Below are 144,179 nucleotides of genomic sequence, written 5' to 3'. Positions count from 1 at the left end.
GAACTTTAATACTCAGAGAACAAAAAGGCAATAATTACAGAAAATACAAAAGGCATAACAGTTGTCAGGTTTAAAATGCAAGCTTCCAGTTCTCTAAAAGGCTGGTTCCTTGTGGAATCAGAAGCAAACTTCACACCATGCTGGAGCCTTGCCTCATTCCCCTGAAGGGGGCACCACTGCATTTCTGCCACCTGAAATCAGTGGGGCGAATAGTCTCCATTTTAGTCAAAGTTAAAACATTAGTTGTGGGGGCTTCCCTGGTGGCGCAGTGGTTGAGAATCTGCCTGCCAATGCAGGGGACATGGGTTCGAGCCCTGGTCTGGGAAGATCACACATGCCGCGGAGCAACTGGGCCCGTGAGCCACAACTACTGCGCCTGCGCGTCTGGAGCCTGTGCTCCGCAACAAGAGAGGCCGCGACAGTGAGAGGCCCGCGCACCGCGATGAAGAGTGGCCCCCGCTTGCCACAACTAGAGAAAGCCCTCGCACAGAAACGAAGACCCAACACAGCCAAAAATAAAAATAAAATAAATAAAAACAAACAAAAAAAAATCAGTTGCTAATGCTCCATCCATCTGGGACTTTCCCATTTGGTTCTCCTCCAGGAGAGGTTACAGTATATCCAGAGATTACTGATAAGGTGACATATGTCACCCTTTGTTGGTTTAGCAGCACCTCACACCATAAACATGCATACGTATCTGCACATACACATAGACATATATTTATATGTCTATAAACATATAAACACATACACACAGAGATACAAACATGTATTAGACACACATGCATATACACACACACACATACACACAGTGCGACTGTAGAGAACATCATAACTCATTTCCAGGTTAGCGTCTTTTGTCCCTCACAGACAGGTAAGTGACCAAGTTGAAGTCTATCCGTTACTGGTTTATGACAGTTTGTGACATGCCCATATGTCAAAAACTGCCCATATGCAGTGACAGAACATTTTCAGCGTTCTCCATCTTAATGCACAAGCTAGAAATCCAGGAGGCATCAAAACCCAAAGCGTCTCACCTTTGCCCTTGCCCATGCTATTGATTCTCTTGCCTCCGGGAAGCCTTCTCTGTAAACCCTAGGAAGAAGTGATTCCTCTCTCCACTGAAATAATGAAATCTTGCTCACGTTTCCCTTGTAGCTTGTACCATAAAAGTGACCTGTGCTAAAACTAATTGCATCCCTCTCTTTTGTCTCTGTAATCAGCTGAGGGCAACAGCTATTTTTTAAAATTGTGGTATCCCCTATACAGGTTTTTTTTTAATTTTTCAAACTTCATATGAATTTTTTATTACCTATGTATTTATGTCATTTGTATATTTCTTCCTAACTCAAAAATCAGAAACTAACACAAATAATTTGTAACAAGTGGACTACATTGACATATTATCCTAATAATCCTTATATTTTTCTGGGGGCAGGAAAAGCAAAAAGTTTATCTAAACTACTAAACAAGGTAGAAATTCTAGATTTTAACTAATTCTGTGTATAATTTCTGTATTCTCTGTGGAAGTTTTTAAAATCTGTTTGACATTTTTATTTGAAATAATATGCTTCAGAAAAGTGTGAAAGCGTAATGTCAATTCTCAACGAAATTCAAAACTAAATTATCTACCACATGACAATAGATGACTTGAAAAGTAAAAAGCAATTACAAAGAGATAACCAGTGTTTGTCAAGAACGAATAATGCCAAACTAACCTATTTTTTCCATTGGTAACTTTCCTTCTGAAGTGGGAAAGAGGAGAATTTTACTGATTTTCTATATTTTGGATTTTTAACAAGACTTTTGACAAAATATTTAATATTATTTTTATGACTAAAGTAGGAAAATGTGACCTAAGTGAAACAACTACATAGGTGAATTTGCAGTAATTGAAAACTGTCTTCCAAAGCTGGACTGCTGTACACAATGGTGCATTTGAAGCTATGTGAATACACACCCAGATTTGTGCACTGCACAACCTGTATAACTAAAGATAGAGGCACTGAATTGTTAGTTTATTCATCTATAATTTTTTTTTCACATCTTTATTGGAGTATAATTGCTTTACAATGGTGTGTTAGTTTCTGCTGTAAAGTTAATCAGCTACACATATACGTATATCCCCATATCTCCTCCCTCTTGCGTCTCCCTCCCATCCTCCCTACCTCATCCCCCCATACAGGTTTTGAAAGAGTGGCTTATGTGTGACAGAGGCTCAGTAAACAGCTATTGAATAATTGAATAAATGCATTTTAGTAATTATAGAGAACGTCTAAAGAGGTAAATCTAGGATTAAAGTGTTAAAGTTCCCAGGAGATCAATTTATACTCAGTTTTAAAAAGTACTTTCTCAGAGTCCACATTACATAATGTTGTGATGACTTGTTCTGGAAAATACCACTGGGTGTATTCTAGTCAAGATGAAAGTCTACTTTTGAGGAATATCATAATGGACATTCACGCTAGAGCTGAAAGATTGAATTAGATGTCTTCTAAAATTCTTTCCAGCTTTATCTTCCTGGTAACTCTAAATCCAAACGCAGGCAAGAAATCTCACTGGAATAAGTTTTATCATTTGCTCAGGTTGTCAACAAGCTAGGCTACGTCTGCATTGTGCATATCCATCATTAGCTATTTTTCTTTTTCCTATCTAGTCCTGCTTTTTCAGCTATAGCTGTTAAAGTATATTAAGTGACATCATAACAGCTAAAAAGCATTAGCAACCATTGAAGTAATCGATGCTTCTTGGAAATTCACGAAATGCATGTGTCTTGTTTGAGGATAATTTGGCTTTGAGTTAAAATATTTGCTAGGTTTCTCTCCCTATATTCTTCCCTAAAATGGCTAGTTTCCTGAAACTGGGTCTTAGTTTCTGAGAATTGCCTTGTTCTACCGCCTAGCCTACCTGTGGTGCTGAAATCCTATTTGCAGCTACCAAATTACTTTCTCTGAATCCAATTTATACAGTGACAGATGGGGGATTCCAAAAGGGAAAGTTTCCATTCATATCCAGCAAATCATCTTTATGGGAAGAAAGAAGTAAACTTGGTGACATACACCAAGAAATTTAACTTCTGGAAACCGTCATCTTCCATTTTTTAATTATTTCTCTATAAAGTAGCTGGGCCCAGAATAAGTTTGCACCTCACTATTTTCAGACATTCGAGCTAACCATTAATGAGTGATGATGAATTTACTTCATTAAGCAAGATTATAAAATTGGTTTTCATTTTCTTCCTATCTCCCTCTTTGAATGTTTGTACCATTCATGTTGCAAGCACTACTTGATCAGGACATAATTCATTTCAAGAAATTAAATGTCCAATTTCTGATTTTTCCCCTTTTCCCTCTTTTTGAAAAATTCACATTTACAGAATTACTTTGGTTTCAAACTATTGCATATGGATTTTTTAATGTAAATGATCCATTACTAGTTCAATTTCCTTGTCTGTTAACTTATCTTTTGTGGTGGGAGGTTCTTGTTTCTGAAAATCCAGAATGTTGCTTTGGCTGCTGTTTGATAAGTTCATGACGAAAAATCACAAGATTGAAAATGACCTGAACAGAGTGAAACATAGTATGCTAGAATTCCATGGGAACCTCATTCCTGGGAATCCCTGCAAGACTGCTGGGGAGTGGGAACTGAGGCCCTGGGATTGTAAGTGATTTGCAAGAAGTCACACGGAATATTGGTGACAATAATAATAATAATTACCAACTTTATTGTGCACTCATGGAGTTCTGGGCACCCTTCTAAATGCTTTTCAGCTGTCTACTCATTTAATCCATTTAGTCATTCTATGGGATGGTTGCTATTATTAGTAATAGATGAGAAAAAAATGAGATGCAGAAAAGTTAAATATTTTGCCCAAGGTTACAAAACTGGTAAGTGATGGAGTCAGGATCTGAACTCGGGCAGAATGGTTCCCAAACCTTGCTCTTATTCATTATGCTATTCTGCCTTTTTGTCAGAGATACATGGACTCATTTTGGTCAGAGTCTATAAATGTCTGCATATATATAGGGGAGAAGAAAACACATACACAATACGTATATCCTACATGTATATTGTTCTCTTTCATTTGCAAAGCTCTGCCTCTAAACAGGGAAAGGATGACTAACAGTTCCTTCTGGTAGGTTGATTATCATATTACAAGTTCCTGCAAATGGAAAACCATTGCCCTAGCTAATCTTAACATCCCCACATCAGTAGCTATTTCAAGAAAAAGCAATTCCCATCTGTTATAGAAACATATTCAGTGACAGCACACATCTCCTTATCCTAGTACCATCCCATTGCAGTGCAATGGTGAAAATAGCATGATTTTCTTCTTTAATTCTGGAAAGCTCTCTCTAAGTCAAAACATGTGAGAGGGTTTAGTGCCTTCTTAATTGTAAGGTACAAAAGGATGACTATAATTTTTGTTCTCTCATTTTGAATTCAGCTAAATCATCAGATGTATCTAACAATCAAACCTTTTGGCTTTATGTGCTTTTTTCAGAATATAATGGACCTTGGTTACTTTTCTGCACAGTATAGTTTTCCTTTGGAGAAATGGTCTATCCCCACCTGGTGCGATTGTCATTCACATGGCCCTTCCTCGCCTATGACAGGTATGGGCTTAAGACCCACTAACCGAGCAATGTGTCCCCTACCTGGATGCTGAGGTTGCTTCAGGAATAGGCACATGACCAAAAGTGGGACAGTCAGGGTTTCCCCCTAGATTTCCTGCATGAGGAAGAGGATCTTTCCTCTCTTGAAGATTTCAACGTATGAGGATAATATAATCTGGGATTGTTGAGAGCCTTTGCTGGCATGTGAAATGAGTCTGCCTGAGAAGCCAAAAAAAAAAGATTAAAGAGAGGGGAAGAAGAGATACAAAACCTTAAACTCTTGAATTGAGCCACATCTGAAGCTAGGATCTAATTTGGGGTTTTCAATTGTGCAAGCTTAAACAAAAGGAGAGTTTCTGTCATTTGTAACCCAAAGAGTCCTAGTACATGGACTCCTAGAACCTGAAAATCAGAAGGGATCTTAATGATGTAATCTCCCACCTGGTATGGAATGCCATGTATTGTACTTCTGTCTTTGGTTACGTAAGTTCTGTCTCTGAATTTCCCTAGTGACAGGAGGTTTGTTATTATACTTGGCAGTTCATTCCACTATTGGCCAACTCTAGTTTCCAGACAGTTTGTTTTTCCTAATATCAAACAAGTTGCCTTCTCAAGCCTTCCCTTCACTAATCTTACTGATATTCTCTGGAGCTTCACGGAAAAGTAAACTTCTTAAAATAATTGAAGACAGTTATCTTGTCTCATTTCTTTCAAACATTCCTTCAACTTTATTTGAAAATTAACATACTTCTCTGCTCTTCATCCTGCCCACATCATGCTTTGTAAATATTCTAGTTCCATAAACCCCTAAATCTTCCATTCAGCTGCCTCAGAAGCTACCAGGGGAAGGCCAAAGAGGCTGTGGTTCAGCCCTACACTCTCTTTAGCTGTGTTTTTGTTTATCTCTGCATACTGCTTCATTTGGAAAACAAAAATAAGAAAGATTGGATAGACGTGACTTTTTCTGTTTGTTTTCAGCCTTCTTAAATGCTTTCCTAATGCCAAAATTAATCAGAGTATGAAACAAACCCCTCCAGATGAGGGTTGATTTGCTCAAAGTTCATTTAGATTATCCTTGGTCATGATGCAGGAGCTATGCTTTTACTGAGGAAGCCTGGAATGGCTTCTAGCTCTGGGAAGCCCAGAATCCATTGAAATTCCCAGATCTTTGATCGTATGAATAGCTGTCAAGGCTAAATGTTCATGTGTTTCCAATTTTTACTGATAATAAAGAGGAAAGGGAGAAATGGGTTAATCTTTGTATTTGAGGATTTTAAGTACATTTTCTTGCTAACATCAATGTGTTTTACATAAAATTAAATTATAATTTTTTTTCCAAAAGGTCACAAATGTAACCCTTATAATAAGAAGTCAATTAATTCATAAATGCTTAGGGAAAAACTGTAGTAAACTGCCTCATTGCCTCTACTTCTACTCCCTTAAGGGAATCAATGTGGACAGTCTGATTTGTATTCTCCCACATGAATCTATGTACTCATACATATATGTACACATATATCCATTTACTTTTGTGAGTGTCTTTTAAAAATATGTTTATTCATGGATCCAGCCAATGCTTATGGCATGTTTATCATGCATCAGGCACTGTTCTAAGCATTGCAGCTACAGAGTGAACAAAACAAAACCCTGGCCTTCCTGGAGCTTATATTCTTATAATGGGAGAGAGACAATGTACATCAAAATTGGATAAAATACATAGTAAGGAGAAAAGTAAGTGAGAAAGGGGGATTAGAAGTATTGGGGGTTGCATTTTAGTGTAATTGGTGAGGACTTCAGTGCGAGGAACGTCATATTTGGGGAAAGGGAAGAGTAAGTATCAAATCCCTGGGGTGGGAGTGTCCTTGTATGTTCAAGGGACAACCAGGGGCTCAGCTCTGCTGGGGTAAAGTGACTGAGGGATTGCATAGAAAGGTTAGATCTATGATGGGGGTCAGCCCCTGTAGGGCCTTAAAAATCTTTGTAAGGACTTTGGATTTTACTCTGAAAGAGACTGAATGGTTTTGATCCAAGGACTAGCACACCATGATTGGCATTTAACAGGATCACTCTGGCTGCTGTGCTGAGAACAGACTGAAGGATGACAAGGGTCTAAGCAGGGAGCCCAGTTGGAAGGCTGTTGTCATCATCTCCGAGGGAGATGATGGAGCAGGATGGTGGGAGTGGGTGAGGAATGAAGTGACAGCTTTCTGGATAGGTTTTCAAGATTGAGTTCCCAGATTTTCTGAGGCATCAGATATGGAGTGTAAAACAAAATGCAGAGCCAAGGATGGTACCAAGGCTTTAATCCTAAAAAAGTGAAAGAAGAGTTGCCATTCAGATGAGACAGCCTGCAAAATGAGCAGGATTTTTAAGAGCAAGACCTGAAATTAAATTTTAAGGCATGTTTAAATTTGAGATGCCAATTGGACACTATTTTAGTAGGTATATAGTGTTTCGTAATGTAATTAATCTAACGATCACTTTGTTGCTTCAATTCAGGTTATTATAAGATTTTGCAAGTATAAACATCGGTGCAAGTTTTTCAGGGTCAGATTCTTGTTGGTTAAGTCTCACCTTAAATGTCACCTGCTTAGAGGGCCCTTTCTTAATCACCCATTTTAAAGTTACATGTTATCACATTGCTCTGTTTAGTCTCTACATAACATTTATCTCTGCTGGATATTTTTCCTTCTGTATTTATCATCCATCTCTGTCCCTTACAATGCAAGCTTTGTAAGACCAGAACCTTTGCCTGTCTTTCATGATTGGCACAGGATAGGTATTCAATAAATACTTGTTGAAAGAATAAACACTATGTATGTAAACAGAGCCTCATGTACTGGCATTTTTGTTTTTATAGGCTAGCTTTCCCAAAGGTGATATTGCTGTGTCAAATTGTATTTTTAATTGTACTGATATTGTCAGATTAATTTCCTAAAAGGTTATAACAATTCATTCTCCCACCAACAGTGTAAGAAAGCAGTTATTTCCCTGCATCAGTTGAAGCACTGGGTAATTTTATCCTTTGATGTTTTGCTTCAGCATTGCTTTCTTATTTTTCAATCTTTCTGCTTCTAATCGCTCCAAATAGCTTGAGTAAATCTCATACAGTTAATGAACTCCTATACCAGGCAGCAACTATTTGTTTAGGTCTCTTTAAGATTATCTTAAAGACTGTATTCACTTTTAACTTCTAGGATTGTTTGATGTTGTGAGTATAAGCAGTTTATCAAGGATAGAGTTAACTCTTCAGTTCTTTCTTCTTTAGTGCTTGGAAACTTGAAACCACTAAGAGAATAAGGTTTTTCCCATTAAAATACCTGATGGTTTTTAAAAGAGAGATTTATGAGAAGAAGTTCTGTAAATCCATATTTTAAAATGCATGCGTGTTGGATCATTCTAGGAGAGGGATGTGAATAATGGTATAATTAGTGTAATAAATGTTGGATCCATGTTGAAAATAATTTATTTCTGCATAAAATCTATGAAGCTGTAAAGCCTTCCAGCTGAAACAGATTATTTACATCTCCATTCAGGAGAGGTAGACACTGATTCCCACCCCCTTCCCTTCTTCCCCCTCAACTGGTCTTGTCAGGATCTTCATCCACGTTATTCATCGGTGAGGAAGCTTTTCTTTTGTTCCTTGACTGTCATTTGCCCTTCGTTGTTTGGTTTGAATCTCTTGTTTTCATCCAGCTGTCATATTTTCTTCCCACTCTCACAGTCAGGATAAAGTGAGAGTACACAAAATCTGAGACTCTGTGTTCAGATACCTCTCCTGCTCTGAACCTGCTGTCTGTGATGTTAACCCTGCGTCACAATGTCATTGTTCCAATTTTTCCAGCATAAACATGTTGGGTGCAGGAAAGTGTGCCAGTTAGACTGGCAGGCTTGCAGTGTTAAGGACACACCATCCAGCTAGAAAGAAAGTGTTATGTAAAAATCTCCTTGCTGAGAAATTAGGTGAACAACAGCATTTGTAAAGAACCTGAAAACCAGACACTCTGTAAGGTCTGCCCCCAATCTCTCATCCACATTTCCAAATCCCAACCCTCTAAAAACAGCAAGATCTGATCTGAACTTCTCTGGTGGTAAATGTGACCTGAAATGACTTGAGCCTATTTATAGTCTTTATTCCATTTAAAATGAATAGTTACACATTTCTCTGTAGAGATATTAATATGCACAGTTATGACATACTGATCAGATTCTACTGGAGGAGATAAGTAATATAAGGTTTATATAGCATATTACCTGTTAAAATCTACAATAATTGGAATTTTGAAAACCGGAGGTTTAGGGTGAAAGCTTGTGGACCTGTAGGTAAATCTATATGAATATTGACTGCATAAATAATTACAGTATCTCATGGATATAAAAAATATAGAGACAAAGTATCCAATAACGGTATCATATCAGTAGTGAAGGAGGTAAATGGAGTTAGGGTGTGCTAAAGTCTTTTCATGGATAAGGAGAATAAGAAGCAAGGGTAATTTCTGAGGTAATACACAAAGAATAGAAAAAGAGTATAAATTTCAAACTAACAGAAAGAAAAATTAAATATAAAAAATCCTTAACAAATCTCAAAACAAGGCAAAAAAAGGAGAGTAAAAGGAACATAGAACAAGAAAGGAAAATGTAAAACACACAGAAATATACATTAAATTTAATGAATCTAAAGGCACTGTGTAGAATTAAAAAAAAAATAGGATGTTAAAAAAAATAGGATGAATTATAAAAGCAGAACAAAAACAAAAACTCATTTGGGATTTCTCTAAAAACTCAACATTCTACACATAAAGATACAGAGAAGTTGAAAATAAAAGGAAAAGAAAATATATTGCCTGTAAACAGTCACCAAAGGAATGCTAGTGTGGTTATATTAATAACTTATGGCGAAAAAGATTTACTAGAGATAAAGAAGGTCATTTTATAATACTAAAAGTTTTGATTCATAAGGAAGACATAACAACTCTAAACTTTATGCACATAATAACACATTCTCAAAATATGTAGAGCAAAAATAGAAATACAAGGAGATATAGACAAATTTATAAAACTAATAGGACAAATCTCTTGTAAACAAGAGAAGATAATAAAAGAACTTTACAGAATCAGGTCTTGTACTGTCACCTATCTTTATCTGCCTCTTAAGCAATGTTTATTCATAAATCATTTCCTGAGAATGAATATAACTGGGAATATGAGTCTCATTTTGAAATGCACATAGCAAATGAGAACAACTTCCTGAACAGAATCATCCTCCTCCAAATTATTGACCTGTAAATGTTTAATACATACACAAAAATTTTGTGTTAAAATTCTCAAAGGAAATAAACATTAGAAGTTGTTATTGAAAATATGACCTGAGTTCATCATATGACAGGATCATAATAGGAGAAATTTTGCTATAAACGGCTATTAAGAGATTATTTCTAACCTAACAACATTTCAATAATATTTGTTCATCTTTATTAAGCTATAATTGACAAAATTATGTTTAATGTGTACAAAGTGATGATTTGATATAAGTATAAATTGTAAAAGGATTTCCACCATTGAGTTAATTAACACATTCATCACCTTACGTATTTATCTCTTTTTTAATTTTTTTGGTAAGAACACTTAAATTTTCATCTCTTAGCAAATTCAAATTATGCAATACAATAATATCAGCTACCGTCAACACATTATATACTAAATCCTGAGACTTTATTAATTTTATAGCTAAAAGTTAGTAACTTTTTAAAAACTCTCCCTATTTCCCATACCCCTCAACCCCTGGTAACCACCATTCTATTTGATGTTTAGTTTTAGATTCCACATGTAAGTGATACCATGCAGTGTTTGTTATTCTCTGTCTGGCTTATTTCACTTAGCATAATGCCCTCCAGCTTCATCCATGATTTTGCAAATTGTAGGGTTTCCTTCTTTTTTAAGGCTGAAGAGCATTTCATTATATATGTGTGTGTGTACATATATACTTATATACATATATATAGTATCAGTGTACAGATCTTATGCTTCCTTGGTAAAATTTATTCCTAAGCATTTTAGTCTTTTTGATGATATTTTAAATGGGACAGTTTTCTTAATTTCTTTTTCCGATAGTTCATTGGTAGTGTATAGAAATGCAACTGATTTTTGTATAGTAATAAAGGAGGGCAAAGGTAGAAGGCAGCGGGAAAGTTGAGGTCCTCTATCATGTCTGCGTTAGTATTTTTATGAAAAAATGTCCCAGCTATGATTCGATGAGCAAACAATATTGTGGGTGCCACCTGCCTTTATCTTTAGTCTATTATTAATGTCAAGACTGTATTTTTCTCACATTATTTAAAATGTTGCTTATGTGACATTTGTGATGATCAGATACGCTCAATTGCTTTGATGTTTGTGATGGTCAGAATATGCTCAACTGTCATCCATATATGTCTTCCTCTTTTGGAAATATACAATGTTTGCCAGACCTGTTTATTGCTGAAAACAAAAACAAAAACAAAACAAAACAGAAATCTAATAGGACAGTTTAATACACATCTTTCATAACTGATAGAATAATCAAATAAAACATCAGTTAGGATCTAGAGAATTTGAACAGTGTCATTAAATAAGTTGACCTAGTAGACATAAATAGAACATTAATTTCAATAACTACAGAACATGTATTCTTTTCAAGCACATGTGGAACATTTATAAAAATGATTATAAAGCACGTTTGAATAAATTCCAAATGTTTGAAATTATATAAAACATTTTCTGTGACCCCAACACAATTATTCTAATAATCAATAACATGTATTTGAATATTTAGAATTATACTTCTAAATATTCTTTTGGTTAAAGAAAAGATGATAATGAATATTGGAATATATTTTAACTGAATAATAAGGAAAATACTATGCATTAAAATTGCAGGATATAGCTAAAACAGTGATTAGAGGGAAATTCATTCTTATAAGTGTACATAGTAGAAGGTAAAAAAGCCTGGAAATTAATAAGCTAAGCATCCGCATAATAAAGTTATAAAAAAGAATAGCAAAATAAACACAAAGAAAGCAGAGAGGGTAACAGTAGAAATTAATAGGGAAGACTGCAAATATGTAATAGAATCAACAAAGTCAAACATTGTTTCTTTGAAATGTGTTTAAGTTGATAAACCACTGGTGACACTGATCAAAAAAAAAAAAGAGAGAGATAAGACCCCAAAAAACTAATAATCATGAAAACATAACACTACTTTCAATCCTATGTATATAATATATATATATGAACATATACATAAATTCTAAATTAAATACTATTAACAAATGTAATCTAGCACTATTTATAAAAAATATAATACAATCATGATCAAGTTGGGTTTATCTTACTAATGCCATATTAAAAATGGCATTAAAATGGCATCCTTAAAAGTCAGTGTAAGTCATCACATTTAACAATATGGAAGAAAAAATATATCAACAGATTCGGAGAAAATCTTTGATAAAATTTACCATCTAATCAGGAAAAAAATTCCTAGTAAACTAGGAACAGAGGTTATGTTCTTCATCGGATAAAAAGGTATTTACAAAAACCACAATAAATGTCATGCTTAATGGTTAAATCTTGAACTTTTTTCTTTGATTTTAGGAGCAATGCAAGCATTCCCAGTATTACCACTTCTGCTTAACATTGCACCTGGTATCCTGATCAGTACTTTAAGGCAAGAAAGAAAAGTAAAGACAAAAGGATTAGAAATAAATAACTTCCATCATTCCTGTATTATTTAATCACATATGTAGACAATCCAAAATAATTTACATATAAATTAATAATAAAAAGAATTCAAAATTGTGTCTAATTTTGCTGGATACAAAAATCAATGTACAAAAACTGACCGTCATTTTGTTTACCAACATTAAACATTGTGAAAATACAGTTTTAAAAAAAGATGTCATTTAGGATAGTTTTCAAAAAGTCAAGTACCTAGGGTCAAATCTAAAAAGAGAAGTACCAAATTTCTGTATAGATAATTGTGGAACATCACTGAGAAAATTTAATGAAGAGCTAAATAAATGGAAGAAGATGCCATAAGCATGGATTGGAATACTCACTATGTCAGAAAATATGAATTAGCACCAAAATGTCTTACAGATTCAGTGAAATTGCAGTCAAAATCCTAATAGTTTTTATATGTATATACATATATGCATAACTTGACAAGATTATTGTAATATATGTGGAAATGCAAATGAATATTATTGCAAATGCAAGCAATAAAATGGAATGAAGTACTAATGTATCTACAACATGGATGAAACTTGAAGACATTTTGCTAATGTGAAAGAAGTCAGACACAAAAGACTATATATTGTATGATTCTGCTTATTTGAAATGTTCAGAATAAGTAAATCTGTATGTAGAGAAAGAAAGTAGGTTATTTTGTCTAGGGCTAGAGTATTTGATTGGAAACAGAAAGTGACTGCTAATGAGTACAGGCTTTCTTTTTGGGGTGAAGAAAATGTTTTAAAATTATTATAGTGTTGGTTGCACAACTCTGTGACTGTATTAAAACCATTGAATTGTACATTTTAAATGAGCTAATTACATAGTGTGTAAGTTGAATTTCCATAATACTTTTATATTTAAAAAACCTCAAAACTATAGTGTTTAGAAATGCACGCTTAGGTAGTAAAATTATAAAGAAAAGGAAGTGGTTACTATAAAACTGAGGATAGTTGTTTTTTCTATGGGAGAGAGAAGGAATTAAATTAGGAGTGTAGCAGGGAGAGGAGGTGGGTGACTCTGGAGTGCTGTTTATGTCTCTTTCTTTACCCAGGTTATGGTTACACATGCCTTTATTTTACATTGGTATATTAAATTGTCCATTTATGTTTTAAATATCTGTATTTGTGTTATACTTCACAGTAAAAATGTAACAAAATATAAAAAACTAATATAAAGGCGTGAATACAAAAGATGATAAGGTTAGAAATATGATAAATCTGTCAAACATCCAGAAATGAAGACACACCTGTACTACTAGGAATGAAGGGTCTGGGTCTCTGTCAACATCAGCTATTCTGTGGATGCTCCCTTTGGCTCTTGGTTGGACTGGGGTCAAATCTTCTATCCCTTGAACATTAAGAGAAGACCATTACCTGAAACAAAGCAGTGAGCATACATTTGTTTTCTTTCATGTTCGTCATACTCTCTTATGCCAGCAAAGTGTAAGTATGATCTAACAATCATGATGGTGATGATGATCATGATGGTGATGGTGATGATGATGATAATAATGGCTAGCATTCATTCTGACATACCTTAAGGCAGACAATATAGTTCATCTCATTTAGTCTTCAAAACAATCATATAAAGTAGTTAGTAATTTTCTTCCTGATTTTTCAGTGTAAGAAACAGAGAAATGAAAATTTCAAATGAGTTATGCAAGGTCACCCATTTGGGAAATGAAAGAGCGGTGATTGAAATCTGATCTATCTCCAAAATCTGTTTCTTAGTCTCTACCTTACACCTGAATAATAAGTTTAATATGACTACATCATACCATCTCATATTAACTTTTGTTCCTTTTCCATCACTTGAGAGAGGTAGGGAAGGCAGTATTAATCCCAGTCTGTGAGAAAGAAAGGGAGTCTTAGAAGCATCAAGCCATTTATACAAGGACACTGTTAAGATGTGACAGGTGAAATTCAACTCCAGCTTTCTTGTCCCAAGGTCTACAGATTTCCTTGACATGTCATGAGGTCTCATTGGTAATTAGGTGCCCGGGGCATATTTCTATTACTTTTTTTTTTTTTTTACTGTGGAATTATTGAGGAAAAATCAAACTCACATGTGCATTTCTTCCTGAGTCACTTGAGAATGCTTTAATTAGCTTGAATTGTTTAGCCACAGTGTGTTCTAAGCTGAACTTCCTGCACTGCAAATCACATTTCTCCTTTGCTTCTTTGAGGAACCTGTTTCTCCCTCCTCTCCTTAGCCTTTGCAGAAAGAGCAAAGCCTGGACCACATCCTCCGGAGGTATTTCCTCCCAGTAGTCTCTTCTGCCCTCCTACACAAATGCTGGGATCTCATTAACACCTCCTACAGGAGCTCATTCATTTCTTCCCCTCTAACCACAGTGAACGCAACAATTCCTGGAGCACCTCTCCAGCCAAGTAATAGAATGCATTGACAGTTGTTTTTTTGTCAGCTTGACATAATTCGAGATATTTGCATCTCCTGATTGTTCACACTCCTCAAGAACAATGTGACCTAATGACAGCATAGGGTCCTGGTTTTTCTACTTTCCTTCACAGAATGAAAGAACTGAAAAGAGACCTATTTTAAGAATTGTTTCTTCTTTCCCCAAAGAGGAAATAGGGGTTCAGAGAGGCAATATCCTGCTTAAAGTCTTTGAGTTAGTGACTGAGAAAGAATTAGAAACCAAATCTTCTGACTCTTAGGTCTGTATTCTGTCTGTAATTCAATGTTACGTGAATTTATAAGATCAATTATACCTTGGTGCTTGTGTTATTGAGACAATAGGGGTTGCAATTACAAAAGGAGCATGATTGTAGGAATGTCTAGAGTTTGTAGGAATGTCTCTCAATTCAGGAATAGCCTCCGATTGCTAAAATTCAAAGAAGCAGAAAATGTTAATGATAAAAATATAATTGCAAGAAGATAGAACAGAAGTAAGAATGGGTTGGGAAGAGTAGCACTCAGTATTATAAGAATATGGTTAATACCTTTTAAACCTTGAATATGGAAATACTATTAGTCATTGTGACAAACAGTATCTTTTGGAGCAAGAATGCTCCTCAAAACATCTCTATTAACCCAAATGTGAAAAAGTCCAGTTGTATGGGTTCACCTAGGTAGTCTGATTGGTTGGTGGAAAAGGATATGAACATGAAATGAGAAGGCCTGAGTTGTAATTCAGACACCAAAACTGGTTAGCAGAGATGTTTTATCTCATTGATAAAATGAGAAAAATACACTAGATCTGTAGTTTCTCAAATTTTATTGTACATAAGAATCACCTAGGGGACTTAATAAAATGCAGATTCTAGGGGCCCATTTCCAGAGTTTCTGATTCATTGATTTGGGGTAGGGCTGTAGAGTGTGCATTGTATCAAATTCCTAAGAAGCTTCTAATGAATGTGCTTCAAGGACTATGCCTGAAAAAATGAAAATATACTGGGAAAAAGGACCCATCAAAGATTTAGCATTTTTAAACATTTGCTTCCCACCAGCTAAAGCCTAAAACATTCCTGAAATTCTCTGCCATTTAATAACACTTTCAGAAGATTACCTGTTTGCTGCCTTGGGTCATAATACCATACATTCAATACATGTATCAAATTTATGGGCTTTTGTGGAGACCAATGCTGCCCAGCAGGAGGGAACATGAGCCTGAATTCTAAGGCAAAGTATTAGCCTGTTTGACTATGACTTCATTTCCTTTGACTCCTCAGGTAGATGTTAAAGGTCTCTGGTGCCTTCAAAATAGTTGAACAAGGAGAGGTCCTTCCAATTTTTTAATTAAGCAAGCTTTGACCTTCAAGGCTGTAATTGCTCTTGACATCTAACTTATTGCTTAATTAAAACATGGTGAGATACAAGACCTCACTTCTGGAAAAATAGAGAGTCATGGTCATTTCTATTTTATTAAAGTCCCTCTTTTATCTGAAAGGTATGGGCTGAGGTAATCATAGAATAATGTCCCATTGCAGAGAGAAAGGATTTGGCAGGCACCAACCTGAGGTGAGTCATTATCCTTCTGATACAACTAGAGCTTATGAAATTATTAGTCAGAGAGAGAAAAAAGAACTAAATAATTTTTCTGTGTTATGTCAGAAGAATAAACAATGAAAAATTAAGAATGGTGGCATTTCCTTGAGCAATTGAATAGCAATAATTCTTTTCCCCTGTTTTAAAAACAAATGCAAAATGATACCAATTGTCTGTCTTTATGTGTTTTTCAGTATGGCTTCTTAAGTGCCTTTGCATCTGCAGGGAAAAATATTCGAGAAAGCCTTTTTTTAGACAGTCATTGAGGGTTTTAAATGATAGCGTATTTAAAAATTAGAAAGCCAACATCTTTTCCCTCCTCTATTTTCAGAAGAAGGACTTGTAAAAAAGAATGAGGGCAACAGAAAAAGGAAATTGTTAAGTATGGAGTTATGGGTGATTTCTCTAGATCATCCTGGTAAACTTGGAAAACATTTAGAAGAAGTGTTACTGCACCATTTAATCTATTGGGATGTTACAGCGACTTAACTTGGTAACAGAGCTCCGATTTGCTGAAGAATTGTCAGCCTTCTAGCTTAATTGGTTAGAACTACTCAGCATAAAATTTGTAGTGATAAAATCATGGGGTCCTAACATGTTGGAGTGTGTCTTGGAGATCAGTGATTCCAGATCCTTCTTTTACAGACATGGAATCTGAGGTGGAGGAAAGGACACAGCAAGCACAGTAGGTAGGAGGCAGAACCAGAAGAATTCAACCCCTTCTGACTCCCCTTCCTCAATCTGGTACCATTTTTCCATCACTTTACGAATGAGATACAGTCAAAATGGCCACAGTAGACATCCCCTCTTGGATTTCTCTATTGGGAAAAAGAAACAAAGCTAGTTTGTTCCTAGCAGATTAACGCATACTGTTAAGATGTCTTTTTAATTTAAGTGTGTCTCTGTGTGTGTATATGTGTGTGTATATATTTACAGTATTTGAATCATTTCTTCTTTCACTTAACAATGTTCCATAAGAATCTTCCCAATGTCATTAATACTCTTTGAAAAAAAATGATTTGGCAGGATTACATCCCACTTTATCACAGGGGATAGTGTATTCTCCACTTATTGGATATTTAATTTTTAAATAACATTTATAGTTGTTTTTTTTTTTTAATAGTGATGGACACTTTTTATAGAAATCTTTGACTGAAATACTGATTTTTTTCCTTGGTTAAATTCCTAGACTCAGAATATCTGGGTCAAAGGGCAAACCCGTTTTTAGTCTTCTGACACATCTTGCCTTGGGAGTCTTCAAAGGAGGTTAATAAATAGGACCCCTCTTCGCTGCCTGGATCCTGAACAAAGTGAGAATTAAGACAAAGAGTAAGGCAGATGGAAGTAAAAATGTCACACAATTGTTAAGACTAGTATGGAAGATATATCTTAGCTTAAGAGCCCAGTGGGCTTCCTAACTAAACCCCATGGTTAAACTTATGGCATGTAGAGGAGGATGAATACCTGCTTCCTATGGGCAGTGCCCTCACAAGAAGAAAAAAGGGAGCAGTTGAAGGGAACATGCATTATTTCTTTTCCCCAAATTACCAATCATATGTCACTCTACTCACTCTTGGTGCAGCCAGTAGATGAGCAGAGACATCTGGGAGTATCATGCATATTGAAACTCCCTCAAGAATGGATGAAGCATCTCCTTCCCCTGAATACTTAGCAAATTGCTCCTTCATTCAACATCTCTTGACTCTACTAAGTGCCAGGTACTGTACAGAACATTGAAGGGAACCAGATGAATTAAGACACAATTTCTGCTCTTAGGTGACTTCAGTTGGTATTTTTCTAGGACCTTTCACACCCCCAGTTTGTTATGGTTTCTTCATGCAGTGCCCTGTGAGAACATTCTATCTTAGGACTTGGGCACCTATTCTACTGGCAGCAAAAAGAGGCAACAGAGAGAACCAGTAGCTAGAACTGTATTGGTTATCCATTCCCTCAAAGCAGGATGACAAATTGAGAAATTAATTTTGCTTCAAGACAAAGGATGGTGTTCAAAAGCTATACTAGTACTTGGTCTGTCCAAGTAGTAATGGTAATAATAATAGTAGGAGTTATTATATATTGAACACTTACTAGATGTCAACCTCTGTGCTAAGCCCTTTGGGAGGGTTTCTCCTTGAATACTCTTTATAACTCTAGGAGTCAGGTGTCAAACTGAGGCTCAGGGACGTCATTAGTAGCAAGTCCAAGGGTATCCAACTACCCTTGATGATGGGGAAATGAATTGAAATTCAAATTCAAGTGTGTTTAACACCAGGGCTTGAACTTTTAACTATTACATTTCAGTTAGAGCAAAAGAACAAGTGATTCCACAGATAGGTAGAGCAGTTAGGAAATCTTGGGAGAAAGGGTGGTTCACATGTTCAAACAGATGATCAGTGAGCACCTGGGAGATCTCTCAACAGGTTGCATGGCTGAGGTGGAAGATAGAAAGGGGAAATTACAGGAAAGATCAGGTCACAACCATCAGAGGGTTCTGTGGGTACCAGAAGCAGAATTTTCAGGAAGATTGGCTGTAATGCAGGCTCTAAATGAAGCAGAAGTTTAGTTCTTAAAACAGGCATTTTAAGGCTGTACAGTGATTTGAGAAAGTATAGTGCTCCTCTTGCATTTGTCAGGGAGGAAGAACTTTTCCTCTGTCTTCTTAGGTTCAAGGGTTGGGGATGAGGGTGTGACAATTAAACAAACAAAAGGCAGGGTAACAGGAGAAAAAGCATATAAGTTTTATTAATGTTTTATGTGCACTATGGTTCAAAATGGCTAGACTGGGGGCTTCTATACCATTTTAACAAAAGAAAGGGTGTTCGGGCTTCAAGGGATGATATATTGTGGAGAAGTATAGGAAATATGTGGGGGAAGACTAATGGAAGATAACAGTTGATTTAGTAAGGTCTGTTTATGCAGACTTATCTTGGTGCTCTTTCCTCCAGTAATAAGCGTCACTCTCTTTTTCTTGGTATGGGGGAGAGGTGTACTTTCACAAGGAAAACATATGCCATCTTCATGAAGAGAGATTTAAGGTCTACTTCTAGGCAGAAAAGGGGAGGGCAGAGAACTCTTGCATCTGTGGATTCTCAGTTGCCTTCAGGTCAGAGTAATCCTTATGCCAAAGTGACTACCACATATCCCGATCCCCTTTATCTCTGTATCCTCTTGTAATAAATCTCATAAAGTGGGATTGATGCTTTATAACTGGCAAACATAAACGGGAGTTATCAGTCCACCTTTTCCAAGACAGAGGGTATGTCCTTCGAATAGAATTCTCTGAAGTGGATAATTGGCTGAGACAAGTGCATCAGTCTGGGTCCTCTGTGAAGTAGGTACCAAGATGGGATTGAATGTGCAAGGATTTTATTTTAGGGGAAATGCCTGTGTGAAAGGAAATAGGGAAGGAATCAAGAAGGCTGAGAGAGTTGCAGTGCAATGAGCCCGACGTGAAGGAGAGATAGAAGGCGGGATGAATCATCATCAACGGCCGTGCAATCTACAGAAGGTTCAGCAAGGACATCAGAGAGTCTCAAGATGATGCAGGCCATCAGTAGAGTCCATCTCCTAGGATGGCTCTGTCTTAGTAGCCTCTATGGACCCAGTCATTAGCTGGTAGCCAGAGGGAGTCATGGTATCAATGCCAACGTGGGTATGGATTTCAGTGTTCATCAACTGGGATCCAAAGTCACCCTCCCTGTAGAAGGAGGTGAGAAAGGCACATTCTCAGGACTGTCACAAGTATTTATCAGATCATGCTTCAAAATTAGGGAAGATATTTTGTTTCCATTTTATAGTTAAGAAACTGAGACACAGGGATATTGATGAATTTCCTCTGTTTGAATGCTGACTCTGTGATAGACACTAAGGTTGCCTGGGTGTGAGTTTCCTCTTTCTCAAGAGGCACTCAGTGCAAAGTTCTGCTGGAGAAGTTTTCTCAAACTTGAATATGCATCAGAATCCCCTGGAGGGTTGTTAAAAGAATGAACCCTGGGAACCATCCCCAGAGTTTCTGATTCTAGAGATCAGAACGGGGCCTGAGAATTTGCATTTCTAACAAATTCCCAGGTGAGGCTGATACTGCCAGTGAGGGGACCAAACTTTGAGAGCCTCTGTACTCAGTAATTTATGCTTCTCAATTCTCTAAGCATGTGTGCGTGTGTGTGTGTGTGTGTGTGTGCGCGTGCACGCGTGTGCTTGTGTGTGTGTGTGATTAGAGGGTTGGGAGGGGGAGGGAGAACAGGGGAAAATGTCATATTTATCTGATAAACTCCCCCTCCTTGCACAGTCCAAACACTGTGCCTGAGCTGTGATAGGTATGTAATAAATATTTGTGAAATTGAATTTCTTTTACTTTGGGAAAATTTTGTGAAATACTCAATATAGTGAAAACAGACCTGTCTTTCTAGAGGAAAGACATTGGAACTGACTCATATTTCTGCCAGCAAGGACTTCTCCTTGGGAGAAATAGAAGTTGCCTTTGTCTGTTTTCCCTAACCCTGTGACATTTAGTATCTCTCCTGCTTCAACCACATTACTGAAGCCAGGGAACACAAGGGAACAGGAACAAGGTGGCGAGCTCAGTGTGATGTCTAGTTTGCGGATGCTTCTATTATATATGTGTATATATATATATATATATATATATATATATATAATATATTATATATATGTTTCTATTATATATAATAGAATTTATATATAAATATACAATTTATTTATTTATTTATCTTTGATGCATGCAACAAGTGCAAGGGAAGATGTGTTAGCTGCTAGTTTTCCCATCTGATGATAACTCTGAGTTCATTTCCTTCAGTCGGGCTGCTGGGTTTGTTATTTTGTGTAGTCAGATGATAAGCAAAAGGTCCTGGAGAGACTTAATCTTTGCTGCAGCTGCTGCCTGGTGACACCATGACCTGGAAAGTCCTATCTGCGATGGCCATGAATAATAAGAGTATTGTGTGCCTGGCACTGAGCTAAGAGCTTTACCTGCACATTTTATTTATTAATCACAAAAACTTTATCATGTCGGTTTTATTCTTATTCCCATGTCACCAGTTAAGAGAACTGGGCAGAGTGAATAGAATGGCTTACATATGTGGCTGGTGAGTGGTAGATCCATGATATGAACCCTGTTCTGTTTGGCTACAGTATCTTTACTTTCAACCAACAACTGTGTTGCTTCCGAGTGCGTGTAGATATATCCTACAGAATAGGATCACTCAACCCACCCAGTATACACAGCAAAGGGATAACGGAGTAGAAAGAGGGCAGGTGATTTTCTCTGTGTCATACAGTGAATTAGCAACAGAATCAGAACTAGAACAAAGGTCTCCTTGTTTGCTGAGTCAGTGTCAATGGTTTTCCTAGTTACCATGTTCTTATGCTTAAGCATCATTATTACTCTCTGTCTTTGTGCTTCTCCATGACAACTGGGGGTCTTTTAGTCGTCCCTCTCATGACTCAATGCTGACATGATTTCTGTCCCATCTATGCTTACTTAGGCTACAAGTCCATTTTCATTCTCTCCCACCACGTAGTCCTGTTAGCCCAGGAGGCCTGAGGATCTTCAGTTATACACATTTTAATTTCTTCACAAGCCATTCATCCGGATGTTAGATCTGATTTAGTAGAAACTTTAGGGTGAGGGACAACACCACCTCGCCTATCTCATTGATAAGGGAATGATACTGTGAAAATCATGGACAATCATTTGCTCACTCTTCTTCATTATATATAATTATCAAGAAACCCAAAAAGGAACTTGTTGGGACCTTCATCACATGGACAAACATATGATAGCATGAGTCGGGCAATGATTGCAATCAGTACACTCACTCATCTCGATTAAACCTTGAGAAAATCTGGACAAGCTAGAGCCAGTGGCTTTGTAATCACGTCTTCTAAAGCAAAGAAACTACCCAAATTAAAATAAATTGCTTTTCCATTACCTCCTGGAAACATTGTGTCACCCCTTTCTATTGGTGCCCTGTGAAAGTTAGGATGCCACCCCCCATTTTGTGTTACCAGAGAGGGTGATACAGTAATTATGATGTTGATAATCAGTAATATCTTGAATGTGTTACTATTTTGGCTAGTGAGTAGAAAAAAAATGAATTCCAAGCAAGGTTGAGGACTGATTTACCTCATTTCCTACCAAACTCAAATCAAAATAAAATGCCTTCCATGTCCTCTTAGATTCTCTTACTGGGTTTTAATTATTCCAGCTAACATTGATATTCCCTATTCTCCCTTATTATTTCTCATAGAGACACTGGGGCTTATTAACCATAAGATGTGGGAAGTATTGTTCTTGTAGAGTAGTGTTTTCCAAATTCCAGTACAAGAATGAATGTTTGCATGATATTTACACTAGTGCATGGTGGAATGAATAAATAAATCTGTACGATATACAGATTGCAAAGGTTGTTACTCCCCAATCCCCTCCACGTGACCTCCACTGGGTCTTGTCTCCTTCCTCACCACAGTGTTTCCACCACCAGGAGCACTGTATCACACAACAGGCATTCAATACAGTATCCTTTCAGTAAATGAATGAATGCAGTGTCCTATTTTGGGAAGAGCTGTTCTTTATTCTGTGATTATGTCCTAATTTTTGGTGTTAAAATATCTTTTTAAAAAGGAAATAATAGTAATAGAAATTATTTTTAATACCCTTACTTGGAAAAACTAAAGGCTAAGGATCCTGCCTTGGTCATCTAAATTTGATTTTTGAAATTTCACTGGGTTGGAAATATAACAACCTGGAAATCACTGGTATAATCTATTTCTTAATGTTAAAATGGGGGGATTGCTGTCCAGAGAGAGAAAATGACTTGCCAAAAACCTAAGTAACTAGATTTTTATCTATTCCCCCATACCCCCTTTGTTTTATAGAATTATAGGTTGATTCTTTTTCTTCTCCCTCCCTTCCTTCCTTCCTTCCTTCCATTCATTCCTTCATTCTTATGTTTTTATAGATAATTGTGGTCTTTAAATATCGTAAGCTTCTTGAGAATGTGGCTCATGCTATATTCTTGTTTCATAGGATTAACAACCCCCCTTGTTTGGGATGACACTGTGCTTGGTATGCAGCTTCTGCCTTGAAGACTATGCTTAGTGGATACAAATAAAAGCAAGGAACTCTTTTTCTTTTCTTTTTGGATATTAATCCCTTTTCTGATGTATGGTTTGCAAAAATTTTTCCCTATTCTGTAGGTTGTCTTTTCATTCTATTAGTTGTTTCTTTTGCTCTGCAGAAGCTTTTGAGTTTGATGTAGTTCCATTTGTTTATTTTTGCTTTTGTTGTTTGTGCATTTGGTGTCCTGTCCAAAAAATCCTTGCCAAAACCAATATTGATGAGCTTCTTCCCTACATTTTCTTCTAACAGTTTTATGGTATCAGGTTTTATGTTTAATCCTTTGATGCATTTTGAGTTAATTTTTGTGAGTTGTGTGAGATAGGGGTCCAGTTTCATTGTCCTGCATGTGTTTCTCCAGTTTTTCTATCACTATTTGTTGAAGAGACTATCTTTTCTCCATTGGGTGTTCTTGGCTCCCTTGTCAAATATTAGTTGACCATATATACTGAGATTTAATTCTGGGCTCTCTATTCTGCTTCATTGGTCTATGTGTTTATTTTTCTGCTAGTACCATACTGTTTTTATTGCTATGGCTTTGTGATATAGTTTAAAATCAGGATGCTACATGCAGATGAAAAGATGCTCGACATCACTAATAATCAGGGAAAAACAAATCAAAACCACAATAAGATATCACCTCACACCTGTTGGAATGGTTACCATCAAGAAGATGAGACAACAGGTGCTGTTGAGGATATGATGAAAAGGGAACCCTTATACACTCTTGGTGGGAATGTAAATTTTTCCAACCACTATGGAAAATAATTTGGAGTTTCCTCAAAAAATTAAAAATAGGCCTATCATACAATCAGGCAATTCTACTTCTGGGATAATATTCCCAAAGGAAATGAAAACAGAATTTTGAAGAGATATATGCACTCCCATGTTTATTGCAGCATTATTTACAATAGCCAAGATATGGGAGCAACCCAAATGATCATCAATGGATGAATGGATAAAAATGATGTGGTACATATTCACAATAGGATATTATCGAGCCATGATAAAGGAGGATATCTTCCCATTTGCAATGACATGGATTGACCTTGAGCGCATTACACTAAATGAGATAAGTCAGACAGAGAAAGACAAATATGATATCATATCACCTGTATGTAGAATTTTAAAACTCATAAAAAAACAGTAAAATCGTTGCCAGGGGATGGGTGATGGGGGGAAAGATTGATGGTGTTTAAAGGTACAAACCTGCAATTAGTAGTAAATTAGCCATGGAGATCGAATGCATAGTATAGTGAATATAGGCAACACTATTGTACTACAATTTTGTAATGTGATAAATATCACTATGGCAGTCATATTATAATATATACATATATACTATATGTATATAAATGTATCAAAATGATACAATGTACACCTTTACTCAATGTTATACATCAAATTTATTCAATTAAAAATCAAGGAAATACTATTAACTATCACCCTTGTTTCAGAATATAAATGGAGACAAGAAAAAATAAGCCTGAACCTGATATGTAAACCAAGTATTGATAAAAATCTGTTATCTGATTAGTCCCTTGTAGGGAAAGAAATTGATTTATAACAGATCAATTAGTTCATAAAAGTGGAATGACACGTAGAGCATTCACCTTGAACATGGATTTTGAGATTAGGTTTGAAAAGATGATTGATACCCCCTGCCCACCCAACCCTCGAAAATGAGAAAAAAGGAGACATTATTTCTGGATCTTGTTGAAGCTTGTGATATTGCAAAAAAGGACCACATTTCTAATATTTAAACCAAAGATAAAATATGTAGATAAAAACACCTAAATGAAATGAACTTTATTAATGATGCAATGAACATTAGATAGATCTAAGAAGAAATATCATAATTTACTTTTGTCTAGGCATTTGTTCTAGATGCCTGAGAAGAAATAACAGACCTCTCTTTATCTATATTCTGTTACACTTTTTGCACCTTTCCACTTTACCTATTATTAGTTATTCATAAAAATCTAATTAGTAATTTGGTTGAAAACTCCTTTTATACTAATTGGTCAGAGTGCACATTCTTACTAAAACTGACCTGCCTAAGGACTGTTTTTTCCCTATCTGGTTCTAATTCCAATTATGCTTTATTTTACTTCTAACTTTAATTGTAATTTCTTACATAAGTTGCCCTTGTTTCATATATATATATAAAACTTCTAATATCTTAAATAGTAGTATAATAGGGAAAGCTTCTTCTTTTTTCTTTGCCTTTTATATTATCTTGCATGAATTAATTGTGCAAATTAAAAATCACACAAATAAAATAAAAATGCAATTAAGCCCTAATCAACTGAAGGACCAAGTCCCTGTTTTTTCTGCCTGGTTCAAAATTTGCCCATGTTAATAATACCAAGTAAAACAAAATAAATAAAACTTGATAAACTTGGGGAAATTTTTACTGCAACTTTTTATTATTATTATTATTATATCTGGAACTCTTAAATACAGCCCTAAATGTTGCCATAAGATAGGTTATTAAGGATGAATCAAGGTGCCAACTTGGATTTCAGTGCAAAATGCCCATATGCCAAAAGGGTGGGGGAGTGAGTAATTTGGGCATGGCAGCTCCCAGCAGACACATTCAGTATCAGTGTTCCAATCAAACACTTGGCTATGAGCCTCTGGATGTCACTTGTCTTCCTCCTACTGCGGAATGTCAGCTGAGGAGAGCCTGTTCTTAATAATAAGAAAAAAGAGATAATAGAAAAGGAAGCAATCCTTCTGAAATTCCCTTGATGCTCTCAGTGCAGTCATAGCCTCAGGGGGTGAAGTCATCCAGTCAGGCTGCTGCCATTTGGGGGACAGAGTACCCCATCCCAGGTCTGCTCACAGGAGCTTATTAAATTCTAGGAGAAAGACAAAGCTCCTTGTGTGTGCTCCATACCAATGGATCAAATGCATTAGGTCCAGCCCACTCGTGTGCTTCATCCACTTGTCTTGGGGATTGATCTTGCTTTATAGACAGATTGAGGTGTGCATGTGCACATGCGTGAGTGCGTGTGTGTGTGTGTGTGTGTGTGTAAATGCTTGGGGATGGACATGGCACATTTATGAGAAGGATGCAGTACGCAATGCCAGAGCAAAAATTTCTGGTGAATTTAGAAGAGGTTACGTTTTAAGTTTTACCTTTTATTTACACAGCATATTTCCATTTGCAAAGTACTTTCACATTGCAATCTCTAATTTAATCCTAACAAGACTCCAATGATATTACGAAGACAGGCATAATTATCCTTTTTTTTTTTCCAAATGATACAACTAAGGTTACACTACTTGCCTTTGGTCACATAGTCAGAGTGGCTAAGTGGGATAGTCATGCCTCCAGCATAGGACCCATCTCTAAGCACAGTGTTCTCTGTCCATTCCCAAAATTGCTGACCAGTAAACATATAATAACTAGTTAGTTTGCCTTTTTATTGACTTTAAATTCTGAATATATCAAATAGTTGTGAAATCTGATTTATACTTTCATGGTGAGGGCATTTTTTTCCTCTGGTATAAAAAGAAAATTTTCTCTTAAAGTTGCAGTAATAATACTACTGACATTCAAATTATCTTCACACAGATTATCTCTTTTGAATTGCAGAACAACTCTTTGAGATGAGCAGGCAGGACATAGTTCTTGTGACAGTTTAGTGTCCCTAACAGTTCATTTCTTACATATAGGAAGTATCTCAGCCCATCAAATGCACTTCCAGCCTTGGAAAATTTCTCCAACCTTTGTTGGTAACATTGTGTGTTTTCCTCAATCCTTTTTCTCCATATTCTACAGCCTATATGCCCTATCTTTTGACCGAGCCCTGGCATCCAATACTCTGAACTTGACAGAGAGTTACACTTCCTCACTTATTTGGGGAAAGAGCCTGTTAAACTGCTTTGACAGTCAGGGAAACTGAGACCAACAAAGTTAAATGACTTACCTAGAGCCTGCCTATAACTCCCAACCAATAAAGATGTAGGAACTTTGCCATTATGAAGGCCCATCACGGAGTCTCCCACACCAGAGCTGACATCTGAAACAAACATATTTACCATATGTCTTTGGTGTAGTTCTTACACATCAAATAAGGAGGCATTCTTTTTGGTATAGTGATTTCAGGGGACATTATATTTCTCTATAATAGCTTCTCCAGTGGTAGATTGATAGCTGCAATTCCACCATTGGATAAACACCTCATTTATGTCTTTCACTTGTCCCTAGGGGATCATAAATGTCATTGAGAGGGGTAAATATTAACCTCCTTTTAACCATTACCTAGTTGACATAAACAAAGTTTTCAGTCCCTTTGTGAACAGGATTGAAGAAAGAGAATATGAGGCTAGATTATGGGGGGATGGGGACTCAATGACCATCCTAAGGATGGCTACTTATCATGTTCCAGGCATTGTTACACAACTCTACATACCTCTTATTATCTACTCTTCAAAACAGAGCAGTTTATAGTGCATAATGTCATCAGAAGAGGAAATCAGCTTATATAGAAGGAATAATTTTTCCAAGGCCACCATGGTTGAAACAGATTTTTTGTTGTTGTTTGATATGCACAAGATCATGCCTTTCTACTATACTCTTCTGTCTCAGGCAAGATACTTCCAAGGAATCATACAAAATAGACTTTTAATGCAGAAGTAACCATAGAGCTTCCTGTTACTCCAATGGAAAAGACAGATCTGTCCTACTTCTCTATGTAGGCCCATCACCATTCTATAACATTGCCCTAGGACCTAAACTTTTACTTATGTACACTTCTTTTCAATTATGCTATGCTGGCCTCAGACCTGCGGAATTTGAGAGCCTACTCAGCAATTTTTAGAAAGAAAGACCAATAAAGACTGTTTTTTCCACCTGGTTGAAGTCACAGAAACATTGAATACTGTCACTGAAGCACAGAGCAATTACTCCTGGAAACTGTTCAGCCCACACCTGCCTCAGGGGCAGGCCTCAATCAAGGGGGAAGTCAGAAATGAGTCTTTGACCTTCCCGGGATTGCTAGTTTAGCCTCCCACTTTTCTATGGAGGCCCAGTATGTAACTCATTGCACTCTGTTGTGCATTTCTGCCTCTTTTCTACATGTGCAAAGAAAGGTGAGGTTTTCTGGGAAAGAAACATTAGGCATTGTTCAGCACGTTGGGGAGGAATTTGGTGTTGGATTGGGGTGAAAGGCATCCCAAAGAAAGCATTGTGATGGTAGAAAGAGCCTTGAACTGGGAATTAGGGGCATCTGGATTCTGGGCTAAGCTCTGACACTGAGCTGCCCTCTGGCCTTGGATAGCCACACTGGGTGACCACACTCCACCCAGCAATTCAGTGTACCCATGGTTCCAACTACCAGTGCTCAGTCCTGCCCTGTAGAAAGCAAGGACTGCCATTGTTGCAGTGCCCACAAAAGTCTCTTCTCCTGGTCCTTCAAAATAAGTGGACAAATATGACACATAGAGATCATCTCTAGAACTGTCAACAGAGGCTAATTTTCATGGATTGTGAAATGGGGAGTGACTGCTAAGGGGTACAAGGTTTTTATATGTGGTGATAAAAAAAGTTCTAAGAAGATTATAGCGATGATTGCACAACCCTGTGAATGTACTAAAAACCATTGAATTGGGGTGAATTGTATGGTATAGGAATTATATCTCAATAGAGCTGTTATTATTATTTTTTAGAAAGGCCTTACAGATCAGTGTCTAATTTTGTCAGTGTGTCAGCTCATTCTCTTGCCAATTTTGACCTTGAGAAGTATGTGCCCTTTGGGACAAGGCTTGCTTCTCCCAAAATAATGGCAATATATTCTTTCCACCAAATATTTAGGGCAGGAGTACACAGTGGGCTTACTGTTTGTGCAGCTGATAGGTGAGAAAATGACAATTTCCTCTTTGGTATGACATTAGTCACACTTTTCTGGAGGCAAATTAGAGATGATTTGAGGGGAACTAAAAAGGATCATCCATCTCAAATACCTACCTCTACCCAAAAAAGTCAATTATTCAATCTTAGGAGATGAGCTTTGCAGTTTCTGATTTCTTTTTAAAATCAAATCTTACCTTGAATGAATACTTTAAATCTTCAACTTAGGGTTAATTGGTTAATGCAATCTGTTCCCTGTATGATGATGGGTGTGGTGTTTCCAACAGTGTTGAAATTCTGGAAGATGTTGAAAAGTGAGGTGTGGACTTAAAGTGGGAGAGAACAGAGAGAAGGGATGAAGGCACCAAAACCAGTCTTCACTAAATTTTTAGCCCATGATTTAAAGCTGCTGTGGATGCTGAAGGGAGGAGCGATTAAAATTCAGAAGTCAGGATGTTTTTGTTTCATGCACAAACTAGGTGCAAGTTGAAATTGGGAAAATAACGCTATTCAGAAGAAAAGGGGTGATTTAATTGGAAGTCTTTAAAAATGATTCACTCTACAGGCGTGTGCCCTTAGAAAATGTGTTTGAATAGGAGAGGAAAGGAGGAAAGCGTTTAAAAAAGGAGACAATGGCAACAGAATCAAGACCAAACCCTTTAAATTAAAGACCAGAAATGTTCCTTTTATCTAGGTTTCCACTAACCTCAAGCTACATGGTTCTTCCTCCGTACTTAGCAACTAGGGTAACTCAGCACAGGATGAGATGCAGATAATAGCTGTGTGGGAGATTACTGTTTTCATGCCCAGCTATCCTGTCCCTCCCAACACAAAATATTCTTTTGGGAAGTGGCCCCTTTCACAAACTCTGCTCATAAGTTTCCCATGGAAGCAGGCGTGTTTTCACATGCCCTCCCCGCTGCCCAGAACTGTTGTCTAAGAGTGAACATGTGACTAATCTATATAAAGAAGTCTCTTCCCTAGGATTTCTGGTGCCCAGTGCTTGTTCTCTGAGTAAATGATTGAGCAAAGTTCAATATAGAACACAATATTATTTTAACATCTAAGTACCCAAAGGGAGCTCTGAACAGAATATTTTCAGTTGGCATTTCTAATAAAGTTTGATGTTGTTATTTGCTCTATGGATAGTACTGAATACTTCATGCAATTGACCCCAACCCCATCCCCCCCCCCAAAAAAAAACACCTCTCAGGCTATTGAGAAATTGATATCACTTGAATTGATTTATAATAACCCAAACCACACACAATAAACCGGTAATTGAATCGAACACATCATAAATATCCACCTTGACTTTACCTCCTGGCTGAGCAGATGATGCTGCCTTCAAGTTTTAAATTTCATGATAAAATATTTAAGCTGGTGTAATATAATAATAGGGCATTAGCATCATGGATAAGATCACTTCTCTGCTGCTTTTCTCCTTTAAGTGGGAGAATGTATTGCTATTACTAATGATATTTCAAGGTCGAAATCATAGCAATTGTTAGGGAAATATTTTTGACATAGAAGAAGCTACCTGAAGTAGAGAAAAGCCTGGAACCTTCTTCTGTCTCCAACTCTGCCCCTTTCTAGCCATGTGAACTGGACTAACACCTTTCCCCCTCTGAGCCTTGGTTTCCCCCATTATAAAATTATGGTATAAGATTAGATAAACTTTAAGTCATGAATCTAAACATGACATGTGTCACATAAACTAGGACATTTAGCCAGACAGACTCTAAATATTGTTATTGCTCTATGAATAATTTTATAAAACAATTCACAATTTAGGTTCAGAGGAACTAGTGTGTAATGTTAGATTTCCCACTTATTAGTTGTGTGACCTCTTGACTAAGTTACTTAGATGATCTAGAACTCAGTTTCCCTGAAATTGAAAGTGGCGGTAAGTCAAAACAATAATATCTATCTTACAGAGTTCTTGTAGAGTGCAAATGAAGTATTGCATGGCCAGATACTTAAATTTTTATATGTTTTTCATGGTAGTAAAAAATGGAAGAAATGGTAACAGTAAGTAGTAGTATTAGTATTCAAGCTGTGATAACAGCTAATGTTTATTGAGCACTAACTATATACCATACACTGATTTGAACATTATATACGCACTGTCTCATTTCATCTCCATAACAAGTCTTTCAGAAAGGTACCTTAATTTCCGCACTTTATAGTTAGAGAAAAAAGCTTACAAAATTCAAGTTACTCGCTCCATGACACAGTTAATAAATGGTGGTACTCAGATGCAAACCCGGGGCAGTCCGAGTCTGGAATGTGCTTTCACCTACAGTGTTATACTGATGTATTCCTCCAGAATAAACAGATTCAGATTTATATGTGGAGATTTCTACTTCCAGCAATATTGTTGTTTGAAATGAAGAGTTCCACTAAGAATACCGGAAAAGCTATACCATCAAAAAATCTGTTTAAAGATGTTGGAGAAGTACTAAGGCAGGGAGCAATCAAGGGATAAGCCACTAGAGAGAAAAGGAACTCAAAGAACTCAAAGAAGTGAAAGTGACATTCAGCACCTTTTTTTTTTTTTTTTTTTTTTGCGGCATTGACCAATTAAACTGCACCTGAAAGGCTGAAAAGCTGAGTAGGACCTTTGAGAGTTTCATGGGGCTGGGGGACACAAACTGTAGTTCAAAGCCCACCAAACGGATGGTCCTTGGTAAATATTCCAGGTTTTTAATTGTAGGGTTTTTTTGGCTGTGCTGTGGGTATGCGGGATCTTAGTTCCCCAACCAGGGATCGAACCCACACCCGCTGCATTGGAAGTGTGGAGTCTTAACCACTAGACTGCCAGGAAAGTGCCATAATTGTGAACTCATTCTAATAGTAAGGGTGAACTGGAAACAGAATAATCCTCATAAAATACTGAAGTCTCCCTCTAAATTAACCCAATCCATAACTGTATTAAAATAACTTGTGCCAACTCAAACTGCCTGCTAGAAGCAAAAGCAAATCTCTGGGGGCAGATAACATCATCCAGAGCCTCAGAGATCCTCTGGGATTGTTCATATAATGAAAATAAAGAATCAAAAAAAAAAAAAAAATCACTGGTTGTAAAAAAGACAAACAACTTGGGTGACTCAGCACAGAATTGACCAAAGATGATGAAAACATAACAGGACCACAAGAAACTCAGATATTAAGAGTTATGAATTTAAAGTAACCATAACTACTATGTTCAAGATAGTGAATGACAAGATGGAGAATTTTCATAGAAAACTGATGTCTTCAAAAAAGAATATCGATCTACAAAAAAGAATAGCTAAAAACCACAATATCTCAAATGAATAACACAACAGATAACAGTATATTTGCAGAGTAGAGAAGTGGAAGAAAGGTCAGAAGAAAATAGGTAGTCTGAATCACAGACAACAGGATGAAAATGCAGAAAAAAACCAGAAGGGACATGAGGACACAGTGGAAGGATTAAACATAAGCATAATTTGAGGCCCAGAGGGAGAGGAAAGAATGGAGCAGAAGCAATACTTTAAGAGAAAGTGACTTAGAATTTTCCAAAATAAGAATTATTTATATGTGTGTGTGTGTGTGTGTGTGTGTACCTAAATGTATTTATATGTATATATATGTATTTTTTCTATTTTGACACTGAATTATTATTATTTTTTTAAAATTTTATTTATTTATTTATTTATTTATTTATTTTTGGCTGTGTTGGGTCTTCGTTTCTGTGCGAGGGCTTTCTCTAACTGCGGCAAGTGGGGGCCACTCTTCATCGCGGTGCGCAGGCCTCTCACTATCGCGGCCCCTCCCGTTGCGGAGCACAGGCTCCAGACGCGCAGGCTCAGTAGTTGTGGCTCACGGACCTAGCCGCTCCGCGGCATGTGGGATCCTCCCAGACCAGGGCTCGAACCCGTGTCCCCTGCATTAGCAGGCAAATTCTCAACCACTGCGCCACCAGGGAAGCCCCGACACTGAATTATTAATACAAGTTTATAGGCTGGGGTTATTGTTCTTCTCTCTTTAGCTGGAAGAGACCTTTAAGGCAATGAAAATTTCAAGCCACTGAAATGATAGTTGCAGAAAGGTGGATGTTTAGGGGCTTTGTACTTTAAGAACAGACGGGCCCTTTGATGATGTGAAATTTGTTTGAGTGAATGAGAAACATTGGGAAAAAATGAGTACCAGAGACGTGATGAAATTTGGCTTCAGAATCCTTGCTCCCTTACATATGTGGAACAGCAGATCATGGTTTTGGCATCAGAAGGATGTGGGGCAAAATCATTGTTTTTATTTTGAGAGAGGAGTAGGGAAGTGCTTACTCCCTACCCACTCCCTCATTGATTGTGTCATTCAGCTTCTTTAGGCCTCAGCTCCCTCAGCTGAAAATAAGAATGACAATGCATCCTTCACAGAGTTTTTATGATAACTGACAATGTATGCAAAGAACTGGCCGAGAGCCTGACACATCCAGTGTGCTCTGTTAATGTTAGTGCCTCCCCACACATTTTTTTTCTTTCCTTTATTAATTACGAAAGTCATTTCTGACTTCTGCGCAGGGTTTCTTGTGAACTGGTCGAGGTAGCAATGGTTTTCTGCCCAGCAGAACCAGAAAACAAGGAATAACAAGGGTTCAGATACAGTTTTATTATCAGCAATATCAATACCTCTGAGAAAATTTGGTTACCCAGATGTTGGGACAAAAGAGACAAGGCAAGTGTTTAGATTTAACAGGTACTTTTTGAAAAGTTAGTGTCCCAATTAGCAGGGAAGGAATCAGGTAATAGAGAAATCACCCAGTCTTCAAGAACACTAACCAGTAGTCACAGGACTATTTGGGGGAAACCTCCTTTATGATTACTTCTGGTAGAATGGTTTTATTCCATTAGTATATAATGGTTTCCTTTTCTATTTCATCACTTGAGATCATTCCCTTTCCCTAATAGCAGGTAATTTGATGTTTCTTGTATTCCAGTTTCTCTCTGGTGGTGTAATCTCAAAATTCTTATTAAACATATTGGTCCCATTGGAGTTCATGTTTTCTATATTATCAACCTATCCATAACACGATGTGAAATAGTATGCACTAAGCAGTTTTTACCCAAGGATAGGAAAAGCAAAATGGTCGGAAGTGGGGGGCAGTAGATATGACTAATGTCTGTCCTGGGGTGAATCAAGATCTTCCAGCTGCCCATATCATACTTCCAAAGGTCCCAAATCATTCTAATATATGTTGTCTTTCTACCATATTTATTACATGATAATATTGTTTTGAGAACTGGATGAGATATCGCAGGTGAAGTTATAATATAGAAAAGTTAATAACTATTAGTTGTTTTAATGGTGAAGCTCTTGATAATGATGGCTGACAGTGTTTTCTAGCAGAAGTTGCAGACAAGCGTTAAGATAAATAAAAGAAAGTTATTCCTCTCCTGTATAAAATATATGAAGCATGCTGGATAAAGAGTTTCTACAGGTTGAAACTACAGGTTTTGGGAAGATGAAATTAATTGAGACTAACTACTAAATCTGCCACAGGTAATTTAGGGGAGGAGATAACTTTGTCTTGTGATCATGGATTTAAGTCCTCTAGAATGCCTTCGTAGTTGACTGTCTCTACTCTTTCGGATAAAAACTCACTCTCTAACAAAATCTAGACAATCCAGTCAACTTGTACCATGAGGATGATTGACAAAGAGTCATTATCTGTGGGTTTTTTTTTTTTAATTGAAGTATAGATTTACAATATTGTGCTGTGTTCTTAAATGAGAGGTTTTCTCTCTAGCTCTAGTAAATTTTGGCTTAAAAGGAAGAGCCAAGTTGATAAAGTTAGGTCCATATTTCCTTAGATTTCCACCCACATTACCTTGTGCTCCAGAGACATGTTTCTACAGACAAGTTCCATAGTATTTAGGAAGCAACAGGGCATCCCTGTTAGAAAGTTAGGAAGACCAGAAAAATGTGGATTGACTTAGGTGATCATGGTAAGATTGATGATGAAAGGGAAATGTGCTATTCAGTTTGCCCTTCAAGGAAGAGTAGTGGCCCTGGTTCCTAGGAATGCTGTCAGCAAACAGACTTCAGTTGGTAGCACCTTCCAGGGCTGCATCAGCTGTAGAGAGTCAACCTCATCCAACTGCACATCCTTCCTAGGTGGCCCACATCCAATGACTGATCAAGGTTGGGATATAAAAGCCTAGTCATTTTGGGATAACCTGGGCCACTTTAGTTCTAGAGTTGTCTGTGGGTTTGCTAAGGAAATTGTTGGGTCTGTTCCACAGCTCTCTGCTGAATCCTGATTCCTTCTCTTCCCTTCTACAGGTGTTAATTCCGAGGATACCCAACCCCAATAAATATGCTGCACCTTTAACTGTTTCAGAGTCTGCTCCCCAGAAAACCCAACTTGTGACAGACTTCTACTATATGGGGTAAGTAGAAAATACCCTGAATTTAAAGTCTGAAAATTAAGAATTCTAGTGCTGTCTGTGCCACTTATTTATGTGACCTTGGGCCAGGCATATCACATCTCTCAATGGTAGGTTTTTGTCTGTGTGTTCATATGTGTGTGTAAAATACAGATAGAAATACCTTCCTCACAGTGTCATGCAAGAAATAAAAGAAAGAATGATGGTAAAAGTGCTATAAATATGGTAGGACAATTTGTAAACCCCAAAGCATAATGATGATGGTAATTACTGAATCCTCATTGTGTACTTCTTTAACCTTTGAGCAAGACCTTTGCAGATTACTGTTCCTGTATTAATACATAAACACGAATGCTAACACATTACTCTCTTGAATGCCCTGGAAAAACCTTTCAAAGAAGTTCTTAAATAGTCATGAGCTTGGAAAATATAGGAATCTATGTTTTTCTTCAAATGAAATAGGTAAAAATATAATGGTAAAAAAAATGATGGCTAGAACTTTACTGTAATTACCTGTATTTGTATTCATGTAGCACAACTTTATACCCTTTCATCTCAAAATTGAGATTTCAATGAAAGAGAGATGAATACAGAGAGCTTCTGTTTGATATTTAGTTTGAATTGTATTTTTCTCTTCCAGAGAAAAGTTTCAATATTTTCATATATTGAAGATGCCATAAAGAACAAAACAAGACAGAATTTAAATAATTAGGTAGACATGCACCTTATAGTCCTATAAGGGAATCAGGAATCAAAAAATTCAATTCCAGTGCAGAAAACTAGACATTTACATCTTGTTTCAGGGAGGCTATAGTTATGCCTATAGATAGTAAATAAAAAGAAGTCTATCAATTAACCAGACTTCCAAGCCTCAAATATTCCTTTATATTTATTCATTCATTCATTCACCCACAATAATTTAATGTAGTACAATGTACAAAGCACATGGCTCCTTGAAAGCAGCATTTACTTCTTTTTTGTTCACTGTTACATTCCCAAGAGTCTGGCACAGTGGTTAGCACAGGGTCAATGCTTGAAAGTATTTGTTGAATTCATGCATGAATAAATTAATGAAAACACTCTTCTGGGTTCCTTGGCTGAAAGCCAAAATGAATCAGATGTAGATCATAGGTCCTTATCACCTCCTACCACCTCCACTTCATATCTCCTCTAATCAGACTGTAAGTATTGCTGGTTTTGAAGGTTTTCACTGTCCTTTACATAGGCAAGTTCATCAAACTCAGTATTTTTATTATTTTTTTAATTAATTGGAAGTACTTATTCAGGAAAGTGCACAGATCATAAGTAGACGGCATCATGAATTTGTACAAGATGAATACACTCATGAAACCAGTACCCAGATCATGATGTCATGTTACCAGCAACACAGAAGCCTTCCTCAAGCCCAGTCTCAGTCATTATTCCCTATATTTCACAATTTTAGTTTTCATAAGATTTTAGTTTTAGCTGATTTTCAACTTATAAAAAATGGAAACACGCAGAATATATTCTTTCATACCTGGCTTCTTTTGGTTCACATTGTATTTGAGATTGACCTCTGTTGGATATAGTTACTTCATCTTCATTTCTGGATACTACCCATTGTATGAATATACCATGATTTATTTATCCATTCTTCTGTTGATAGACATGTGGCTCTTGGGCTGTCTTCAGTTTTGGCTTCTAGGGTTAATGCTACTGTGAGTAACCTTATGTACCCTTTGGTACACATATTAAGCATTGTGTTGAGCATGTATTTAGGAGGGTAATAGGGTATGCACTTTTCAGTTTAAGTATACATATTGCCAAAGAGTTCTCCAAAGTGGTTGTATTGGATAAGCAGTGTATTAGTGTTCCAACTCCTCCACATCCCTGCCAAAACTTGCTATTTTTGTTGTTTTCATCCTAGTGTATGTGTAATGGTATCTCATTATGATTTTAATTTGCATTTCCTTAATAATTAAATTGAGCTGTTTTTCATATGTTTTGGGGTCATTTGGAGATCCTCTTTGGTAAAGTGGCTGCTTGGCCATTTTTCTAATTTTTCTAGAAAAAATAGGAGTTTTAGGAGTTTTAATATATTCTGGTTGTGAGTTCTTGGTACATAAATGTATTGCAAACATATTTTCCCACTCTATTGCTTGTCTTTTCACTCTTTCTATGGTGTTTTGTTTTTTTCTGATGAAAGAAGTTCCTAAATTTGAAATAGTCCAGTATAAAAAAATCTCTTTTCCCATCAAGGTCATAAAGATAATCTCCTGTCGTGTCTTCTAAAAGCTTATTGTTTTCATTTTTCTGTTTAGATTAACATTCTACCTAGAGTTTTTGCATACAATATGAAATAGGACTTAAAATCTATATATATTTTCCATATGGATATCCAATTTATCTAACATAATTTTTTGAAGAGACTATGGTTTTCCATCTTCACTGTAGTATCTGTCACCTTTGCCATCAATCATGTGACCATATGTGTAAGAGTCTGTTTCTGGACTCTTATTATTCCATTTTATTTATCCCATTTTATTTCATCAGTCTTTCTATTTTTATCTTGTACTAATATAGCACTGCCATTATTGTTGTTATTTTGTGATAAATGATGAGACTTGGTAAGTCTTCCAACTTTGTTCTTCTTTCTAAATAGTCTTGGCTTTCTTTTCCTTTGAATTTCTATAACATTTTAGAATCTGCCTATAAATTATCTCCCCTCCCCTCTCCTTCCTTCTCCTCTCCTCCTCCCCCACCCCCTTCTCTCTCTCTCTCTCTCTCTCTCACACACACACACAAACACCAAAAACAAAAACTCTTCAGTAAAGTTTGTTGAAAATTTGAACATCCATAAATGCAACTTACCATACTACCAGAAAAAGGGTACAAATACAAATATTTTAACTCCACAATACAATATTCTTTTTTTTTTCGGGTGCTGCATAATTTTATATTTCTTTTTTTTAAAAATATCTTTATTGGAGTTTAATTGCTTTACAATGGTTTGTTAGTTTCTGCTTTATAACAAAGTGAATCAGCTATACATATACATATATCCCCATATCTCCTCCCTCTTGCGTCTCCCTCCCTCCCACCCTCCCTATTCCACCCCTCTAAGTGGTCACAAAGCACCAAGCTCATCTCCCTGTGCTATGTGGCTCTGCTTCCCACTAGCTATCTATTTTACATTTGGTAGTGTATATATGACCATGCCACTCTCTTCATCCCAGCTTACCCTTCCCACTCCTCTACAATATTCTTAATGGTTTTATTATTTTTATGTATTTTTGTATTGTTAAGAATTTTTGTTACTTTCTATTACCATTGCTTACTTTATTTCATGTTTACATGAGGTATCATATTCTTTCTCCCTGAGGAATCACATGTACCTATATATCTGAATTCATATGTATGTATATATTCTTACCAGTCTTGGTCATTTCACAGTAGCTCATCAACTTCTTCCTTCCTGAGTTGTGCTCTGTCTTTGTGTCGTGACAAATCTCTTCTGATTTTCTTCATTCCACCCTGGCTGCACCTTCTCTGTCCCTTGTAGGCTCACTTCCCTCTGCCTGACCCTTAAGTATTAATGTTTTACAGGCTTCTGGTCTGCCATCCTTCACTGACTTCACCTTGTCGTGCTAATGCCGAAGGCAAGTAGAGGACCAGAGAAACCCTGGTGGAAGAAGGTAGGTCATGAAACTTGTATCTTCATCAAAAGGAGAAATGTGTTAAACATAAGTCAATAATACAGCTTTTCATCTCTTGCTGGTGATTGAATGAAGGTACCCACTTCTGTCTTTTAAATGCTAACTCCTAAAACCTCTAGAACTTCCTCAGATTTCTCACCTGAGCATGTTCAAATATCAAATGAATGGTCACATTTAAATGTCCTGCAAATACTAAACACTCAACATGTCCAAAATAAATGTATAACTCAGCCCTGTTCTGTTCTACTGGCTACCATAGCTCTGTGAATGATACCCTCGTTGACCCCACTGCTTAAGCCAGCAACCTAGGAGTACTCTAGATTTCCTTCCTGTCAATACTCAGCTCAGATGTTACAACCTACCAACTGCCTGTCCCAAGGATTTTAGCTGCACTGTGTGTATGTGTGTGTGTGTGTGTGTGTGAGAGAGAGAGAGAGAGAGAAATATTGTATATATTATACCATGTTATATCTTTGGCATGTCTGTCCCCTCTATCGGACTGTAAGTTGCGCAATGGCAGACACTGTGTCCTATTCATCTCTGAATACCTAGTGTCTAGCATGGCTCACTACTTTGTAAATATTTTTGAACAAATTTGCATATTTCAAGGTTAAGTGGGAAAAATGTCATGGAAATAGATCAGATGGATTTCTGTAGTGGTCACCGGAAGGAAGGGATCCTTGGGACTGGGAATGTCAAAAAGGGCTTCATTGAGCAAATGGCAGTTAGATAGGATTGGATTCCAGACTGATACTTACTACTGGTGTTTCCTGAGACAATTTGTATAACATGTGTAATCCTAAGTTTTCTCGTATGTAAATTGGGGATCATCATATTTTTTTTTTTACTATATCTGTGAGAATTAAATGGGATGGTCCACTAAGGAGAATGCCTAGCACACAATAACCACTCAGTAAACGTTAGTTGTTAATATTAATAAAAGAACTCAAGCACTGACAGTTGGGAGAGTACAGTGCACAGATGGAGGATAGGGAATCTGTGAGGTTTATACAACAAGACACAAAGGAGAGTATTACAAATTTAGGTTAGACAGTGAAGAGAGATTTAATTCAGCAGAAGGCAGTGAATGTCCTCCTAAGTGGTCTTAATTCTGAAATATATAATAGTCTGAATAATAGGACTTAACTAGTGGAAACAGGACAAAGGGGGCATATAGCTGGCATGCAAGCCTTCACTTCCTCAGTTCTGTGACCATGTCAGACAGCACTAACCAATGCCATATCCAGATGTGGCTTCCAAATTCTCAATAGATTGGTCCAGGCAGGCATTTCCCATCAGTCAGGAACTGACTTACCATCTCTGAGTAGCAAGTGTCTCTGTGGCTCCATTTAATTTTGCATGTGCTGACATAGCCAAAGTAAGGGGAGAAACTAGATGATCACTAATTAAATAATATGAGAATAATTGAAAGAATAATTGTTAGACATATTTCTAGTCTATATCCTGAAATTTCCAGGCTGTTTTTTATCCCTCGCATTAGTATGATCAGGGCTTTCAAAATCCATACACATGATCACATTTTATCCTCAGAACAATCCATGAGGGTTTGGAACCAAACTCACAGACTCCACCTCACAAATAAGCAAACAGATGCTTTGTGATACCTTAAAATTCTCGAAGTGAATTAATGTTAGCACCAAGGTTGAAACCCTGGCCTGGGACACCTATTTCAGAGCTGGGGAAGGCAGGGGCTGATTGTTCTGAGTAGCTTTTGCCCTCTAGCTCAATATTCTAGTGTGGATCCAGTTTCTAATTAACAGCCATAAGCTTTATCAGAAGCACATTTTCCTTTCTTTTATTACAGTTCCCTTTTAGTTTCTTTAGTTCAGTGGGTGATCTTCGGAAGTGATCTATGAAAAGAATAGATGCTTAATTAATTGCAGGTTTCCTCCTATCTCCTACGTGGGGGCTAGTATCCTAGGTGGAGTTGAGAAGGTATGTTCTGCACTCCTCACCTTGACCTCATCCATCAAATACTTGGGGAAACTCTAAATTGAGCAAAGGTCAACAGGTTTCTTTCTTGCAGGACTCAGAGCCTTTATATCCCCCAAGAGAGTAAAATAGTATTCAGTGCCTCATCTTTTCTGTGCATTTGACGTCGAATCACATTTTATTTCACTTTTCATTTTATAGTGAAATTTATCTTTCTCTGCTTTTTTTTTTTAAACAAATGAAAAGCTTCTCTCTAAAATTAGACTCTAAGCTTCTTGATACTGATGATACGATAGAATTATTTTCTAGATCCAATAATACACAGTGTAGTACTGAGATTATGCTATTAATTCCACGTTTCAGATGTGGAAATTGGGATTAAGAGAGTAAAGTGAGTTTCTTAGGGTTTCTACTCTTAGCCCAAGGGCTCTTGGGCTGTACTGCCTTGTCTCAGTTTCCTTATCTGTAAAACGGGAATGTTAATAGTATTTACCTCATTTTTTAAATTGGAGTATAGTTGATTTACAATGTTGTGTTAGTTTCAGGTGTATAGCAAAGTGGTTCAGTTATACATACATGTATATCTATTTTTTTTCATATTCTTTTCCCTTATAGGTTATTACAAAATATTGAGTATAGTTCCCTGTGCTATACAGCAGGTCCTTGTTGGTTATTACCTCATGGTTTTGTAAAATAAGGATTAATTGAGTTAATTTATGGAAATTCTTTGACATAGTGATTAGCATAGAGTAAATACTCAGTAAAGATTATGTATATTAATATATGTATATTAATATATGAAAGAAAATAGAATATATTGTGATCACCCAGCAAAGAACTATTGTAAATTATGTCTTCAGTCAAGTTGTCTGCAGTTCAGCAGCTTTCCTTTTGCCCCTATTTTATCTGAAATAGGAGTAACTTTTTCTCTTGACAACTTCCAAGGGGTTCAGCCAGTCACTGAAAGACAGAACAGCTTGACTGTGGAAGACATTCTATTCCAAGGTGTTGGGCTATAATAGGATTCAACCCTAGGCTCACTGTGTTCTAATCTAGAAAGCTCTGTTCCTGCTTTTTATGACCTTCTTCCAGAAAGAAAATACTCTAATTTAGTACTGGGGGTTCGGGATGGAAGAAAATGATCAATTTTAGCATATCTTAGCTTCACAGTTTTTATAGACCAGGAAACATCAAACGGAAGCTTAAAAGAAGGGAATGGGAAAAATATCAAATGGACACCAAACTCATGACAAGGTTACAAGTGTTTGAGTATTTTGAATTTGGGATTATGAGTGGTGAAGTGGGACAAGAATATGATCTAGAATCAGAGAACCAAGATTCCAGTCCTGGCTAGATCATTAGTTTGTGTGTGACAGTGTGAATTTGTTTTCTCATCTGAAAATAAGTACAATAATAGCAACTACCCCACAGGATTATAGTGAGGGGAAAATGAAATAATGTATGGGAATGCACCCAGTAAACATTCACTATTGTCATTAGAAGTTAAGGACCGATGTTACCATCATTCAACCATCCAGAAAATGTGACACACTCAGCATTGTTCTAGTCTATTGTTCAGATGGAACATAAAGCAATATGCTTAATCTGCAAAAAAAACATAACCTAAGGGCACAAAAAATTACGACCAATGATTTTACTATAGTATGCTTCCAAGTCTTTATTTGAACTTTTCTATGTATTTCCCTTGAAAATAGCTAAATCTTCTTTAGTATATACTTTTAAAAAGTGTATATAAGAGAAGGGCCTTGAGGAAACTTTAAACTTGATTGTTGCTTATTGAGGGTCAATAACAGATAATGATTAAATACAATACAGTCTATTCAAGCTGTGGAAAATAGCATTTGATTTGCCAACATTAATCACATTTCCTTAACTTTGGGGGTACTGAATGAAGGCTGTTTGTTGAGTGGTTAAAAACACAAACTTTGGTTTCTGACCAGGACACAGTTTGCAAGCCTGACAATTTTAAGTTACAAACATTTGGACAAGTATGTGACTCTCTTAGCCTCAGTGTCCTCATCAGAAAAGTTGGAATATAGTCCGTGTGGGCTGTAAAGAGGACTGAATGAGATAACACATCTATAGATAATGCCCAGCACTTATTAAACTTCGAATCTAATTTAGTTATCCCTTTTCCTTACTGTTGTACCTAGGGTACTGGGAGGCGGATTGTGCAGAATCCTTTCTCTATCAGTTACATCTGCTTGAGATACAGAAATATACAGAACATAAGAGCTGGCCGGGGCATTAGATGTCATCTAGTTTCAAACCATCTTTTCCCGAAGGGTGTCTGATGCTCTGACTAGCTATGTTCTGATTCGAGGCCAGATTGCTATACCTTTCTCCCCTCAGTACTTCATCCTTCTTCCTTCCTGAGGGACACTTGATAGCACAATGGGAGGGAAGGGACCTGGGGACGTAGAGAGCCTAAAGGGAGATGAGAGGAAAGTTAACCTGTTGGAAAGGAAACTTGGAATAAGTTTAGACTTAAATCAGAAGAGAAATATGCCCCTAAGCCCTTTTCACAAAAGCCCATAGCCAAAGGCAATCACTTGGAGCAGAAGAAAATGTTGAGTTAAATGAATTAAAAGTTGTGTGTGCCAAGGCAGAACAGACTTGCTAACAGTGAGAGACCCATTTAATGAATATCAGCCAGGTATGGATTTATGCACAATAAAATTCTGCATTTGACAGATTTTTACTACTCTGCATTTCGAGTTTATACAGAGAGCTAATAATTTTTCTCTATAGGCCATTCTTCCCAAATGCATTTAATCAGTGATAAGAACAACAAAAAGGCCTCATTCTGTGCTTCAGGCTTTATGGTTCTCTGTATGCTATTTCTATGTTTAAAATAAAATTGCTCTTTGGGGAAAAATTTTAAAAGCCTGGGCAATGCTTTGAATGTGGGTCAGCATTCAGGAATGTCAGAGCTGGAAGTTTCTTTAGGGATCATATTAGAGGTCATTTTCAATATGGGAAACCAAGACACCAAAGTGATTTAGAACAGAAAACCAGGTTCTCCAGTAGAAATGCTTCATAAGCTTCCAGATTCTAAAGTCTTATTCTTGGGGAAAATAAAGTAGGTGTTCATCCACTTGTTATGATTGAGTTGCTTCATCTCTACCTCCCCTATATGGCTTTGATGTTTGAAACTCCGGTGCTCTTTTTGTCAGGATTTACTTTTGTCATGCAGGGGGGATCATGGTCATATGCCACTTCCACCCAGCAGTGTAAATACAGCATAGGGTTTGTCAAGAAAACAAACTTCTAGGAAAAAATAGTAGAGTGCATAGGCTAGGCTTAACTGCTCTACAGGCATTATGGCCAACCTTCTAGAAGAGTGGGCCCCTGGCATATGCTCTGCGTATTTACAGGGTCAGAGGGATGGGGAACATCCATGTGACTATTTCAGTAGTGCCCTGGGGCAGGCTTCTGCTGTGTCATAAAAGCTGACTGTGCTCACCTTTTCCCACTTGTGCTTCATGACTTCACATCTTTAGCTTGATATTGGCCACGGTGAGAGTACTTACATATCAGAAATTGACAAACTCTACAAAGTGAGGATTTTTTTGGGGGGACAGGGAGTAGCTCCTCTACTACAGTATAGCTACAACTGTACAATAATGGAAGCTTTCTGGTTAGAGATGTGCCCTTGTTAGAAAGAGGAAGACTTGGGTGTTTACCCAGACCTTCTGAGTTCTCTCCTGCAAAGCTACCCAGAAAGGGGGTGGGGGGAGAATGAGCAGTCCAGATCTGTCCCTCACCAGCTCTATTACAAAACCCTCATTCTCCAAGGAGTGAAAATAATTATAATAATACTAATAGCTAATATTGAAAAGCCCTTACCATGTTCCAGCCAGTTTGCTAATTTGTCATTTAGTTCTCAAAGCAATAGTTGAGACAGTTATCATCACCATCTTATAGATGAGGAAACCAAGGCCTATAACATACTAAATAACTTGCTTGAGGAATTAGAGCTTTATAAGAGGCAATGGCAAAGGTCTGTCAGATTCTTCCCCAGGAACTTCTAAGCATGACTCTTTTCTGTAGATTATTCTTAAGATAGTGGTTTCCAACTTATGGACTGTGGATCCCAGGGAGAAGGAGGTATAAATGAGCTGTAGAAGACTTGAAGGGGTAATTGAATCTATACGCACAGGAATCATTGGGTATGAACCAAACAATTATCTCACATGTGTTCATACTATGGTATTCAAATTTATGTGAATACTGTTGAGGTGAATACATATTTACTTTTTGAATTTATATTAACATTAATTAAATGTCTACTTTGTTCTAGACATTTCACCATGTACTGAGCATATAACAACAAAATAGATAAATATGGTCCTTGACCTAATATAATTTCTTAATTAATAAATGCTAAATACTATGATGTGAGGTGATAAAGTTTTTTTGGCAATACAGAGAACACCTTGTTTTGGAAATGTTCGGGAACTCCTGCCTCTGGAGTGAATGCCTCTTGCCTCAGCAGTCTTTTTTTTTTTTTTTTTTATAATGTCTCAGCAGTCTCATCCCTAAAACTCACTGCCTTTTGTCCTATATGTGCCTCTATGATCCCATCACTGCGACTACTGTTACAGCTTCCTAGCTGATCTATTACCCTCCAATTCCTCTTGAACCAAATCTGCCCTGCCTGCACTGCCAAGTGCTTCTTTTTAATGCTTAGATATGATAAAATCATTTTCTTCTGCTGAATGATGGTCAAATCTGACCAACAAAATACAGATCTAAGAATCAACGTGTGTTTCTCTCTCCAAATTTGGTGTAAGTCTGTATAAGTGAACTATTCTCATGTCATTTTTTTTTTTAACATCTTTATTGGAGTATAATTGCTTTACAATGGTGTGCTAGTTTCTGCTTTATAACAAAGTGAATCAGTTATACATATACATATGTCCCCATATCTCTTCCCTCTTGCATCTCCCTCCCTCCCACCCTCCCTATCCCACCCCTCTAGGTGGTCACAAAGCACCGAGCTGATCTCCCTGTGCTATGTGGCTGCTTCCCACTAGCTACCTATTTAAATTTGGAGAGAGCGGCATGGACATATATACACTACTCATGTCATTTTTAATGTTCAGTATTTACTTATTGTATTTCCTTCATCCTCCTCAAAATCTCTCTCTCTCCCCCTGTCCCTTTCTCTCCTTCTCTCTATCTCTTCCTATCTCCCTCCCTCTCTCTTTTACACACACACCACACACCCCAACAAAAAAGCAAAACAAAACAAAATAAGGTAGTGCTCAAACAACAAAAAACATTTTTAAAGCATTTTAAAGGCTTTGGCTGAAGCAAAGATCCCATCTGACTTAAAGTTCAAGTACTGATAAACTTTGCAAGTATTCTCCCAGCAAGTCCCAAGTCTCTCCTCTGTCAGAACTAAAATTTGCATCATTTTCTAATCCACCTGCAATTTTCTTTTAATTTATGTTATTTTCAAACATAATTCATAACTGAAAAATATAGTATATTAAGCATGATATACCAGATCTAGATACAGTAACCGGCTGTTATTCCTCAGCTAATGTGCTTTTTAAAATCAGTTGGTATTTAACCTGAGAAAACATCTTTTGAAATCTTAATGAAAGCCTATTATGAGAAAGTTAATTAAAATGTGTCACTCTTCTCTCTTCTCCCCCACCCCTGAAATATGAGGTATTGCTTTGTACGTGTGTAATCAGGATCTGGAGGGGGAATTTCTCCATATTCAACTTCAGAGACTGCTTCTTGAAAGGAAAGCACACACTCTGATTTTAAGAAACATGATCAATATATTTCTCCTCATGGTGTAGAAAATGTCAAAGCAAATCAAGTGTGATTGGGGAGCTAATTTCTAATTTAGCTGGGCCAGTGTAGAAACGCCTAAACTGGCATGGTGATAAAATCCAAAGAAATCACAGATAAATTGCTATAGGTGGGGGCAGCATCTCTTCCATCAACCCCCCCATCAAGGCTCCAACACTGTGCTCACGTGGAAATGTTCCTGGTACTGGGATACTTTCTGCGCAGCTTCCTGCTTGTAAAACCACATACTAACACTCTACAGCTTCATTAATGAAAGAAGGATAATTGGGAGATCTCCTTAGATTTCAAAGTGAACATCTGCTTGGGAACATTTGTTAATTTTTTTCTTTTTTTGGCTTCCAGGGAGGTCCTCACGTTCAATATCAAGATGGGAGTATAATTGAGAACTTCCCTGCTGACAGTATAACTGCCTTTCATTGCTGAAGCACAAATAATTACTTATAAAACAGAAGGTGGTCTGCTTAAAAAATTCAAATAAATGTTCTAGGTATTTTTAGACATCTTTTGCTACAGACCTTTCTCATCCTCTCTTGGATCAAGTGACCCCTCTTAAAAGAATTAGTTAGCATGATGAATACTCTGACAACTGTTCCTATAGATGCATTCACCTTCATTTCTCGTTTCTTTTTCCACTTGTTGAAGATTGATTTTGTCTCGTCCTTAAAGCCATCTCCATCTGAAGTATATGGAGATCTGTGTTTTTATTTACACAGTTATATCATCCAAGGATCCAATCATGAACTTAGTAACTCATTGTGTTTGCCTGTTTTCATCACCAAGAGAGAGCAGAGAAGTTAAGATGTTTGTTGAGAGAAGATGATGGAGCTTAGAATTCAGCATATCAAGTTGGATTTAGGTGTGATGCTGAATTCCAGCTATATCTCAGAATTGATTTTTCTCCCCATTATACCTGAGTCTGTCTTTCTTTTTCTGTCCTGCCCTCTATAAAAGCCCCCAAATTGTTGGCTATATGGAAAGCTACTATTATCAGAGTGATATCATGCATTATAAGCAAGATAAACCTAATCTTCCTAACTTAATACATTTTTTTTTAAAGGACATTGGCAACACACAGAATCAGTAGGAAGGTTAGAGGACCAGTCATGGACATATGGAGGAACCAGTTCATATTCTGCCTTTTTTTTTTTTTTTTCAAGATTCATAGTCCTGGGAGAGAGGAACCAGTTGTCTGAATTTAGGGTATATGCTCACCATCAAGTTTACCTGGGTGATAAGAGAATGGACCTGGTATAACATACCTCAAGGAGGTCCTTAACCATGGCAGAGAATCTCAAATAGGTTCTTCAACTAAATTGTAAAACAGAAAATGATTTGTGTGCCCATCTTTTTAATTCTTTTAAGGATGATGTATAACTATTACCATTCTACATGCCTGGGGAGAGAAATAATTATGTATAATGGTTGCTTAGGCATCAAAACTTAATCCTTTTCTGAAACCCAGTTGGCTCCATTTGATAAAATAGACATCTTAGTTTACTAGCCCGCTAAGACTGCACTCAAGAGAGGAGATACCATTTCTCAAAAGGAAATCAGAGTGCTATTAGAAAGTAGAAGCTGAGCAGCCAAAAAAACCCAGATTTCTACTGTGCTACGTATACAATAAATTTTTGGCACTCACAAGGCAGCACTTTTCGAAGTGTTTTACATGGACTACTAATATCCCTCAAGCCACTGATAGGTGTTTCTAGGCAAAAGTGTTCTTAGAAAAAAAAGTTTCAGAAATACTCTATACTATAATCCTTTTCTAGGAGATTAATAATATGAAAGGCTCTAAGAAGTCCTACAATAAATAGTCAAGAGATCTGTTTAACTGTATTTCCCAAACTTCCATGATTTTTGAATCTTTTGATAGAGTATCCTACAGAATTACTATTGTAAAGAATTTACTTTAGAAAATAGTCTTGAAGAAGTATGTTCTGATACTTTTAGGAATTCTCCAATTTGCTAGTCCTACTCTAGGATTTAAATTCCCTAATGGAAATGATAATAGCCAAAGGTGAGGATACTGAAATAATGTTTAATTATTTACTTGTCATTCCTTGCCTGAGTATCCACAATTTTCCTACCTCCTTTCATGTGGCACTGCCCATAAAGAATGGGAAAATTATTTTATGTGGTCCTCTTCCCTTACTGTGTATGTACATTGGGGAATTACCTGGGGAGCTTTAAAAACTATTATCTTCCATCTTGATCTATGAACTTAGCCCTATGTATAAATGGTACCTTGAAGCCATCATGATTGGAAGAAGTTTTAAAATAAGTGTATAGAACATGAAGACATACTGCAACTAAGATTCTGAAACTTTAGTATGTGCCAGAATCACCTGGAGGGCTTGCTGAAACACAGATGGCTGGGTCACACTTCAGAGTTTCTGTTTTAGTAGGTCTGTGGTGGGGCCTGAACACTTGCACTTCTACTGAGTTTTTGGGTGATGCGGCTGCTTCTGGTCCCAGGAACACACTTTGAGAATCATTTTTCTACAACATGAAAATATACAATTGACAGTGTTTTTAGCCTAGTAGTCCTATTTACTTCCCAAGTTGGCACATGAATTTGTTTAAATGAGAACGTATTGTCTTTTGTCAAGCGCTATGCACACCTACAAGTTTATTACTTTATTTTCACTGTAGCATGTATTGAATCTTGGACCAGTATTTTGTTGCCCAGACTTGTCCACCACACAGTGAAGGAAAGCAATATTCTCAAAACTGAGTTTTAAGAAGAATCTAGATTTGTGTTCACTGAGGTTTGGAAGCAACAGAGAATATATGAAGTGTGGCTTCATAAGTATTTGACATCAGGGGTAGAGGTCAAGAAGGATTAATCTGTATACATTTTCAGAGACTGTTTCTTGAAAAAAGAAGCAAGTAAACTCTTACTTTGAAAACACTGATTAAGATAGCCCCTGCCTCTGATGGTGGTGTGCTGAATTGGGCGATTGGGATTGACATGTATACACTGATGTGTATAAAATTGATAACTGATTAAAAAAATAAATAAATTAAAAAAAAAAAAGGTAGCCCCTGCCTCTGTGGAGATAACCCAAAATAAGATCAGATGTGGTTTGAACTATTTTCTCAATCATATTCTGAAAAATCATGTCTTTGTGAGGATCTTTTTTAGCTATTAAAGTATTACATCAATAGAAACATGACCTGAAGCTTAGAACCAAAGCTTCAAATTGGTTTACCACAAAATGTTAAATCAGTATTTTAAAGAAATAATAAATTATTATCACATCATATACCAATAATAAATAGTATCAAATTAAATCTTACTTTTAATTAGTATTTTATAATCTGTTTTAATATTGTTTATTTTATCCTCTAAAACATTTAAAATTATTTTATGACATAATATATTAAAATAGTAGGGCTTATATATAATTTATAGATAAATATGCATATGCCAGAGTAGAAGCACATTTATTTGCGAATAAAATTTTCACTGATATAGTATACAGTAAAAAAGCTTTGAAATCACTTCTTTAAGAAGTTCTTAGAGGTGCTGTTTTAAATTGAGACTCTCATGTGCATGGACCAATTCATCTTAAGTGTATCAGGCAACATGTCAGCCCTAGTACCCATCAGCTAACACTAAACCATCTCTATATGTTGTCAGTAAGTTAACTTTCATTTGAATAACCACTAAATCCTAAAATATTAGACTGGGTTTTGGTGAAGAGGGGATTTCTTTGAACCAGAGCTATGAGCTGGCTTTCAACTCATGAAACCAATGATCCTCTAAGAGTTAATTACCACATGTTAAATTATAGTGGGACATGAATGGCAAAAGGTGAGCAGTGCTCTAACGTGCTAGTCATGATCAATGGCTGCTAAGCAAGTGCTTATCCATAAGGAAGCTATCACCTCCTGTTATTCAACTAGCCAACTCTAAACATAATTGGCAGAAAAAAAGAAAAAAGGGAAACGTGGTGGTCTCGTTAATTCTATGGGATGAAGAAACCGCCATAGTACATTTCTGATGTATTTCTGATTCCTAGAATACTAGAATATTAGAGTGTCTCCCGGGCTGTCCAAACTCTATATATTCCAAAGGTCTTCAGGACTGGTCCTTGACCAGCTCCTGGAAGATAACCTCTAAGTCCTTGGAATATTCTGCCCGATAAGAGCATCTTTGTATATGTGAAGACTTGGGCCATGCCAGATAGTTTATGCGAATAGGGTAATTTATGGTGAATACCGGTTTTTATTTACCTGGGGCCCTGGACCATGCTGTATCAGTTTGACGTCTGGGGGCGGTGCTGAAGATTGAGTAGCTAAGGTCAGTCATGTGGGTGCCCCAGGCCTATGTGACTGACCTCCACTCTGGACACCAAGGCTCAGGTGACCTTCCTTGGTTGGCAGTGCTTTGTACATGTTGTCACACATTGTTGCTGGGAGAATTAAGCACTGCTATGTGCCTCCACTGGGAGAAGATAGCTGGAAGCTTGCACCTGGTTTCTCTTGGACTCTCTCCTATTTGCCTTTTACCTTTACTGATTATCATCTGAAGGTGGTCTTGAGGATTTGTGGCAACCCTCCACCTGCCCATAATTTTATATCCATGAGGTCAGGGATCATACTCATTTTTATGTATGTTTTTTGTCCAGAATGTTGTAGGTCTTTCATTTATATTTGTTGACTAAATTAATTACTTCCATAATGAGGGAAGAGATCTCTACCTGGTGAGCCTTCAAGCTGTTTGTCATCATCATGGTCCTGTCTTTGCCCCATCTTTGCTCTGCCATGGATTCCTCACCTTCCTTAGACGTGGACTGTGGCTTTTGGTAGCACCAACCCATCTCTGCCCTCTTTCTCAAAGTTTGGGGTAAATATCAAGGGGCCTTTCTTTTACAGAAATTCTGTGGCCTCTAAATAATGGAATTTCCTCCTAAACATGCATCACAGAAGAAGTATGGAGAGCATAGCAAAGGGATATCTGAGGAGGGAGAGTTCACTTCCTTTCACAGGTTCCCAAAAGGTACATTGAAATTAGATATTAGAAGAGACAGAGAAAAAGGGCCTTCCTGGCAGGTAGAAAAAATGTGAATCAACATCAAATTAGGAAAATATTTGTCATAAATTGAGAATATTAGGTACTTAGTTTGGGTGAAATCTAGCTAGTATTAAGTGAGTAATTATTTTTAAAAAAATACAGGGATTAGGTCATGAATGGCCTTAAATGCCAACCTAAGACATTTGAATTTTACCCTTAATTCACCGGGAGCTATTGAAAGATTCAGAAGTAGGAAATCAAATAGTAAACTGCACCTTAAGAAGTTGCAAGCTAGATTGGTTGCAGTGAGAAAGAAACTACAAAAGGAGAAACCGGTTAGGAGACTGTCGTAATGTAAGTTGAGGAGGAAACGGCAAAATCTGCTTTTTAGTCTTAACACCAGTTTGCAACGGAACTGTGAGTTCCTGAATTATCAGAAGCAGCAGCATGTTCATTTTTCTGGAGCCTTGAAACTGGCTTCCTCTTCAAAGGAAGCATTTTGAACCCATTGTAAAAATCATATGTCAGCTGGGAACCACAGAATTCCCCTGGCAATCTTCCAAGATCATTAGAGGTAGTAGAATGATTTAGGTAAAAATCAGCATGAAATCCCCTCAGTGACAAAATAAATGAGATTCCCTCTTGTATGTTCCAATTTAATATTGCTTTGTAAAGGTCTGTTAGTAGCTTTGCTGATTTATATTGAGTCTAAACGTGCAGAATGGACACAGGCCAGAATGGAGGCAATTATTAGGAAAATTGAAGCCAAATAATCATTAAAACTTAAAGAACTGATTTATGGAATCGGATTCCTAAGTTCAATTCAAAATCAATAACTTCAAACCCTCCATTATTTTCATTTCATATATCCCTTTCTCTGAGAACCCCTTCTCTCTAACTCACTGCCTGTGGTACCTCAATAATCCTTTGATCCTACCAGGTTCTCTAATCCATGATCCTACAAGATTCTCACTATCCCTCTTCCCCTTGATGCCCTCACGATCCTCCTTACCCTGTATCAATTGTTACAATCAGTTCCTTGATTCTCTTCTCCCTTTCTATGGCTTGGCAAAACACTACCTGGCTCAGTCCAGCTTTCCTTGTACTCTAGGGCACAATCTTCTCTTGGTTTTTCTTCTATTTCCCTGACCACTCCTTAACATCCTTTGCTGATTCCTCTTCTTCCTATCCTGTTAATGGTAGGGGTGCTCATTCTATGTACACTCTGCTCTCTTTCTCTGTGCATGCTTCTTTGTTGATCTCATCCCGTCTTGGCTTTAAATACAATCTGTATTCTGATGTATGCCTCCATCTGAGACCTCTCTCCTGATTTGCATATCCAGTGGCTACTCAGCATCTCCATTTGGATATTGTGCTGGTTATTTACCTAATGACTCTTCAGCCCCAAATCTACTCTCTGAAACTCTGCTCATTGATGCTAGTCTTGGGACTCTGAAATATATTTCCCAGATTCCCTTGCCACTGACTTCCTCTTAGATTCTCCCAAATGAGGTCTTGAGAGGGAACTGGGTACCTTGCCTCATATGCCACTGACCCGCCTTTTATTTCAGCTGCGGTGTAGGGAGCAGCGTCGTGCATGCTGACAGTGTTCTACTTCAAGGGCTTGCTATTGTCTTTCAGCTCTTATGCCTCACAGTTCTCTCCCAAGCCAGAGCACCCACTTAGCCTGTATACAGGTGCAGCACAGAAATTCCGGAGAGTTAATACCCCTGCAGGAAACCCTCAACCAATGGCATTGGCTAAATACCCCATCCTCCTGGCTTTCCTGTGGACAATCCTGGGAGGAATTCTGGATACTTCTCATAAAAAGAATCCACTTCCGGTTGCTTACAATCAACAACCTTCATAATATATTCATTTTTGCTACTTTTTCTTTTGCATCTTGTTTTGCCCACCTCCTCACTCCTGCTTCCTGGGATCATCTCCTAAATAAACTACCTGCACCCAGGTCCTTGTAATTTACTTTTAGGGGAACTCAGACTAAGACAGCAGAAGAATTTGAAGGGGATCCCTTTGGTCGTTTTGTTTTCTTCTAGTTCCCCCAGGGTCATTCCAGAGTGGCAACAATGAACCCAGCCTCTGGCTCCTTTTGGCACTGCTAGATCCTCATTAATGTACTCTTTAGTGCTTATCACCTTCTAAGATGCTCTTTGCTTTACTTATTTATTTTGTTTATTATTGATGGTTTATTATTTATTTGTTTATTATTTATCTATTTCCACTCAAATTTAAACTCTTCAAGGACATTTTTTGATGACAGAGATCATGCTTATTTTATCACTGGTGTATCCCAGCTGCCAAAAAGTGTGTCTGAGCACATAGTAAGCACTGAATAAATATTTATTGAACAAAAGAATGAATGGCTTGACCACTTAATTATCCAACTGGAGAAAGTTGATTAGCATCTCAATTTCCATTTCTTTACCTATAAAATATAAAAATAATAGTTACCTTCTTCATAGGTTTATTATATAAACCTATGAGTGAATAAAAGTAAAGGGCTGAGCACAGTGCCTGGTACTTAGTGAGCACTTGCTACACATTAGTTATTATAAGAGTGTTAACACTTCCTCCAATGCATCATAGATATTAGCCAATCAGACACACCATTCATGTTTTCTCAGGCAAAATATAACAATTAGACTGATAAGTTGCTTAATCACAGACAATCAGCATGGTTTGTACAGACCCAACCCAGCTCTGTCACCTCCTGTTTCCTGAACTTGGCTCCATACTACTTAGGGCAACATACTGCCTTCCTTGGAGTTCAGCTGAGAATTTATAACTAGGTATACTCAGATTTTTTATGATTAAAATTGAACCTTTGATTCACTCTACCTTCAGGAGAAATTAGTTTATAAATAAAGGCTCCATGCCAAGAAACCAGATAAGAAGTTAATTAATTGAGTGTTCAGTGTGTACTACTGCCAGAAATTCAATGTTTTATAGAATGTCTTTTCCCTTATGATCCAAAAAAATTTTTTTCCAAACAGCCACGGAATGTGTGTGTTTTTTTTTACCCTCTAAGTCATAGAGCCGACGGATATTTGAAGCTGACCTTTGAGATACTCAGGTGCAACAATGATGCATCAGAAATAAATCCAGCTCCCCCAAAAGGCACAGCCAAATAGGATACAGAATAGGAAAACAGGCTATAAGAGAGGGGCATATTTTCTCAACATTACCAAGCAGGTCAGTGGCACAGGTTAGGACTGGACACCTAGTTAACCTTATCCTTGGTTGACAACCACCTGTCTGTTTTCTCATCTTTATGGAAATACCACATGCTGTTCTTGAAAAATCAAAATCACACATAGAGGGAGAAATCTGCTTTATCCTCTTTTAACAAGTCTTGAATTTTGTCTTTATTATGCAGGGAGGACTAAGCTTTCATCTTCCTTCTCCCTCTCCACTGGGCTTGGACTCTCTTACATTTTTAAAATGCTGCATAAAGAAGAAAAAAAATCCCCCAAATGGACCACATGCTGACAAGCTCCTGATGTTGTCAAATGGAGCTAGAGCATTATGTTTCAAAATTTCTTGGGCTAGAACCCTGCCTTCTACAATGGTGCTTTCAATTTGGGGAACTAAATGTTCTCTGGAGAAGGAGGTGGGGTGATAGGGAGGAAGCACTGGCCAGATGGAATTAACCAAAAGTCAAGAGCCTCTTTGTCAGGAGACAATGCCTTTGATGACCTGGCATTACAGAAACCAGACTCCAGTGTACAAGTATTTTGGCGTACCACACCCCTGCCCATCAAGAACAGAAAGATAATTTTCCTAGGCACATCAGCAGATGGAATTAAGCTGGAACTGGTGTCCTGTCAGCTGTTCCCATCTGACAGTGAAACTCTCCAAGTGCTTACTAGAAAAAAACCATATTAAGCCCTATAAGCTCTCAATTTTGTACCCAAGTTGAATATCAAACTATGCTTCAAAACTTTCTCTTGTCAGGTCCAGCCATGCTAGACTTGAAAAAAAAAAATCCCTCCTATAGGTCATATCATCTTACCTCCATGTCTAAACATATGGGGTTCCCTCTACCTAGAACCACCCTCAGTCTGCCCACCATCTCCTTGCCTAGTGGTTAAGAGCAGTTCTCCCTTAGTTCCAGTCCCAGGTCTTAACACTAACTAGTTGTGTAACACTATAGGAAAAGTGCTGAAGCTCTGTGAGCCTTACTGTCCAGCCTCTCAGAAAATGAAAATATCTCAGAAGATTGTCATGAGGAATTAAACCATGTTAGAACATTTAGAAAAGTGACTGGCACATGGTAAGTGCTCAATAAATATTAATCTTATGATTATTATTATAATGAATGGGCTTGGATTTTGGAGTCAGACATGCTTGAATCTAATTTAATTTGATTCCTGGCTTGACCACTTACTAGCTATGTTCCTTACATTTATGTTCCTAACATTTATGTTTCCTCATCTGTAAAAGGTGAGACCACCACCACCACCATCATCATCATCATCATCATCATCATCATCAGACTTATCCACAGAATGTTATAAAAATTAAATGAGTTAGCAGCAGGCCTGGAATGTGCTTAATACTAATAATACTTAATAGTTCCATACCTAATAATTCTCTTATTTTTTTAAGTCTCAGTTGTGATGCTTTTTCCAGAAATATTTCTGTTACTCATTAAGTCAAAGTTATATGCCTCTTGACAGCTCTCACAGCACCCTGAACTTTCTCCTGCTATGACAAGATTTGCCATATCGTAATTTCTGTTTTCTTGCCTGTTTGCCACTCTAGACTCTGAACTTCACTAAGGCAGGAATATTGCCTGGTTTATTCCCCATCATCTCCTAATCAGCCAGCACATGCCTGGTGCATGGTAGGTTCCACAGAAGAGTGAAAGCCTTTGTTTCTATCAGTTTCTTCTCATCCTGTTTTCTTCCTCCTGCTGATGGTAAAGGCATCCATGTATATTTCTTTAAGGACTATGCCAAGACCTGGCAAAGCATGGGATTGCATCGTTTTTTGTTAGACAACGTAGAGTTTAAACATTTTTAATTTAGTTGTCAATCATCAGAAGTCTGAGGATTTAATAATCAAATCTGATTTCTGATTTCTCATGAAAAAATTTTGAGATTTGACAAGACTGAGGCTCATAGACAAGTTCCACTTAAATATGTTCAAAGTTTAAAGATCCACTTTGCAAAAATAGCCTAGAGCCTGTCAACTGAAAAAAAATGCACAACCTAAAAGCTGAGAATTATGTTTTATTCGGCAAACTTGCTGAGGACTTAAGCCTGGAAGACAGCCTCTCAGATAGCTCGGGGGGAACTGCTCTGAAGAGGTAAGGGAGGAGCCGGAGATATAGGAGTTTTTGCAACAAAAACCAGGTAGTCAGAACATCACAAGATTACTGTTAATTAAAGAAAACCAGACACCTTAAGTTAGTGAACTTAGCACCTTTCTGTGTGTGGGAAGATGCAAGAGTCTGGGCTCATTGAAATCATTCCTTTGATGTACACCTTAACTATCTAGGCCAGTATCATGCTTTTCTCCATCCTCGGGCTGCTGTGGCCAATGGCTTGATGACTCCAACATCCTTTGTTTACTGATATGGCAGGCAACTTTCCTCATCCAGAAGTCAAATAATAGCTGCCCCTTTTGGGATGGTTTGATGAAGTCTTCACTCAGCCTGTTTCACTCATTTGTGTTCCCCTTCTGAACATAAAGCCTTTGACTTTACAACCCTGTGGCTAAGATGAATAAACAAAGTAATATTGGATATGAGGGGAGGGGAGTAAAAAGTTGATAGAATCCCATGATCAAGAAGGGTATTTTAAAAAATTTTTTATTGAAATATAACATATAACATATAACATTATGTAAATTTAAGGTATACAACACGTGAATTGGATACACATGTATCATAATAGCTATTGTAGCGATAATTAGCACCTTTATCACGTTACATAAGTATCCTTTGTTTTTAGTGGTTGGAATCATTAATTTCTTATCTCTTAGCAAGTTTCATGATTACAATACAATATTGTTGTCTATATTCATTATACTGTGCAGTAGATCCTAGGGCTTATTTACTACTCATTGTAAGTTTGTACTGTTAAAAAATAACTCTCCTATCCCTCCACCCCACAGTCCCTGGTAACCACCATTTTACTATCTGTTTTTACAAGTTTGGCTTTTTTAGATTCCACATGTAAGTGATATCGTACAGTACTTGTCTTTCTCTGTCTGACTTATCTCACTTAGCATAATGTGTTCAAGGTCTACCTGTATTGTTGCAAATGGCAGAATGTCCTTCTTTCTAGTGGCTGAGTAATAGTTCATTTTACATACTATACACACACACACAGACTACATATATATATATATATATATATATACATATATATGTGTATATACATTTATATACTTATATGTGTGTGTGTGTGTGTATACATCTTCTTTATCCATTCATCTTTTGATGGGCACTTAAATTGTTTCCATAGCTTGGCTACTGTGAATAATGCTGCAATAAATATGAGAGTGCACATATCTCTTTGATATCTTGTTTGAAGGGTATTTTTTTCTTAACCTAAAAAAAACCTTTTTATGTTCTTTAAATGAGTATTTATTGAGGTGCTATACTCGATGGCAGGCAAAGTTATAGCAAGCCTGTAAAATCAGAATTCATCTACTTCCTCTCATAATACTCTGTGACTCTGGGTGAATGGCATCAGTTGTATGGGCCAGTATCTTCCTCTGAAAACCTGGCTTATGCTGTGTTGCCACAGACACACCACCATCACTTAATACCACACAGGTCAGTTTAATGTGAACATTGAGAGATATGATTGTGGAACCCAACAGAGTAAGGTTCAAACTACTTACTAGGTGGATGATCTGGGGCAATTTTTAAAACGTCTGTGAATTCAGTTTCCTCTTTGTAAAAGTAGGATAGTAATATTACCTGCCTCCGTGTGTTATTACAAAGATTAAATGGGATAATCCATCTAAAGAACTTACATGCTCACACATATAGTAAACTTTCAAATGATAGTTGTTTGTAGCAGTTGAAGCAGTATAAAGGGATTAGTTGTTGAAGAGGTTATAGAATAATGAACAAAAACTTCTGAAGGATAAGAAGCCTCCAGAAGCCATCCACTTTGTAGAAGCAATACTTTTTGAAGTAAATACAATGATCATTAGACAATAATAATATTCCACACACATAAAACATTTCCTCTGATCCCTGATTTATGGGAACTAGTAGAGTAGAATTTATATTATGATCAAAGAATAGAAGCCGGGGAAGCATGGTTATTATAATGGCTTATCTATAACTAACTTGTTGGGATTAGCAGAAGACACCTCCTGCCTTTAAAAAGATAGCTTCCCAGCAAAAATATTTACATAATAGTTAAGATAATGAGCGATGGGATAAGATTACTTGAGTTTGAATTCTGGTTCTACTACTTACCAACTGTATGATCTCAGGCCAGTTGTTTAAATTCTCTGTGCCTCAGTTTCTATATGGGTAAAATAATAAACACTAGAATATCCCAAAGAGTATTGTGTGGAATAAATCAGTTAAAATGTGTAAAACACTTAGGACAGTGCATAACACATTATAAATGCTCAATACTTTGTCTCATATAATTATTATCCTATATTTAAGATGACTCTAAATGGAGTTAACTTACAGATATTGCCATAAAGTTGTAATACTAATTAATGCACATGAGAATTAAATTCCTTCATTTGTGTTGTACTCTTTATTGCTGTTTTTTTATTCTCAACGTGTTTCCCTCATGTGAACCAACCAGGAAAATATGCCTAGAGTTATCCTGGAATGTAGAATAAGGCCCTAAATTTAATTACAACCTAAAAGATGTCTTTTAATCAATCCAGACCTTTGCCAATGGAATGAGTTTCCCAGAAGGCTGGCAAATCATTAGGTATAAAAAGGCATTTGTAGGAAGATAAAATATGGAGGGATAACATGATTCTTAAGACTGTTACAGCCCTAAGATTGCACATCAGGATCTATTGCCAACATGGAAAAGAATGATCAAATATTGTATTGTTAGACAATTTAAAATTTTACTGAAGAAAATTATAATGACAGTGTACTTTTAAGAATTTCTTTAAACTTTTCTATAGAAACAGAGAGGTAGGGTAGCAAAACAACAGTCATCAGTAATATCTATAATATACACAAAATATGGAAGCCTGGAGACAAACCGCCACCTGTGTGTGTCATATTGGGATCTGTGTGGAAAGAAGCAGAGGAAGTAATGGGGTGTTGGATAAAACTGAGAACAGGAGAATTCTAAAATCACAAGTAGGAAATCTGGAACCATGGTGGATTAATTTAAGAAGAACAGCAAATATCAAAGGGTTCTTTGCATACTCCAACTCAGGAGTGAGCACAAGGCATTCATGGTAAGGTATAAGGTGACCAAAATATGATGAGCCCAAAGAATTCTCAAAACTGGCTAACTGATGCTCCATTCGAGGACTGAGAAAAATTACTGAGAATAGAATCCAAACTGAGTAGAATAGATATGATAGGATCGAAGGAAAAAGAAGGCTCAGATGAAGGAAAGCAGAGGAAGAAGATCTTGGAAAATGCAAGATTATATTGGAGAGAGAGAGGCTCTGTGTGTGTGTGCGTGTGTGTGTGCATGCACGCACGTGCATGCACGTGTACACGCATTTCAGAAAAAGGCAGAAGGAGCTCTAGATCAACAAGCTAGAAAAAGAATTTTGGCCCACTCTTCCTTCATACAAGCTTAGGAAAAGTATTCTTATGTAGAAGTGAGCAACAGTTGAAGAATAGCATTCAAATCTCATACAAAGTTATTATAAGAATAAAAGATAAGAAGAAGCAGAAAAATGTCCCTACACTCAATTAGCAAAAAGAAATAAAGTGACACAATAAATATAAGAACGACATAAGTCAGAATAAAAATTTTAGAAATCAGAAATGAGGTGATACAATATAGGACAGAATTATAAGTAAAAGAAAATTTATTTCAGAAATGAAGACTAAACCAGAAGGTACATGGGAGCAAATAAACACAGCACAGACAGTTTAATGGAAATTGAAAATTGAAAGGAAGAAAATTATGAAAATTTTAAAAAGGAGTAAAGAGATAAAAGAATTTGAGAGAAAATGGGAGATATAGGAGGCAGGCAAACAATATGTAACATGGATAAAATATAAGATCTCTGAAGCAATGAAACAAAACAAAAACTAGAAGAAAAACTATTTCAAGAAATTGTTCTTGAAATAAAAGCAAAACATGAAACACTGTGTACCTGGGAAAATCCACACATAGTGACTAACTAGAAGATACATTCTTGTAGGTCTACTGAACTTTAAAGACAAAATGGGAAAGAAAATCTTTGGGTACTTGGGCACTCATGAAGGAAAGAAAGTCAAAATTGTTTCAGATTTTCTAAAAGTAAAACTTTGTTAGAAAACCATGGAGTATCATTTTCAAGATTCTCAAAGACAGGATATTTAAGCCATAGTTTTTTTTTTTTTTAATCTAGCCAAACTGACTTTCAAATGTAAAGTTCATAAACATTCTCTTATAAACATGCAAAACACAGGAAGTATTGTTTCAATGGGACTTTGCTGAGGAATGTGCTAGAAAATACATTTTACATAACTGAAATGCCTGTGGATACACTGTTACATAAGTACTTGTGGTTAGCATTAAATAATGGATTTTTATAGAACTAATAATAAATGATGGTTCTAAGGGAGAGAGTATAGTATAAAACAGCTATGTACTTTGATATTATAAGCACATTATAACTCTAACACATGGGATGAGAATGTGGAAGGTATATGAAAAGTATGCTTGCTAGTTGCCTTCCAGTTATTAATTAGAAGAAAAAATAGTACTTCATATTAGATGTTAGGCCAGTGAGAACAGGGGGGAAGAAGAAGTTACTAGCTAGTTCAATATTGCTCACTGTTGTGAACCAGTAGTAAATAACTAAAATGAATAGACAAAATACAAAGAAAGCAAAATAAATAGATCATATTTTTGAATACATATAAATTACTTGTATTAAACAATATGGCAGAAAAGAAGCCAGTCTTATCAATCACCCCAAGAAATTTAATTGGACTTACCAACTTATTAAGAGAAAAAAAAATTTTTCTGACTGGTTAGCAAAGTAAAATGCTGCTGTAGACAATGTGAATACCTAAAATAATGAGATTCATGGGTGGGGGAAGTTTGGACCAGAGAACTGCAAATAAAAAGAAAGAGGAAGTCTTGATATTGTTATCATAACAAGGCAAAATATAAAGAAAAGGCATTACAGAGAAACGAGGAAAACTTATCATGATAGAGGCTCCAATTCACAATGAAGGTGTGTCAGTTATTAATAATTATATACTCAGTAACACAGTATTTTCATAAAGCAGAAACAAAAACAAGATGCAAAGATAAATTGACATAGACACACCAATTATAAGAGATTTTTCACACTTTTTTCTCAATCTACAACAAATCACATGAACTAAAATTGAGTTGAAATTTAGAAGACTTAAGTAACATAACCAATAAAATAGATCTAGCAGATATCAAACTATGAGCCCAGATAATAGAGAATATACTTTCTTTTCAGGTGTACATGCAGTGTCCACAAGAATTGATCATATCATAGACCAAAAAGAAAAGGTTAATAAATTCCAAATAATAGAAATAATACTAAGAGCATTCTCTGGTGGCCGTGCACTAAAACAAGCTACAATAAAAACAAAACCATAAAGGCTCTTCGCCTGGAAAAGAAAAAATCCTGGTACTAAACAACTCTTGGATCACAGAGTTTCTTAAAAATGAATAGGAATGATGCCACACACACACACATCAGAATCTACAGTGTACAGCTAAAGTAGTTACCAGAGAAAATTTGAGAGCATTAAATACCGCTAACACTAAAAATCAAACTCTGAATGTAAACAAATTGAAAAATCAAAAGCTAGAAAAGAAAACCATAGTAAGCAAAAGAGACCAGAAGAAATTCATAAAAGCAGAATTCAGTTAGAAAACAGAGAATGACACCCAACATAGGAGCACCTCAATACATAAGGCAACTGCTAACAGCTATAAAAGAGGAAATTGACAGTAACACAATAATAGTGGGGGACTTTAACACCTCACTTACACCAATGGACAGATCATCCAAAATGAAAATAAATAAGGAAACAGAAGCTTTAAATGACACAATAGACCAGATAGATTTAATTGATATTTATAGGACATTCCATCCAAAAACAGCAGATTACACTTTCTTCTCAAGTGTGCACGGACCATTCTCCAGGATAGATCACATCTTGGGTCACAAATCAAGCCTCAGTAAATTTAAGAAAATTAAAATCATATCCAGCATCTTTTCTGACCACAACGCTATGAAATTAGAAATGAATTACAGGGAAAAAAATGTAAAAAACATGAACATATGGAGGCTAAACAATACGTTACTAAATAACCAAGAGATCACTGAAGAAATCAAAGAGGAAATCAAAAAATACCTAGAGCAAATGACAATGAAAACACGATGATCCAAAACCTATGGGATGCAGCAAAAGCAGTTCTAAGAGGGAACTTTATAGCTATACAAGCCTACCTCAAGAAACTAGAAAAATATCAAATAAACAATCTAACCTTACACCTAAAGGAACTAGAGAAAGAAGAACAAACAAAACCCAAAGTTAGCAGAAGGAAAGAAATCATAAAGATCAGAGCAGAAATAAATGAAATAGAAACAAAGAAAACAATAGCAAAGATCAATAAAACTAAAAGCTGGCTCTTTGAGAAGATAAACGAAATTGACAAACCATTAGCCAGACTCATCAAGAAAAAGAGGGAGAGGACTCAAATCAATAAACTTAGAAATGAAAAAGAAGTTACAACAGACACTGCAGAAATACAAAGCACCCTAAGAGACTACTACAAACAACTATATGCCAATAAAATGGACAACCTGAAAGAAATGGACAAATTCTTAGAAAGGTATAACCTTCCAAGACTGAACCAAGAAGAAATAGAAAATATGAACAGACCAATCACAAGTAATGAAATTGAAACTGTGATTTAAAATCTTCCAACAAACAAAAGCCCAGGACCAGATGGCTTCACAGGGGAATTCTATCAAACATTTAGAGAAGAGCTAACACCCATCCTTCTCAAACTCTTCCAAAAAATTGCAGAGGAAGGAACACTCCCAAACTCATTCCATGAGGCCACCATCACCCTGATACCAAAACCAGACAAAGATACTACAAAAAAAGAAAATTACAGACCAATGTCACTCATGAATATAGATGCAAAAATCCTCAACAAAATACTAGCAAACAGAATCCAACAACACATTAAAACGATCGTACACCATGAACAAGTGGGATTTATCCCAGAGATGCAAGGATTCTTCAATATATGCAAATCAATCAATGTGATATACCATATTAACAAACTGAAGAATAAAAACCATATGATCATCTCAATAGATGCAGAAAAGCTTTGACAAAATTCAACACTCATTTATGATAAAAACTCTCCAGAAAGTGGGCATAGAGGGAACCTACCTCAACATAATAAAGGCCATATACAACAAACCCACAGCAAACATCATTCTCAATGGTGAAAACCTGAAAGCATTTCCTCTAAGATCAGCAACGAGACAAGGATGTCCACTCACACCACTATTATTCAACATAGTTTTGGAAGTCCTAGCCATGGCAATCAGAGAAGAAAAAGAAATAAAAGGAATACAAATTGGAAAAGAAGAAGTAAAACTGTCACTGTTTGCAGATGACATGATACTATACATAGAGAATCCTAAAGATGCCACCAGAAAACTACTAGAGCTAATCAATGAATTTGGTAAAGTTGCAGGATACAAAATTAATGCACAGAAATCTCTTGCATTCCTATACACTAATGATGAAAAATCTGAAAGAGAAATTATGGAAACACTCCCATTTACCATTGCAACAAAAAGAATAAAATACCTAGGAATAAACCTACCTAGGGAGACAAAAGACCTGTATGCAGAAAACTATAAGACACTGATGAAAGAAATTAAAGATGATACCAACAGATGGAAAGATATACTATGTCCTTGGATTGGAAGAATCAATATTGTGAAAATGACTATACTACCCAAAGCAATCTACAGATTCAATGCAATCCCTATCAAATTACCAATGGCATTTTTTACAGAACTAGAACAAAAAATGTTAAAATTTGTATGGAGACACAAAAGACCCCAAATAGCCAAAGCAGTCTTGAGGGAAAAAAAGACGGAGCTGGAGGAATCAGACTCCCTGACTTCAGACTATACTACAAAGCTACAGTAATCAAGACAATATGGTACTGGCACAAAAACAGAAACATAGATCAATGGAACAACATAGAAAACCCAGAGATAAACCCACGCACCTATGGTCAACTAATCTATGGACAAAGGAGGCAAGGATATACAATGGAGAAAAGACAGTCTCTTCAATAAGTGGTGCTGGGAAAACTGGACAGCTACATGTAAAAGAATGAAATTAGAACACTCCCTAACACCATACACAAAAATAAACTCAAAATGGATTCGAGACCTAAATGTAAGACCGGGCACTATAAAACTCTTAGAGGAAAACAAAGGAAGAACACTCTTTGACATAAATCACAGCAAGATCTTTTTATATCCACCTCCTAGCGTAACGGAAATAAAAACAAAAATAAACAAGTGGGACCTAATGAAACTTTAAAGCTTTTGCACAGCAAAGGAAACCATAAACAAGACAAAAAGACAACCCTCAGAATGGGAGAAAATATTTGCAAATGAATCAACGGATAAAGGATTAATCTCCAAAATATATAAACAGTTCATGCAGTTCAATATTAAAGAAACAAACAACCCAATCCAAAAATGGGCAGAAGACCTAAAGAGACATTTCTCCAAAGAAGACATACAAGTGGCCAAGAAGCACATGAAAAGCTACTCAACATCACTAATTATTAGAGAAATGCAAATCAAAACTAGAATGAGGTATCACCTCACACCAGTTAGAATGGGCATCATCAGAAAATCTACAAACAACAAATGCTGGAGAGGGTGTGGAGGAAAGGGAACCCTCTTGCACTGTTGGTGGGAATGTAAATTGATACAGCCACTACGGAGAACAGTATGGAGATTCCTTAAAAAACTAAAAATAGAATTACCGTATGATCCAGCAGTCCCACTACTGGGCATATACCCAGAGAAAACCATAATTCAAAAAGAGACATACACCCCAATGTTCACTGCAGCAGTATTTACAATAGCCAGGTCATGGAAGCAACCTAAATGTCCATCGACAGATGAATGGATAAAGAAGAGGCGGTACATATATACAATGGAATATTACTCAGCCATAAAGAGGAATGAAATTGGGTCATTTTTTGAGACATGGATGGATCTAGAGACTGTCATACAGAGTGAAGGAAGTCAGAAAGAGAAAAACAAATATCGTATATTAACGCATATATGTGGAGCCTAGAAAAATGGTACAGATGAACTGGTTTATAGGGCAGAAATTGAGATACAGATGTAGAGAATAAACGTATGGACACCAAGGGGGGAAAGGCACAGGGGGGTGGGGATGGTGGTGTGATGAATTGGGAGATTGGGATTGACATGTATATACTGATGTGTATAAAATTGATGACTAATAAGAACCTGCTGTATAAAAAAATAAATAAAATAAAATAAAAAAACAGAGAATGAATAGCATTAATAAGTCCAAGAACTGATTCTTTGAAAGCAAAAAATATAGACAATCTCCTAGCTAACACAAACAAGAAAAAGAACACACACATATATAAAATTAGAAATGACAAGGAAGAAATAATCTTCAAAGCAGAGGGAATTCAAAGGCATCAGAGACTATTTTGTACAGCTCTATGCATTTGAAGTTGAAAACCTAAATGAAATGGGTGATTTCAAAGAAGAATATAACTTATCAAAATTGACCTCATTAAAGACAGAAAGTCTAAAAAGATCAGACATGCATAGAAGAAATGGTTAAAGAACTCACCCAGAAAAGCATTATGCCCAGTCCCTGCCTCCCCTCCCCCAGTAACACTATAAAAGGACTCAAGTCAACTTGAAGAGGCTCTCAGTGGCCATTTGAACATTAAGAAAGATAACTGCAAAGGACCGAAACATTCAAAATGTCTCATCTATGATGACGCCAAAACAAACAAATCCCAACTGGTCACTATGGGAGGATACCAGTAAACCAACCCGTTATTTTGAAAACTGATAAACAGCAGGGAAGAATCAAGCATTTATCCTGTTTTCCTATATGAGCTGTATTGCTTGGTACACAAATAGATGGTCAAGGCAACTTTCTCTTTATAGAATTATTACACCTAGTAAATGAATATTATTTTGCAATCTGTAATGAATTAATGGATCACAGTATATATCTTAAAGGTCTGCTCACATCACAAAAAGAGAGACAACCAGACGTCACATGCCTCCTGATACAACAATATAATGTCACTTGTGAATTAGTCTTGCCAAAAAAAAAAAAAAAAAAAATCCTCGATCTGATCAAGACTTTAGATCCAAACAATTTGCAAGAAGCCCAGGGATACAAGCATAAAATCCAGACTTCAGGAGCCTCTACAGGACAAATAATCTGGTTTCTTTATTAAATAAATTGAAAGAAAAAGAGATTGAGAGGAACTTATAGATTAAAATAAATTTAAGGCACACATCAACTAATCAATGTATGGACCTTATTTGGATCATCATTGAAGTGTTAAAAAAAGAAAACATGACATAATTGCACATTGGACCATGGATTGGATATTTGTTAACATTAAAGAACGATGATTATTAATTTTTGATTGAGGAGTGATAATGATATTGCACTTTTGTTAAAAAAAAAAAAATAGCCCTTTCCTTACCAAGTTAAATACTGGAATATTTACAGATAAAATGATATGATGTCTGGAATTTGTTTCAAATAAGGGGAAAGTAGGGGGAGAAATAGATAAAACAAGATTGACCATTAGTTGAAAATTGTTAAAGCTGGTTGATGGATATATGGGAATTCATGATACTATTCTATTTTTTGCATATTTGAAATGTTTCATAATATAAAAATTAACAAAAATTACATTACTAAAATTAGGGCATAACCCTCATGAATATCACATAGTTATTATTAACTGAACTGGTAGAAAGTGTTCCATTATCTCTGCTTTAACATATTTGAGATCACTCCAACTGCAGTAACAAAGGAAGTATCAAAATGCTAACAGGGGCAATAAATTCTGTTTTTGCTCCTCTGATTCTTTCTCCATTTCCAGACATTCATTCAGCTTGCAGTTATAGAGCTGCTGATATTGTAAAAATGTTGCTTAGCAACATGTTAATGGGGAAAAACACTCCTTAAACCATCAGGGTTTTTGTCTTTTGAAATGTACTAGTTCAGCGTATGATACCTCCCACAGCTCAATTTAACAAGAGGAAAAATATCAACTCTCTGAATATAGTTTTTTTTTTTTTTTTATCTTCTTAGCTGGGTCTGAATTAATAGGACTGTAAGAAATGGAGTATGACATTGACTCTGAACTACATAGAATTCTATTGGTCTCTTTGGTGAAAGTGGTTTAGAGATGACAGACTATGATAGCACTCTGTCCCTTACCTAGTATCTGGGGTAGGGGTGGAGATGGTGAGGTCCAGAAGGTATGCAGGGAACATGCCCCAATCTTTATCATCCACTTGATTTGAATTAAGCACTCAAGCATCAAGAAGGTGGGCCCAGTGAGTCTCTCTTTAAGCCTTGGTTCCTTTTCCAGGAAATCAGTGTATTTGACCAAATGCTCTGGAAGACCATTTCTGTTACACCATGTTTCTCTGTGGAAGAGCCCTTAGGCCAACACTTCTCAAACTTCGATGTGTTGGTTGTGCCTTTCCTGGACATCTTATGAAAATGTGGATCCTGATTTAGTAGGCCTGGTATGGGGCCTTGAGTTTTTGCATTTCTAACAAGCTCTCAGGAGATGCTAATTCTGCTGGTAAGGGGGAATCACACGTTTATAGCAAGTCTCCTGGCCACTGTGAGTGACTGGAGAGATTAGAAGATGTGATTTGTCAGCCTTGGCATGGTATACGGTTAAGAGGACAGGTTGAGCATCAAAGAGACTTAGGTTCAAATCTTGGCTCTGTCTTTAGAAGTATGGCTGAGCCATGCTGGTCTTCAAATTCTACATCTGCAAAATGAAGCATGGGCATTTTTTGCGAAGACTGAATGAGATATCAATATCACTTGTAATGTCCTTAGCCAGGCACATAGTAAGTGCTCTGTAAGTATTAACTATTGTTGGCATAAAGAAAAACAAAAGAGCATTGATGGAGTTCATGTTGCCATATGAATCTTTGCTCCATATTTATGAATGAGGCAGTATGAAAAATTGGAAAGAGCTTTGGGCTGATTCAGAGTAGAGTTTCTCCTCACTGCTGCAGATGTGGCAGTCATATCCTTTACTGGCCTCAGTTTACACACCTGGCCAGTGGAAAGGCTGAATCCATTCCTACCTGGTCCTAATAGCCTAGGGATGTGTTTTAGCTCCCTTGAATGATTCAGTCCATGCTCTGCACCAAGGAGCTCCAAGGAATCAGCTCTGCAGTTAATAAACTGAGGGGAGAGGAGAGTTAGGTGGCAAAAAGCTTATCAGAATTGGATGAAAAGCCCAGACCCACAAGAATTTGCTAAGCAGTAGGTCTATTTTAAAACCCACTTCTTTTTAGCAACAGAGAGCCAGGGCAGTGATTTAATTACCGATGGGCTACATAAGAAGCAAAATTGGAGCTAACATCCCTGAATTGGGGCAAAGAACAGATTAACCAGTTCTGGGGAGGACAGGTCTTCTGAACCTTCCCACTGCTTTCCCGTTTCTACGTCTTTTACGTCTCCCATGTGCCAAGCTTTAGATTTTTAAACAAACGTCCTTGGGACTGTAAAATTCTGTCCATTTTCTAAAAGATTTTCTAAGCATCTGTCAGCTTCTGTCTGAATCATACATAAATGTGCATATGAATCACTTCCTGTTTCACACCATGATCCCCACCCCTACTCTTTCACAGATATCCTCCTCCTTTCCCCCGCCACTCCCCACCATTTGAAAAGAATAAATGAAGAAACTGATTCTGTGGTGATTAACAGGGTTAATCTTTTGAAACCACCAGGGTTCAGAATCCTTTGGGGAGACTTCTTCATGAGAGAGATTCTGGGGGATCCTTAAGAGTGGGGCTGGCACTGAGAGCAGCTCATTCTACAGAGTTCAGTGACTGACACAGCTGCTGTGAACCCGGAAAGAACTTGTGTATCCTGTGAGCCCCAGCACGGTGATTAAGAAAGTCCTAGATTCTTCGAGAGGGAAGCTTCATAAATATTACTTAATAAAACCTAAGTAACTTGGTAACAAGGACAGACTTTTGAGTGGGATAACTTTGGCTCACATTCCTGCTTCATCGTACGCCAAATTTGCTTAACTAAATAGGTGACCTTGAACAAGTTACCTCACCTTTCTCATCCTCCTTGCCCTCTAATGTAAAAGGGATAATGAACTACCTTTGTCTCAGGGTTCTTGTAAAGATAAAATGAGAGTTCACATTTAAAATACTTGGGATGGTGTCTGAAACAATGTCTTAGTTTTTATAATGATAATAATAACAATAATAGAAAATTGTCCTAACGAGTGCGTTTTCAGATGCTTTTCTAACTTCTCCAGCGTAGGATTTAGAGCAAAGGTGTCACACAGACAGCCTCTGGGTTGGATTTCACCTGCAGAATTATTTTGTCTGCCCTTTTTGGCAGTGGTCAGGGAGCTTTTTGTTGTGATTTGCCAATACTTTAAAATTGGGCATCCTCATCTCCTCAGGATAATTTTGCATCCTCATCTACATTTCTTGAAACTTTTTGAATGATCAGAGGATCTGGCAAACACCAACCCCACATTTCTACATGAAAATGGTCAGTCCGAGGTGAGAAGGGGCTGCCCCCTTTGTATAAAGCTTTTTCCTCCCCCTTGCTGCAGTCACCAGCATTCCCTGCTGTAGTACTATCGCACTACTTTACTTCATGTGCATTGTCTTCTGTACCTGAATCGGTATTTGAGTCTGCCATCCCTTGGTATGGTACCTAGAATGTAACACCATGCTTTAGCGTGGTGTGACTAGCAACAGCAATTGTGAGCATGTTATTAGACACAGATGCATTCGTTAATGATTTGAGAGAATGTCATGTATCAGGGTACATTATTAGAGTAGCCCATTTTGGGGTACCTTCCCAGGTCATGCTCGCTTCTTTAAAATTATTTGCTCTTCCCACCCACAACCCTGCTGAAGAGAGAGGAGTTAGCCAGACAGCTCCAGGAATCTTGTGAGACTACCCTCACTTTGGTCACAGATGGATGGAGCAAAAGTCAACACCTGATCTGAGACAAACCAATCAGATGCTCTCTCCCAGAAGTTCTGAACTGCAATAGTGAGAAGTTGGCTCTGTGTCTGATGATGGCAGCACTGAAACTAAAAGCTCATGCAGAGCTGAGTCTGGATGGGGGTGATGGGAGACAAAGACAAAGACCATGCAAACCAACGTTCTGGAGGAGCATATGGTAGCCAGGAGTCATCAGAGGAAGTCTGTCTGTTAAGTGAAATAGGAAAGCAGAAGAGACTTGTGGAAATGAGCAGTGGAAATAACCGTGTGGCCCCCCAGAAGGAAAAAGGGTATCCATTACTGACCTTCCAGTCTGGTTGTAAATGCTTCGCCATCTTCAATCACTTATTCCTTGACCTTCTTCCTTTTTTATTTCTATGATACCATCCTCTCTTATTACTCTCCTACCTCTTAGAATCGTTCTCTCAGTCCCCTCTGTTGGCTTCTTTTCCTACGCTGACCTCAAAATGTGGAGTTTCCTGGACTCCATTATAAGTTCCCTTCTCTTATCTCTTCACATTTACTCTGCTATGGGCTGAAAGTTCATGTCCCCCCAAAATTCATGTATTGAAATCTAATCTGCGATATGGTAGTATTTGGAGGTGGAGCCTTTGGGGTGAGCAGGTCATGACGGTGGAATCCTCAGGAATGGGATTAGTACCCTTATACAAGAGACCCCAGAGAGCTCCCTCACCACTTTCACCCTGTGATGATACATCAAGAGAACAGCTGTCTGTGAACCAGGAAGCAAGCTCTCGCCATATACTGAATCTGCTGGCACATTGATCTTGGACTTCCCAGCCTTCAGAACTGTTAGAAATAAATGGCTGTTGTTTATAAGCAACCCAGTCCATGGTATTCTGTTACAGCATTTTGAACAGACTAAGACACACTTCACAGATGATCTCAGTGTAATGATAGTTATATGCTGACATAGTCTAAGTTTTCATGTATATATTCATTTTTTAAGAATTGTCTTATTCCTTATTAGAATGTGGGTTCAGTCACCTTGGGCAAACTTCACCTGTCTGGTTTACAGCAGTGCCTGACACAAAGTAGATACTCAGTAAATGTGTACTAAATGAATGGATGAATGAATAAATGAACTGGATTTGTGTCTCCTGCCCAGACCTAAGCCATCCCCCTTATGTCCTATACCAAGCCCCTGACACATTGGATGCCTCTCAACTTCTCTGATTTGCCAAGGTCTTGCCTTCCTTAAAGTCTTGGAAGATGCATTCCTTCTGCCTCCAAAGCTTTCCTTGGGCTCTTCCTTCAAGTGTGGACATCAAAGCTTTCTCCTCTGTGGTATCCTGCCATTTCCCACATGCTTTCTGTAATGATAACACTATTCATTACATGCATAGCCTCACTTTCTTTTCTTAATTTGTAAATATGCATGAGCTTTTTGTTGGCCGTATATTTGCCTGTTTCCCACCCTACATATCATTTTCTTTCCTCAAATATGCTGTTAACTTCTTGATGCATCTTAATATACTTAATGCCAAGCACAGTTTCTAGAACGGAGTAAGTGTTCAATAATATATGTTTAATGAATGAATGGATACCCGTGATGTGTTATTTTGTTCTCTCCACAAACCTCATTTTTACGTGAGCAGTTTGATTTGATTTTGGTTTCTTGTAATGAGAGAGCTTTGACTTTGGCAATTATTAGTGATGAGCAGAAATTTATACATTTTATGTGCTTTTGCTATTATCCTCTTAATAGACTTGAAAAAAAATCAATGACATTCACAGATGACTTCCTAATGACATTAATTATGTACATTTCTATAGTTTACAAAGTGCATTTACATCTATTATCACAGTTAATTCTCAAGACAATATTGCACAGCAGAGGGCAGTTGAGACAAAGAGGTCAAAAGAGCTAATCGGAGCCAGGATCAGAGCCCAAGTGTTCTGTTTACCAGCCCGTTGCTCTATCGCTATATCACCCGGCCTCCGCTGTTAAATTTATACTGCTGCTACTGCTGCTACTAATACTACTACTCATACTACTATGGGTTATGATTTATTGAGCACTTACTACAAACCAGGCATCTAGCTATGCACCTTCCCTTAGTTACATCAGTTAATATTCACAGCCTCATGGGGTTGATACTTTTATTGACCTTTTAAGCCAGATAAGGAAATTGAGGCAGAGAGATGTCAGAGATCTAATAAATGGGTAAACCAAGATGTGAGCCCAAGGTTTTTCTGATCTCTGAAACCAAACTACAAACTACTATACTAAAGTCTTTCTTGCTACAAAGAAAAGTAAAAGAACAGCTGGGACTTTGGAAGTCACTCATGCAGAATAATCTAGGGTCATGTTTTTTGGTACTAATCCCAAACCCTTCGAGGTACAGTGAAAAGTTATTCAAAACTTTATGGGAAGAGGAAGCACAGAAAGATGGGACTGAATATGAGCCACTTCACCAACATCCTCTTTGAAATGGGGACTTAATTAATGCACTTAATTGTTGAGAGATACGTAATGAGATTATTGAGAGCCTTGGCTGTGCACGTCTTTCCTTTTGTTAACTGTGTTAATTTGCAAAGATGCTCAAGATGCTGGCCGAATGGGAACAGGCTAAATGAAAAGTCTATTTTTTTTCAGAGTGGGAGAAAAAGTGATCACACTGAGTAATTTGATTTTGATGCACTGCTTTCCACCCTCCCCCTTTTTAAATACACATACTCTTTATAAATAGGTGAAAGAGTGTGATCATTTGGTGAGCATAAGAAGGCTGATTATCACAAATGTGACAAAGGGAACTCCGTCAAGCCTTCCTCCATGTGGAGGATCCCTGGCTCATCTTCCATTCAGGTAGAACAGAAAGGAAGGAGGGAGGGGTAAAGAAAACATTCAATAAGTGTGGCTCTGTAGAAAGCATCGTGTCAGGAGCTCTCACACCCATTCTTTAGCTGAATCTTAACAAAGCTTCTGGGTGCAGCTATGTGTACAGATTGAAAGGAGCCCATTTTACAGATGAAAGGAGTCCTTGACTTGATTCCTTCTGTGACAGGAACTAGGAAAATAGTTAAAACACCCAACTGTCACATCTAGGAATATACCAAGAAGACATATTAAGAGATGTGGGAAAAAATAGAAAAGAGGGATGGGGGCAGAAGTGGGGCTGTGGAGATGGGCTTATGTTATATTAACATCAAAGAACCCAAGTATCTATATTCCCAAAATAGATTTGATAGTCAAACACAGGCTTACTTAGTTTAAAAATATATTCGGTTACCTCATTCAAACTTATAATAATAGTAATGATAATAGAAACTTGCATTTTCAAATTCAAAGTATTTTTTTAAATTTTATTCCCCACCCCCCAACTGACTGAATCACATTTGAGTACTTCTGTTGCCCTTCTTTCAACCTTCCAAATCTGAGGTTTGGTTAAAAAGCAAATTATCTTTATAAAGAGCCCAACCCTCTTGTCTCTGGACCTCAGAGGGAATGGTTTTTGAAATCATTTTTCACTCAGTTCACACTCTGAAAGATCAAAGAACTGTGCTGTGTGCTCATTCCAGAAGCCCCTCTGGGATTAGCCCATCATGAATATAAATCACTGTGTTTGTTATGTTTCCAAAATACCCATTCATCATCCATCTTTGCACTGTTCAAAGAGACTTGGGGTCAGTTCAGCTCCCACCTTCACAAGGCTTCGTGCTTCCGTTTGTGCAGCCAAAGGAGCACTGGAGACAATTAGCTACTTGCTGCTGTGGCTGCAGCCAAAGGTCTCCCCCAGGGGGCTGAGATGAGCCGTCCTCAGGAGGAAGCTCCATTCAGGCATCAGTGTGGCTCTTAGCCGAGGAGGCAGTGCCTTTTTCTACCCTCCGACTCAGGGCCTTTTTTGTGTAGCAGGACAAAAGCACACAGTGGCCACCTCCTCTCTCCTGGAGGTGACAAGCAGAGGAAAGTATAAAGCTAGCTTTTGAAAACTCAGCCATTGAACTCCCTGCCACCCCAAGAACCTGACCTGAATCCACTTTTTGACAACCACAGGAGGCGATTGTCCTTTTCTTTAAGAAGCTCTCAGCTTGGAAAAAGACCACCAAGAGGGAAAGGGATTGCCCTGCAAAAGGGTCTTAAAGAATATCAAAGCTGAAAGGTCTCTTAGTGACTTCTGAGTCCCACCTCCTTAATTTATAAAATGAAACCCTGAGGACAAGAAGGACTTAATCCAAACCCTACAGCCCAATGCAGGCTCCCCCATATATTATCAGAACAACTCGTTGGTAAGTCAGAGCTGAGTTTATCACTCACTGTGGGAAGAGAAAACACTACCTACATTGCCAGTCTTGATTGCATCTAGTGGGGGAAAGAGCAGTCAGAGTATTTGTTGAAGTCTGGTTTAAGGAGGGTCCTTCAGGGAGTAGGGGGGTCTTGTTAGGATCGGATGGGATCATGATACGATAGTTTAGAGTTGGTGGACACAACAAGGCAAGGATTTTGAAGTGAACAATTGAAAGGGTCTTGGGGTATAAACAGCTGATGTTTTCTGTTGAAGAATTGATGGATCTTTCAGGTAAGTTCTTGGAATGTACAATAAAGTTATTTTCTCTTCCTGGGAAACATCTCCTGAAATAGTGAATTTATGTTGATAAAGACAGAGGACTAGCAAAGTCATATCAGAGTAGACAGGAAGCTGTGTGGGGATAGATAGTTCTGGGTGTCAGAATCCAAGCCCTCAATTTATACATGAAACCCTGCTCCAAGCCACACAACTCCTTCAGTGCAAAATATGAACTGGAAACCAGGTCCCAGATTCCCCACCCTCTGGCCATTTTATGACCCAATGATGGGTTATGTGAGCCAAACGAATAAAACCAGTCTCTGGACTTAAAAACTTTTTTTTTTTTTTGAAATATTGGAGGAAGAAAATAAAAGATAGGAATGAAATGGAGAGTATGTGTGTGGGAGGAGCCTAGATGCCTCAGAGAGGAATTCTGGAACATCTTTCTGAGGAGGTGACATTTGAGATGTGACCAGAATATGCAAAGAACTCAGGAGCTCTTCAAGCTGAAAGAGAGCAATTACAAAAGAAGAAGACCGCTTGGGGTTTGAAGAAAAGAAAGAGCATGCATGACTCAAACCCAGTGAGCAAGAGAAGAGAGGTAGGAGAAGAGTTGAGGCTAGAAAATGGGACCAGATCCTTGGAGGACTTTTGGGTGCTCTCAGAATGCCTGGCTGGGATGGATTTGTCCTGATGTTGCATATGCAAAATGTGCTCTGCTTGTTTACCTTGTGAAAACTCACAGTAGAAGCTATTCTTCCAGAAGTGTTGAAGACCTTGTCCACATTTTCCAAGGAGAGGGTCTGGGAGATATTCATTCAGTTATTCATTTTGCCTGAGCAAAGTAAGAAATACATCAACTAAGCCAGCTGTAGGGCTTCACAGAGCAGTAAATTATCTGTTATTCTTTTAGTTTGTTTGCAAGAAATGCCTATGATTCCAGGATATTCTCCTCTTATTCTTAGCTATTATCACGCTCCAGCATTCATTTTCAATTTCTAATGTTGAGCTGGATGGTTTTCATGGCATCTCAGCTGGAGAAAAATGAAAATGAATGAACAAAATGAAAGACAAGATTTATTTGGGGGTGGGGCATATTCTTTGTAGTTTGTCCTAAAGCAAAAAAGAAACTTTTGGTAGGACCATTTTCTTTTAAAATGTACACACAGGCACTAATTGGACAATTCACATCTTCTACACCTAGCATTATCAACAGATGATGATTAAAAAGTTTAAGAGCGTTGCTTGATTCTTTCAGGAAACCACTCAATAGTCTATATGCAAGCTTACCAAGGCTGTGTAACAGATCCAAAATGCCAGGAAATCGGTGAGTAATAGAAAATAGCAAAGCACTCAATTCATCAACTGGAATACTCATTTTTATTTCATGAATTCAAACACGGGAAAGTATTTGTGTACTGACACTTGGGTGTGTGTGAGCTGTTTTAAAACTCAATCTGTTTTCATTATTAATTCTCAAGAAATGAATACCACCATTGCAGAGAAAATCACTGGGCAGAGTCTGGGGAAGTTCAAGGGTGTCAGTTTTGCAGTAGACTTTCCCTCAGGACAGGGTAGGACATTGTAAATAATCTGGGAGAGAGTAATGCTCAGCAGTTAATGGTGTGAATTTTCAGTTTTGAGTCTCACTTTTATCCTGAAAAGCTACTTCGTGACCTTGGGAAAGTTATTTAACTTCTATGATCCTCAGTTTTCCAGCCTTTAATATGGGAATGACAATAGTAACTAACTCATAGGTTGCCTCTGAGGATTAAATCAGACTGTGTAAAGCTTTTTCTTTCTTCATCTAGCTTTATTGAGATATAATTGGCATATAGCACTGTATAAGTTTAAGGTGTACAGCATAATGATTTTACTTATATACATCATGAAATGATTATAATAAATTTACCGAACATCGATCATCTTATACAGATACAAAATTAAAGAAATAGAAAAAAAATGTTTCCTTGTGATGAGAATTCTTAGGACTTGCTCTCTTAAAAACTTCCATGTATAACATACAGCAGTGTTAATTATATTTATCATGTTGTATATTACATCCCTAGTACTTATCTATCTTAGAACTGGAAGTTTGTACCTTTTGACCACCTTTGTTCAAGTCCTCCCACCCAACCTCCCTCCACTCCCCACCTCTGGTAACCACAAATATAAATCTCTTTTTCTATGAGTTTATTTTTGAAGTATAGTTGACCTATGTTAGTTCCTGTTAGCCAACAGAGTGAGTCTATATTTCTGTACATTTCAAAATGATCACCACAATGAATCTGGTTATGATCTGTCACCATACAAAGATATTACATAGTTATCGACTATATTCCCCACACTGTGCATTTCATACCCGTGATTCATTTATTTTGCAGCTGGCAGTTTGCACCTCAGTCTCCCTCACCTATTTCTTTCCTTGCCCCACACCTTCCCCTCTGGCAACCACCTGTTTGTTCTCTGTATCTACAAACCTATTTCTGTTTTATGTTTTTCCATTTGTTTTTTAGACTCCGCATATAAGTGAAATCATACAGTATCTGTCTTTCTCTGTCTGATTTATTTCACTTAGCATAATACCCTTAACTCAAGGCCTAAAGCTTTTAATATCTTTATTATTATTGTATAGAATGATTAAGAGATATATTACAGTCAATTCCAGAAAAAAATGGCTGCTGCCTTTATGTGTGTGTGTGTGTGTGTGTGTACGTGTGTGTGTGTTTCTTTTTGGACATAGCGGTTCAGGTATAAGGCAAAATATAGAGTTTATAATGAAAAGCTGCAGTCCCCTGCTTGCCTTTTTCTATTCTCTGTTTTCCTCAGAGGAAAACTCTCTTAACTATTTCTATTTTTCTTTTTTCTGAAGGTATCCCATATATCTAAATAGTATGCCTGCACACCATTTCTTGATTCATCAACTTTAGGCAATATCTTTCTACTCCATTGTGTAAGAACTGAAGATTTATTTGTTCTATTATTTTTCCTTCTTAACCTCTTGTCTTCCCCCAATGCTTGATGATTTTATTAATATTTTTATTTCTTCTATTGCTTATTTTTATAACTTTTAAACAATAAAGTTGTACATTTTTTTTTTATTCTATCAATTTTAAAAACTATCTGGACTTACCTCTATAACTTGCAAGTATGCGTTCCTTACTCCTTTCCTCCCTAATTTCTGAATGCTGTCTCTGTGTGTGTTTGAAAGATGTCTTAGGAAAAAGTTTCTCAAAGTAGAGCTTGCGATGGGGGTTCTTGTGCCTGTGACTTATGGAGGGTGTGCTTCCAGTGGGAACCTGTAAAGGAGTGAGGGAGGCAGGGCAGGGAAAGGACAGAAGCCAGGGAGGATGTGGTTTTCAGCTGGGGTCTGGTTTCAGCCTGCTCTCATGAGGAGCTCTAGAATGTGAATTGTACCCCAGAATAAGGCTGCCCTTTGGACATCCCTTATTTGGCAATCACTGTCTGTAAGCTCCCTGCAGGAGGAGGAGCATGGCTTCCTGCAGGAGAAGTAGACTCTGGCAACTAAGGACAGTGCCCCAGAGAAGGGGACAGCTGTGAGCTCTTATCAGCCAACAGTCTCAGCAGCTAGAGGATGGGTGCACAGGCCAGGTAAAGGGGTCTGGGTGGAGGACCAACAATCCAACAATCTCTAACACGTAGGTGATGAGGAGGGGGGTGTGATGAAGACAGTGGTCTCTGCTGCCTCATCGACTTTTACATTATTTGAGATTCATTGTTTAGAAAGCATTTTCACTTGTATTTTTCATTTGGTCTTCACTCAAACATGCATACACACACACCCACACCCCATCACCACCACCACCAATACCGATAACATCAACAAAGCAATAAGAGGTGATATTGGTGTTATTCTCTCTGTTTTAAAAATTAAATACATGATCCCAAAGTGGTTTTGTGGCTTGTCCAATACAAACAATAACTGGGAAAAATGAGACCTAATTCCAGTTTCAGAATCTAGTTTCTATATGAACATCCTTGGTTTCTTTCTTCATAGTTCTTTGCATTAAATCCATTTGCCATATATTTATGTTCCTCCATAGTTGGCCTAACTTTGCAGATCACTTTTTGTTTCTCTGAACCCATTTTTTTCTTTTGCATTTCAGATTGGTCTCTCAGTCTTCCTGGTGGTTTTATTCATTTCCATCCTATTACTCCTCCATCAGCCAGGGCAGTTTGAAGCCACAGACAACAGACTAACTAGCCATGGCCTAAACAGTAGAGATATTTACTGTTTCACATAAAAAGTCCAGAGCCATAGTAGTCCTGTATCAATCCTGTCACATCATCAATGTCATTAGGACCAGGCTTTCTCCTTCTTCCTCTGCCTCCTCTGGGCAGTGGCTTTCCCTCTTAGGTCAGTCATGCCAAGATGGTGAAGAGGCTGCTGCAGCCCCAGGATTCACATTCTCACAATGGGTCTCACATGCAGAAAAGGGGCAGTTTCTCTTCAGTCATCCTCTCTCTTTCAGAGGAGGGAGGAAACGTTTCTCAGAGCCACCAGTTCTCCTCATGCCCCATTGACCAAGGTTCACCATATAGACTTTGCTTCCAGCAAAGGAAGATGGGAAATTAAGGACCTGGCATTTCAACACTGTGTGTGTGTGTGTGTGTGTGTGTGCGCACGCGCGTGTGTGTGTAGGGGGGCCTCTGTCAACAAGGAAGGAGTGGAAAGAGTTTTTAGATAGGCATCTAATAGCCTTTCTCTCTAGCCTCTCTTCCCACCATTAATACACACATACACATGCTTGCGCACAAAGAGAGAGAGAAACAGATGATAGACAGACAGATAGATAGATAGACAGATAGATATAAAAGATAGATAGATAGGTAGATAGATAGATAGATAGATAGATGATTCATTTATCTTACCTCCTTTTTGTGTATAGCTGGTTAGTTCCCTGTTGGTGAAGTCCCAATTAATGAAGTTGTTGTTGCTTTCTTTCTACCTTGAGGTTCTGCTAATAGAGCACAAAGTGATCTGGTAGTAATTTTGTAACTCTTTTTAATGAAGCAGAGTACAAAATGCTGTCTGAGATCTGTCTTACCCTACTATACTGTCTATCTGTGGTCCGTGAATTGACTGTTCTGAGGCTGACCGTGGCAAATGTACCATCAAATACTGTGACTGCCTATTGCCTAGATTATTCTCTTTGGAGAATTGTGGGACAGGATGTGTGCACATTTGGAAGAGTTATGAGGATCGCAGGAGCAAATGGCAGTAAACATTTACTTCTGGGAGGGCAAAAGTTGATACACACAGTTCTGAAATAACGATGGGCAAAATCAAAGTTCACTTACAGGAGAGACTAGTGTCCAGCATGCATTCCTCAGAAATTACTTGGGATGTTAGAAGAAAGATTCTCGTCAAAAAATGGACTTCTGGAGATCTGTGGGATGATGGCTTAGTTGCAAGTGTAAGAAAACCCAACTAGTGGTTGCTTATGCTAAAGGAGTCTTTGTTGGCTCAGATAAATAAGAACAGCTGAACACAGGGTATAACTGACTTCAAGTTCTGCTGGCATTAAAGGCTCAAACATTGTCATCAGGATCTGGTCATCTTCCATCCTCCCTCAGTTAACAAACTTTGCAGATCTGCGTGGTGGCAAGATGGCTCACCAGCTCTGGGTTCACATCCTTTTGTGTTCAGGTAGGGAGCTTCTTGAACACAAAAAGAAGGCGCTTCTTTTTTTAGTAGCTTCTTCAAAGGGCCTGAGATGCACTCTGTTTAGCTAGTTTAAATTAGCTTAAGGAAGGAGATACTTTTCAGCTTCGACCTAAGTCACTCTCAAATTAGTGATGTCTCACCCAAATCATATAGACTAGAAGTGGGGTGAGGGTGACTTGCCAGAAGAAATACAAAGTAGGAAGAATGAACAATGGGCTTTAGACAACATCTGTCCACACTAACCGTTTTAAAGGCAAGACTGACCTCTAAAGTCTGGAAAACTGAAGATCAGCCAGTTTATACTTCTTTGAAAGGGAATTTCACCAGCAAAAGAAAAATTCACATGTGCTGGTTTGGGTACTTCTCTGAAAGTACTTGTATTGGGATTCACATAAGCCAAATAGTTTTGTCCCCATGAGCTTTATAGCATGACAAATAAAAGATTGCAGTACAGTTTCCTACTGCAGCCCACATGACTTGGGAAAGTGAATCTAAGCTCTCCTAAACCCATCTCCCTGCCAGAGCAAGTGGTAAATAAAACATAAACCACTTTAGTACATGTTTCAAATTCTGGTGTAGATGAAAGGCAATTTACTCGTGCCTGAAAATGAAATTCCTGGCAAAAAGAAATGCCTCTTAACAAGTGGAACAGTCCCCTGGTGACAAGATGGAGGCATGCAACTGGGTACATTTGTCATTTTAACTCCAGGGGCAGACGAGGTACTTTAATCATACTGAAGTAGAATTACAGGTAGAAACAGCATCTTATTTGATATAGGAAAGAATGCAAGCATTGCTCCTTTGAACAGGTTACTTTCTACATGTGAATGATTTGATAAAAGAACTTAATATTCTATATTTACTTAATTCCTAGGTATCTAAAAAAAGTATAAATGGCAAATCTTTTTCAAATTTATCTTTCCATCCATATGCCTGCAAATTACTCCTGTGAATGTACTATTTTAACCAAGCTGTCTCTGTGCTCAAACATCTTCAAAAGCTCTCATTGTCTAGCCAGGACATGGAAGCAACCTAAGTGTCCATCAACAGATGAATGGATAAAGAAGATGTGGCACATATATACAATGGAATATTACTCAACCATAAAAAGAAATGAAACTGAGTTATTTGTAGTGAGGTGGATGGACCTAGAGACTGTCATACAGAGTGAAGTAAGTCAGAAAGAGAAAAACAAATACTGTATGCTAACACATATATATGGAATCTAAAAAAAAAAAAAAAAAGGTTCTGAAGAGCCTAGAGGCAGGACAGGAGTAAAGACACAGACATAGAGAATGGACTTGAGGACACAGGGTGGGGGAAGTGTAAGCTGGGACAAAGTGAGAGAGTGGCATGGACATATATACACTACCAAATGTAAAATATAGATGGCTAGTGGGAAGCAGCCACATAGCAGAGGGAGATCAGCTCAGTGCTTTGTGACCACCTAGAGGGGTGGGATAGGGAGGGTGGGAGGGAGACGCAAGAGGGAGGAGATACGGGGGGATGTATGTATATGTATAGCTGATTCACTTTGTTATACAGCAGAAACTAACACACCATTGTAAAGCAATTATACTCCAGTAAAGATGTTAAAAAAAAATTTAAAAAAAAAAGAAGCTCTCATCGTCCACAGTAAAGCTGGGACTCAGTAGCTAGGCATCTTAGGGCTTCTGAAGGAGAGACCTCAAATACTTTTCTAGACTTCATTTCCACCATTTTTGTATGAATGAGGAGAAGCTAGTTTATGTTGTGTGCCTTAGTTTTCTACTGCTGTGTAACAAATTATGACAGACCTCACAGGTAAAAGAAATGTTCATTTGTTACCTCCCAGTTTCTGTGGGTCAGGAAACTGGGCACAGCTTACTTGGGTCCTCTGCTCAGGGTCTCACAGGCTACAGTCTAGGTACAGGCTAGATAGCTACCCTTTCTGGAGTTTGAGGGCATCTTCCAAGTTCACCTGGTTGCTGGCAGAATTAAATTCTTTGCAGTTGTAGGTGGGTGAAGGAGTTCCTGTCTTTCCTGTGGCTGTCAGCTAGAGGTCACTCTTAGCTCCTAAAGGCCCCACCATTCCTGCAACGTGTCCTTCTCAGACCATGGAAGTTTACTTCTTCACAGTCAGAGGGGAATCTGTTAAGATGGAGTCTAATATTACATTAGGTGATCACAGAGGTACTTTTCCATCACCTTTGCCGAATTCAGCTGGTTAGAAGAGAGTCACTATTCAAGGGGAGAGGATTACCCAAAGGTTAGGCTACCAGAAGATGGAAATCATGCAGACTGTCTTAGAATTCTGCCTACCACACTGTGATAACAAACAGCCCTTACATTTCAGTGCCTTAAAACAATGGCTTGTGTCTGTCAAGGGTTGGCTGAGGGCCTTAGCTCTGTGTCATTGGCAGGGAACCAGCCTGAAGGAGGCTCCAACTCCACACCCCACTGCTGCCGAGGTAGGATAAATGACATGTAGCAAATCTTGCTTCCTCTCAAATCTCTGTGGTCAAAGCAAGTGACATAGCTACCTCTAGCTTTAAGGGGTTGGAGAAGGTGCCCAGACATAACCCTGGAACTATTTGGTGAGGAGCACAAATGAGGACTGACTTCTCCTCCAACAAAATGTGTTCTTGCTGCGTTCTGGAGAGAGCTATTTCTCTTGTCAGGTCATTGATTCATTCTATTCTCTCAACCGAATGACCTTTCTGCCACATCCCTGTTTCCAAATTCCTCCTGTCCTTTAAGGTCCAGCTCAAAATCTACTTTCTCAGTTAAGTATTTTCTGATCTTTCCCATCAAAATTAATTTTCCCTTCTTGGATATCCCATAACACTCCTCTGTATTTTCTCCATCTGTCTTATATGGCTTCTATTTTATTTTATTCTATCTGGAGAAAACTCTAATTCGAAAAGATACATGCATCCCAATGTTCATAGCAGCACTGTTTACATAGCCAAGCATGGAAGCAACCTAAATGTCCACCAACAGATGAATGGATAAAGACGATGTGATATATATATGTGTGTGTGTGTATATATATAAATTATATGGCATTTATAATTTCTTAATTTTATCCCAGCTATTTATTTTAGATACCTTAGCTCCCATATTGGATTGTGAACATCTTGAGACAGGAAACATGTCTGAGTCACAATTCTCAATTCAGGGCTATACTCAATGTAATGATAATGTTGTTGGTTGAGTGAAATTGATCTTGCTCCCCCAGAATGTCTATTTACAAAGATAACTTTTAGCCAAACTTTGAATTATTTAGGGAAAATATTTGCCTAATTTCCTTATTCTATCATAAACTCTAATTTTTTTCCAGTTAAACTCTTTTCTGAATATGACCTAAATCTATCCTTAAAGCAGAAAAGCAGTGCTTTTTTTTTTTCCTTCTCATTTCCTCTTGTTTATCCATAATGAAGATCATAGATCACATAACACAGTTGGAACAACCTTAAAGATTGTCTAGGTCAGTGATTTGAAAGTTTTTGTTTAAGAAGCTGGCTCCTTAATTCCGATGAAACTTTAAGCAGAGCACAAAACTATAAAACAACAACAATAACAACAAAAAGCTGATTATCTGATTGAAATGAGAATGGCAAGTTCAGAATTCTGGTCACTTAATGTCTCCTGACCAATCTCCAGTCCCAAGGGGACTTTGGGACACCTCTACGAAATGCTAGACACTTAGTTTGAAACCCCTTGATGTTGATTCAGCTTTTCATATTACGGACAGGAAAACTGAAGCTAAAGAGATTAAGGCCTTGTTCAAAGCCCCACAGACATAGAGTTGGAGAATCTATTTCCATAAACATTTACAGAGCACCTACCATGAGTTTGGCTAATAACAAAGATACAGCAAGCTTCTTGATATAGATAGCAATAGATGCCACATTTCCTAACTCTCTGCCTTATGACTTAGATGGGTCCAATGGTCAAGACTTCCATTTCCTTTGAGTCTACTTCTGTGACTTAGCAAAGTCAAGGTCAAAGAACAAATCGTTAATTTTAAAGTCAGCTTCTACAGTAGGTTTGAGAGTTGAGTTCATGCTGAGTTCAAAGCCAAATGAGATCCTAGCTCACAGTCAGAGCCTCCTGTGAAGCTGTAGGGCAGCGCCATTTACTCACCTTGAATTCCTAGAACTCTCCACTCTCGTCAAACACAGAAGAAATGTCAGTCTCTTAGAGGAGCTCACTCTTGCTGGGAATTCATTTATATTTTATGCAGATTGGCATCCATGTGCATGAAAAGATCAGAAGAAATAAGTTGGTCTTATCCATCCAGCTGCTGCTGCACAGGGTAGTCCTGTGGCTACTTAGTTATAATTAAAAGTTGACTTTCCTCCCACATGTGGGTGACTTCAATCCATTGGCATCCACTCAACATCAGTTGTTGCCCACAACAATATATCATCCTCATATCATCATAGAATTTATATACTGTTAGGAAGTTTGAAAAATTGTACAGACAAAACAAATGGAAAATATGTTAATATATGATAAAGTTCTAAATTACATAGTATGAGCTCTAACTGCTACTGGAGTTTGAAAATGGCACTAATCAGTATATATTAGAATAATTGGTAGAAATCTTCCATGGGGAGGAAATGTCAATGAGGGTCTTGACAGAAAGTCAAATGTGAATTGGATAGATGGGTGGTGGTTAAGGGAGATGAGTGTCCATAGCTATGCCATGGGCAAAGGCCTGAAAGATGGAATGAGCATATTTTCATAGTAACTAAAATAAATTGAGAACCTAAAATGTGTTATGCTTTGTATTTCTCATTTGACTCTGATAACCTTCTGAACAGCCTCTTGAGGAAGAACTGATATTATCCTTGTTTTACAAATGAAGAACTAAAAGTGGTTAAGTAATTTGTTTAAGATTATACAGTTAGTGAATTATGGAGCTAGGATAACCCAGGTCTGTGTGATGCCAAAAATGACGTTATTAAACAAATCTCCGTACGGTCTTCTGGTACATGTAGGAAATAGTGAGCACAAAAATGTGATGGTCCAGGGTAGGGCACGTTGGGGAAAGAACAGAGGAAGTTGCATAGTGAAAGTGGAATCAGCACAGGTTAATGGTCTTCAAAAGGTGTGATTTTGCCCCCCTCCGGAGACATTTTTGGTTGTCAAAACTTGGGCAGAGGAAGCTGCTTCTGGCTTCTAGTGGGTAGAGGCCAGGGACGCTGCTCATCATAGTACAACACACAGGAATTATCCAGCACCAAATATCAGTAGTGCTGAGAAAATTTGTTATAGATAGATTGGGAAGACTGAACTTTTCTCTTTAGGTAGCAGATCCTTGATTATAGAACTGAAAAGGCCAATGTGACCGTCTAGGTTTGACATCTCGCATCAGTGATCACCCGTCACTTAGTTCTCCAAGGCAGGCTCATCATTCTGCCCCAAATGATGTGTTTTCAGTGTTTCTCTCATCTTTCCACTCATCTCCAGGTCCCCCTCCAGCATTCTGTGGAGCCCCCATCTTCTCCTTCCTGGAGTATGGCACTGACCTCGGGTTAGGCCTGCCTTCTCCCTCCTTGAGTCCCCATTGGGAAGTTCTCTACAGAGTAGTTGGAGTCATTCTCACAAAAAGTAAATCTGATCAAGTTACCTTAATGCATAAACATCTCTAAAAGGCTTTCTCCACTGCTCGATCTAGAGGGCCTGGCATGATCTTTTCATGGCAAATCTTTCTCTCCTGGCCTCTTTCTTTCAGTTCCTTGAAAGTGGCCCCCACCCCACCCTCTTCTTTTCCTCTAGGACTTGTAGTACTTATTCCTTTGCCTGGAAGCTTAGCGCTCACCCCGTCTCTTATTCTTCATTCTTTCCACCTGGATCATGCTTCCTCATCCTTCAGATTTCAGCTTAAACATCACTGCCTAAGAGAGAACTAAGTCATGACGTACCACCCTGTATTTCCTCTTTCATAATGCTTCTCACATGACTAATTATTAGATCAACATCTAACATCCCTGATGGACTATAAACTTCATGTAGGTGGGAACCATTTCTGTCAGTATCATATCGTCAGCGCTTAGTCAGAGCTCAATAAATATTTGTTGAGTTAACAAATAAATGAGCACAGTCCTGGGCGCTGAATAGGAGAAGAAAGATATGCTTGATTCTCCATCCATTTAAAGCTCCTGCATTTCAAAATATGTGTGGCATGGGCAGGAATAGAAGTAAGCACAGATGTTTCTTATCCAAGGAAAAGGAACACTGGGCAAATGAGGAATTCAGATGGACATGGGATTTGGATAATTGATGGCAAAAACATTTTAGAGACACAGTAAAAGCTATAGTATCCTGAGCAATCAAAACCTTTCTTTTCCCCTCAGCATCATCACCATGGCTTGTTAAAATAAGGACTTTTTGTTGACTAGGAACATTACAGCCATACAGAATGCAGACAATATCATACAATTATTTATACCTTAAGCTAAAATCACTAATTTTCCCTCAGCCTGAGAAGACACAGACAAGGTTCAGAACATTCTCCCTCAGAGCAGCAAGCCACTAAAATACCATTTTTAATGGGAGAACAAGGGCTTCCCACATTTTCCCTGTGAAAATGTCAAATCTTTCTCCTTCCTTTTTTTTTATTGCTGCTAATCCCTAGCCTTCCATCTGAAAGAAGATTCCATTTCAAGACTAAATCTGCCAGTACTTAACAAAGAGAAACTGGTGAACACCCTTACCTCAAATTTACTGCCATCTGACACACCAGATCCCCTAAGTGGTATATAGAAATTTTTTTTTTTGCATTTTTGTTTATTTATTTATTGGGAGGTAAACAGATAACCCACCACAGTTTGATTTTCTTCTTTGTGTAATTGTTTATAATGATCTTTAATTTCACTCTTGCAGTGAAAATTCAAGTCTCATTACTAGGAACTTGATTAATTGGCCTTTAGCTATGAATGACAAATTACATGTGAAAAATACCTTGCTTGAAGACAACTTCTGTTCTATAAAAGATAATAAATAGCACAATTCTCTATTCTCTTCTGTTTTTGAAGGGTGAGTGTACCTTTATGAGTATAAATTTGGCATCATAGACTTATTATTTTTAATGGAATCAGGCATATAGCCAGTTCTAAAGGCATTTTTTTTTTACAGGCAATTGCCATTTGCCTTTCTGTCCTTTCTTCCTTGCTCCTTTCCTTCCTTCCTCCCTTCCTCCCCTTCTTCCTCACTCCCTTCCTACAAATGCACATTAAATTCCACTCTGGACATAGTTCTATTTTAGACATTGCAGATTTGGGAGAGAATTACATACAAATAACAAGTTCTCATAGACTTTAAATTCGAACAAGAAGGAGAAAATAAAGACATGATAGAAAATTAAGTGAAATATCAAAACCAGGATAGTTGCTGTAAATAAGACAGGAAAAGGGGAAAAAAAAATGATGAGGTTAATCCGGTCACATAAAGATTTAAGAGAAGGGTGTTCTAGACGGAGAGACCAGCAAAGTCAAAGACCCTGACCTAGAACCCAGTTTGGCATATTTATGGAAAAGAATGAAGGCTAGTGTGGCCGGAGCAGACTGAACACTGGGTGTGAGAAGGGGACCACTGAGTTGGGCAAAGAGGTGATGGAAAGGCCTGATATTGTGAGGCTGTGACAGCCATTATCAAGATTAAAAAAACAAACAAACAAACAAAAAAAACCCAACTAATATCGGGGAACTATGGGGAGAGTTTTAGAAAGAAACGTGATAAAAACATTTTTTACATTTTCTATTGTAAAAGTTTATTTTACCTTTGAAAAATTTATTCTGGCTTATGTGTGGAGGAGAAACTTTAGGGGGTGGCAATATTGGAGAGAGGAGATCTTTCATGGGCTATTGCAGTGTTTCAGGAGAAAGATGTTGGTGATTTGGACCAGGTGATAACAGTGGAGACAGAGAGAGTGGATGCACTTGGCATACTGAAGGGCTGCTGCCCTGTGTACTTGGGAGGAAGGCAAACAGTATCCATTCTGTAGTGTCTGTGAATGACACCTCCTGCACCCCAACTCTATTGTGTATGAGGACACCCATCCCCCTTTAGCATCAGACAATAGTATTTCAGGGTTTGAAAGATACCTAAGTTATTATCATCTAGTCAATTCTCTAGGACTCTATCGCTAATAAATTTCAACTTTTAAAATTCTTTTTATTATTGCAACACATCTAAAATGATTATGCAAAATGTTTATTGCTTCTTTCAGCTTTGCAGCATCTGCAAATTTGATTCAAAATGCAATCAATGTCTTTATCCAGCTCAGAATAAAAATATTTACTGGGACTTGATTGAGGATGAGGCTGTGTGGCAAGGAGATTAGAGTCTGGTCTCCTATTTGACCTCAGTGCACTAATGCACACTCTAATTATGGTGATTTACTTGTTTTAAAATCCAATTAAATACACCATTGTTAGTCCTTCCAACTGATGGAAATTTTAAGTATTTCAGTTAATTTATAGGAGAGATATATATGGTCATACAGGCCTTTTATGGTCCTCATTTCACACCACGCAGATATCCCTTTCAATCTTATACAACAATGTCTAAACTCATGGTTTTGCTCATAATTTCTATTCCAGGGCTAGGGTGAGCCAAAAAGGAATAGAGTTTGGGAAGTGAAGAGATTAAACTAAAATTTGCTTTATTTTACTTTACAAAAAAACTTTTTTTGCCATGCTGTGAGAATATCATACATCTCTTTTTTGATTGACTGCTAGGAAGCTCAAAAACTATATTAATTTAGATTTTTTAGAATGTAATTTCTACTTTATGTGTATGGTGTTTTCTAACCTGATTTCTATTTTATAAACATCTTTTTCACTAGTACCTTTTATTGTAATCCACTTCAAGATATTTTATACTTATCTGATAATTTTAAGTAGATTCCTACTTTTATAACTAATGTGTTACTTAAAATGTCTACACATAAAAGTTAAACAATGCATGTGCATGACTTAATCATGATTTCATTTCACAGAACTAAAATTGATAAAACCTTAGTCTTATTATAATTTTAGACATAATATAATCCCAACATCTCCTCAATATTTCTGAAGATTGAATTTAACAGTCCCAATTCCCAATAAACTACAGTAAAGGGCAAGGTGGCTTTCCAAATGACCAATGGAAATGACTTGTACACACCAGTTGTGTGTACGAGTGTGTATATGTGTGTGCACACACCATATGTTTGAAACAGGCTTCACCGATGAGTGCATTATCTTGAAATGTTATTCATTATCTGATGTATGAAGTCTAGATGTGGTACTCTAGAGCTGGGTTAGAGCTGTCAATATATGATGCTTCAAACTGTGGATTGTTGGAAAATTGAACTAATAAAAGACAAGGGCAGCCTGTTAAGTACGAACTAAAATACACCCATAATGAATGACAGTGCTTCAAACATTGGAAGAGTGATCCTTCTCTTCATTTTAAACAGCTGCAGTCTGACAGAGAAGTTAGCCGTTCCAGAGAGTTAACAAGTTATACAATCCCAAGTTTCACCCCACCTTATGGACAGACATCTACTTGCAGCTTCTCCTCAATAACTCTAGGCTCTGAAAGCTCAGGCTGTCTGCTGTTGGGAGGATTTGATGAGATGGTGAATATAAAGCACTTAGATGGGTCAATGGTACACACTGAGTGATCGATACACACTGGTCGTTATTGTTCCTATGATTCCACCATCTCCATTCCTCTGATGATGTGGTTTGGAGAATGCACTCACCACCCTGGCTTGCTCTTCTCTGCATGAGCTCTGTTTGTTGAATTGGGCACCTCCCGTCAACACCTTTCATCCTCTTAGACTTACCTTGGACTTCAGCCATGGCGACCACACATAGTTCTGCAAAGATTTTGACTCACTTCCTGCTGGCAAAACCTCATCTCAGAGTTGCACTGTGTCTCTCCCTTCCTTTCTGGGACTTCTCTGACACTACTGAATCCCCAGGAACCTGTTTGCTCCTCACACATGAGCAATCGAGAAATGTAGGGCTGATAAGTGTATGGCGCCACCTGTGACCAATGGGGCGACAGGAGATGGATCGATGTAATGTTTCTCCCTTTTTTCTCTCAGGCAAGCGTTCTCAGAGCTGCTCATAAGAGTTGCTTGCACTGGTGGCCCACTTGGTAACACTTCTTCCTCTTACTGGTTTTTACTCTTTCCCTATTCACTCCCCTGTGCCTCAAAAATATCTTATTTGCAAGTCTTTGTCTCAAGTGCTCCTTTCAGATGACATCCAGGAGAATATAATTATGTGCAGCACTTTAAGGCAGATTATCCTGAAAAACATTCATTTACTTACTCATTCAAAAGATGTTTAGTGAGCAGTTACTCTATGAATAAAACTAAGACAAGTATGATCTTTATATTTTCTGATCTTCTGAAGTACTTATAATTAAAGGTACAGTTTAAGAGATAGTTATAAACTGTCCTGCGTATCTGATGTTATTTCATATTTGTCAGTTATGTAACAATAAAAATAATAGTTAATTTATTGAACACTGTATGTCTGAAGTGCTTTCCATGCATTAACTTGTTTAATCCTAAAACCTACCCTATTAAGTAGATTCTATTATCCCAATATTAGAGAAGATGGAAAAGAGGCTAAAGAGATTAAATCACAGGCACTAGGTCAAATCTCTAGTAAAGTAGCTGGCCTGAGACAGAACAAATGCTTTTCATCATTATTTTGTTCTATACCCAGCAACTGGGTTCTCTCTCCCTCTCCCTCTCCCTATCTTTCTCTCTCTCTCTCACACACACACATTTACTTAATACTTGACTGATTTAAGGAGTGTACACTCAAGAATTACAGCATATGAGCCATGAAAGAGATAATGGTAACCTCAACATTCCTTCTCATTTTATGGATGGAAAAACTGATGCTAGAAACATGATGCAACTTGACCAGATAAACATTAATGGACAGGGGGAAAAGTGCAACAATACATTAGAGCTCTTGATTCCCAAATAGGTCTTCTTTCCAAATGGGTGTCAACTCAAATCTAGAAATGACAATGCAAATATAATGGGGTGTCTGTCTGAGGCCAGAGTTTAGCTGAGGAATGAGGTAGCTTGTGATATCTTTAGGTGTTTACTGAAATTGTTCTTATACATGGAGATTTTCTGCTTTTTTTTTTTTTTGTAAAGCACATACTGTGTCTATGTCTGTTTATAGACCCAAGGAGGGGGAAATATGGAAATAATAAAGAATGAAGTGCCATCTGTCCCATATCTGGTCTCTTGGACAAGGTATAAACTTCTCTTCAAGGAAGACGTTGAATTGAAGAAGCCAAGTATTATTTTAAAGTAAAAATTTGTGAGTCTCTGAGTGCAAATAGAGCTGTAAGGCCCTGGAACAATCTTTGTCTCTGGATTGAGGGGACGTTGTTCTCATCACACTTGCAAGAGCTCCTCAAAGACAGATGGTTTGAGGAACCCGGGAGAAGGTACTCTTCATGTAGACATTGAGCATCCAAGACTGGCAACCGCCAAGTCCCCATAAGCTCATAAAACAGCTTGGTGAAAAGAATACACCCAAATCTGAACAAGGTGACTATGGGGTAGGGAAGAAAAGAAGCAGAAAACAACATGGTGGCTGCCTTGAGTGTTCAAGAGGAGAAGAGAGCACCACCAGGGAGTCCCCAAAAAGTATGAGGTGCAAGAACCTGGGAATCAATTTATCAGTCTGATATAACCTCATTTGTATCCCTGAGACAGCGAGACCTTGAGCAACATGAATTCTATCATAGGGAGTAAGAATTCCTAGGGTTGACTGACTACCAAGTAGACCCGAAGGCCGTTAGGAGAATGGGCACATTTCCTTTGATCTTTACATTCTGATAATTGAAAAGAAGCACACACATTCTTATCAGATCTTTTCAAACTGTTTCTTCTTCCTACCCACTGATTTCCTAAGAAATACACTAAAAATATAAAACAAATATAGATTTTACATCTAGGGGCTTTATAAAAAATCAAGTAGGAATGACTCAAGCCAGTGCTGTCCAATCTCTTTCATGTTGTAACACATAAAATATTAACATATTTATATACAGACTGAGGTAATTGGATGAAGTTAATTGGCCCAAGGCAACAGTTCCTATCCCAAGGCTGAGGGATGAAGACACAGGCCCACCGATTAGAAGCTCTGACTTAAGAAGCAAATGATGAAAGTTAGAATAGCCTGAAGTTATGTTTTAGGAAAATGTGACTTTATTACAGATCACTAATTTGAGTTAGTGATCATTTAATCTCAGCATATCTGGCATTTACTTTTGTGCTAGCAGAAACATTAAACTATCTAGTGGTGATGTGTTAGATGAATCATAATGGAGGAAGACCAGAAGCGGTGAGATCTATTAGGAGTCTATTACAGAAATTCAGGTGAAAGGGAATAAAATGAAGGATTAGGATGAAGTCTCAGGAACACATCTGATTCACTATCTCTCGTAGCACCTTGCCCTTAGATTCCTCTTTAAGTTAAAAAAAAAATGTGGTGAGAACACTTAAGATCTACCCTCTTAGAAAATTTCAAGCATATGATGATACAGTATTGTTAACAATAGTCACCATGCTATACATTAGATCACCAGAATTTATTCATCTTGCATAACTGAAACTTTGTACCCTTTGGCCAACATCACTCCATTTCCCCCCAGCCCCTAGCAGTCACTATTCTACTCTCTAGTTCTATGAGTTTGATTATTTTAGATTCCATGTATAAGTGAGATCATGTAGTATATGTCTTCCTGTGTCTGGCTTATCTCATTTAGCATAATGTTCTCCAGATTATTCCATGTTATTGAAAATGGCGGGATTTCTTCTTTTTAAGGCTAATACTCCTTTGTGTGTGTGTGTGTGGGTATGTGTGTGTATATATATATTTCTTTATCCATTCATCCATTGACATTTAGGTTGTTTTCATATCTTGGCTATTGTGAATAATGCTGCAATGAACATACAAGAGTTGCACTTAGATTCTTTTTTTTTTTTAAGTTTCCTTTTTTTTTTTCACAACTCACACACACACTGTATTTTATTTTTACAAGAGATAAATAAACTGACACCAAGCATTGTAAATGTATGACCACAACAAAAGCAACAATGATTGCAATTACCAAACACGAAACACACTCATACTATGTCATAATATTGACATTCAGTCCAGTAATCCTCCACTGTAACAGCTCCTTTACTTTGCAGTGAAAATTGATTTGTATATTTTTTGCCTCTGAGTCCTTGTGGGATTTTTTATTTTAAATTAAAACAGAAAGTCACAAAAATTATAATCATCCTCATCAGTTCACTCAGTCCCATGTAATTAATTTTTTTTTATCTTGATCTTTTGTTAGCACTTTTATGAATTCATCAGTTTTCCATTAGAGTTCTGAAAATGCTTATTCATTCAGTTCTGCAGTATAGTCAGTTACCAGAAACCTGTACTTCTCAGAGTCTTTTCCATGAATTCCTTGAAGATGAAACCCTTTTATAGGAACATTTTTGCGAAAGCATCAGAGTACACCCAGAACTGTCTGTAAATGACAAAAGACTTAAAAATGACCACAGTTAAAGATTTGATGAAAGTTCATAATAATGCAATTGGCAAGGAAATTTAGTTATTTCTGAGATATACATTTTAAAGTAATAACTAGAATTATGACTTAGAACATTATACCAGAACATATAAGATTTTTAGAAATTTCATGTAATGTCTGATACATTTATATTAACATATTTCCATACAAATAACCCAAAGAAAGTTTAGTATTAGTTTTTTTGTTTGTTTGTTTGTTTTTTACTTCAGGTTCTTATTAGTCATCAATTTTATACACTTCAGTGTATACATGTCAATCCCAATTGCCCAATTCAGCACACCACCATCCCCACCACACCACGGTTTTCCCGCCTTGCTGTGCATATGTCTGTTCTCTACATCTGCCCTGCCAACCAGTTCATCTGTACCATTTTTCTAGGTTCCACATATATGCATTAATATACGATATTTGTTTTTCTCTTTCTGACTTACTTCACTCTGTATGACAGTCTCTAGATCCATCCACGTCTCAACAAATGACCCAATTTCGGTCCTTTTTATGGCTGAGTAATATTCCATTGTATATACGTACCACCTCATCTTTATCCATTCATCTGTCGATGGGCATTTAGGTTGCTTCCGTGACCTGGCTATTGTAAATAGTGCTGCAATGAACATTGGGGTGCATGTGTCTTTTTGAATTATAGTTTTCTCTGGGTATATGCCCAGTAGTGGGATTGCTGGATCATATGGTAATTCTATTTTTAGTTTTTTAAGGAACCTCCATACTGTTTTCCATAGTGGCTGTATCAATTTACATTCCCACCAACAGTGCAAGAGGGTTCCCTTTTCTCCACACCCTCTCCAGCATTTGTTGTTTGTAGATTTTCTGATGATGCCCATTCTAACTGGTGTGAGGTGATACCTCATTATAGTTTTGATGTGCATTTCTCTAATAATTAGTGATGTTGAGCAGCTTTTCATGTGCTTCTTGGCCACCTGTATGTCTTCTTTGGAGAAATGTGTATTTAGGTCTTCTGCCCATTTTTGGATTGGGTTGTTTGTTTCTTTAATATTGAGCTGCACGAGCTGTTTATATATTTTGGAGATTAATCCTTTGTCCGTTGATTCATTTGCGAATATTTTCTCCCATTCTGAGGGTTGTCTTTTCATCTTGTTTGTAGTTTTCTTTGCAAAAGCTTTTAAGTTTCATTAGGTCCCATTTGTTTATTTTTGTTTTTATTTCCATTACTCTAGGAGGTGGATCAAAAAAGATCTTGCTGTGATTTATGTCCAAGAGTGTTCTTCCTATGTTTTCCTCTAAGAGTTTTATAGTGTCCGGTCTTACATTTAGGTCTCAAATCCATTTTGATGCACTAAGATTCTTGATAATTATTTGGAAGATGAATAGGTGGAGTTGTTGTTAAAGACAGATTATCCATTAAAATAATAATAATTATTATTATTGTAGTAATAAAATAATATTTTTGTCATGACCCTTTAATGTTATTTTTTTTGATAAACTGCATTCTGAGTGCTAGAAGTGAGCCTGGGAGTGTTTGAAAATATTACAACATTTTATAGTATGTTAAATTGTTGGTAATTATACATATAGGGAAATGAGTAGTCTTTTAAACTGTTGGCAAGAGTGAAAATTAATGAAATGAACTGAAAAGCCATTTGGTAGGCATTTGCCCCAGGAAGAAATAGCACATTATGATCTTTTTCTTACCTCTAGATTAATGGTAGTTTATAATTAAAGTGAAAACTTCTTTTATAATTATGTACTTTTTTGGTTTACTTCCAATTTAGATAGAGGTTTTCTGTTGTCCTCTAAACCTATTAAAGAAATTGTGTAAAAATTTTCTCTATTCAAGTCCTTACCTATATTGTCTTGAAATTTTTATATCTTTTTGTCCTTCTGGACTCAAATCTTTGCATATTTTAGGAAACTTAATGAAGATTAAAATGTTTATCTCCTATGCCTCCCAGCATTTCCCAAGTATCACTTAGGTAAAATCTGGCAAGGGGTGGAGAATCAATGGATTGTTTTGGGAAAGGGTTTTGCAATTTTACTTGCCAAGGAAAATGATGAGTAAATTCCATGTCTCAGTGTAAATATAAACAGAGAATTGGTTTATCTCCTTTCAGGTCCATATGACTGTAAGAATTCCCAGGGGTCTCTCTAAACTCTGGAGAGGAAGATAATCAAAACTTCCTAGTAATATCCTTCCAACAGAAGAAGCCAAAATTTCCAAGATTATGAGTGATCTGTTAATGTCTAGATTGTAGGGGCTGCTACTTTGGGGTCTATGGTCCCAGTTTCCCAGCATCCTTAAGCAACATTAGATTAATTTGAGAATTAAATCAGGCAGGAGTATATTTGGCTGCAAGAAAACAGAAAACGCTACTTCACTGGCTTTAAGAAATACGAGTTTACTTGTCTCGTGCTACAAGCAGTCAGGAGGTAGGCAATCCAGGGCTGCTATAGTAGTTCTATGATCTTTTGTCCTCACGTATGTTGTCTCATGGTTATAAGGTGGCTGCTGTATCTCCAGGCTTCATTTCCACTTTCCAGGCAGGAAGAAGAAATTAAAGGCCTATTTCTAGCAGGTCTCTGTCTTTATGTGCAGAAAATAAAGCCCTTCCCAGGAACATTTTCCCAATCTCATTGTTCACCTCTGTGTGACAGGGCCATTCGTTTGTGTAAATAAGAGCAGAAAATCAAGAATTTTAGTTTTCCATCTTTTGTAGTATAGAAAGGTAAGAGAGAAGTGGGTTGCGGATAAACTTGGGATAGCATTCCATAGGAAGCTCAACTTGAAAACCAAAATAGCACAAATTTTTATGCACAGAGCCATTGATATGAATCTAAGCATCATGATTTGTTTCCATGACTAAGTGCTAGATTGGTTTTGCCAACTCTCTCCTCAAAATTAATCTATTTCAAGGCCTGCAAAATAATTGAATGACTAATTTATGTTGAGATTATTTTACAATAAATGGACACTGTTTAATATAGAGTTTATGTTTTGTCCTTCCATAGTGAACATCTGTTCTGTTTGCTGCCAAAATCCACTCCTCCTTCCTCTGGCAACAGAAAATCCAAGTTTCCTTTCTGGAGCCAAACCACCCATACCTTCAGTCCATATGGTTGAAATGGGACTGACTTTATCTCTGCAGGGGCCAATGAGTCATGCATAAGCCAGTCAGCACATGACATTTACTCAGATTGATTGGATTGATTGATTTCTTAGGGATGGACATGTGACCCATTTTAAGCCAGTGAGAGATAAGCCTAAACCTGGGTTGATACTGCTGAGGAAGAGAGGCTTCCTTTTCCATTAGCTCAGAGCTGTGGGTGTCTAAACTTGGAAATATTGTAGGACACTGCATGGAGAGAGCCTTACTGAAGGTGACACAAACCTGGAGGACAGCAGAACAAACAGAGGTGGAAAAGAAGACTATACCCTGCATCCAGCCATGTCTGATGCCAGTATATCCCTAAACTTTCCAGTTATGTTAACCAGTGCATCCCCATTCTTTTATTTTTGCTTAAGCCAGTTGTTTTGGTCTCCTGCTCTGACAAAGCCCTGAATAATACACTATCTAAAGGAAATTTTCTCTTTTAAAGTAGACTGTGGGGCTTCCCTGGTGGCGCAGTGGTTGAGAATCTGCCTGCCAGTGCAGGGGACACGGGTTCGAGCCCTGGTCTGGGAAGATCCCACATGCCGCGGAGCAACTAGGCCCGTGAGCCACAATTACTGAGCCTGCGCGTCTGGAGCCTGTGCTCCGCAACAAGAGAGGTCACGATAGTGAGAGGCCCGCGCACTGCGATGAAGAGTGGCCCCCGCTTGCCACAACTAGAGAAAGCCCTCGCACAGAAACGAAGACCCAACACAGCCATAAATAAATTAATTAATTAATTAAAGTAGACTGTGTCCTTAGTCAAAGAAATAAATTTCTATTGTGAAAATCTGAGCACAAGTTCATACCAGTGTGGGAGGTATATTTCACTCCTTTAAATCACATTATATACGTGACCAAATACTTGCCCATGAGTAGATACGAAGGTAACAGGATATTGTAGTTCACCAGCTGGCAGAATAGGTGTTCAGGGACCAGAGTTCTAGTTCTGACCCTGCAAATGACTTGTTCTGTGATCCTGTTCAAGTGGCTTCAGCTTTCTGCACCTTAGCACTTGCATTTATAAAATTGGGTTCAAAACACCTGCTATGTCAAATTGCCAGTTGAGTCTCCAATGAGACAATATATTTCATGGCCCTATGTAAAATATATCCAGCAGCAAACAAGCAAAACACATGACCTAGAACAGGGATCACCAAACTCTTGCCTACAGGTGAAATTCTGTCTGCCACCTATTTTTGTAAATAAAATTTTATTGGAATATAGCTATGTTTAATCATTTAAGTGTTGTCTACAGCTGCTTTTGTTCTAAAGTGAAGAGTTTCAGCAGAAAGTATATAGCCTAATTATCTACTATCTAGACCTTTGCAGTAAAAGTTTGCTTTCTCTCAGTCTAGAATTAGGAAACCTTTTTAGCACTAAGCAGAAAAATTCTCATGTCTAATCAGCATCCTCTGAGAGATTAGTGGATATTCACTTTGCTCCTTCCTTCTTCTTTTCAACTCTTCTCAACTATGATTTTAATAGCATCAATATAGAAAAACTGAGCAGCATGGAAAAATGGAAATGGGAGTAATTCAAAAAATGTTCTTTTCAAATATGCGTTGCACACAGCTGTTGAACTAAAGTTTGATTATTATTCTATTGGAACAAAGGCATTTTGGACAGCTAGATTGGTGCTTTAAAATACAAGCAAAAAATGTCTCAAGTTGGAATCTAAAGAATAACTTCTGCTTCATCAGCTTGTGTGCGTCAGCTTGCAGTTGAACAAGTTGAATCAATTGCTTAAAGAGCCTTGCCCTCAGGGTTTTATAAAGGGAAGGACGGAATAGGAGTATTGCTCTTTAGAATGGGTCACTAAGCACAACTCTGCATCATGCATTTATTCATTGATACAAAATGTATTTCCTGAGAACCTGATATGGGCCTGGCACTGTGCCGGACGCTGCAATTAAGGCTTTGGACAAGACAGGATGATTGCTCATGATCTGGGCCCTCATGGGACTTCAGTTCTACTGAAGATACAATTTTCATTTAGTTTCTTCTTGATTCTGATATGCCAGTGCTTAGCTTTTGCTTAAACACACTAGCAATGCAGAGTGCATTTCTTCATTGAATAGATGTATTCATTTGAGAATTTATTATTATTATTGTTATTATTATTAATCTGAAATAAAGTTCCTTGTAGCATCCCTCTTTTTGTCCTGGCAGTATACTCAGGACATCACAGATTACATCTGCTCTCATTTTCACATAGCAGTCTCTTTCAGATACTGAAAGTGTTCTTATGATCCATTGCTCATCTCCAAGCTAAAAATCCTTTTATTCTTCCAAATACAGATTTCAGAATTTTAGTTGATATTCTACTAAATGCTAACCCATGTTACTTTCATTCCAAATTATCCTAAGTGTATTAGGATATGCTTGTTGAAATTTGTAACAAAAGTCCTGTGAGGCTGAGATTAATTTATTTTGCTCCTGAATATGATAGGAATAATACATAACAACTCCTTATTAGGGCCATTTCTAATTCTAAGAAACTCATCCGATTACTCACATTAACTGTGAGAATGGGAGCCAGTTACTAGCTTGAAAATTGAATCAGGGCATATAAGAAGTTTGGTTTCCAGAAATTTTTAATTAATGATAAATGTCAGGTAACGTATCTTTTTACTACTTTTAGGTTTAGCTTAAAAGTGTTTTGAGTTGCTTTGTAAATGACCTTTTGTGTCAGCAAATGAATTCATTCTCGGTTACATTATCCCACAAGAAGAAAAGGCATGGGTTCTCAACATTCTAAGTATATACTGAAATCCTAATCTTCTCAGCCTTTGCCTTATTTAAAACAATTTATTGATTTTTAAAATAGCACACATCTTTAAAAACTGTACCATTGCATCCAGGAGCAGATCAAATAACTCCTTTATTCCCACACTGCCCTCCAGGATTACTTCTTCCTCTGTTTAATTTTGCCTGATAGGGCCAGAGTAAAATCACTGGTTTGAGCCAAATCTCAAAAGCACTTATGATGAAATGCTGTGACCTTTTAATATGGTTAATCTCATAGTCTCAATGGTGAGTAGGAGGTGCCAGAATGGCCATCCCATTATTCTGATCATCACAATCACCTCAAAAAGATCATTGAGCTTGTCCACAGCTATTTTCCCAAACAAGAGGCAGGTGGGATAGTGTTCCAATTACCTAATAAACCAGCACAAAACTTAATGACAACATTTATTTTTCTCACACTTCAACAATATGAGCAGGGCTTGGTAGAGACTTGAAATCAGCTGGGCAGCTCAAAATGTGGGAGATGGAAGCAACTAAAGCCTTGCTCACTCTCCTGTCTGGTGTCTGGGCTAGAAAGAGGCAAGCAGTGGGGGGCTGGAACACATGGGACCCCTCTATCACTCTGTAGTTTCAACATGTGATCTCTCCAGCATGGCAGCCTCATGGAAACTGGACTTCTTACCTATTGTCTTAGAGCTTCCAAGGTACATGTTTCAAAAGGGTGAGCAGAGCAGAAGCTGTACTACCCTTCATAGCCCAGCTTCAGAAATCATGCAGCATCACTTCCTCTGTAGTCACATGCCCACCCAAATTCAAGGAGGAATTCTTGAAGAAGGAATGACAAGATCACATTGTAAGAAGATCATGTGGATTGGACATATTTTGTGTGGACACCTTTGGAAAATGCAATCTGTTACAGGTAAGGACAGAAGCTCTCCCTCAGATCTTGCTGTTGAGAATATTTTGCATTGGGGAAGCTTATTTAAAGGTCAATGTAAAGCTAAGAGGAGTCTAGGCATCACTTTCCACAATCACTGGCTCTTTCTGGGTCTATAGGTTTGTAAGGTGAGGGGAACATGCCCTCCTCAGCCTCCACCCATCTCTCAGTAATCTGTAACTTCTTTCTCTAAATCTTCCAGTGCTCAATCTGACCTACAACCTCTGCTTACACCCCCCTTCAGCCTGATTCTTTCATCTTCTCTGAAGTGCCACCTTTCCTTGTTCTCAGTCCCAGTACTATTCCTCCTTCAGCTTTGAAGTTGCTTGGCCACCCCACCTAGTGTTCCTGCTCAGGCTCCATTCTTCACTCTGTCCCTGGAAGAACTTGCCCAGCCATAGCCTCACTTTCATCTACCACTCCTAGCCCTCAAATATTGCCTCAGTCTCTAATCCCCAGCTCCATCCTTCCATGCTTCTATCCCTGGACCAGATTCTTCTTTCCAGGCTACCACTTCCAACTTTCCCATGCCTCCATCACATGCCCCAAATCCTGCATTCTCTCCGTTGTTCACATTAGCTTCTTTCCTTTTATTGTTTTAATAGCTTAGAACCTTGATAAATGAGCTAGACTCACTTCCCTCTGCCTGGCTCTGGCATTTCTGGTCTCAGTCCTCTAACGTGAGGTAGGAGGCTTGTCTTTCTCATTACCACTGTGGTCCTTGTTTACATGTTTTTGTACTTTTCTGTCTTATCTACTTTTTTTTTTTTTCAAGAGGTCCACCATTGTCATCTCCTAATAGTTGCATAATATTTCATTTAACCTAACTAGTTAACTATTGGTGGGCACTTAGGTTGCTTTCAATTTAGTGAAATAATAAACAATGCTGCAATAAACACGTTTGTTATAAGTCCTGTTCCTGGGAAACAGACTCAGAGAGATTTGCATTCAGATGGTTTATTGGGAGAGTTCTTGAGAATAACACCTATAGAGAAATGAGGAATATGATACACTTACAACAGAAACCTCAGCCAATCCCATAGGAACATTTGAAACTGAGATGGCCAGGATGCTGTAGCCCTGGGAAAAGACAGCGTGATTCCAACAGGCAACACTACTGGCATCTGGGAAAATGAGTACCTCAGTATTGTAAGGGGTATATGGGCAAAATAACAATATACTACAATGGCCCATTATCGTGCGTCAGTGGAAAAGTACATTTAAAAAATATCCTTTGGTCAAAAAACATACTTTGTATAACTCGAAATCTTTAAAATTTATTGAGCCTTGTTTTATGGCCTAAAATAGAATCTACCTTGGTCAATACTGTGTGCACTTGAAAAGATTCTGTGCTCGGTTGATGTTGAGTGGAGTGTGCCATGAATGTCAATTAGATCAATCAGTTTGAGCATCTTGTTCAAGACTTGTATCTTGAATGATTTTTCTGACTTCTTGATCTATCAGTTATTGGGAGGGAGTATTACAGTCTCCAACTATAATTATAAATTTGTCTGTTTTCCTTATGGTTCTCAATTTTTGCTTAATGAATTTTAAAGCTTTACCTGGTATATAAACTTTCAAGACTGCTATGTATTCCTGATAAATTGACCTGTTTATCATCATAAAATTACTTTCTTTATCTTTGGAAATATCCTTTACTCTGAAATTTACTTTGTCTGATATTAATATAGCCACTTTAGCTTTCTTTTGGTTAGTGTTATCATGGCATGTCATCTTTTTCCTTTAAACCTATTTGTGTCTTTATATTTAAAGAGTATTTCTTGTGGGCACCATACATTTGAATCTTAAATTTTTATCCAATTTGATAATCTCTGATGTTTAATTGTGGGTTTTTGGACCATCTATATTTAATGTAATTATTGATATGGTTAGGTTTAAATCTATTGTCTTGTTATTTGTTTTCTAGTGCCCTACTTTCTCTTTTTTTCTGCTTTCTTTTAAATTGAATACATAAGACTTCATTTAGTCTCCCTTGTTGACTTGTTTGCTATAAGTCTGTTTTATTATTTTTTGGTTGCTTTAAGGTTTTTAGTCTACATCTTTAATTTATCATAGTCTACCTTCAAGTGATACATATCACTTCACATATAATTTAAAATGCTTATAATAGTATACTTTTATTTTATCCCTTCTGGACTTTATGATCATAAAATTTACTTTTATAAATGTTGTAATGCCCTAAATGCATTGTCATTACTTTTATTTAAGCTTAACTTTATATTTTAAAGAGATTTAAATAATAAGAAATTTTATATATTTACCCATATATTCACCATTTCTGTTTCTCTTCTGTGCTTTATGTAGATCCATATTTACATCTGGTACTGTTTTCCTTCTGCCTGAAGGACTCCCTCTAATATGTCTTTTAGTGTGAGTCTCCTGCTGATGCATTCTTTATTTCATTTTGGTTTTGAAAGATATTTCGCAAGGAATAGAATTACAAGTTGACAGATTTTTTTTCTACCAGTACGTTAAAAATGTTTCATTGTTTTCTTGCTCTCATTGTTTCCAACAAGATATCTGATTTAACTTTATCTCTGTTCCTGTGTGTAGAATGTGTTTCCTTTCTTCAGCTGCTTTTTAGATTATTTCTTTATCTAGTTTTGAGCAATTTGATTATTATGTGCCTTGGTTAAGTATTCTTCATGTTTCTTGTGCTTGAGTTTCATTGAGATTCTTGGATATGTGGGTTTATAATTTTCATCAAATTTGGAAATTTTTTCAGCCATTATTTCTTCAGGTATTTTTTTTCTTCTTCCCCCAGTAGTTTTTGGATATTCCAGTTATGTCTGTATTAAGCAATTTGATGCTCACAAAGCTCACTAGTGCTCTTTTCTCTCTTCTTTTTTACTGCTTTTTTCCATGTTTCATTTGAAACAATTTATATTGCTGTGAATTCAAATTTACTAATCTTTTCTTTTGAAATGGTTAAGCTGCTATTAATTCCATCCTGTGTATTTTTCATCTGAGATATTGCATTTTTCTTCCCTAGAAGTTATTTTGGTTCTTTTTTTGTATCTTGAACATCTCTGCTTAACCTTTTGATCATATATAATACAATGATAACCACTGTCTTTATTCATTGTTTAATAATTCTATTGTAATATCGGTGTTAATTTTTTATTGGTTTTGACTGACTGATCGATTATTCTTCTTATAATGAGTCAGGTCTTCCTGCTTCTTTACATCTCTGGTAATCCTTGATTGGATGCTAAACATTGTGAATTTTACCTTGTTGGGTGATGTGTATTTCTTGAGCTTTGTTATGGTAGGTGGTTTAGTTATTTGAAAACAGTTTGAATTTTTTGGGCTCTTGATTTTATGATTCATTAGGTGGGTCCAGAACAGTACGTCATCTAGAATTAATTTTCCCTCACTAATGAGGTAAGGCCTTCCTTAATATTTAACCCAATGCCCCATGACTACCCCATGAATTTTCCTTTCTGTCTTGCGGGAACCAGTTCTATTTCCAGCCCAGTTTGAGAGTCAGGTACTGTTCCCTCTAATCCCATCAGAGGTTTTTTTCTCTGGCCTTGAGTAGTTTACACACACATGCGCACACATTCACTTACTCGCTCATTGATATTCTGTTGAATACCTGAGGGGGACACTCCTTAGGTCTCTCTGTGATGCTTTCTCCTTACTGGTACTTATTCCTATGAATTCTAGTTGCTTTGGTTTCTCCGCTCTGTCTCCTCAACTCAGGGAATCTTCCAGGCTCTACCTCAGTCCCTTCTCCCTGTCCAGGGCCTGAAAACTCTCTCAATACAGTAACCTAGGACAATCATGGGGTTCACTTTATTTATTGTCTCACTGCCTGATGTCCAGGGTCTTAAAGCCATTGTTTTATATATTTTGTTTGTTGCTTGTATTTGGTAGTTTCACTCAGGAGGACAAATTGGGTCTCTTTTATTCCATCTTGGTCAGATATAAAAGTCTGGAACTTATTTTTAAAAGTCATATTCATGGAATGGTTTCTGAGTGATCCTGCCCTAATACAGATGAATGAATGAAATGACCTGCTCAAATCCATCTCCCTCTGTCAGTCCTGTTTTCTGCTGCTTGGATGCTGTTCTGAGACAGAATTTCTCCAGTAATCTGAGTTTCCTCTTGGGGTCCATGATTTGCCCTGCCTGAATCATATCAGGCTGTAATCACAGTTAGCTCTTAAGAAAGAATTTTTAAATACTGTCACTCTCAGGCTGCAAGTCTTCACAAGCTGGCATTGTCATTATTACCTTTATCTGATTCGGTGTCATAGAAACAGAAGTCTCAGACACATCATCAATAGAGTGTTTAAAAAGGCTAACATCTGATAAATAATCTCCCACCTCCCTTACCCACACATACGTCTATGGAGAAAAAATTGTTTCTGACAAATGAAGGCACTGTCAAAATTATTATTGTTAAGAAGGTGGTGAATATAGAGCTGGAGGTTTACCTCCCCTTGTGCTTCTTTTTAAATTCCATTTTCTAATCTAAAGTGCTACAAACCTACCTACAGTATGGGCCTCCACTTGGACAATTACAGCTTGATGGAAATATTGAATGGGCTTCAGTGGTAGGGGCAGAATTTGATTCTTAAAGCCAGGTATTATCCATGGGAGTCCATGGTATTTCTTAACAGTGGTGGCTGCCTGCCCTTCTCTCTCTCTCCCTGCTAGATCTCCTGGGATCCCTAGCCCAGGCCTCAGCTCCATGGGAACCCATTACAGCATATTGACTCCCTCACTCTACAGTAGAGCTGCTTATTGTTCAGTCAGCTTTCAGTTGTGAAACATGAGATTCAAGCTGCAAAGACCTAATTCAGTCCTCTTTTTAGAGATGGGGAAGTGGAGGTTTGAGAAGGAAAAGGGAAATGCCCAGGTCACACAACAAGGTTATGACTAAACCAGAGGTAGAATACAGCACAGCCCACTACTAGCAAAGTTAAATACCATAGTCATCAAGTCAGGTTCTCTAGAAATACCCATCAAAAGAGATGGGTATTGCCTGCACTCCTTCATAGCATTTTCATGGGATTAGAGGATGTGGCAGCACTTCTTTGGATTACCTCATTACACGGGAGGTTAATCAGGCCCCCAGTTCAATATCTTTTTCAGTCTCCCTGCTCAGACTTCTTTGCCAATACTGTCAGATCCTATAATTAATAATTATATATAATAGCAGGAGGACAATAATTATCTTCTCTATTGGTATATGACTCTATACTTTTAAAAACACTAGTACTTACTTTTTTTCATTTTTTTTTTTTTTGGTTATGGAAACTGGTCATATTGAGCCATCCAACACCTAATCACCCACTCCCTCTTCCTGACAGCAGGGCATGTGTGTGATGAGTGTGAGAAATTTCTTCTCCTGTATCATGTGACCTCAATGAGACTGCAAATCAAGTTACCCTGCCTTTTTATTGCAGAGATCAGTGTTACCAGAAGATTTCTTTCTTCAGATTTTTCCTTTTGCTGGCCTTGTACAGACAAAGGGAAGTCATGTGACTCAAGCTTTTTCCAATCAGACTCTCTATCCCAGGACTATAAATCTTGAATATGGCGGCTTCAGGATAGGGACAAATTTAGAGGTCATTCGTTAGGGTTGAAAAAGATATAAAATTGATGTTGTGACAGATTGCACCATGATGATCAGATGATCATGTATCATTAAAAGCTAACTAACATCTCACTTGCTTTCAAGAATATGGGTCCAGGGATGTGCCAAGATCATGAATGATATTCAATAACTATTATTTGCATAGTGCCTTTCCATTTCCCCTAGGTTTCTTTGGTTTTCCCCATTAAGTGCACCCAACTATCAGAAGCCTGCTTGAAATGGAGCTCCATCAAATCTGAGGCACATACTTCAAAAGTGAGAGTCCTCCAAGCATGACTGATGAAGGTACTTATCAAATTAGTATCTAACTCAACAGTATATAGATTCAACAGATTACAACTGAAACATATTTGATTTATTTACACCTTTAGATAATTTCCCTTGTGGGGCTCATGGTCCTGGCTTTGTTTTCATATGACCCTCTGCTACATCAGCATCCTTCCACAGGCATGGGGGTCAAGTACTGTCTGCTGACACGGAAAATGCTTGTTGCTATCAGTTTCCAACTCTGTAAGTTATCGATAACCTTCTAATCGAGTCCTTTTTATTGCTTAGGCTAGCTAGAATAACCTTCTATTACTTATAGTCAAAGAACTGTTAGCGATACACATCCTCACACTGTAGAAGTTAGTCAAGGCTGAGATTGATACATACATTTACTATATAATGAAATCGAAGCTTAGAGAGATTTAATCACTCAGTGCTTTAAGATTAGTGAGTTAGCTACAAATCTGGAATTACAGTTTGTCTCTTGACTTTTAATTCTGTACGTTAACCATGTTGACGTAAACATTGTGTGCTTTTTTTTTTTAACATTTATTTAGCTTTGCTCTTTTTCTTCTTCTTATTTATTTTTTTGGCTACATGTGGGCTTTCTCTAGTTGCAGCGAGCGGGGGCTACTCTTCATTGCGGTGTGGGGGCTTCTCTTTGTGGTGGCTTCTCTTGTTGTGGAGCATGGGCTCTAGGCGTGCGGGCTTCAGTAGTTGCAGCATTCAGGCTCAGTAGTTGCGGCATGCAGGCCCTAGAACATGCGGGCTTCAGTAGTTGCAGCACGTGGGCACAGTAGTTGCAGCACGCCGGCTCTAGGGCATGCGGGCTTCAGTAGTTGTGGTGTGTGAGCTCAGTAGTTGTGGCTTGCAGACTCTGGAGTGTAGGCTCAGTAGTTGTGGATCATGGGCTTAGTTGCTCCATGGCATGTGGGATCTTCCCAGACCAGGGATCAAACCCATATCCCTGCACTGGCAGGCAGATTCTTAACCACTGCACCATCAGGGAAGTCCCACATTGTGTACTTTTAAAAGTAAGCATTTGATAGAAGAACAATGATTGTCTGAGTTTGCACTGTCATAGAATTAGGTCCTGACATAAGGACTGGCACACAAATAGTTGGTCTGGAATGTGATTCCAGGAAATACCAGTAAGGGAGTGAGGAACTGAGACATAATGGAAGACCGACAAAGGGTGTGTTCTCAATACCTGGAGCTTAACTGCCTGGAGAGTTCTGAAAGCTTGTGTTATGGACTGACTTGTGTCCCCCCAAATTCATATGTGGAAGCCCTCACCTCCGATGTGACTGCCTTTGGAGACAGGGCCTTTAGAGGGGTAATTAAGGTTAAATGAGGTCATACGGGTGGGCTCTAATTCAATTAGACTGGCATTCTTACAAGGAGAAGAAAAGATACTCAGGAAGCATGTATACAGAGCAAAGGCCATGTGAGGACACAGCAAGAAGGCAGCCATCTGAAGGGCAAAGAGAGAGGCCTCAGGAAAAACCAACCCTGATGACACATGATCTTGGACTTCAAGGCTCCAGAACAGTGAGAAAATAAATTTCTGTTGTTAAATCACCCAATCTGTGGTATTGTGTTATAGCAGCAGACTAATATAGCCAGTGTGGATGACGTACCTCAGAGTTACCCCAGCTGAAGAGTGATGACAGTAGGATATGTGCACCCTACTGTTACTCAAAGTGTGATGTCTGGACCAGCAGAATCCCCATCATTTGGGAACTTGTTAGAAATGTAAGTTCTCAGACCCGTCTCAGACCTACTGAATCAGAAGCTCTGGGATAGACCCAGCAGTGCATGATTTCATCAAAGCCTTGCCAGGTGATTTTGATTCCCACTAAAATTTGAGAACCTCTGGTATTTACCAATTCTCACCAAGGATTGATTAAAGGCTGCTCCTAAAGGCTGCCCCTGCATCTCTGGCCAGGCAGGTGAACAGAGTATACTCCAGTGGCTAGTGAAAGCCAAAGACAAACTGACTCATGTTTGGAAGGTAAGCTGATATGAGCTGAAAGGAGAAGGCCCAAGGGGGATATGTGTGAAGTAGCACCTGCTCAACTCACCATGATGATACTGAGTAAGCATTCTATCATGGGGTACTTGAAAGCAGCATTCCTTTGCAATGTCCCTATGGTCTTCCCTTTTGGCACAATTTCCAAGTGACTAAGGTTTGTCTCTCCACATAGGTGGTAATATTTTTGAGAGCAGAAGAGCAAGAGAGAAAAAAAATATGTGTTATTATGTTTCAGGAACTGCAATCAGGACCTTAAATGTGCTTAATCTTTGCAATAATCTTGAAGAGTAAATATCATTATCCTAATTTTACAGTTGAGGAGGTTGATATATAAAGAAATTTGCCCAAGATCATATGGAAAAGGAAGTGGTGAAGCTAGGATCTGAACCTGCATGGGCCTGACTCTAGATATTCATGCTCGTTCCACTCTCTGAACCCCTAGGAGTTCATAGTGATTTCTCAAATATAATATATTTTGAGATTTTGTTGTGAGCATGTCTGGAAGAATCAACATTTTAGCCTGCAGTTGGAAACTTTCCCTTAATCTACTGGGGGAGGAAGCCAAGCCTTAAGCTATAACTATCACTACCACTGAGATTTGCTCAAAAGGCAAAGAAATGGGTCTCTATTACAAATGGCTGTTCCTAGGAGATTCCTAGTCTCCTCTAATAAACTATCCTCAATGCAATTTCTTAAGAAGCCTGGGCACCAGGCCAACACTCCTAGCTGTGGTCTTATATTTCTCATCTGTTGAGTTTAATTGTGTGCACAATGTTCCTTTAATAAGAAACCTGGGACACCTCTGTTTTCACTGCCCCAGCAATGTAGGGAGCCCATATAAAGGTTCTTGTGCAGGAAGACTACTTAGAAAAAAATCCTCATTGATACAAAATTTCTGGATAGGTGGGAATTAGAAGATTTTTGAGTGAAGAGAGCTCTCTCAGTACCATTCAGTCTAAACTCACCCTTAAGGATGAAATCCTACTTGGAATAGATGGTAGGCATAAGCCTCCTTGGACCACCAAGCACACAAGCTATGAGGCAGCCACTTCCAGTGGAGAGCAATTGGGAAAGCAAAAGGAAAACCAGAGTTTTTTCAGAGAATTATGACCTGAATGTGGCCTTCATTAGTGGGACCAAAGCATGACTTTCTTTGCACTAGAGTATATTGCTACCAAGCTACGTCTTTCCTATTTCTTCTGGTTAAGAGTATGGAAATCATGAAGCAGGCAAAATTTACCTCTAGGTCCCCAACACTTCATCTTTTGATTTTGCCTCCATTGTGGGAGACCAAGAGATCAAACAGTCAGGACTCACATGTCTCTGCTCATATATTATATAGATACCAGCCTCTCTCCACACTGTTGTCTGGGAGATCTTTAACCATCATTAAATAAAGCAATTCCTGCCAGACCTCTTCCTGGGGAGTTGTCCTTGTGAAAAGCAACTCAATGGCAAACAAACCTGCAGTTTGGGCATCTGTTCCTATGCCTAGATTTGAGATTCTTACTTAAAACTATGGTTTGTTTTTTCTGTCCATGGTATCTAATGTGTTTGGAGTACTGCTTGGGAGTAAGAGTAACTTGATCTCCCGCTGAATCTTTCTTTTTTTTAGTTTCTCATTAAGGGGCCTGGTTTTTTTCCCTGGGGTGCCTCCCAGAACCCCACAGAGACAATATTTTTAAATTATACCCTTCTAAACTCGTGCTTCAAAATTAACAAATATCTTTCCAGCATTTTTCATATGATGTGGTATCATATAAAGAAATACATTGCAAATTATTTATAAAGCTTTGAATATGCATTATACATATCAATATATATGACTGTATCCTTTTGGCATACGATTTTAAAATCAATAATTATGTCAGCTGGCACTTCTTGTATCTTCTTTTGATAGACCTGGGTAAGGTTACCTTCAGGGACCTAATTTCTTGACCTTGTCCTTTTTTTTCAATAATCAGTTTTTTTTAATTGAAATATAGTTAATTTACAATGTTGTGTTAACATCAGGTGTACAGCAAAATGATTCAGTTTTATATATACATATATATATATATATTTTTTCTTTTTAAGATTCTTTTCCATTATAGGTTATTATAAGACATTGAATATAGTTCCCTGTGCTATACAGTAGGTCCTTGTTGTTTATCTATTTTATACATAGTGGTGTGTATATGTTAATCCCAAACTTCTAATTTATCTCCATGCATCCCCCACACCCTGCTATCCGCTGCTAACCATAAGTTTGTTTTCTATGTCTGTGAGTCTATTTCTGTTTTGTAAATAAGTTCATTTATATCATTTTTTTAAATTCTACATATAAGTGATATCATATGATATCTGTTGTCCTTGTCTTTCAGTATCATCTCAAAGATTTTGGGGAATTACTGGGACCTTCTATCTATCTATCTATCTATCTATCTATCTATCTATCTATCTATCTATCTATCTCTCCATGTATGTGTCTACCTGCCAAGTGTAGTCCACTTTAATAATTTCCCAATTATGTTAAACATTTCCCCATTTTTATTCATTCACATCATGATGTTAATGGCTGCACAATATTCTAATATGTGAATGTGCCGTGATTTATGTAACACATCCAAATCTCATTTCAAGACAATTTATTTCCAATTTAATTAATATTCTTGTGCAATTTCCCTCACTCATATTTCTCATGATTTCCTTCGAATAAACTCCTAGTGACAGAATGGCTGGGTCAAAGATTGTGCTTATTTAAGGCTCCTGATATACACCACTGATTGTAAGGGACACTAAATTATATTCTCCGTAGCAGGGAATGGGAGTTCTTGATTCTCTACATCCTGGGTATTAGCCTTCTTTCTCCTCTCAGGTAAAATTATGCCCTTGTCCTGACTAGCCTTTGGCACAAAATGGAGATTCTAGAGAAGGCAAATCATAAAATAAAAAGAAGAAATAAACACACACACAATACCCCATGGTTGTATTTTTCTTAATTAACCTTGTAAATTAAATTCTTCCACATTGATGAAAATATATTTTCTTCTGCCTGACTCAATTTGGGCTGTGAAACATTATCCTTCAGACTCTTGTTGCCATTGGTCTCTTCTTGAATATAAGTTGTAGCTTTTATGACACACATAATATGCATGTTCAGTAAGATTTAACAATCATTTGTCAAGTCTGTGCTAAGAGCAAGGCTATGCCTGACACTGGGCAATGCTGGGGAATGAAATGGATATGACAAGGCCCCTGTCCATTGCGGGCTCCCTCACAACTTAGTGAAAGATTGTAGCTATCACCCAAGGCCCATTGGCTATGCAGAGGCTGTATCAGAGGAATCAAACTCAGTGAGAGAACAGATAAGTAACAGTACTAATGAAATAACAATAATAATAATAATAATAATATGGTTGTACTCTTAAAACCGTTTTAAATTCTCGTTGTGGACCATGTAACTTATTCGTGCTTTAGATATCCTATTTCATTCAGTGATCACCACATTAATGTGAAGTAGCTACTGTTATCTATTTTTGTATATGAGGAAACTGAGGAGAAACAAGTTGCCTGAGGTTGTGTTGTTAGAAAACATTGGAAGCAATGAAAAGGCCTTTTGGAGAAGGTAGGGTATGAGATCTAGAAGAAGGGTCAAGGCTTCAGCATACAGCCTGGAGAAAGGGGTATCCCAGGCAGGGAACACGGCCTGAGCAAAAGCACTGCAGTAAGGCCAGGGCAGGCCACGTATGAGGAAGCAGGATTGTGGAACGGAAGCCAGGACATGGTAGAAGACAAAGGAGGATAGGATTTGGTCTGGAAAGCCTAGAATGCCAGATTAAGGGGTGCAGATTTTATTGTGTTGGTAGCCAAAGGGATGTGTTCTAAAGCCTTTGCAGAGGCTGTGTGATCTGATCAGAGCATTAGAAGGTAAGTAACGTTTTATCAGATGAGGCTATTACCCTAGACTAGTTTTATGAAGAATGATAGATGAACTCATGATATATTTATGTACCTAGGTTTCATATTTGAGATTTTGTGGCTAGAGATGGAGCCATAGAAACAATAATAACCCAGATTTCATTGGCATTTGCTCCTGAAATTGGACTGTCCCTAGGAACCCCACAGTACTCTCCTTCTATCTCACAGAGCAATTTCATCTTACCAGTTCTTAGCCCAAATGTACATACTCATGTCCAACTCAGAAGAACAAAGGTAGTTAAGTGTGTAAGAAGCTTTTCACTACCCCCTTTTATTATCTCTGTGTATTTTATTTTTATAAATTAATTTATTTGTTTTTGGCTGTGTTGGGCCTTCATTGCTGTGTGTGGGCTTTCTCTAGTTGTAGCGAGCAGGGGGCTACACTTCATTGCAGTGCACGGGCTTCTCATTACAGTGGCTTCTCTTGCTGCAGAGCATGGGATCTAGGTGCAGGGGCTTCAGTATTGTGGCACGTGGGCTCAGTAGTTGTGGCTCGCAGACTCTAGAGCGCAGGCTTAGTAGTTGTGCACGGGCTTAGTTGCTCCACAGCATGTGGGATCTTCCCGGACTAGGGCTCAAACCCATGCCCCCTGCATTGTCAAGTGGATTCTTAACCACTGTGCCACCAGGGAAGTCCCTATCTCTGTGTATTTTTATCTAATTTCTAAATAGACTTGGTGTTTTTTCAGGGTAGGATTGACCTTTGATTTATTTTTTCCTAAGTGTGCAGTACTTAGCACAGCATTTTGTGTGTAATCAGTGTTAAGCATTGAATGAATAAACCACAGGTGGAACCCAGACTAGTATCCCAAACTTTGTTGCCTATGTCTGACCACAAATCTAGAGCTACATCTGGGTCTCTACCAAACTTGAGCCAATGTCCATTAACAGGGATAACATTTAGCACATTTAGACGTGAGGAACCTATTTACATTTATATTGGTGTCTAAAATCATCTGATGGGACTGAGCTCATTTTAATTTATTACAGCCTTTACCACCTGCCAGGAAGCAATGAAGTGCTCAAATTTCACTTGCGTTTCTTAGCAGGAGCCCGGCCTCAATCAATATTTGGGGGAGTGGGGGGAATGACAGTTTTTGGGAAGGCTCAGTGTCTGATTCTAGCTGATACATTATGATCATTCAGAATAGAACTATCATGAAGATTCTGATGAAAGAATTTGCCACCAGTTGTTCTCTGTAGTTAGAATTGTTTCTGAATCCCATGGAAAATCAGCGGGCACATTTCTCTGAGAATAGATCTTGGCCACCAGAAGTTACTTATGAAAAGAGCACTGGATTGGGAGTCTGGAGATCTGCTTTTTCTTCAGAGCTCAGCTGCCAGTGAGCTGTTTGAAATTGATAATGGGTCGTCTGAAAGATGGAGGTGATAATTCAGCCTTAGGACTTTGGAATCACCTTAAGGCTAACTTGCTCTGGGCAAGGTCAATAAAGCCATCACAGTCAACTGAGAAGCAGGTGGGGAGAAACTGTACTGGGGAAATCTGATCAAAGTTTGGTCAAAGCAAGAGTTTGGGGGTGAGATGAACCTTTGGAACCACCACATGGAAATTTCCCTATTTGCTTTATAAACCATCAGCCTTTATAACCTTTTTATGAGGTCTTCTCTTATGTGAAGTCATACTTTGCTTTACATCTCTCCCCTATAACATTGTTACCGTTCCCTTTTGATCCTTACAAACCCTCATGCTTTGCAGAAAAATACTCGGGAGGTAAGGAAGCAGGCATCCATTTTAGAAAAACAAAAAGAAGAGGTTGTCTTGAGTGCATTTTCAGGACCTCTTTCTTTGGTCAATTGTGCCTTAGTGCTTTGCAGACACTCAGCAAGGCAGGCAGGAAAGAAGAAGCTGGGCCTGATCTGTGTATGAAAGGTAACTGATAATTATTATCTGTCTTTTTTTCATTCAACGAACACTGATGGAGGGTGTTAAAAACAGTGTGGATCTGTGGAGTCAGACAGAGTGGGTTTGTGTATCCGCTCTATTATGAGATGGTTTGGGTAACCTTGTGCAGCCAGATTAACTTCTTAACTTCTCCCAGTCTTTGTGCCTTTGTGTGTAAAGGGGAAATGATAATAGTATCTGCTTTGTAAGGTTACTGGAAAATTAAATAAATAAGGCATTTAAAGTGCTCTGTATAGGCTGATTTTGATAAACGGAACAATTACCATTAGAGGGTGTGCTCTACTTGATGTTCTGGAGGATGCAAAGTTGAATGAGGTAAGGGCATTGTCTACAGAAGTCCATAGCTAGTCTAATGGCTGACAAATACCATCCAGATTGAGCATGATGGAAATTCAGAGAAAGCATACATTTCAGCTGAGATATTGGGAATCTGGAAATCACAGAGCAGGTGATGCTGGATCTGAGTAATGAAGGATGGGAAGAATTGGGATACGGGGAGGGAGTCGGGAGGCTGTATATATAATATGATGTATGTGTAATGTAGGTACTACCATCCTCCAGTTACCTTCTACCCATCTTTCCCTCATGTCCCTTCCAATGAATTAGATGGTGCCTCTTTGTGACTTTGTATCTCCCTGTGGACAGTCAATGATACCCAGTTTTAGTATTCTTTCACCTACATAAATATACTGCAAGGCTCTTCCTATGACATTCTGAATGCTTTACTACCCTCACCTCAATAGCCTTCCCTGATGTTCTTTCTCCTTCCCTCCTAACCGTTTCTATACATTTTGTAGGACTAAATTTCAGCCAATGAAAGGAAGTAGGTAAAGGAGTTACTGAGCTCGTTCTGTGAGCCAGGCACTGTAGAGAACATTTTATATACCTTATCACAGATATATAGGTAGGTAGTATTATCTCATTAGAGGTTAGAGAATTGAAGCTGAGAAAAATTAAGTACCCTGTCTGTAGGAGTCAAAAACAGGAAACAAAAAGAACGTTGAATTTCAGGGGAAAATAACGAAGGTATGTTTCTTTGTCTTTCTCATTCATCTCATTCATCAAAAGCTCCTATTCATCCTGGGTTTTCTGGAAGCTCCATTTTACATGTCTTCGGCCTGGGACTTAGGCCAACAGAAAGAACACTCTCAATCATGATCAGTCCATGAGGCAGAGGGACAGAGAAAACATGGTGAATGGGTGCTTATTCTGAAGCATTCCACCCAGAAATAATGTGTGTTACTTCTCACCTTTCAATGGACATGGCAAGTCACAAGGCCACATTTCCCTTCAAGAAGGAAGGGACGTCCAATCTCATAATCTAGTCCATGAAGAACTTAGAATATTTAGTGAACAGACTGGTGACTGCCATATTGCCCAAAGTCACCCAGCGGTGCCTAGGTCCATCCAATTCTTAAACATGTGCTCTTAGACACAGCTCCCATTGCATCTTAGCTAGGGATCAGATAATCCCCACTAAGCTAATAATTGATGAGGCTTTCAATCATTGCCTATATCAAGGGTATTTACCTTTAAGGACCGAACATTTGATTTCTAATGGTGAAATTTCGACCCTGCATGAGGAAGAGATGAAAGATTTAAGCTAAGGGTGTTGAGGGCTCTTCAGATTACACAGTGCAGGACTCTATTTATGGGAGATAATGGATGTCACACTTTAAAATGACAAAGAATTATTCTGTGGCCTATGAGTTCCCATGTTTAAGTGTGTACTGATTCCTGATAAGGATGAGTCAGATGCTGGGGATTGTAAAACAGAGAGGCAGAGGGTAGTGACAAGAGCATTAGACACCTATGCAAGACCTAGGTCCTGTGCACAGCTTTGCCACCTTTAACCAACAGGCTGTATGAACTTGGACATGTGCATTCCCCTTTCTCAGCCTCAGTTTTCCCTTCCGAAAGATGGAGCTGTGTTAGATGGAATATTCTCAAGCTGTAACGTGTTTATGAATGCCTTGGGTATTTTGTTAAAATGCAGATTCTGAATCAGTAGATCTGGGGTAAGGACTGAGAGTCTGCATTTCAACAAATTCCTGGGTGATGCTGAAAGTGGACCCCTGGACTGTACTTTGAGTGCCAAGACCTAGTTTCTAAGGCTAACTCTAAGAAGTTAACACACATTTATTTGCTTTCTCTTATGTGCCAGGCACTCAGCTAGGGGCTGTTGATACTGAGATACAGAAGACCAGGTTCTACCAACTGGAAATACTTTCCAACTGGGAAGCGAGACAAATAGATCATTTCAAAATAGTCTGATAAATAACAAAATTGAAGTTTGTATAAGGAAGAGAGATGCCACAAACAAGGAAGGAGTGATTGACTTGAGGATGGGAGGGTGAGGGTATAGATGTCAGAAAGTCACAGATCATGTGGAAGAGTGCTGAAAGCTGTCAAATGCATGTGTAAAGGGAGTCTCTTTATCTCTGAGGACACTCAAGAATTCCTTTGTCCAAAGGAGGCACAGCTGTGGGTATTGGAGAGGAATTATTTTGATCAGTAATCTTGACTACTTCATCTCACTCCATGATTGCTTTCTCTGTGCCTTCTCATACCACGGCTGTCTGTTAGCACCCTGCTGATGAAAGATTTACTCCCCTGGCTGAAACTGGGGTCTGTTCTGGAGTTCTGGCAAAGAGGAAGCAGGTGGGGATGTGACAAAAGCAGCACCTTCGCCCCCCACTTAGCTCCCAATGGGCCAGAAGCAGTGAGTCAGGAAAGGAAAAGCAGGTGGGTGGAGAGAGGATGCAATCTGCATCTGTACCAGGCAGGGATGAAGTTTTCTAAAAGAACACCTGAACACACAGCCAGCCACCCGGAAGGAGACAGGGGCTGTTCCCATCCCCTGAATAACAGGGGGCTAAGCAGAAAGCAGCTTGATTCAAGGATTGTGGGGAACGGGAGAGGACAGGTGAAGGAGGGAACATCCAGGTGTGCAGTCTTCCTCTGGCTCAACATTGGTTTTATACTGAAACAGTTAATGTGATGCCAAAAGGTGATCATACTAAAACGAGTCCTCAGGTGGCAGTTGGGAGAACGGCCTTCTGGTGCCAGCTCACAGTGTGACCTTGGGCAGGTCAATCTCTTTCTGAGACTCAGTTTTCCCAACCATGTCATGGGAATGTTGGGCACAATTTCTTGGGTGACTTCTAACTTGAAGAGTCTATGATTAAATTTTCACGTCCAAGTTCAGTTACCCTGTCCCATCAATATCTAACAGAGATCAGCCTTTGCATCCTCAGCACCTCCACCTGCCACTTCTCCTATACAACTAGATTTGTGGCCGAATTGGTGATCTCAGAATCTGTATATTTGTTCCCACCAATTAGATAACTACCCAAATAATTATGTTTTTATTCAGGCATCTAGCCTGAACTTTCATTTGCTTTCAGAGAGGGAACTGGGCATTGAAAACCACCGTCATCCCTGCTGGGACTATTGTAGCAGTTCCCTGGCCACCCTGGAGCCACTCCTGTACCTCAACACTTTCGTATCCAGGTGCAGCCAAAGAGCTCTTCTGCAACATAAATAAGATGGCATCACTCCCTGCTTACATCGGCCTCCTTATGTGTACAATAGAAATAGAAACTCTAAAATAGAAACTCCCATGTGGCCTACAAAATCTTTCACCTTCTGACCTCTATTAATCTTTGCAATCCCAATTCTCATCCTCAACACGTGGTTAGTGTGTCCCAGGCATTCAGACCTGTCTTCTGTTCCTTGAAAACTCCAAGCTAGTTCCTACCCCAGGGCCTTTGATCTTGCCAGTTAGTGCTGCCTGAAATGTCCTCTCTCCAGACCTTTGCATGTGAATGAAGCTCATTCTCATTCAGTTCTCAGTGCAAATGATGCCGCATCATTGAGACCACCCTTGATCACACTGACAAAAGCACTCCCCCTACAACATGTCACCCTCTGACCCTTAACTTTGGTTTGTTGCCTTTATAGCATTAATCATCACCTGATATTATCCTACTTACCCTTTGCCTCCTGTGTACTGTCAGCCCCACTGACGTATAAGAGCTCTGAGATCAGGGACTTTGTCTTCTTGCCTCTAGAGCAGTGCAGGTCTCAAAGTAGGTGCTCAGGGAATATGAGTAGGAAAAATGGATGGAAAAATGAAAGAAAGGGAGGGACAAAAAGAAAAAGGGGTAAAGAGAGGAGGAGGCGGAGGAAAGCCACATTACTGACAAGGTATAATCCTGGATGTTCTTCTTTTAAAACTCTTGTGATATAACTTCATCTTCATAACCACACTGCAAGGAAATGGAAAAGTACTCTGTGTATGATTTGAATTCAGCTCTTTATGGCTTCAGAACTCAGAGTAGTTAAGCAAGGTGTTGGGTTGGTCTGAGCCTTGACAAGTACAATGTGATGCCACCTAAGTAAAGAGCCAATTTCAGCCACAGGAGAAAGGATGCAGTTTCAGAAGTGGTAGAAATGGCTTCCAGCTCCACTGTGCCTCCTGTCCTCCCTGGATGAGGCCTTAACTGCACTCCATCAGAGCCTGAGGGGATCGCTTAAGACTTTGATCCCTATTGTTAAAGCAAATCCATCCGAAACGAGTAAGGCCTGTAGCTCCTCTCTTTTCTATCTCTTTGTGACTAGCATTAGCGTCAGTAGATTTAAGTGTGTGTTGAGAGATGGGAGGTGAGGACAGAGGAGCAGACCCTGAAAGACAGTGTAAAGAGGGATTCTCAAGCCTGGCTCCATATTACAGCCACTGGGAAGATTTTAAAAATATTCATGCCCAGGTTCATGTCAAGATTCTGATTCAAGGGGTCTGGGGTGATGCCCAGGATAAGATACTTTCTGAAAGCTCCCCAGATGATTGTATGGTACAGCCAGAGCTGGGACAACTAATCTAAAGTTTAGCCTCCTGGAAGACACAGCTTGTGCCAAGACGTCCCCTTCGTCATTTGGGAATTTTTGCAGTGGGATTTGCCAGGCAATTGACAATCTCTGAAAGCCAGCCACATATAAGGCATGGGGACAGAAGCTTTGGGGAAGATGGCAGAAAAATTTCTCAGACAGGCCTCTTACCCCCAGGACCTTACAAAACAAACAAAATATGGATTGCAGACATTAATTAAGTATCAAATAAATGATACCAGTTAAGAGCAGAGTTTCTCAGCCTCGTCACTGCTGACAGTTTGTGCCAGACAGCTCTTTGTGGTGGAGGCTGCCCTTCCCATCACAAGATGTTTAGCAGCACCCCTGGCCTCACTTGAAATTGCCCTTGCTTGAAAACACTTGTGGTTTACAGAGATCAAAGCTCCTATTGCAAGGTGTCAATTTAATGAAATCTTCATAGATGGGTAAGATGTGAATGAATGGAAAGCTGAGCATAAGTATGGATTAAATTCTTCCAATGTATGCATGATGAAATTGTGGAGATGGTAGTTGGTGATTTTCTGTTTTCTTTTATTTAAAGAGTACAGTTAAGTAGCTTTTTGCAGACCATTTGAAATGATGGAAATGGTAGCAGGGGTGGAGGCAGAGAAGTTGAGTGTCTAATTTCAATTACACAACACCAAAGAAACAACTGATTTTGAAGATTTTGAAGGCCCAACGAGACCTTTGAAACTTTATTACCTGGGAAGAGGAGAGGCCTGAGGATTCCTGTTTCAAGAGCAGAAAACAGGTGGTCCTATTCCCAGGGGAGGGTTAATTGTACTCCTTGGGATTCTGACAGGGGACTTAGATTTTTGTGGGTTCTGGGGCAGAGGCCCAAATCCCTCAGTGCAGTTCCCTTGAGGTGGTACCACCTCCAGTGGGGGCTACCTGAAGTGGATGCTTGCCAGGGCTGGGAACTCATCCCCTTGACCTTGGCAGCTGGGGCTGGTTTCCAAAATTGGGGAGATTGACAGCTCAATCTCAGTTCAAGTTGCCTTCACTTCAAATTGCTGTTGAACCACCAGCAAACATGCAATACAAAGAAAGTGCACCAGATAGAGATACAACTGAATGGAAGCAGCCTCCAGGGTCATCGTAGTCTTTAGGGAGTGAGGGACCCTCCAGGTTGGAGAAGTAAAGGAACCATGGGCTCCATGACTTTTGCCACAGGTATACTTTGAAGGGCCATTGACCATATTATGAGACAATTATTTTCTGAAACTCGATTACATACTTCCATGTCAACTGGCTCGAACAGGACCCAAAAGACCCCAAAGTGGCTGTACCCTAAGCAGGTGGGAAACTTGTCACTGACTGCAACAATGGAGGCATGATGATGGCATTAGTAGAGCACTGAGGACTACAGAGGCCTTGCCCCCATTTTTCTGGAATACATGAGGCCCCCGGAGCTATGTAACTCAAGGGAGTGGTAAAGCAACAGGGAGGATGATGAGTATTAAAGTCACTGGTGACTCAGAGCTGGATTTGTTTTGATCTAAGAAAATAAATCCATGTGTTCTCTCTTGTACTTGAGTAATTCATTCTTGTTATAATAATGAGTCCACTCTTAGAATCTTATCCCAATGAACTAAACACAATTGTATGAAAAGTGAGCTACGGGGATGTACATTACACCACTTTCTATTAGAGTGAAAAATCGACAAAGATGTAGATGTTTATCAATCGAATACGAGTTAAATAGATTTTAGTTCATTTACACAAAGTGGTATGCAAACTATAAACATGGTATTGTGGAAATTTCTTTAATTAGTAGGAGGAAGTGAATACATTTTAAGTGGAAAATAGGTTACAAACAGTACACATTTTTGAAAAAAATTGAAATGGAACTAACCTAGGTACATATGCATCAAAGGAGTCTGGAACATACACATCAAGGGGTAACAAGAATGTCTCATTGGTGGAATAATATGTTATTTAATTTTTATCTTTTTGCTTGTACTCTGATTTCTCTGCAATGATTTCTCTATTCTGATTTCTCTACAATTTAAAAAATAAGGGGATAAGTATTAGGGGAAAAAGAACAAATCTTACCCAATAGTACTTGACAGTATTGAAGAAACATGGATTTGAAATGGCTTTCATTCTTCCTTGGCAAACGCCCCTTCTGTTACCCTGTTTCCTCGATAAAACAGCCATGTTGATGGATTGACAAGGGTTCTTTCACCTCCTTTAAAACTATATCTTCTTTCAACTGCTGAAACTTCCCACTGAGGCCACTTCGAGCTCACTGAGGAGAAGCATTTTCATTAGAAGGTTGCCTCTGTTTCTCAAGGAGGAAAAAGAGCAAGAGGTACATCTCCCCCCTAACCCTACCCCCCCACCCAATTCCAATCTGCATGGTTCTTTCCCTCTTTGAAACTCCCAGAGCATTTATTTTTATACTGTAAAATTTAGCTGGATTGCAGAGCATCTTACGTTATTCTCTAACGGTATATGTCTTTTCCTCAAGCTGGATTAAACCTCAAATCCAGGATCCCTCTTTTACGTGGTTTTTAGGTTGTTATTCTTTTTTCTTATTATCATTACCATCATTAACATGATTGTTGAATGGCTGAGAGAGAATTTCCCAGCGAGGTGGAGTTTGAGTTTTGATAAGATTTGACTTTGAGAATGTGTTGGTCAAACTATATTCCATAAATCCAAGGGCAAATGGAAAATATTACTCAATATTTACCATAGTAAAGGTAATAATGTATATGTGAACACTGTATAAATGTTTTATTCTTCCAAATCATTTTCACAAATATTACTTCATCAATCCTCATAGAATACCAGTGAAGTGAGTAGGGTAAATGAGTAGGAACTTCCTCCACTTTTACAGATGAGAGAAATAAAATACAGAGAAATTAAGTGACCATCTAAATGATTTACAGTGGATTAGTTTGCAGAACTGAGACTAGAATGTAGGTTTCTTGATTTCCTAACTGAAACTGGTTTCATATCAGCACAAATCCACTCTTGGCTGAACTTTAATATGTGCTTATTTGTTTTTGGATTTTCAAGTCATATAAACAACAGTCCTCTCCTCTAACATTGTAAATTGTAGACCCCTTGTAATGAAGACCAGAGAACTTAAAGGTGGAACAAATATTGGAATTTATCCTTTCCCATAAGTCTGGACCATTCTGGAAGAATACACACAAGGGTCACTAGTTCAGTGTAATAAAAGTAACAGCATTTTTATCATCCACAGAAGCAACCCAATATTCCACCTAAAGCAGGGTAGCCTAGAAAGACGGACTGGGAGAATAAACCCTAGACCTGAGGCTGATTAGGACCTACTTTTCCCTTCTCAAACTATCCTTTCTACCAAGCCTTTGGCAGAACTGGGTCCACAGAGCAGGCCTTGAGGCCAGCTTCAAAGGCTACACAGCAGGAGAACGGCCAGCTTGCACACCACGGGGAGACCCACTAATCAGGTGTGACTAGGTATGCAGTGGGAAATGGGAGCAAGCCAGTTTCCTGACTTTAAAGGGTAGGAGCCATTCCCATTGATAAAACATTGTCCAAAGGACAATGTTAGGTTGCAAAGGTCTGGGAAAATCATTCCTACCTTCTTCCTTGGGCAGAGTAGGAGAGGGTAGATGTTCATTCCGATCTTCTTTGTTTCAGCAAAAGACAAAAGTAATACAGAAGTCAATAGATATTATCTGTTAGTTACTCACTTAGAATTAAACCCAACTTACAACAACCTATGAGGTTGTACTGTGTTGGCTCCCTAATCTCTCTTTGGAGTCATTTCTTATTGTTCCTCTTGCTTCCTTCCCCCTCCCCCAGGCCCCATCCATCCCTACCCCCCTTCCTTTTCTCCAGCCACACTGGCCTTCAGGCTGTTTTCTACCATGCCTGACATACTCCTGTCTCAGGACCTTTGCACTAGCGGTTGCCTTTGCTTAGAGCAATCTTCACCCAGATATCCACATGATTCAAACCCTTGCCTTCTTCAGGTCTTTATGCCAGTATCATTCCCTTATTGAGAACTTCCATATCCACTGTCTCTGGCATCCCACCTAACAGTCCCTTGCTATATCTTACTCCATAGCACTTATCACCCTCTAACATAATATGTATTCTAGTGTGCTCTGCTTTGATCATTGCCTTCTCCCCTCACTAACTTCTACCTTGTGAGAGCAGACAGAGACTTTTATCTGTCTTGGTCATTGCTATATTCACGTGACCTCTGTGGCAGGCATAGAATATTCAATATATATTGTTGAATGACTGAGTGAATAAATAACCACACTGACATGATATATGGGCAGATAGAGGCCCAGAGAAATGAAGTGACTCTCCCAAGGTGACTGGAGAAGTTTCCTGGCAGAGAGAATTTATCACCCATTGGAACTCAGGTCTCCTGACTCCTGCTTCGGTTCACATCCCACCACATCATTATGTATTTCCAGATAGGGAGTCCTGATGTTATCAAATGGCTATGCATTTAAAGATTACAGAGTGGCATTTTACTTTAGCAAATTAGCATAGAGACAAAGGAAGGGGAGAAATTCAGTTCCCCAGAGAGAGAAGGCAACCCCTGTTGTTTGGACTTTCAGAATTGGGGTTTTCCATTCTACTCCTCCACAGAACTGCTTTTGAACCAGGAAAATGTAATTTTGCATGACAATGAAAGCACAGGAACTTTCTCATCTGGTAGAGAATCTCACTAGCTGTTTCAGGAACAAAGTACAAACTCACAAACTAGGACAGGGATTCCCTACTGTTATGGATTTTTGTTGGACTTCACGGTACTCCTTTCTTCCTAAAGCCCTCTGTAACAGTAAGGAATCATCAAATTACAGGAGCCTAGCCCTTTTGAACTGTGAGGCCCCAGGGAGGTTGCAGGCTGTGCGCAAGTGGTAGCAAGATACCCTTTAAGAAGCTGGGAGTTGAAGATGTACCTGTTCTCCTAAAGTCAAGGACCTTTATCTATACACGATGGATTAGTACAGAAATTAGAGAAGTCCTCACTAGGGGATGGACTATTTCTTAAGCCAGAACACAATTTGATGACTTTTTGGTCTGTGACATCCAGAGTTTTTCCATTTGAGTTTCAGTTCTCCCATAATATTATAGCACTAGGTAAAGTCAGCTGTCCCATTTCCCTGCGTAAAACAGTCTGATAACTTCCCACGGACACGCATGCCTCTCATGCCTCCTCCCCTTTCACTTCCTGCTCCTTTTTTCTTTTCTAAGCATGGTGGTCTTTCTTTAGCTCCTTGCACAGACCATACTCCCTCACACATAGAGGCCTCCCCATAGGACATCTCATGATGCTCTTTCTGAGTAAGCAATCCCATAGGACATCTCATGATGCTCTTTCTGAGTAAATAATCCCCAGCTTTCAGATCCCTGCTGAGGTGTTGCCTCCTCCTCTGGCCCTCTGATTGGGTGTTTAAGAGCTGTCATAAGGGCTGTCATAGAACCCTGCTCTACTGCGCTGGGTCTCTTTAGTTTGCCCCTCTTCTGATCCACTTCGATCTTTCTCCATCCTCCCGTGTGCCACAGAAGGCTGATCTTTAGACTATACTGCAACAGGATCCTTGCCCTGCAGTTTCCAGTTAGGTTTTACCAGGCAGGAGATGAGTGGGGAGGGAGGCGAGGGAGAGAGAGGGTGGGCTGCAGTGGGTTGTTCATGGCTCTACCCCAGGCTATAGCTTTTGTCAAGCAGCTCCCTCCACACAGATCTCTCCTTGGTAGTCACCCTTTCCTCTGGCCCTTTAGACCCAGGCATCAGAAGAGCCCCCAGCTCTTCTAGCTTCAGGGCACTGCACTATTCCTTGTTGGGTTTCCTCTATTCACGCCTTTGGGAAACAGTCTCTCTACTACCCAAAATACATATGCCATTTCTTTCTGTCAGACCGGACTGATGTGTTTGTTAATTACATTTGTTAATTCCCTAGTTTCTCATCTTGTCTCTATTCCCTCCGGGCCTACCCCACCCTCCCTCCAAGTAGAGAGTTAATTCCATGGGAGAAAAGAGATTTCTCATTCCCTTTCATATTTAAGACACTCCTGGAATTACAATTGCACATTATCAATATTAGATTTTTTGAATAAAATTCAAAATAAAACATAGTAGATTTATTTATGTGTTTTTATTTGCCCAGAAATAAAAACCTTGGAGTTTGAGTTTGGTTTCATTTGGAAGATGTAAAGACTGTAATAAAATTGTCTTGTAACAAAGATCAGAAATTTAAATGAAAGAGACAAGGAGAACTGTGGGTGAGGGAAGGGATTTTTGTTGTTGTTTAAAGGCCAAATTAGGAAGGAATAGAAGAAAAGATACACGGGACAAGGACCTTAGGAAGCAGACATAGACTATTAGCTAAAGAAAAGTGGTGAGAATCAGCCGTCAGTGCAAATATCTGACACACAGTTCAGACATCTGAGCTTTTGTCTTGATTTTACCCTACCTCTCAGTGACATTTATGAAAGAATTCGTTGTCAAACTCATTATCTCAGTCTACAGTTTTTTCCCACAATAAAATGTCTTTAGGGGTGTTGAATTAATATTTTTTTAAGTGACGTACTTAGTTTGCTAATAGAACGTGTGTTCCAGTCTTTGGAGAATCAAGGACAGTTTTATCTTCTCTCTCCATTAGACCTTTTGTAAATTGACTTTTTCACAACATCCACATTCAGTAAAGTGTATTAGTCAAAAAGTATCTAGGTATTTATTCCTCTAACAACTATAAGTGGGTAACAATCGAATACAATTACTTAAACTGTACTGAGGTTAAATAATTGAATTACATACTTTTTGAGCTAGAAGGAAAGTGGGGTATTGTAAAATACGATAAATCATCATGTAGTTTTGTAACTGATTGTTCATTCATTCACTTATCCTTTTATTCTAGAAATAATTACTGAGTGTGTATTTTGTGCCAATGTGCCAGGCTTTGTGAATTCAGCGATGACTCCTGCCCCATGGACTATGCAATCTAATGCAAATATCTCACTTTTGGTCCGTGAATCACTTACTGAACCTCTGGAGAGAATCTTGGAAAGTATATTTTCCAAAAGTTCCCCAGAAGATTTAATAACCACTAATTGGTCTCTGCAAAATTCTGGCAATTCATGGAGTAGAAAGCTGGGTTGGAGGGGAAAGGGAAACTTCTACTAAACACAAATGATCCTGGATAAAATTCAGGAAGAGTTATTTTTTTATTTTTTATTTTTTAAAATTTATTTATTTATTTATTTATTTTTGGCTGTGTTGGGTCTTCGTTTCTGTGCAAGGGCTTTCTCCACTTGCGGCGAGCGGGGGCCACTCTTCATCGCGGTGCGCGGGCCTCTCACTGTCGCGGCCTCTCTTGTTGCGGAGCACAGGCTCCAGACGCGCAGGCTCAGTAGTTGTGGCTCACGGGCCTAGTTGCTCCGCGGCATGTGGGATCCTCCCAGGTCAGGGCTCGAACCCGTGTCCCCTGCATTGGCCGGCAGATTCTCAACCACTGCGCCACCAGGGAAGCCCCCAGGAAGAGTTATTTAAATACACAGCTGATCTTGTTAAACCTTGAGGAAATTTTACAGGATCCAAACACAAGATCAAGGCAGGAATCCAGTCTACGAAAGCAAAGAATTAAGACTGAAAGAGTAGCTTCCCTGAGGGACACTAGGAACCTCAGCCTGGGGTTCCATCAGACAAACCAAGAGCAGGAGACCAGCCCTACATCTGCAGCTGGTGGGTGTTTGGGAATGAGACCCCACTCCAATCCTTGCCTGGTAAAGTAGAGACTCTCAGGGGGAAGGTGCCCACATTCTCACTTGCCCCGAGCAGTCGTGGTTTATGCCCATTTTCTCTGTATCATTACTAATAGCACCCACTTCCCTCTCAGAAATACCCAGGCTTGGACAATGAATGACACTGTCAGTCTACTCAAGGGCTACTTAGTGAAAGGATGGGCAAAGAAGGAGAAAAAGCATCCAGCTTCTGAGAGAGAGAGAGAGAGAGATACTGAGAAGGAGAGAAAGCATCCGTCTTGGCCTTGGCTATGGGTAAAAAGAGATTCAAACGTTAAAAAAAATATGTCCCCTGAAAATTAATAACTAGAACTGTGTCGTTACTTAGCATGCAGGTCAAAAATTTGTATATATGCATTGTATTTAAAACTTGAGGAATTTTTAAAAAGAGGGACAATCACTCATATTTTAACCAAATAAAGATAATGTTAATATCACCTTTTTTCCCCACTCTTCAGTCTTGTTTTTGGATGAGTTTATTTTTTCTTCACTTTTATATTGGATCATATTTTACAAAATAATGTTATGTACTGAATTTTCACTAAACATAATGAAGAATTTTATATACATGTTGTAAACTTTACAAACAATATTTAGGATGCCTGTTTTTATTCTACTGAGTGACTGCAATTTAAGCAAAACCCTATGTTGGACATTTAAGCTGTTATCAATGTTTGCTATTCGAACAAATATCATGATAGACATTTTGGGTATAAATCTTTCCTGACATTTAGAATAGATTCTCCAAAGTGAAATTACTGGGTCAAAGAAAAAGGTCACTGTTAAATTTCTTGATCCATGTTATCGCTGATTGGTTTCCCAAAGGCCATATCAATTTTCATTCTGTTTCTTTTTGACAGGACTGGGCAGTCATTTATTGAAACATCTTCCTGTACAGGTTATGAATATCCAAAGCACCTTGGAAGAGAGCACTGTTCCTTCACCACTGAGGGCCTTGCCCAGGAGTTATTCATAAATAGCTGGCAAGTTCAGGGCCATGAATCTGAGATGGGGAAAGGAGGAGGGCAAGAAACCACAGGCGCCACAGCCTGTCACTGTGAATCTTGGCAGTAGGAATTCCATAACTCAGACAGCCAAGATATAAAAGGAATATTAAAGCTGTAAATAATTTCCAATTAGCACTGTTTTCTATGTTTTGGGCTGCTTAGCACTCAGATTTCTGTTGGTAACGAGAGAGTTGGGATGCTCCTTCACCATGCTGAAGAAAAGCCCTCACACCCTCTCTGGCAGAAGAGAGAGAACACCTGTAGCCCAGCCCAAGGGTCCTCCTTGGATTTTAAAGGACACAGACCCTATTCAATGAATAAATACACCCACTTTATCTGAGAGAATCCTGAGACTTAAAGGTATTTCTGAAGATGGATGTTCCATAATAGAAATGGAGAGAGCATTGCATATGAGGATTAGGGATGCGGGTTTAAGTTTTGCTCTTTCCAAAATAACCATATGACATTGGATGAAGGTGAGGAAGATGATAATGATGATAAAGATGCATTCAATAGATAGTTATTGTGTGCCTACAATGCGTCAGATATTGTTCCTGACTCTGGGGATGCATTAGTGAATGAAACAGACAAACACTGCCCCAGTGGAGCCAGCTTACATGCTATCAGTATGTGACAGGGAAGAAACATAATAAATAAGTATGCTATGTAGTAGGTTAGAGGGTGATATGATGGTTAATTTTATATGTCAACTTGGCTGGGCCACAGTGCCCAGATATTTGGTCAAACATGATTCTGGATGTTCCTATGAGGATTTTTTTTTTCTTTTTATATGAGATGAACATTTAAATGGGTGGACTTTGAGTAAAGCAGATTGCTCTCCGTAGTGTGGGTTGTCCATATCCAGTAAATTGAAGGCCTTAATAGAACGAAGATTGACCTCCCTCAAAGGGGAAGGAATTATACCAGCAGAAGGTCTTTGACCTTAAATTGCAACATCTATTCTTCCCTGGATCTCAAACCTGCAGCCTGCAGATTTTGGTCTTGTCTGCTTCCACAATTTTGTGAGTCAATTCCTTCAAATTAAACCTCTCTCTCTCCCCCCACCACTCTCAATATATCCTATTGGTTCTGTTTTGCTGGACAACCCTAATATAGGTGATAAGCGCTGTGACAAAAATAAGATGGGTAAAGGGGATTGAAAGTCTATTGCTTTCCCCCTTGAATCTTCTTACCGCTTTCTCTCTGATTCCAAAAAATGGATTTAAGCTTGGGAATCTGTGTATGTGTTTTGTTTTATAAGCAGTACGGGTGATCTTAATAGGCAGCCGGGATTTGGGTTATACTTTCAAAATAATCTGTCTGGATTTTAATCCCCAAGGTTCACTTACTCGTGGAGATGATGATTATTGTCTCTTCAGGAGTAGAAAATGACATTATTTTTTTCTTGTATCAACAGACTTTATGGCATCTTTGAGCTAAGAGATACACTAAAAGTTTTGGAGTTCAGCCATGTTCAAACTTTAATGATTATAAAAATCAGCTGGTATGATGGTGAGGTTACATAATCTTAGGCTCCAGCCTTAGAATTGGGCCCAGGCATCTGCACTGCACCAGCAGCCCAAGTGATTCAGTTGTAGATGAAAAGAAACACACTCTGAGAAGCATGATCTCATTCAGATGTCTCAGCTGAGGCCAGAAAGGGGAAGGGACGGACTTGAGGTTACTAAGTGCGCCAGGGGTACAGGTCCAATCCTTTCTCATTTTTCAGCTCTGGCTTCTTACCCTCCACCAGTGTCTTCCTTGGGTTTGCAGCATCAGTATCACCTGCAGTCTTACAAGAAAAGCAAATTCTTAGACCCAGATCTAGGCCTCCTGAATCAGAAACTCTAGACCCAGAAATCTGTATTGCACAACTTCGCCAGGTGATTCTGATGCATGCTAATTTACAAACCTCTGCTCTACCCCACATTTCTTGGAGAGCTGCTGGTTTCAGTGCATGGTAGTCAAACTGTAACCATGTGCCCCTCATTAGAGGCGTTAGGCATCTCCATGGTGACATCGCGAGACCTAACCTCCTTTAGCCAGGTGTTGCCCATCAGCATTACCGTGGCTCTACTTAACTGAACCCGGGGGCTGGCTTCTGCTGTTTTGCCCACCCTCTTCTAGCCAGTCCTCTCCATGGGCCTTGAAGCATGCTCATCCATCCATCTTCTCCCTTGGTACCCACAATGTGCTTCCACCTTCAGTGCCAACGCTAGGGTGAGTCACTTCTGATTGTTAGATGTAAAGCGTGTATCGTTTGCTCAGGGGGGCAAGGGCTTGGGTCAGAACCTGGCCTAAGAATTTCAAAGCATTCGTAAAAGGAGAACAAGGCACGTTGTCTATTAAGGACCCTGGGCTCAAAAATCAAATGTCAAAATTTCCTCCTGTGCCGCATTTTCTGCTATCAATGGACAGGGACCAATTCAGTCCTTTTCTTCACTATGGGAAGGAGAGGATGGGGAGGCAGAGCTTTGCTCATCTCGCCCGAACAGCTGCTTAATGATAATGATAATGAGTTGCGTTTATGCGGTGACTTTCATCCAAGTAACTCTACAGGCTGATTTTCTGTTCACTATTGCTTAAAACATACTTCACAGAGTCCCAAGGGTGTATCTCTCGGAACCCCGTAACCTCTGCATTTGTTAAGTGTTCCGTGGTCTCTCTGCTTACACAGTCTGCAAAGAAAGATGGGTAATGAGCAGAGGAGGTGCTGTAATTAAGGCTGCAGACTGACAGAAAGGAGATTTGATCTATTCTGACTTTCTGGTGTGTCACTGGGTCCGATTCATTGATGTGTTCTTCCGATTTTACACCTTTGTCAGGGGTTCTCCGGGGAGGAATTGCTTTAACTCTGAGAGAGGTGCAGTTGAACTACTAAAAAGCCAATCTGAACGCTTCAGACCGTTTGGAGGAGAGCAGTGCTCCGAGGACTGGCTCCTCTCTGACGAATCCATTGCCAGGAATTGGCTTCCTGGCATGTGGGACTGGGAGAGGAAACCATGTTGAAGTGTGTGGACCCTTGTGGAGAATTAGTAAGTAAGGAAAGGGTCTATGGCCATGAAGCATGTTGCTTCCAAGTCTCCAAACCTGAAGGTAGAGTGTGATTTGGGCTGTGATGTAAATGGCTTTTTGTTGAGGCAAAGAGAGAGGTATAATTGGGAGACCAGGTGTGATTACGCAAGAATACCTGCCTTCAACAGGGAGCTGGTCCACCTTTGGTGCCCATTAGAATGGCATATTGAGCAAACAGGAGGGTGAAGGAGACTTCATCTGTGAGGTTGTAATTCCTTTTCAAAAAACACACATCCTGGAAGCATATGAAAATTGTTTCATCTCTAGATGGTACACTCAGAAATATTTTTTTAATGTTCTTTGTGCTTATCCCTAATTTCCTTAAATGCTCAAAAATAAAGTCTCGGTGATTCCATTTAGACCTGTTACCAAACCAAACTTGGGACCACTCACCTGAATGCAGTAAAGCTGATCTACTGAAACCAGGTTGTGGTGAAGGAAGGTGCAGCGTTTATTGCAGGGTGCAAGGAATCCAGGTAGCTAGTGCTCAAAAGACCCAAAATCCCCAGAGGCTTTCAGCGAAAGGTTTTTAAATATAGGGTGACGGAGCGGGGGTTGTGGTGTGTGTGATCAGCTTGTGGACATTCTTCTGATTGGTTGGTGGTGAGGTAATTGGGAGTCAGCATCATCAACCTTCTAGCTTCAACCCCTCTGAGGTCTGCGTGCTTGTGGTCAGCATACAGTTAACTTCTTCCACCTGGTGGGGGTTTCAGTATCTGCATTTTAAACAGCTCAAAGGACACGGCTCAGGATATTATCTATAGCCCTTGAGAAGTAGATAAGGTCCTTGAGTTTGTTTAATGGCTAGACTATTATTATTTTGTCTTACTTGACTGTTTCCCTTTCTATCTGCATTTTCTCACTTCTGATTAAATTTATTCTTTGACTAAAGTTTTTCTACAGACAAAAGGCAGGTGGAGGACATGGGGCAGTGAGGTGTGGGAGGGTGTCTATCCTGGGAAGACCCCATAGGGTCCTGCTCGGTTACAGACCTACTGCATGAGATCTTCTTCCCTCCTAAGGTGTGGCCCAGGGTCTCCTATTATTAAAAGCTGCTCCAGAGATTGTGATGACTGTTCTCAGATATGTTTGACACTTGGTCCATGGGAAACGCCTAATTACAACTCAAAGTTGGGTTTTATCTACAAGTATCCACTCCATTTCCACTTTTTATTGTTCCAAGTCACCCAGAGTCTCTCCGTTATTCAGGTTTGATTCTGACTTGGGCTGATTAATAGAGTGGTGTTGATTCTGGCTACATTTCCTGAGCATTTGCTGGGTAGCAGATCTGGGCCATGTGTTCATGCATTGCCTCCTTTAATTCTCCCAATCATACATTTTGTGCTTGAGGCAACTGAGGCTCAAAATTATGGGAGCTTAAAATTATTTGTTCGAGGCAACATAGTTCGAAAGTGATGGAGCCAACATTTGAACCCAAGTATATTTGACCCTAGAGCCTACACTTTTGATAACAATGATATATCAAGACTCACTTATGAGATTTCTTGATTATATAGTTAAAGCCATGAGTCCAGAAGAGCAGAAGAGAAGGTTCCAAGTCCAATAATATTAGAGCCAGTGACAGAACCTCCTGGTGACTCCTCTTTCAGCTCTGGGTTCTTTTCCAGGTGCTTGGTCTGTACACACGTAGGCCACTGACAGCTTGCCATGATCAAGCCTGTCTCTAGTCTTATCTTCTGTAAGAACCCAAGGGCTTCTCATCTACATGGTCTGTTGCTTTAATTCTCAATCCCAGTGTGGAAAGTTGCTCTTTCTCCATTCTTCACCTCTGGTTCCTTCAATAAAACGTGTTCCATTTGTCGTGGCACAACCTCTCTCTTGGCAAGTGTGCGAACAGTCTAGAGACTTAGGCTTTCTGAGACTGCCTGAATCACAGTACAGAGTCTGGCTGAATTACGAAACTGATTGTTAGGTAGGGCATCATTAAATGGGGAAAAAACTGAACAACTGACAAGGAATCTATGAGTCATGTGTTGATTTCCTGGAATCTTTACGTTTTCTATAATAGTTTTCCCAGGAGATGGGATATACAGACCTATGTGATAGCAGATGTGTCTCTAATCACCCTAAAGTCTACTCTCCTCTTTTGCATGATTAAGTCAGGGTCAAACCTTTTTATTCCTTAGGGATATTAAGAGACATACCACTGGGATTTGAAACCCTTAGATTCTGGCACACAGTAGGCACACATTGAATAAGTAAATGAATTAATGAAGGCAGTATTTCCCAAAGATGGAATGAATACCACAGGTATGCAAAATGTGTTGGGTTGATTCATGGACATTTTTCAAGTTTTAGTAGTTACCTTTAATTGGTATTACAGCAAAATTAACACATTAAGCTGTACACTAGGATATAAATTTCAGTAGAAGTGAGTTATGGTAGTTAAATCATCGAGTTGCACAAGTATGGCATATATGCATGCTTTACATAGAAGTTCATCTTTAGAAACAGTAGGTGAATTTGTAGTAAGATATGAATTAAACTTAATAATCTGAAGTGGAAATAGAAAAAAAAAATGTGTGGCAGGCAAAGCTGGGGACACTGAAATGAAGAGAGGTACCTTGAAATGAGAAAGGAATCGGGAGGAACCACCTGATGCTATGAATTTGCAGGACACTGATCTTTCCATTTTTTGTCTATAGGTTTATCCTCTCTTCTTTCTCTATTGAGCTCTTATAATCATCCTGCCTAGGAAGCCCCCTTACCAAAGGTTAGAAGGGTTTCATAGCTGTTAGTTGTTGAGAGAAATCTCATCTTAGTTTCTTAGAATAAAAGAAATAAAATTGTTTAATTTTTCCTCTGGGTGGGAACTAGATGGGGAGGGAGTGATTGCAGGAAATCTGGAGGCATGATAATTTATCCAGTAAAAGTCATGAAGTAGTCATGGTGGGCTGAGGAATAGGTATTATTTTGTAATGATCTCCTGGTCTTAGGAGATATCAGGAAAGACCTTAGAAAATTATTTTGTTCAGGACTGTTACACGTCTTTGGAGATGACAGTATCTGAGGCTCAGAGATAAGCAGTGACATGAATGAAGCAGCACAGTGACAGGCAAATTCTCCTTTTAATTAGTTTGGGAGCTAATGGTGGATTCCATACAAGCTGTCTCGGAGTAGCCCAGGTTCTCATGGGGAGAGAGAAGGAAGTGAGGGAAAAATACAAAGAAAATTTTCAGTAAATCTCATATGGGCAATTGAGGAAGTTGGACTACATATTCTCCAAGTATTGTTCAACTCCCTCTTTTACTAAAAAAGTAATTAAAAAAAATTTTTTTTGAAACAAGAACATTTTGGGAATCTAATTGGAACCATGCATTTTCTCTCCAGAAAAACACATACACAGGTAATTTTGCATTTCAAGGGATATAGTCTCCCCCTAAATCTAAAGTCCCCTGAATGGTGCCCTCAAAAGATATGTCCATGTCCTAATTGGAACCTGTGAATATTACTTATATGATAAGAGTAAATATTACCTTATATGCCAAAATATGTGTTTAAGTTAAGGATTTTGAGAGAAGAATCTTATCCTGGATTATCTAAGTGGACACTAAAAAACAGTAAGTGTTCTTATAAGAGTGAAGCAGAGGGAGATTTGACCAACGTAGTAAAGGAGATAATATGACCAGAGGGGAAGGGATTGGTATGATGTGGACATAAGTCAAGAATGCCAACAGTTACCAGAGGCTGGAAGAGGCAAAGAGTGGGTTCTCCCCTAGAGCCTCCAGAGGGAGTATGGAGATGCTGGCACCATGATTTCAGAATTCTGCCTCCAAGACTGTGGAAGAATAAATTTCTGTTGCTTTAAGTTATCCAGGTTATGGTAATTTGTTACAGCAACCAAAGCAAACAAATACAACCTCCTATTCCAGAAAGTAAACACAAGGCTCTTGAGAATCCATACTACCATGATTAAGAAACATGTGATAGGAAGGTGACAGCTTAATTGTCACTATACTGGTTACACCCACAAAAACTCCCTTTTCTGATGATCTTTAGTTTAAATCTTTCCATACACCTGGTTCGTTTTTATCTACAGAGACTTATTCTTCCCATATCTTTGATCCATATGAATGGGAAACTTGTTAAAGATTAAGTCCTTAGCATATTTGGAAAGGATAAACACAAGGGTCATGATGGATACATGCTGGTTTAAACTGCTTCAGTAGTTGCTGACCATTACAAAATATTTCTAACACGTCTTTGCCAAGACATAATGTCTCTATATTTACGTTAATTTTGGAATCCCTAATTAAAATAAAGAGGGTAAAGCAATAATTATATCCAGCTTCTATGCGATTATAATAATAAAGAAATCCCAATTCTGATGCATTGATCAATGGGGAAACAAACCACAGAGAAGCAGAACCTGTTTCTGCTGGATAGGACTTGAAGAAAAACTCTGTATAAGATCTAGCCCCTGCCTGGAGATGAAGTAGCGCTTTTGTATGATTTGTTAAAACTCACTTTGAGCCCATAGGTCACTGGTTCCCTAATGTGAAAGTGTTCAAGGACAGCTCAGGTGGCTTATTAAGATGCAGGTCCCAGGGCCTTCCACAGTAATCTATTGAAAAAAGTCTTGGGAGGACTGGCCAGGGAATCTGCATTTTTAAGCAAGTTCCCCAGTGGATTATTTTGCAGGTTGTTTATGTAGCATATTTTTAGACTCATCACCCTCATCTTCTCTCCAGAGAGTTGTCTTGATGGGACCCAGAGAAGGGATATTAAGATCCAAGTGGAAGAAGTCATTGATATTATATCCTCTGCTAGCCAGTCCAACTAGAGAGAACGATCATATCATGAGATGATCATGTATTGGGATCAACTTGGGAGAAGAAGAATGAGAGATTGGTATAACTTCTTTGTCCAAACTGGCATCCTCTTTTTTTTTAGTATTAGTTGTTTTGTTTGTTTGTTTTTTTATACTGCAGTTTCTTATTAGTCATCAATTTTATACACATCAGTGTATACATGTCAATCCCAATCGCCCAATTCAGCACACCACCATCCCCACCCCACCCCCACCGCAGTTTACCCCTTGGTGTCCATATGTCTGTTCTCTACATCTGTGTCTCAACCTCTGCCCTTCAAACCGGCTCATCTGTACCATCTTTCTAGGTTCCACATACATGCATTAATATACGATATTTGTTTTTCTCTTTCTGACTTACTTCACTCTGTACGACAGTCTCTAGATCCATCCACGTCTCAACAAATGACTCAATTTCATTCCTTTTTATGGCTGAGTAATATTCCATTGTATATATGTACCACCTCATCTTTATCCATTCGTCTGTCGATGGGCATCTAGGTTGCTTCCATGACCTGGCTATTGTAAATAGTGCTGCAATGAACATTGGGGTGCATGTGTCTTTTTGAATGATGGTTTTCTCTGGGTATACGCCCAGTAGTGGGATCGCTGGATCATATGGTAAATCTATTTTTAGTTTTTTAAGGAACCTCCGTACTGTTCTCCATAGTGGCTGTATCAATTTACATTCCTACCAACAGTGCAAGAGGGTTCCCTTTTCTCCACACCCTCTCCAGCATTTGTTGTTTGTAGATTTTCTGATGATGCCCATTCTAACTGGTGTGAGGTAATACCTCATTGCAGTTTTGATTTGCATTTCTCTAATAATTAGTGATGTTGAGCATCTTTTCATGTGCTTCTTGGCCATCTGTATGTCTTCTTTGGAGAAATGTCTATTTAGGTCTTCTGCCCATTTTTGGATTGGGTTGTTTGTTTCTTTAATATTGAGCTGAATGAGCTGTTTATATATTTTGGAGATTAATCCTTTGTCCGTTGATTCGTTTGCAAATATTTTCTCCCATTCTGAGGGTTGTCTTTTTGTCTTGTTTATGGTTTCCTTTGCTGTGCAAAAGCTTTGAAGTTTCATTAGGTCCCATTTGTTGATTTTTGTTTTTATTTCCATTACTCTAGGAGGTGGATATAAAAAGATCTTGCTGTGATTTATGTCAAAGAGTGTTCTTCCTATGTTTTCCTCTAAGAGTTTTATAGTGTCTGGTCTTACATTTCGGTCTTGAATCCATTTTGAGTTTATTTTTGTGTATGGTGTTAGGGAGTGTTCTAATTTCATTCTTTTACATGTAGCTGTCCAGTTTTCCCAGCACCACTTATTGAAGAGACTGTCTTTTCTCCATTGTATATCCTTGCCTCCTTTGTCCATAGATTAGTTGACCATAGGTGTGTGGGTTTATCTCTGGGCTTTCTATCCTGTTCCATTGATCTATGTTTCTGTTTTTGTGCCAGTACCATATTGTCTTGATTACTGTAGCTTTGTAGTATAGTCTGAAGTCAGGGAGTCTGATTCCTCCAGCTCCGTTTTTTTCCCCTCAAGACTGCTTTGGCTATTCGGGGTCTTTTGTGTCTCCATACAAATTTTAAGATGATTTGTTCTAGTTCAGTAAAAAATGCCATTGGTAATTTGATAGGGATTGCATTGAATCTGTAGATTGCTTTGGGTAGTAGAGTCATTTTCACAATACTGATTCTTCCAATCCAAGAACATGGTATATCTCTCCATCTGTTGGTATCATCTTTAATTTCTTTCATCAGTGTCTTATAGTTTTCTGCATACAGGTCTTTTGTCTCCCTGGCATCCTCTTTTTTAAGTGTCTGGTACTTAGTGGTTAATTTGATCAGCCTGCGTGGACTTGTCAAGTAGATTTGAGAAAAGATCATGCTCCCTTTTCCATTATCCCCCAAGCCAGGTTATTGCCTCCTTGTGCTAATTTGTCTCTGTCTTATGTCTAGTGTTCTTATGTGTGCGACATTCCTACTTCATTCAGGGTTGTTAGTAGAATACAATAGAAACCACCTCTGGTTAGTTTCAAGAGAACATGATGCATTTATGAACAGAATGTATAGTAGCTATAAGAATATTCAGAAGAGCCAGAAAGCCAAGCTTTGAGGCCATGAAGCTATAAACAATGCCCCAAATTGTCTCAAATTGGTCTAGAGAACATCCTCTGCAGCTGGTCACTTGGCAAATGATCCTTACTTTCTTCAGCATCCAGCTTCTGATTAAGAGCCTGAGACAGGAACATTTGATATGGCAAACGCAGGTCATGTGTCCATGCCTAAACTGAAGGGGCTAATTGGAAATATGATCATGTGGTATCTTCAGCTTCTGTATTGGCCAATTCTATTTTACATAGCAGGGAACTCCTCAAATATAGGAGAAATGTTCAGATAATGGGTTGCCAAAACTATTTTTTTTTTTAATTTATTTATTTTATTTATTTATTTTTGGCTGTGTTGGGTCTTTGTTGCTGTGCGCGGGCTTTCTCTAGTTGCAGCGAGTGGGGGCTACTCTTCGTTGCAATGCTTGGACTTCTCATTGCAGTGGCTTCTCTTGTTGTGGAGCACGGGCTCTAGGCGCGCGGGCTTCAGTAGTTGCAGCACGTGGGCTCAGTAGTTGTGGCTCGCGGACTCTAGAGCGCATGCTCAGTAGTTGTGGCACACGGGCTTAGTTGCTCCGTGGCATGTGGGATCTTCCCAGACCAGGGCTCGAACCCGTGTCCCCTGCATTGGCAGGCAGATTCTTAACCACTGTGCCACCAGGGAAGCCCCAAAACTTTTTTTTTTTTCTAAAATAAACACACACATATATATTTATTTATATGGTTGCGCCAGGTCTTAGTTGCGGCGCGGGCTCCTTAGTTGTGGCATGCAAACTCTTATTTGCGTCATGCATGTGGGATCTAGTTTCCTGACCAGGGATCGAACCCAGGCCCCCTGCATTGGGAGCGTGGAGTCCTATCCACTGAGCCACCAGGGAAGTCCCCAAAACTATTTTTTAATTCCTTCTTCTCTCTTACCTCCTTTACAGCTCTTACCCACCCTTCAAGTGCCAAAACACATTTAGCCTCCTCTAAAACTTTCTTAGTGACTCAAAGCACGTTGATGTGTCTTTTCTGATCTATCTCACTAATAGACTGAGTCCCCCAGTACAAAATCTAATTATAAGCCATTTCAGCCTGTTTGCCGATCGTCTCACGTGCACACGTCTGTTCTCCCAAAAATCAATTGTCAGCAACTTGAGAGGAGACTCTATATTGACTACTTACACAGCTGGGTATCGGGGAGCATGTGTGGCTCTGTTGGAGGTCATCCGCTAATGCTTGTTGATGGGCTTCAGTAATTATACACAGAAAAATATCAACTGCCTGCAGTCTGTGAGATGAATATCAGTATAATAAACAGTTAAGAGAAGGAAGATCAGAAGCAACCATGGCATGGACTCAGCCATAAAGGACGTCAACTTTGGAGAGGGACTTAGAATAATGTCACCTATTCTAACTATGAGATCACTTCCAAAGTGACTGGAAGATAATATTTCCATAAAAGAAACTTGCTTCTGTCCTAGCAGCAGGCCCACCTGAAATTTTTCCCCCAAATTTTCTTGTACTCCTGGGTAGACACAGTTGGAGTAGAACATGTGAACTCTTCATTAAAAAGTTACTGGGCAGCTTGTTCTTTGAATACTGTTCTTTGCACAGTGGCAGTATCTGTTGGCTGAAATAATTAAGGAATTGTATCTCTACCTTCCTCTGTAGTATCCTCAGTGTTCTACCAAGCAATTAGTATCTTCTTTCCCATTTAAATCTGTCATTAGTAAAGGTACTTGATAATCTAAGTAACTTTGTTCTTTGATCATCAGCCTGTGAGAATAAATGAGGTCACACTAACTTTTAATTGACAAATTAATTTAAATTTCCCCTAAGTGATCTGCCCTCTGGGAACATACATCTTAGCCACACCTCTGTCTTTTCCTCCTTCCCCAACTATGCAGTGGGTTTTCTCAAATCCCCAGGAAGGTATGCATGGGTGCTCACAGGTGTGTCCACCCTGCCGAGCACCAAGCTGCAAGGGGTACATTAGCCAATGTGCTGGAGCCTCCCTGGTGCCATGGCTGCACAGTGGTGTGTGGTCACGTGAGTGGAAGGCCCCTCTGCCCTTGGAATTTCACCATTAAGTGGTCCCCAAAGCAATGCTGCTTGGGTCTCCTAAGTTTATTCCAATAAACTAATCGGACAGTTCTTTCCTCTTTCTTTGAGTGAATCAAGAAACTTCTTCCTGCCCCTTCTTTCCCTCCTTCATGCCCCATCTTGACATGTCTAGGATCAGATGAAGTATGGATCTATAACAGCTATCATAGTATGTGCAAGGACTGGACTTCCCCACCGTGGTTGACTTTGTCACTGTGTCAATATGGTTCTGCTTGGCACCTTCATTTCATGGGACGTGCTGTCCTGCAGGAGGCCCCTTGGCCCTCTCCCTTCTCTATCTACCTCCACTCAAAGGGATTCCCAGCATCAGCAAGCTGATGCAGGAGATTTGAATATGTGGAGGCAGGAAAGAAACTGGGAGAGATGGATACATCCAAGTAGTCCTGTCCTGAAAAGACATCAAACTTTGAACCTCAAATGAGAATGTTCCTTGTTCCCAATCATTTGCTTAGCCATGATAGAGAATTTGCTTCTAAACCTGATCAAAGATACTGTATAGAAAGAAATACTAGTTAATAAACTTCAGTTCTTACATTTTTTCAGCTTATTTTGTCCTTGTTGGTAGGAAGAGTCTAATGCTCAAATTTTGAATCCCAGGAGGCTGGCCATGAAGCCCTTTAATACTATAGCCACCGAGACAGCAAATCTCATCAGGAAGATGTCAGCTGAACCTGTCTGGTTACTCTTGCCTAAGCCATGTTGTCATTGAGTATGGATTCTTCATGCTGAGGGTTTCTGTCATCTCTGGGTCCAGGTTTTCCCAGGGGCATCTATGTTCCAGGAATCCAATGGGTTTGACATGGTTTACAGGTTTTGGTAAGGTAGAGAAGCAGAAAGAGTGAGCCCTGAGTGCTCAGTGCAGTATAAGCAAAGGCACATTTGGGCTAAGGAAACTAAAACTTAATAGGTAGGAAAGACCACACTCTGAAGAGGGCTGTGAGAAGCCAAGAGAAAAATCAGGGACAGGGTAGCTATCGCAAACCAAGTTCTATTTAACAAGCATTTATTGAACATCTTTTATGTGTGGACCTTGTATTACGTTCAAGCATGGCAGTTATTAATTAGAGCTGGACATTGGAATCATCTGTAGAATTTGTTTTGTTTTTGAAAAAGCATACCCATACCCGCCCTCAGTCTACATATAACTCATCAATTTCTTTGGGGATAAAATTTGCAGTTCTAAATGAAAACAATAAAATAACCATCACAAAATATCCTCCATAGTTGATTCTATGCTCATGCCTATTTAAGAGCTCTTCTGCCATGGTGTCCAAATGGAAAATTCATAGTGCTTGTTATTGAAATGCTAACAGCCTAGTGGGAGAGTCTGGTGTCTCAACAATTAGGACTATGACTTATCTATACTGGACTAGAACGTTCATGAATAATATATTTAGATCCCAGCACACCCCACCCCCAATCTTTTTACATTCATGTACACAAACGAAATGGTCTAATTTTCTTTTCTAAAAACTTATTTGGTTTGGTGTTGAACTATACCAGCCTCATAATAATTGGAAGTTTTCTTTTTTTTTTCTCCTATTTTCTGAATCTATTACATAATAAAAGAACTATCTGCTCCTTGCTGGTTAGTGTCATTGATGGTAGATTTAAAAAAATATTGAGGTGAAATTGGGTGGAATATTTGATAACTAATTTGCTTTCTACTGTTTTGGGTGGTTTTGATAATTAGTATTTGTTGTAGAAAACCAGCCATTTTATGTGTTTTTGTATTTATCTTTGTCATTCAGACAACAGATAGAAATTCTGTCCTATCTCCAGTTATGTCTTTCCTCTTTCTCAGTATTTATTTTCCCTCCAATAAGCTTAGCTGAAGCTTGTCTAGTTTATAAGATAATGTTTTTGACTTTATTTACCCTTTTTATCACATCATGTTTTCTATTAGAATAATTTGTGCTTTAATGTTTACTTCTTTATTCTTGCGTATTTCATTTGGTTTATTATGTTCTGTTTCAGCTTTTGTAGGTGGATGCTTATTTAAAGTTTAAAAATAAATTCAGTATGGCTATAATTCTACTTCTAAGTACCATTTTAGTTACTTCATACCAGTTGAAACATATG

This window comes from Eubalaena glacialis, chromosome 4, assembly GCF_028564815.1.
Source record: "Eubalaena glacialis isolate mEubGla1 chromosome 4, mEubGla1.1.hap2.+ XY, whole genome shotgun sequence".
Taxonomy (NCBI): domain Eukaryota; kingdom Metazoa; phylum Chordata; class Mammalia; order Artiodactyla; family Balaenidae; genus Eubalaena; species Eubalaena glacialis.
Note: the sequence above shows the minus strand (reverse complement) of the source record.